Source organism: Cervus canadensis, chromosome 3 (genome assembly GCF_019320065.1).
Source record: "Cervus canadensis isolate Bull #8, Minnesota chromosome 3, ASM1932006v1, whole genome shotgun sequence".
NCBI classification, from domain to species: domain Eukaryota; kingdom Metazoa; phylum Chordata; class Mammalia; order Artiodactyla; family Cervidae; genus Cervus; species Cervus canadensis.
Window position 1 is genome coordinate 22,262,269 of NC_057388.1, and position 144,179 is coordinate 22,406,447.

The 144,179-nt window shown below is 36.7% G+C and overlaps 1 protein-coding gene and 1 non-coding gene across 2 annotated transcripts; one reads left to right on the forward strand and one right to left on the reverse strand.

The window, feature by feature from the left end:
- The first annotated feature begins 11,799 nt into the window (after nt 1-11,799).
- On the forward strand, nt 11,800-11,990 carry LOC122439076. The gene has a single exon (XR_006268811.1). It is a non-coding gene; the product is annotated as a U2 spliceosomal RNA (small nuclear RNA).
- A 14,074-nt stretch (nt 11,991-26,064) lies between these two features.
- Nucleotides 26,065-97,978, reverse strand: MEOX2 (mesenchyme homeobox 2). The gene is made up of 3 exons (XM_043462760.1): nt 96,876-97,978; nt 45,826-45,998; nt 26,065-27,474 (listed from the first exon to the last, which is right to left on the reverse strand). Exons 1-3 carry the CDS (start codon nt 97,387-97,389, stop codon nt 27,250-27,252), a joined length of 912 nt encoding a protein of 303 aa, XP_043318695.1. The 5' UTR covers nt 97,390-97,978; the 3' UTR covers nt 26,065-27,249.
- Nucleotides 97,979-144,179: the final 46,201 nt, after the last annotated feature.

Sequence of the window (144,179 nt, forward strand, 5' to 3'; positions counted from 1 at the left end):
TCTGCAACAAGAGAAGCCACCTCAGTGAGAAGCCCGTGCACCGCAATGCAGAGTAGCCCCCACTCGCTGCGACCAGAGAAAGCCTGTGCAAAGCAATGAAGATCCAGTAAAGCAAAAAATAAATCAATAAATTATAAAAGTAATAATAAATATGTCCTTGCTGATGCCATTATAATTGTTAATTTCATTAAACCTCAACCCTGAGTGCCTATCTTTTTAATATTCTGTGTGACAGGATGGGAGTGCTCTTCAAGCCCCACCCCTGCATTATAAAGAACAATGGAAATCTTAAGAAAAAGCACTTTCATGATTGAGTTGTGAGCTTCACTCTCCACTTTTTTCATGGAAGTCATTTTGACATAAAAGAACAACCAACTATGGTTGTTCTGATTTTAGGACTTAGAGATATTTTCAAGAAACTGAAGTTAAGTCTGCCAGTTCGACAAAACGTCTAGCTTTTGAATGAAAAATATCATCTTGGAAAATTTGTATAGGTCATCATTAGCTTCACAGCATAATTCAGTGACAGTTGTTTTCCAAATTATCACTGCATCTTCTTCCAAAATCATGCAAGGGTAAAAGAGTCATTCCAAGTGCAACCTGGATCAAAGTATTTTCAAACAGCTTTTTCAAGGTATAATTGACATACAACAAACTGTACATAGTTAAAGTCCATTATTCACATATGTATGTATACATCCATGGAATCATCACCATAATCAAGATAATGAACATATTTGTCACAACCGAAATTGCCTCACAGCCTTTGTAATAATGAACACAGATGGTCCCCAACTTAACGAGGATTCAACTCATGATTTTTCAACTTTATAATGATTCATAAAAGATATGCATCAATAGGAATGCTACTTCCAATTTTGCATTTTTGGTCTTTTCCCATCCTTATGATATTGAAACCGCATGCCACTAAAACCCAGTACCTCTTCTGAGTTTATGGTTAACCCTATCCAAAACTTCACCTTCTTTTCTTTCCCTAAACCCAATCCCCTCAAGATTGAGGAATATCAAAGAAAAGGGAGGTATTGAAACCATGTACAAGCCCCTGTGGCCCTGTCCTTGAAGGTAAGAGGCTTTTACTTTAGTCTCTCAGGCCTCTCCTGCAACATTCTGACTGGCTGACTCAAGAGTTAATGAGTTAGTGGCAGAACTCATGAGTTAATGCTTAAGAAATGTGAAGATGTGGAATCAAGAGAATAGCCCTTGGGCTGTGAAACTGGTAACAATTTAGACTATCAATCCATCACACAGTAGAATCATCCAACTACTGGTTTCCCGAAAGATATAGATAAAGACCTGGCAAACATTCCTAAGTAGCTGTTACAGGAGGCAGATCCTCACCAGATGAAAACTACTGACCACAAGATCTCAGAGGGAGAGCAGTGAGCAGGCCTGAAGAGATATCTTAGTTCCCTGCATAGGGATTGAACATGGGTAGCCTGGATGAAAACCCAGGGATCCTAGCTACCAGACCACCAGAGGCTAGAGTCTAGAAGCAAAGTGGCCCTGGTTCTTTCCCTCATTTGAAAGCAAGAATGTTTCAAGGAGGCAAAAACTGTAAAATAGGTGCAAAGCTTGTTATTAGAGATATATGGGAGCGCACACAGAAAAAGAGGTTGTTTATTTACGACAGATGCAAGGCAGATAAACACCTCCAGAGACAGAAAAGGTATGGGCATCCTCTCTAATGAGGAGAAGTGCAGTTAAGTCAGAAGCTAGGCAGAAATACACATCTGGAGAGGAACGCAAGTGTCCTAAGTGAGAAGGAGGGCAGTAAAAAAGTGATATAAATCACTTACATAGGATAGTCCTCTTGGGTCTTTGTTTACCTTTAACCAATTGTTTCTTTCTTCACACCTGACTAGTCCATGGACCCTCTCCAAGATGCATGCACAAATTTTTTCTAAGATGGATCCCACTGCAGAGGCCAATGGGTGCATGTACACATTTTGCTATTCAACCCCCAAGAAGCCTTCCTGCACATGTGTACACAGGGAAGAATTCCTTGACCTCAGGAGTGGGCACCTTATCTCTGCTTTAGGGGAGCCCAGTGTTTGCCACTAGATTTGTCCTTGGAGTCTCTGGGTGGGAACAGAGCTTGAATTTTACTCCCCTTGACAAACAGCAGTGTCTAGCCCAGAGACACACTATATCCTACCCCAGCTGTAACTACAAAGTTGATGATGCTTGAAACGTCACCATAATGCCAATCCAAGAGTTGAGCACAAGCTGATCACATACCCTGCAGCCTTCTCCATCATACTGTCTTTAAAACTACTTTCCTAAAGCCACCAAACAGTCTGGGTCTCCTGAGCATGAGCTGCGCATTTTCCTTGCTTGATACTCTATAATTAATTATGTACTTTCATTCACTATAATCCAGTGTTAATAGATTGGCTTTACTGTACATGGGTGAGTGGATGCGAGTTTGGGTTATTTTTCTTCTTTTTCTCCCTAATTATGTATTGCTGGAGAATGCTTAACATAAATACAGCTTCAAAAGGAAGTAAAACTTTTGATATAATTATGGTTCTAGTAATTATTAGCAGAGGTTGCTATTACCATCTTTGTGAAGACATTTAATCATCCCATATAATTAATAAGGGTGCCAGAGAATTCATTCTAAATTTTTTGTAACCCTTATTAAATTACCAGAGTACAGATACTGATATGAAAAAAATTTCAAGTGAACTCATTTCTAATTTCCACCAAAAATCTGAAGAGCATGCTTTTAATAACTCTTGCTGCAAACAAGTATTACATAACAGGTTTCTTGTTGATATAAAAATATAAATATCCCAAGAAACTTTGGATGAACTGAGATCCAACAGAGTATGACTTTCTGACTTTTACAGAACTTACTAATTTTTAAGAATCACCACAAAAATGCAAACCTATTTCAAAGCAAGTTAGAGGAAGCTGAAAGAAATACTGACATTATGAACTCTGAAAATGGAGATACGTGGATGATTTCTATTTTCAAGGCTTATGAGTTCTTAAAATAGGAAGGCCTGCTCCATAGATTTCACTGAGGCAAATTTGGCATAAACCCTGGCCTGCCTGGAAAAACTCCATTGTGCTAATGTATAAAGCAGAGTTAAAGGCTTGTCTCCTTGGCATAATATGGTCACATAGAAAAGGATGCATATGGCTCTAGTTTAAACAGTTCTTTTCCCTTAAAGAGTTTCCTTGCTGCTTTGAGTACTAGAATTTTTCTCTGTAAGTTTGCAAATACTTATTTAGAATAAGATGGACAATTTTTCTTTAAAAGGAATAGGCTCTAGAAGGTTTAGAAGGCAAATTCAATATGCCTAGAAAAATAATTAATAAAAATGCTGAAGTGTTTTCTTCATTGTTGGTATTCTAGAGCCTAATCCAGGTTCTTACAAAAAATAAGATTTTCAGTAAGTATTCTTGAATAAATAAACATCAAAACATGGCACTGTGCCTTCAGAAGAGAAAGCTCTTCTGTGGTATTTTGTCTCATGGACTTTCTCTGACTGCAGGTTACTATTCAGTGCGGGGCACACCACGCCTCAATGTATAAACTACGGCCGTTATCTGAGCTGGGGACAGTAAGCTCCCTTCATACTGACAAGAACTTGCAACGGTTGTGGAAACTGGATATAAAAAGATGACTTAAAGGAAAGTGCATAGTAAAGTCAATAAGAGCTAAAGAAATTGAAAAGAGTGAGAAGGTGGGAGATGAATCAGTTCAGTTCAGTCACTCAGTTGTGTCCGACTCTTTGCGACCCCATGGACTGCAGCGCTCCAGGCTTCCCTGTCCATCACCAACTCCTCAAGCTTGCTCAAACTCATGTCCATTGAGTTGGTGATGCCATCCAACCATCTCATCCTCTGCCATCCCCTTCTCCTCCTGCCTTCAATCTTTCCCCCATCAGGGTCTTTTCCAGTGAGTCAGTTCTTCGCATTAGGTGGCCAAAGTATTGGAGTTTCAGCTTCAGCATCAGTCCTTCCAATGAATATTCAGGACTGATATCCTTTAGGATGGACTGGTTGGATCTCCTTGCAGTCCAAGAGATTCTCAAGAGTCTTCTCCAACACCACAGTTCAAAAGCATCAATTTTTTTGGTGCTCAGCTTTCTTTATAGTCCAACTCTCACATCCATAAATAACTACTGGAAAAAGCATAGCTTTGACTAGATGGACCTTTGTTGGCAAAGTAATGTCTCTGCTTTTTAATATGCTGTCTAGGTTGGTCATAGCTTTTCTTCCAAGGAGCAAGCGTCTTTTAATTTCATGACTGCAGTCACCAACTGCAGTGATTTTGGAGCCCAAAAAAATAAAGTTTCTCACTGTTCCCCCATCTATTTGCCATGAAGTGATGGGACCGGATACCATGATCTAAGTTTCCTGATGTTGAGCTTTAAGCCAACTTTTTCACTCTCCTCTTTCACTTTCATCAAGAGGCTCTTTAGTTCTTCTTCGCTTTCTGCCATAAGGCTGGTGTCATCTGCATATCTGAGGTTATTGATATTTCTTCCAGCAATCTTGATTCCAGCTTGTGCTTCATCCAGCTCAGCATTTCTCATGATGTACTCTGCATATAAGTTAAATAAGCAGGGTGACAGTATACAGCCTTGACGTACTCCTTTCCTGATTTGGAACCAGTCTGTTTTTCCATGTCCAGTTCTAACTGTTGCTTCTTGACCTGTATACAGATTTCTTAGGAGGCAGGTCAGGTGGTCTGGTATTCCCATCTCTTTAAGAATTTTCCACAGTTTGCTGTGATCCACACAACAAAGTCAAAGGCTTTGGCATAGTCAATAAAGCAGAAGTAGACGTTTTTCTGGTATCCTCTTGGTTTTTCAATGATCAAACGGATATTGACAATAGAAAGTTGATATTTGGGTGAGAATACAAAGGGAATAAAATGTGCTAATTGGGCATATGTGTCTGGAGACACACTCCTTTTGACAACCACTGATCACTTTGCTATTGTTTTGCCTTTTTTAGAATGTCATACGTTTGTAATCATACATTATATAGCCTTTCAGATCAACTCACCAATATGAATTTAAGCTTCCTTTGTATCTTTTTAGGACTTCATAGTTCACTTATTCTTATCATTGAATAATATTTTATTGTATGGATATACAACCCTTGGTTTATCCATTAACCTATCAAAGTAACCTCTTTAACCTCTAACTTTTGGTACCTGTGAATAAAGCTGCCATAAACATTTATGTGTAGGTTTTTATGTAGACTTAAAATTTCATGTCAGTTGGGTACATACTAAGGAGTTTGTATTTGGATCATATGGTAACACTGTCCTCATAAGAAATTACCAAACTCTCTTTCAAAATGGTTATACTTTTGCATTCTCACCAGCAATAAATGACAACTTCTGTCGTTCTGCCCTCTTGCCAAAATTTGGTATTCCCTTTTTAAAAATCTAATATGTATATTCTAAGTCTAATGGTAGAAATATTGATACCATCTCATTATTTTACTTTTAAATTTCCTAATGACTTATGGCACTGGAGAAGACTCTTGAAAGTCCCTTGGACTGCAAGGAGACCAGTCAATCCTAAAGGAAATCAACCCTGAATATTCATTAGAAGGACTGATGTTGAAGCTGAAGCTCCAATACTTTGGCCACCTGATGCAAGAGCTGACTCATTGAAAAAGACCCTGATGCAGGGAAACATTGAGGGCAGGAGGAGAAGGGGCCGGCAGAGGAGGAGATGGTTGAACGGCATCACCGATTCAATGCACATGAATTTGAGGAAACTTCAGGAGACTTGAAGGACAAGGAAGTTGGGTGTGTTACAGTCCATGGGGTTGCAAAGAATCAGACAGGACTTAGCAACTGAACAACAACAACAATGATTTATGATGCTGAACATTTTTTTATATTTTTATTTGTCATCTGTCTATCTTGTCAAGAGTCTTTTAATATATTTTACCCATTTTTTAAAAAATTCAGATGCTTGCTTTCTTGTTGTTAAATTTTATGATTTCTTTGTATGTTTTGGATAACAATCATTAACAGAAAAAAAGTCTTTATCAAGTATGTGTTTTGCAAATATTTTCTCCCAGGCTTTGACTTGTATTTTCTGTTTTAAAAGTGTCTTTCACAGTGCAAAAGTTTATAATTTTAAAAATACCGACATATCACATTTCTCTTTAATGGAGTACATTTTTGGTGTTCCATTTAAAAAGTTATTGCCCAGGATGGGGAATACATGTAAATCCACAGCTGATTCATGTCAATGTATGGCAAAAAACCACTACAATATTGTAAAGTAATTAGCCTCCAACTAATAAAAACAAATGAAAAAAAAAAGTTATTGCCAAACCCAACATCAAACAGATATTCTTTGAGCTTATCTTCTATAAATTTTATAGTTTTGTATTTTATATTTAGGCCTATGACTTATTTTGAGTTAATCTTTATGAACGGTATAGGTCTATGCCTAGATTAATTTTTTAAAATTGTACATGGATATCAAGTTGTTTCAGGTTGAACCTGGGTCTCCTGCATTGCAGGCAGACGCCTCACCTTCTAAGCCACCAGGGAAGGCCACATGAGGGGATTAACAGGAAGCAAGTGCTTAATGGTTATGGGGTTTTCTTTTAGGGTGATAATATATTCTGGAAGTAGACAGAAATAGTAGCTGCACAGCATTGTGAAAGTACTAAATGCCGCTGGATTGATCATCTTTGAAAGGGTTATTTTATGTTATGTGAACCTCACCTCAAGAAAAAAATTTTTTTTTTTGAGCATCACTGTTTAAAGACATTAGGGAATGATCCAAGCAGGATTTGAAAAGGCCTTGTCCTGGGGAGAAAGGAAGTGAACTTTAGTGACTCTGACACTTAGCACTGTTTCTGCATTAAACCATTTTGCTGACTCTAAGCATCAGCCCTGAGGCTAAATAGTTTAAAGAAATAACTGACATAGAATCCCAGCAGAATTTTCAATAATTTGATGGGACTCACAGTGGCTGTAGCATGTGGGACAAAAGTTATGGTTCAGTTTCCAAAAATGAAGAGAGGCTCAAACAACCTAGGATAAGGATGAATTAGAAATAAACCAGCCTCCACTTGCAGAGACCTGGATGGACCTAGAGACTATCAGACAGAGTCAAGTAAGTCAGAAAGAGAAAAACAAGTATTGTATATGAACGCATACATGTGGAATCTAGAAAACTGATATAGATGACCTTATTTACAAAGGAGAAATGGAGAAGACATACAGAATAAAGTATGGATAACAAGAGTGGAAAGGAGAAGATAGGAAGAAGTGGGAGATTGGGATTGACTGATATACACCAGTCATACTATGTATAAAAATATATAACTAATGAGAACCTACTGTATAGCACAGGGAGCTCTACTCAATGTTCTGTGGTGAACTAAATGGAAAGGAAATCCAAAATAGAAAGGATGTATAAATATATATATATATGTATATATACCCATAAACACAGACATCTAACTGATTCCGTTTGCTGTACTGCAGAAGGTAACACAACATTGTAAAGCAGCTATATTCATATAAAAATAATCAATTTTGAAAAGGAGAAACAGACCAGCTCAAACAGAGAAATTCAGCTAAAAAAATACTTCATTCATAATTGAGTAAAGTTACATGCTCCTACCCAAAAGAATGCCAGAAGCAAACCTGAATGAATCCCTTTTGGAGGAAGGTAAAATCATCTGTGTCTCTAATGAATGTCTTGGCCAAGGTGATGAGTGCAAAAATGGAGTGAAAGGGTTGGCTGTAAGGTAAAGTTAACTGAACTATCGACCATCACACTGAGTTTGAGGGCAGGGAAGGAATCAGAAGGAAGAGGCAATTTTGATTCAGAATTACAATTTGACCATCTAGGAGGATGGTAGTGGTATCAATTGAGTATGACATAATACAGAAGTAGGTTTAGGAAATTAAAGAGCTAGTAAGTTTGGATGGCGATTTACTACGCTTTTAAATATCTGTGGATTTATTCCAGGTGGAGATGTGTCCTGTTACAGGAAAAGTATCTAGGAAAACAATATTTTTTATGCGTCTGGACCTAACTCTTTGCATTTCCCGTCACTGGGCAGCCTGAATATACATGATGTGAATGCCACCTGTTAAAAGTTCAACTGAAATAGCATTGTGGTGAAAATCTTCGAAGTACAGATTGTCATGTTGGTAATGAACTGCTAAGAGCACAAAAGAAAAGTCAACTTATGAAAATGAAATGAAAGTATTACTTCACACATTTGAAATAGAATTCATAAACTTAGTCAATTTTTAAAACCTTTTATCTCAGTGTAGTCTTCTTCAATCAGCTGAGAACCTGATGCTACTAAAATATCAGTATATGCTGGAAATATATTCTCTTCAGTCTGCAACTTTACAAAAGACATTCTTGTATCAATTCTGGGTTATACACAAAATTTTAATTATAGTATAAAACTGTGTATAACTAAAAGATGATTCACATTTTCAGTTGTTTGCAAATTTTCATCTAATTTGTATTTATCTGAACACACTAAATTCTGTTAGTTTCTTTCTCTCTTTCTTTCCCTGTCAGCATATTTCACATAAAACTCCCTTTCCAAGGACTTTTACTTCTTTCCATTGAGAAAAGTGGTTTGTAAATCAGTTCTGGGCCTTATAAGGAAACAACCAATGAATCTTGATTAATCCATTTAGAAACATTATTAAAAGTAAAATATGAAATTATTGCATTTAATATAAACATATAAACATTTTATTTCAGTAAAGAAAGAGTAACAGAGATCTAAAAAGAATGTCTATATTGGATACACATGAAGAATGAATAAGAGGGTTACAAAGCATTTCACGAGAGGAAAAGTTTACCCCTTTGTTTTGATAGAAAAAATCAAATAGTTGATTTGGGCAATTTTTAAAATTTGAATTATATCTATTTTCAGAAAAGTGGTGAAAGAGGATAAGAGCCAATAACAACTGATCCAGGATATCAGTTCATCTGCTTAGATTTCAGCTCATACTCATGCCCTCCTCTCAGAGAGTTCCCTATGGCAGAGCTCATATAAAGCTACTCCAAGACATTAAATGTCTATGATTACTCAAAGTATTCCCTGCAACTGCTTGCTGTAATGTCAAAGGCAGGGATGCTCCTGAGTCGTTCACTCAGATGGAAGCCTGGTTTAATCCACTGGCAATGAAAAGGACTGGGGCCAATAAAAAAAGGACCTGGGGTATTCTATCTATCTGATCTAAACCTCTAGAAAAAAAAAATTTTTTTTTTACAAACTTTTATCAATGAGCAAAAATAGATAATATGAATTAATAGCAAAATTCAAATGGGAAAACAGTGGAAACAGTGACAGACTTTATTTTCTAGGGCTCCAAAATCACTGCAGAGGGTGACTGCAGCCATGAAATTGAAAGAGGCTTGCTCCTTGGAAGAAAAGTTATGACCAACCTAGACAGCATATTAAAAAGCAGAGATATTAGGTCCATCTAGTCAAAGCTATGGTTTTTCCAGTAGTCATGTATGGATGTGAGAGTTGGACTATAAAGAAAGCTGAGCACCAAAAAATTGATGCTTTTGAACTGTGGTGTTGGAGAAGACTCTTGAGAGTCCCTTGGACTGCAAGGAGATCCAACCAGTCCATCCTAAAGGAAATCAGTCCTGAATATTCATTGGAAGCACTGATGCTGAAGCTGAAACTCCAATCCTTTGGCCAGTCAGTTTAAGTTCAGTTCAACTCAGTCACTCAGTCGTGTCCAACTCTTTGCGACCCCATGGACTGCAGCGCTCCAGGCTTCCCTGTCCATCACCAACTCCCCAAGCTTGCTCAAACTCATGTCCACTGAGTTAATGATGCCATCCAACCATCTCATCCTCTGTCATCCCCTTCTCCTCCTGCGTTCAATCTTTCCCAGCATCAGGGTCTTTTCAAGTGAGTCAGTTCTTCGCGTCAGGTGGCCAAAGTATTGGAGTTTCAGCTTCAGCTGAAAGTCCAAGGGACTTTCAAGAGTCTTGTCCAACACTGCAGTTCAAAAGCATCAATTCTTCCATGCTCAGCTTTCTTTATAGTTCAACTCTCACATCCATACATGACTACTGGAAAAACCATAGCCTTGACTAGTCGGACCTTTGTTGGCAAAATAATGTCTCTGCTTTTTAATATGCTGTCTAGGTTGGTCATAACTTTCCTTCCAAGGAGTAAGCATCTTTTAATTTCATGGCTGCAATCACCATCTGCAGTGATTTTGGAGCCCAAAAATATAAAGTCAGTCACTGTTTTCACTGTTTCCCCATATATTTGCCATGAAGTGATGAGACCGGATGCCATGATCTTAGTTTTCTGAATGTTGTGCTGTAAGTCAAGTTTTTCACTCTCCTCTTTCACTTTCATCAAGAGGCTCTTTAGTTCCTCTTCACTTTCTGCCATAAGGCTGGTGTCATCTGCATATCTGAGGTTATTGATATTTCTCCCAGCAATCTTGATTCCAGCTTGTGCTTCTTCAAGCCCAGCGTTTCTCATGACGTACTCTGCATATAAGTTAAATAAGCAAGGTGACAATATACTGCCTTGACATACTCCTTTCCCGATTTGGAACCAGTCTGTTGTCCCATGTCCAGCTCTAACTGTTGCTTCCTGACCTGCACACAGATTTTTCAGGAGGCAGGTCAGGTGGTCTGGTATTCCCATCTCTTTCAGAATTTTCCAGTTTGTTGTGATCCACACAGTCAAAAGCTTTGGCGCAGTCAATAAAGCAGAAGTAGATGTTTTTTTGGAACTCTCTTGCTTTTCCGATGATCCAGCGGATGTTGGCTATTTGATTTCTGGTTCCTCTGCTTTTTCTAAATCCAGCTTGACCATGTGGAAGCTCATGGTTTATGTACTGTTGAAGCCTGGCTTGGAGAATTATGAGCATTACTTTACTAGCGTGTGAGATGAGTGCAATTGTGCGGTAGTTTGAGCATTCTTTGGCATTGCCTTTCTTTGGGATTGGAATAAAAACTGACCTTTTCCAGTCCTGTGGCCACTGCTGAGTTTTCCAAATGTGCTGGCATATTGAGTGCAGCACTTTCACAGCATCATCTTTTAGGATTTGAAATAGCTCAACTGGAATTCCATCACCTCCACTAGCTTTGTTCGTAGTGATGTTTTCTAAGACCCACTTGACTTCACGTTCCAGGACATCCGGCTCTAGGTGAGTGATCACACCATCATGATTATCTGGGTTGTGAAGATCTCTTTTGTATAGTTTTTCTGTGTATTCTTGCCACCTCTTCTTAATATCTTCTGCTTCTGTTAGGTCCATACCAGAAGGAGGTTTAGGGCCTGGTCAAAAGGATGGGTGGACTTTGAATTGTTTCTAGAGCTGCATTTCTCCTCTTTTCTCATTTGTTTCTAATCCCTCAAACAATTGGGTTGCAACCTGAATTACATCAAGAGACCGACCCAGCCATCCAACTACATTACCTTCCATTGCTTCTTTATATCAAGGAGAAGACCTTCAACTAAGATATAAATAAAAACTTTCTATGTTCTAGATTTAGAACTATGTATTTTTGGAATGTTTAAGTACATCCTTCCACAAAAGTCTCAGAATCTTAGCTTAGGGAAGAAGACCTAAAAAAACATTCCTATTGGGCTCTGAATATCATCTTTCAATCACACCAACTTCTGACTATAGAGCTACTAAAAAAAAGCATCTTTTAGAAAAACTTATCAAGTTTCAGCTGAGAATGGTAAATATTCCTGGCAGCACTGAACAATCCCATGGATGTAAGAAGCATCTCCAAAGAAAGTGAAGAACATATCGCTTCTCGGCCTTTTGGCTGAGATCAAGTGTAGTATCTGTTCTTATCGGTTTGGTATCTGATACGTCCTCTGTTCGAGGACAATGTATTAAATGGATTTTTGGAGCAGGGAGTTGGAATAGGAGCTTGCTCCGTCCACTCCACGCATCGACCTGGTATTGCAGTACCTCCAGGAACGGTGCACCAAAAAAAAAAAAAAAGAAAGTGAAGAACATACTACTTTCCTATGATCCAGTGAAGTGAAAAGTATTAGTCACTCAGTTGTGTCCAGCACTTTGCAACCCGATGGACTGTAGCACACCAGGCTCCTCTGTCCATGGGATTCTCCAGGCATGAATACTGGAGTGGGTAGCCCTTCACTTTTCCAGGGGATGGTCCCAACCCAGAGATCGATCCCAGGTCTCCTGCACTGTAGGCAGATTCTTTACCATCTGAGCCATGAGGGAGCTCCCTGAGATGCAGAGTCACTCCCCCAAAAAACCAAAGAAAGACTTAGACAATTTCCCTGAAAGTTGCCAACAGTTGGTAGGACCCTAGCCACAAATGGAGTGAAATCCAAATTTCTGTTCAGCCATTTTTGGGGGGCCTTCAACCTGACAGTTAAGGTGCCTGAAGACACAAAAGCCTGCATGCCCCAGTCGGGCAAAAAGTCAAATTCTTAGGACACAGACCAAGAAGCCAAACGGGATGCAACAGCTGTCCCTGGAGAGGAAAGGTCAATAACTGAAGAGTACTTGAAAGCAATTGACAAGTCACAATTCAGAGACCCAATTTTACGAATGTTTTTTCTGGCCAACATGAAATAAAAGGGCAATGTAAAATTCTGCCTTCCTCTCTCAGCCAGGCAACAGGAGTAGAGATCTGGGAGAGCTTTGATAATAATTCTTACCCTCTGCCATCTTCTGTGTTTTCCCATTATCTTGTCTACAGGCTCCGGAACAAGTAGGGTGTCCCAGAAAGCCTCTTCCTGTTCACCAGAAATGGTTGAGGAGGAAAAAAATCATTTCCCTCTATCCTATATGGTGAATTTTTGGCCACAACCCCCTTTTCTCTGGGCTTCCAGGTGGCTTAGCTGTAAAAAATCCACCTGCCAATGCAGGAGATGTGGGTGCCATCCCCGAGCTGGGAAGATTCCCTGAAGTAAGAAATGGTAACCCACTCCAGTATTCTTGCCTGGAAAGTCCCATGGACAGAGGAGCCGGGCGGGCTACAATCCATGGGGCTGCAGAGTCAGGCAGGACTTAGTGACTGAACATGTTCGTGCACACACACGCCTTTTTCTCTGGAGCACCTGGTAAATAGTTTTCTGCTGTGGCTGCTCTAATTCAAGATGCTCTTTGGTAAAGTTAACTTACTTGTTTGGCTTTAAAGCAAAATTTTACCTGAGACCTCACACTGGCTCCATCAGACGCAGTCCTACCCTAGACTCAGAAATGCTCAGATAAAGTCTGAAAGCTCATGATGTAAAAGCTGCAGTGTTACGTTCAGAGAGGGGCTTATCCACCACCGCCAGAGGCAGAGAGAAAACAGCAAACCCAAGGGACTTGACAGGCGCCGTCACCTGCTCCTCTTTGCTCCTGGGGCCACTGGCGGTCTCTTTCAGTTCCCTCTTCTGACACAAGGGCTCTTAAAAGATAAACTGAGGCATATTAAACTTAAGCATTTATTTTAACAAAAAATGAATTCCAATCCAAGTTCTGAAGACTTGTGCCAAATGAAAGACTTTTCTAGGCAGAAAGAAGCAGGAACAAAGGAGTTATATTGACAAAGAAGTGGGTCGATTATCACAAAGTTACTTTCTGTAAGGGGATGGCAAAGACATATGATGAATTAACTGTTTACCTAAGAAGTGCAGATCAGGTGCTTCCTGATTGACTGACAATTCTATTTCTTGGAAAGCAAAAATTATAGTTAAGTCTTGGTTTGAACATGGCAGAACATTCTTTGAAATGAATCACAGCAAGATCCTCTATGACCCACCTCCTAGGGTAACTGAAATAAAAACAAAAATAAACAAATGGGACCTAATTAAACTTAAAAACTTTTGCACAGCAAAGGAAACTATAAACATACTGAAAAGATAACCCTCAGAATGGGAGAAAATAATAGCAAGTGAACCAACTGACAAAAAAGTTAATCTCCAAAATATAAAGCAGTTCATGCAGCTCAATATCAGAAAAACAAACAACCCAATCAAAAAGCGGGCAGAAGACCTAAACAGATATTTCTCCAAAGAAGACAAACAGATGACTAATAAACACATGAAAAGAGGCTCAACATCACTCATCATTAGATAACTTCAAATCAAAACTATAGTTAGGTATCACCCCACACTGATCAGAATGGTCATCGTCAAAAATATACAAACAATAAATGCTGAAGAGGGTGTGGAGAAAAGGGATTCCTTTCGCACTGTTGGTGGGAATACAAGTTGATATAGCCACTATGGAAGACAGTATGGAGATTCCCTAAAAGACTAGGAATAAAACTACCATATGACTCAGCACTCCCGCTACTGAACATATACTCTGGTTGGTTTAGTCACTAAGTCGTGTCCAACTCCTGCAACCCCATGGACTGTAGCCCGCCAGGCTCCTCTGTCCATGGGATTCTCCAGGCAAGAATATTGGAGTGGGTTTCCATTTCCTTTTCCAGGGGTCTTTCCCACCCAGGAATTGAACCTGGGTCTCCTCCATTGCAGGCAGATTCTTTACCCACTGAACTACAAAGGAATCCTAATATACCCTGATGACACCATAACTGAAAAAGACACCTGTGCCCCCGTGTTAATCACAGCACTATTTACAATAGCTAGAACAAGGAAATAACCTAGATGTCCACTGGCAGAATAATGGATAAAGAAGCAAATATATATATATATATAGGTACATATATACAATGGAATATTACTTAGATATTAAAAGGAACACATTTGAGTCATTTCTAATGAGGCAGATCAATCTAGAGCCTATTATATAGAGTGAAGTAAGTCAGAAAGAAAAAACAAGTATCCTATATTAATGCATATATATGGAATCTAGAAGGATGGTATTGATGAACCTATCTACAGGGCAGGAATAGAGATACAGACAAAGAGAACAGACTTGTGGACACATTAGGGGTGGGAGAAGGTGGAATGATTTGAGAGAGTAGCACTGAAACATATACACTACCATATGTAAAACAGATAGCCAGAGGGAATTTGCTATATGACACAGGGAGCTCAAATCCAGTGCTCTTTGACCATCTAGAGGGGTAGGATGGGGTGGGAAGTGGGAGGGAAGTTCAGGAGGGAGGGGACATATGTATACCTATGGCTGATTCATGTTGATGTATGGCAGAAACCCACACAATACTGTAAAGCAATTATCCTCCAATTAAAAATAAATTTTAAAAGTCTTGTGTTGACATGGGATTTAGCATATGCAAAGCTCAATTTGGGGCCTATTGTCCTGTTTTTGACACATATTAATGAACTTAATCCTGCTATAATACAGAGATTTATTATGTAAAGGTAATTAGCATTGAGGTAGCTCTAAAGCAATGGCGAGTGATGTAGGCACACCAAAATCTAAGCCTATAAATGCCTCAAGGGAATGAAATTAAAATGGTAAGGACAACCAATCCCAAACAGCCAATTAGGCTGTAAGCTATAATTTTCAATAATTTTCTTACTTTCCTTCCAAACATTTCCTATGTAAGTCTCTCCCCAAGCTCCTGTCATCAGAGTGTTCCCAATCACTTCTGATTTGACCCTGCCCAACTGAATCACATTTTGCTCCAATAAACTCTTTAAAAGTTTTAATGCACCTTGATTTATCTTTTAGCAGATCCAAATCACTTTTCATTGTTTTTCTGGATTCTCCTGTGGCATGTAAGCCTCTAATTCTATGCACAGCCCAGCATCTGGCAGTAACAACTTTCCAAGTCTTATTTGATAATTATAATCCACTGTAGGATGCTGAGTCGCTTCAGTTATGTCCAACTCTTTGTGACCCTATGGACCATAACCTGCCAGGCTTCTCTGTCTTTTCCAGGCAAGAATACTGAAGTGGGCTGCCATACCCTCCTCCAGGGGATCTTCCCAACCCAGGGTTCAAACTCACATCTCTTAAGTCTCTTGCACTGGCAGGCCTCTTTACCACTAGCCCCACCTGAGAAACTGTAATAGAGAAAAACAAATCCAACTCCATATTGGATCTATTCCTTCAGCTCCAACTCTTGTCTCTGTGGCCTGTACTCATTTATGGTAGTCTGTGCCTCCAGAAGACCGCTGCCTAAGATGTACATGATAGCCTATTCCCAAGGCATTGAGATTTATGAGAATTCCCAGAACAGAAAATAATACTTGTCTCATTTCAGGTTTATAGAAACATTGTTGTTGTAACCAAACCCTCATGGACAGCCACCATAACAAATGATTCCTACACCAGAAAGCCTGCAACGACCAGCCACTCGTCTCTCCATTCAGTATAAAAGAAGCCTGAACTGTTAACTTGGGTAAGATGGTTCTTTGGGACTAATCTACCATCTTGTCTGCTGACTTTCTGAATAAAGCTTTGATCAGTTCAGTTCAGTTCAGTCGCTCAGTCGTGTCCAACACTTTGCAACCCCATGGACTGCAGCACACCAGGCCTCCCTGTGCATCACCAACTCCTGGAGTTTACTCGAACTCATGCCCATTGAGTCAGTAAGGCCATCCAACCATCTCATCCTCTGTCATCCCCTTCTCCTCCTGCCTTCAATCTTTCCCAGCATCAGGGTCTTTTCAAATGAGTCAGTTCTTCACATCAGGTGGCCAAAGTATTGGAGTTTCAGCTTCAGCATCAATCTTTCCAATGAATATTCCGGACTGATTTATTTTAGGATGGACTGGTTGGATCTCCTTGAAGTCCAAGGGACTCTCAAGAGTGTTCGCCAACACCACATGCTAAGTTGCTTCAGTTGTGTCCGACTCTTTGCAGCCTCATGGACTGTAATCCGCCAAGCTCCACTATCCATGAGATTTTCCAGGCAAGAATACTGGAGTGGGTTGCCATTTCCTACTCCAGGGGATCTTCCCAACCCAGGGATGGAACCCACATCTCTTATGTCTCCTGCATTGGCAGGTGGGTTCTTTTACCACTAGCACCACCTGGGAAGTCCTCAAGTTGCTATTCTTCATCCAAACAACTTGTCTCTGTATTTAGCAGCCTGTCCTGTGGTGAGCAATTTGAGCTTGATGCATGCATACTAAGTTGCTTCAGTCCTGTCGGACTCTTTGGGACCCCATGGACTGTAGCCTGCCAGGCTCCTCTGTCCATGGGATATTCCAGGCAAGAATACTGGAGTGATTTGCCATGCCTCCTCCAGGGGATATTCCTGACCAAGGGTCGAATCTGCATCTCCTGCATTACAGGCTGATTCTTTATCTCTGATCCACCGGGGAAGCCCTTGGAGCTTCGACTCAGTAACAAAACAAGATAACTTAGCTAACTGGAATTGCATATATATAGGAAGCTTCCTGCTTTAAGTCTCTAGGCTCTTAAGAGACCCACTAGATTCCTGGTAAAGATTCGTGCCTTTTAAACTTCCTGTTTATATCTCTATTTGATGTGGCTATAATGACTGTGGCTGGAATTTCACCTGAGATCTTTTGGTATGTAAATTTCAATATTTTGCTATACAGGTGACATTTCCTCTGCAATTAGTTGAGCTGATTAGGGAAATCCTTCTACTTAGTATATCTGTTTTGTTGTTGTTGTTTAGTTGCTATGTCCTGTAGGAAGAGGCTATTTTTGGAGTGGTCAAAGCACAAGCTTTGGGGTTCAATAGATTTGACTATAAACCCCACTTAGTGGCATGTGGGTTTAGGCAAGATGCTTTAACTGGCTAAGCTTCAGTGATCTCATCTGTAGCCTAGGACAACACTGGACTCTAATAGGGTTGCTATCAGGATTAAATGATATAATGTACTAACTATATTACAAATGGGAACTAGATCACACATCATAAGCAATGACAAAGTTAGATTCTTATAATGATGATGACATTTTTTTTTGTATTAGATACATTTATACCCAAACTTCAAAATTTAAGATGTTTTTCTATCTTGCTTTATATGAACTAACACAGTATCAAATGAGTATGTCATTGTAAATCTGTAGTCTTAACTGTGAAAGCCTATAATAATTCTATTTAATTAATATATTTAAGAAAAATAAATTGGTTATTTTGCCCTGCAGGGGCCTAAAACATGCCACTGAGTCTAGTCTGATAATATAATGGGTTCCATTTAATTACCATAAAATTTTAATTTCAACTAATTTTCCAAAATGTATTTACTTTGGAATTGGTAGTCATACTCTTCAGCTCACTGTTCCTCCTTCATATACTTTTCATAAAAAAATATAATTGGGAGGTGTTTCAGTGAGGAAATGTATAACTTTGATGTAGTCTATATCATTTATTTAAATTAAAGCTTTATGCCATTGTTGATGGTGGAAGTAATTTGAAAGTTTTACAGCTTTGCTCTGCAATCTGACCTTTGCAACACCCCAAAAATGGAACACTTACATGTTCTGCTTAAATTCCTTTTTACAATATGCTTTGCCATTCTTTTTCAACATAGCATAGTCATTTTAGACAATTGTAAGCTTGACACCTGATTTCACTTTAACAGCACCTGCCTGGAGTATAATTAGCAGCCCATTTTTAAAAAAGGATTTCCATAGAGCACAGATGGCATTCCTCATACCAGACAAGCAATGATGTATGTTTGGAAACCAGCCAAAATGTCTGCAAAAAAATTGTGAGAATTTCAAGACAGGCATCTGAGCAAAAGGAAAATTTTCCCTTTTCTCTCCAAATGAACATCTGTTAAAGCCTATTCTCCTTAACTTTTCTTTCTAGTTTTTTTCTCATCCAACTTCATATATTTTTAGTACAATTTCAAAGACTATAACTAAATTTTTGTTTTGAATTATGACACCCACAGACTGCCCAGTAAGAAAATGTTCCTGAGCAACATTTTAAACAAATTTAGATCTACAGGTATATCTTTGAATAGACGGCATGTCATTTCACTCAAGAATTAATTCAACCAATATTCTTGCTACAACTGAACCCTGCCCCACAGATTTAACAGAAGCTGATGGTTAACAGGAATTCTTGAGCTTGTCCTGCAGAGCAACAGATAGAGTAATAGCCCGTAAAAACCCCTCTGCTTTTAAGGAGCTGGTGTTAGCTATTTTTCCTTTCTCTTTTCCTCTCTTTAATTGCCTACCTGCTCAGCTTCATGTAGCCCAGCTGTTCTGTAGGAACTCGGAGTCTGCTCTTCTCCACTGCGAACTGGCTTAGACCAGTTGGGACCGCTGACCCTAAAAATGGACCTGAGTGGTGTCTCATGAATGGCCTTTAGAAGGCAGAGGACTAGAAAACTCCACCCTCAGATCCTTCTGGGCACCTCCATTTAGAATGTGCAGAGGCAAGTAACCCAATGCGCCTGCGCAGACGACCTCACCTCTTTCTGCACGAATCACCTTTCCCCACATCTAGGACCACCCTGCTCATCCCTGCTCACTCCATAAACATTCCAACCCTCTTGGCTTTGGGGAAGCAGAGCTAACTCTTGTTTTCTGTTTCCTTGTTTGACTGCCTTGTGCATAAACTCTTTCTCGGTTGTAAACCTTGGTTTCTCAGCGTTTGGCTTGTCGCGTGTAGGGCAGAGGAAACTAGTTCAGTAACAACCTTGTCAGCTCAGGGGCGATGTTTATATAACGGAGCAAACCATGCTCCCAGGCTGCCTGCCACCTGAGGATGTCACTGACTTCACAGTTACCAAGCGGTTTCACAATGAACACTGGTCACAGGTGTTGACATTCTAATAATTTGAGGCAGGAGTGCCCTTTCTAATTCACATGGATTCAGGGTATGGGCTGGTGGTGGGGCTTCCAAGGACAGTTCAAGGTGCTGGAGACAGAGTAATGAATCCAAAAAACAGTCCTTGCTCTCAGGAAGCCTGTAATCAATGAGGGTAAAAAGTCAGTAGATATTTACCTAACAGCCGAAAAACAAACAAACCAAACCAAACATGGGGACTTCCCTGGTGGTCCAATGGCTAAAACTGTGCACGCCCAATGCAGAGGGCCCCGGTTTGCTCCCTGGTCAAGGAGCTAGATGCTAGCCACATGCTACAACTAAGAGTTCACATGCCGGAACTAAAGAACTGGCCTGTTGCAAGGAAGAGCCCGTGTGATGCAACTACTATCCATCACAACCAGATAAATAAATACATATTTTTAAAATAAAGAAAAAAATAATACTATTTAAAGGGGTAGAATGTGATGGGTGGTGCCATTTTATTTAAGATCAGGGATTGCCTATATAAGGAAGTGGAGGTCTAAAGGAAGTGAGAGAGTAAGTCCAAGACATATGTGGTCAGAGCATTCCAGGCCGAGGGATTAGGGAATGCAGGCCTGAGTGGGAGAAGCATGAACTCAACGTGGTCAAGGGTAGGCAGGAAGCCAAAAGTGCTTGGAGCTGAGGCCCTGCAGAAAAAGTATTGGCATACAAGTCACCAGTTTGTAGTCAGATTTGACTGTCTGGAGCCCAGGTAGAGGTTTTGGTATTGTATGCAAAAGGGGCACATGATCTGATTTGCCTTTTTAAAACATCTGCAAAGGTTTCATTATGGACTGCAGCTTTCACTTGAAATTTTATATTTGCAAGAGTCACCATGAGCCACTTATTAATCTTATTTGCATTTTAAAGGGATTGCAGTGTGGAGAATTGAATATAGCAAAAGAATACAAATGAGGAGGACAACTATTTTCATGTGTTTAATTTCCCTAAATAGTTTGTAATTGACTTCAGTGTAGGACCACTGCATTATTCTTTCTGCCCAGAGAAACACCTGTAACTTCAAATGCTGTTTGGAAAAGAGGAACTATTCCATAGGAAATTTATTAGTGACATGATTTTTTTTTAATTGCAAGTAAACTTTATTTAACTTTAAATATGTTCACCAAGATTACTTTGAATATCTTTAAAAGTCACTTTTAAATTATTTTTTATAATTTGATTATTCATTGGAAAGAATGACAAAGGAAACTAGCTACCCTCAGAAGTACAAGGGACAAATTTTGTGTGTGCTCTAACAAAGTTCCATGTAATGGTCTAACAAACTTTAAAAAAAATTATATTTTCTAAGAAGCAGAATAAAATAAATGATCAAAGTAAATTTCAATATATGGAGCATTAATGGTCATGTTCATTATTGGTTTTGCTACAGTACTTGAAAAATCTGTTGGCAGAAATATAGTTGTTGTGCATGTGCTTGGTCATGTCCAGCTCTTTCTGATTCCATGGACTGTAGCCCACCAGGCTCCTCTGTCCAGGCGCGAATACTGGAGTGGGTTGCCATTTCCTTCTCCAGGGGATTTTCTTGACCCAGGGATCAAACCAGCATCTCTTGCATTGGTAGGTGGGTTCTTTACCACTGGGGCACCTAGAAAGCCCATAATGATAGTAAAATACATAGAAATGATGAATAATAGATGTCAGCCAGCCCTTGTCAAGTGCTTCCTCTCTTAAAGACACCTTGACTGTCCTTACCCAGCACTCAAGGGATATGAATGGGTTTCTGCATTAATCAACTGAATTTAAGTATATAGAAGTGTGGACTGAGTAAATATATAGAAGTGTTAAATACACAGTCATTTCAAATGTGCTTTAAGATGAAGGAATATATGAACAGAAATCAATAACAATATATAAAATGATGATGAAGCAGAGCACTACATGTAATTAGTATACACATATTTGTTGACTGAGTGAATTGAATATCACTAATATCATAGATATCGACTAAGAAACCTTGGGGAAAAATAAAGAAAATTTAAGGCAAAATAATTTTGAATAAGTTCCTTGGCTTATCAATTATACAGTATCAGATTGGTACATAGGTTGTTCCATAAGGGTATTCTTTAATAATTTAAATTTTGTCATTAGGTTTAATATGCTTTAGAAAAAAAACATAATGAGGAATGAGAAATGATTTCTATTTGGCTCTCATAGCAACTTCTGTAATGCCTTGCAAGCACTAGAAAAATTTTAATAATTTTATTTATTAAAAATAACAATTATCACCAGTAATTTCATAAATAATGTTGGCAATTACACAGGCTCTTTAATGTATCTGGAAGTCAGTTGTGACTGCTTTTCTAAAAAAATAATTAAAGATCAACAAAAAGTTTTTCTTAAAATAACTGTTTCTTCCTCTTAAGGGCTCAATTCACATTCCCCTCTCCTCCCTGTTTTCATTGCAATCAAGGAAACTTTACTGCATTCATACTTTTTAAAGGTATTTCTTTATCTTTGCAATTGTATTATCCAGTGTTTTGTCAGTGGCTATGTGACTTGCTTAGAAGACATGACTGGTAACTTCTAGAAGAACTTTCATTTGTAAAGTATTTCTTATTAGAAAATACATGTCATTATGTAGAGTTAAATTTTCCTATTTTTTTAAGAGAGAAAAACGTGTTTATTGTATATTTTCATGAGCATACTACTGCCAGTAGAGGGAGAAAATTTTTTAATGGAAATGTTGAGATTAGTTTTTGTTACTACTATTTTCCTTAAGCCAGAAGTCTAAAAATTTTTAATAATTATTACATTTGTTAATATCAAGATATCATATGCATGGTCTCTTGTTACATGGAACAGTGAAAATATTTTGTATTTAGAATGATGCTTTAATAAAGGTGAAAACTTGGCTGAATTTTAATTTTTAGTTGAAAATTTTAAATTAAAATTTTTAAATTTAAATTAAAATTTTAATGTTTAGTTTTCAATTAAAATGTTTGTTTAATTTTTAATTTAAAATGTTTAATTTTTAATAAAGGTGAAAATTTTGACTTCCCTGGGGGTTCAGGCAGTAAAGTGTCTGCCTACAGTGTAGGAGACCTGGGTTCAATCCCTGCGTCGGAAAGAACCTCTGCAGAAGAAAATGGCAACCCATTTCAGTACTCTTGCCTGGAAAATCCCATGGACGGAGGAGCCTGGTAGGCTACAGTCCATGGGATTGCAAAGAGTCGGACACCACTGAGTGACTTCACTTTCACTTTCATTGACTGTGAATAAAATAAAATATACATTCATTTGGTCTATTGTTTTTTATAAGAAATGAAGCTTTTTTTCTTATACTAATTACTGTTTTTGCAACTGAAATAGTAAAATTGAGAATTTTTCATTTCATAATTTTATAGGCATGTAAAATATGACAAAATTAATACATTTAATATGTGAAACCTTATCAATTCATCAGAAAAACAAACAGGCCAATTAAAAAGTACTAAGGATCCAAGCAATGATTTTGAAAATATAATTGTCAATAAACACAATAAGATGTTCAACATTATTAGAAATTAAAAGCAAATTAAAACATGCTTTTCCTTCAGCTTAAAAGTAATAAGAACTATGGTGGTTATTATCGCCATAAATACAGTAGAATAAGTTTAGTAGGTATTTAGTAGGTATTTAGTATTTAGTAGGACATTTTTAAGTGGGAAATCAGCAATCTGAACAAAAATTTGTAACAGCGAGCACACTTCCTTGTCCCAAATAACCTACTTCCTATAAAATCACTTAAAGGGAAAAATTAGATTTTGCAAAGAGGAATGTAAAAAGTAGTTCATTTCAATATTATGTAGGGAATACTTGGGGGGAAGGAGTAAATATTCACTATAAGGGATTTATTAAATATTGCATACTGCATCCACTTAAGGGAATACTATTTAGGTATTAAATATGCTTATATTATTAAAACCAAACCAAACAGTTTACAGAGCAGCATGTATGCTATGTTTCAACTATTACTCAAAATATACATTTTTACTGATAAATACTTTTAAAATTTGTGTAATATAAATAAAAAGTTTCTGCTACCTATGTATATTCTGAGAACACATGCACAGCATTTCTCTTCAGGAAACATCTACAGATGATTTAAACATTGCTAAGTAAGCCTAAATCCAGTTAAAGAAGCCTGCACAATTTCATGTCACTAATACATTTTAGTAATCAGGCTAACAAGTAAGGATTCTGCTAGAGTCTTCATGAGGCTACCAGATAAGAGTGTGGTCACAATTAAGCACCATTTCATTTCATCAGTCTGACCTGTGGTGGTCTGTTGTCGAACTGAACATTTCACAAGTCATTTCCACACTTACTTTATGTAATGTCCTTCAGGAGTATATTAAAACTGTGGTTGGGGTTATTTTAAGTGAGTTTAGTTTGTTTAAAAAAAAAGGCAAGCTTGGTTCTCAAGCCTCTGAAGAGGAACATATAGGCTAACAACCATAGGTGAATATGGGAAGTAGGAAGTAATTGGGATCATATTAATAATGAGGTAAAAATGTGTGTATCAGGTTTTGGAAAAGCTTTGTAGTGTTCGTCCCTCTAAATCCTGTGGGAAAAATCACTCTAACCATGACTCCATACTATTTTCAGAGAAAGGTACTTTCATGCTATTATAAATTCCTACGGTGATACAAAGTTTGACACAGAATTATATGGAAAGGGCATTATGTGGAAAGATACCATGGAAAGCCAGGATCCTAGTGGAGAATCAAAACAAGTAAAGTTCTTTTAAATTCTGTCATTTCTGGAATAAATTAAACCTGATACTATGTGAGAATGTCTTAAGTTCCCTTATAGGATTTTAATTCTAGAAGGATGTTGAGTTATTGTCTGGCAAACTGGTGCCTCTTTTAAGATAATACAAAAAATATTCTAAAAAGACTGTGAGTTTTTCTAATTAAAATTAATCTAGCTTGCTTGCTTACCTATCAGTGTGTCGTTATTTTGCTAAAGTGTTCAAGCATCTTATATGGTGGATCATTTTAATACACTGTGAATAAAAATGATGCCCCCTTTTGGTCAGCCAGAGGCCTATCCTGCCTGGTGATTCTTAATGTTCTCTGTAGTCAAATTTCATTACATCATTGTAGAACAGCTCACAACTCTCTAATAAAGGCATGGCCCACAATACAAATGCTTCACATTTCCTAAATGTCATATCAACGCAGAATTACTTTTTCCTACTTCATTTATCATGCTAAATTGTAATTTCTATTTGGCCATAGTCCTTAACTCTCCTTTTAGCTACTCCTAAGCTGTACTTTCCTCTTATTTCTGGAAATTATTTTCCTGCTGAAATGAATTATTCTCCACTTTGTCCCTATAAAACTCAATTTAATTTTTATCTTTCCAGTTCTCCAATTTGTCAAGATGCTTTGAATTTAAATCCTACAAAAAGAAAGTCAGTCCCCCCAAGTAGATGTCATCGGTACAAATGTAATGTGTACTCATTAAGTAATTGATAGAAGAGTGTCTGTTTTCTGCCTGGAAGATATTAATCTGAGCCCTGCCCTCTCCAGTTAATTTAGAAATATTGTTAACTGCTATGATAAAATTTATTATGCAAAGGGAAAAATGTGATATAAACAATCAAGCCATTTTATTTCTTGAATGCTGTGTATATATCATACTAGACTAAGCAAATTAAAATCAACCAAATCTATTTTTTATCAGTCTCACATTTCTAAAGCAAATGAAATCAAATAATAAGGTTTTGGGAAATTTCTACAGATTAGTGTTCTTTATTTTTATTTCTAATTAATCAAGGGGTAGGAGGAACTGCTGGATATTTCCATATATTTGTGGTTAAAATATGGGACACATGAAGAACAGTGCCATAAAGTTATTAAGTAGGATGTATGTATCCAATGTATGCACAATCTGCATGATACCAAGCACATTAACTCATTATAGTCCTGGACTTCTTATATTGGTAATTTCCTCTAGGGCTGAGAATTCGGATTAGCTTATGGAGCTTATTTTCACATGAAAAACTCTGGATATGTTTGTGTAAAAACAATCATTGGATGAAACATGACTATTATACATAAGCTTAGAAATGTATGACTGGTTTCTCTCATTTTGGTGAATAATATTACTTTTCTCCTTTTATTTCATAAAACACAATGAAATCTATTTGGCATATTCTTCAATTCAGGGAAATGGCTTACCATATGCCTATTCTCAGATGCTTTTTTATTACACAATGATTTTTTCATAATAAAAAATTTCAGAAATAAAAATGTAGATGATTCACTAATTATGATCATCTGCTTTTACACAAGTACACACGAATTGGGGAGTTTCTTAAGTATTTACATTAAAGCTTGTAAACATATAGGAAATCACAGTAGGAAGACCAAAATTATTTACAAAGGATCATTTATTTAACATTTTTTTTTACAAAATACAAACTTTTTTGTTCTGCATGAATACATCATATATGAAAAAAATATGTTTTAACTGAACTTAATTTGAAGACATTCAGAATTTTACCTTCTACCAACTTGAGAAATCAATTTTGTTTTGCAAGTTGTCTATTACCATCGCCAATCGGGGGGAAACCCTTTTTCTTGTTAATTAAATCATATTCACAACAGCTAACGTTTTATAGAAATAAAATCAGACAATGTTTGTCATACAAAAGCTCTTTTTGCAAGTAACTGATTTGCCTATGATCCTAAATTGTTTTTTCCAAGCTATAGATAGGAAGAATTGAGGAGCTAGGTAAGTTTTATAATAATGTATTAGCAGCAGTTGATAGAAAATGCAACATAAGATTTGTTTTGTCTGTGGTACAAGAATATTCCCTATCAGACTCTAATGTATTTTTCTCTACTTGAACACAAGTAAGCACGTGCTGATTGTTTCTGGGATGACAAAATATATAAAAATACAAGAAGCTGGTTCTGTTTGTCATCGTGAGTGGCTATTTTCATCAGCTAATATGAATGCATTGCTAAACGTAGTGAAGACAGGAAAATGACTTAAGGGTAATATATACAGAGTTAAAATACATTTTTTTTAACCCACTTAAGAATGATTTCAGGCACTGTGGCTGTTCAGGATAAAAATGTTTCATGGTTTATTCTTGAATAGTAATGTAATTGTCAGTGCAAGCGAGAGCAAATACCTGCCCACTGTCACACACATGACCTCGGACATCTGCAATGTTCAAAGCCAATTCATCTTCTGCATCTTCACTCTGGAGGCACCTTCAATACAAATGCTTCATAGTTTGCTCTTGATAGCAATTTAATTTTCAGTGCAAGCAAAAGCAAACACAAAGGCTGCTCACTGTCATACACACAACCAACACCTCTGGAATATTCAAAGCAAGTTCACCTCCATCTTCTCTGTGGAAGCATCTTTCATAAGCGGCACTTAGTGTAAACCCTCTATAAATCATGAAAAACAGACTCGGGATGCCTGAATTTAATAATATTAAAAATCAAGGTCATAGTCCTCTCTCTGTGTAAACGATGGTTGAGTAAGGCTTGCCATCACAACATCTCTTTCCTGAGAATATAGCTGATCCCCTCTGTCTATATCATAAGTGTGCATGCTCAGAGCTGTGGTCACTGTCGTGGCTGTCTTCGTTTGCTAGCGAGTCCCCTGTTTGCTGGAGGGTGGCGGCACCGATTCCCGAGAGCTCTGAAGGGAGGAGTGTTCCCTTTTTCACATTCACCAGTTCCTTTTCTCGAGCGGCAGCGCCTTGCTGTCCTCCCTTTACTCTCTTCCACTTCATTCGCCTGTTCTGGAACCACACTTTCACCTTTAACAAAGAAAGGGAACAAGTGAAAGAAAGAAAGAAAGTGAAATGGACAAACTTTTTTCTTTCATTCTGGTCATCAATGGAAAAAAAATGGCTTTGCAAAAGCTTTTACAAATACACTGTGAAAGAATGAATATGAAAATAAGTCACCATTGAATTTAATCAGGGCCCATGTTCATAATAATTTTAAAACATTCAGAAGGTACCAAGTCCTGTATTTTGTATTTTATGACATGTGCTAAGTCGCTTCAAAAGACCCTGATGCTGGGAAAGATTGAAGGCAGGAGGAGGAGGGGACAACAGAGGACCAGATGGTTGGATGGCATCACTGATTCAATTGACATGAGTTTGAGCAAGCTCCGGGAGATGGTGAAGGACAGGGAAGCCTGGCGAGCTGCAGTCTATGGGGTCGCAGAGAGTCAGACACGACGGGGCGACTGAACAATAACAAAGTTGCTTCAGTCGTGTCCAACTCTGTGTGACCCAAAGGACCGTAGCCTTGCAAGCTCCTCTGTCCATGGGATCCTCCAGGCAAGAATACTGGAGGGTGTTGCCATTTCCTCCCCCAGGAGATCTTCCCGACTCAGGGATCAAAGCCCCGTTATTGACATCTCCTGCACTGGCAGGCAGGTTCTTTACCACTAGCCCACCTGGGAAGCCCATTTGAGGACACACCATGTAAAAAAATAGGTGGGAAAGTACTGTATCATTTTAGCTTGTTCAAAGGTATTTAGTTTATAAAGAGTTTCTGTGAATTATAACGACCATTCAGTAACTGTCTTGGTCAAACAACACCCACTTTGCCCCCTCCCCCTGCAATCAATTTCTGGACCAACCTAAAATATACTCAGGGAGCTACTGATGAAGCTCCGTCTGGAAGGTCATTCTGTGCCCCCGCAGTCCACTGCTGCACTCATAGAGCTTTATTTGGCCATTTTACCTCAGAGTGAGTTCATCTTCTTTTGAACTATGCTTTTTCTCCGCCCTTAATACTTTGATTTTACATTACAAATGTGTGATTCTGATTTCCTCAAAACAAGATCAAAAATGTTCCCTGGTATTGTTGTTCAGTCGCTCAGTCCTGTTTGACTCTGTGACCCCCATGGACTGCAGCACACCAGGCTTCCTTGTCCTTCAACGTCTCCCAAAGTTTGCTCAAACTCATGTCCATTGAGTCAGTGATGCCACCCAACCATCTCATCCTCTGTTGCCCCCTTCTCCTCCTGCCCTCAATCGTGCCCAGCATCAGGGTCTTTTCCCAATGAGTCAGTTCTTTGCATGAGGTGGCCAAAGTATTAGAGTTTCAGCTTCAGCATCCGTCCTGCCAATGAATATTCAGGGTTGAATTCCTTTAGGATTGACTGGTTTGATCTCCTTGCCATCCAAAATTTTCACTAATACTTGTTAAATGCTAGTACTGAGTTTGTATATTATGTTAATCACATCAGCTTTGTAGAAATATATTTTCCTTCTAAAATCTTAATTGAAGTTACCTATTACATGACAGAAGTGATTTAGCACGCATGCACATAATAAAACAAAAATTGTACGTATGCAGTAAATGACCATCCATGGCCACAACCATAATAATGGCATCATTTCATTTTCTTGTTTAGGAGGAAATTAGTTCCTTTCCTATTGCACTTCTCATCTTTGTATATTCTTATTAAGCTAAGTAAGCTAAGTGTTCCTTTTACATTGCATTTCTCTCCCTACACCACTCAAAGTTACCACAAGCCTGAATTTTGTGTTTATCATCCCTAAGCCTTTATTTGGGCTTCCTTGATGGCTCAGTGGGTATAGAATCTGCCTGCAATGCAGGAGACACAGAAATGCGGGTTTGATCCCTGGGTCAGCAAGATCCCCTGGAGGAGGAAATGGCAACCCACTCCAGTATCCCTGACTGGGAAATCCCAGGAACAGAGGAGCCTGGCGGGCAAAAGTGAAAAGGGCTGTAAACAGTCTGACAGAACTGAGCACGCTGAGCACAAGCCTGTATTTGAAACAAATAATCAGAGACAACAGCTTTTTTCACCACGTGGACCCTAAAAATTACTGTTTAATTCTTCTTGTCTTTTAGGTTTATCAAAATGGAATGCTTTTAACTATAAGCCATGGTTTTTTCTTTTTTTTAATATTGTCCCATTTTATTTGGTTTCTCTTTCTTTATTGAAGTACAGCTGTTTTACAATGTTGTGTTTTTACTGCAATACAGCAAAGTGACTCACTTACACATTCAATATTCTTTTCCATTATAGTTTATCACATGATGTTGAATATAGTTCCCTGTGCTATACAGTAGGACCTCGTGGTTTATCTATTCTATACATACCATTAACTCTAGGTTTCTAATCCATGTTGATTCAAGGCATGGCATTCTCTTTTTATGATTGTGTATGATTCCACTCTGTGAATATATCACTGTGTACCCACCCATTCCCCTGTTCAGACTCTTGAACGATTTTGTTTTTTCTTTTATAATTGATGCTGTTATAAATATTCTTGCAGTTGTGCTGTGATAAACGTATGATAGAACTTCTCTGAGTATACATCCAGGAGTTGCCATCAGTGGGCCACAGGGTGTATGAACGTTGAATTTAACGTGATAATATAGAAAAATTACTTTCTAAAGTTTCATCAATTTTCAGAGTCCAGAGTGTAAGAGTTCTTATTGATCCACATCTTAGTGTCATTATTTGGATTTATAAGTAGTTTTTTTTCAATATAATGACCATAAATGTTATCTCACCATGTTCTAATTTTCCGTTTCCTGATTACTAATAAAGTAAAGCATCTTTAAGTGTTTATGATCCATTTGTATCTCTTCTTTTGTGAAATGCCTCCATATCTTTGGGTTGCAGTGAATGTTTTTTGATTTAATTTCATTGCTTATTTTGTTGTTCAGTTGCATTCCTTATGGACTCATAAAATATGTTCCAGATGCTAATTTAATGCTTTGGGGTTATATGGCTGTTATTACAATCTATCAGTTTATAGTGTGTGCTTTTCCTTTCCTTGGGTATCTTTTGATATCTTTTGGATATCTTTTGATGATCAGAAATTCTAAAATTTATTATATTCAAATTTATCAATTGTTTCTGTTATGACTATCTTTTTCATGTCTTCATTAAAAACTTTTCTTCTGTGACCATTAAGATACTCTTCTATGTCTTCTTTTGAAAAGTTTTAAGGTTTGCATCTCAAATCGAAGTAAGTGCTTAACTCAGACTACTGATTTTAGTATATACTGCAAAGAAAATTTCTAAATTTACTTTATTCCAGTTGTGTAATAAGTTGTTCCAAGACCATTTAACAAATAGTCCACCCTTTTCCCAGAAATTATTGTTTTCAATTCTGTCATATGTCAAGTTTCCATGCATGCATAGCTTTATTGATGCACTCAGTTGTTCTCTCCTTTTGACAAAAACATCATCTTAATTGTTATAATTACATAGGAAGTCTTCATATTTGACACAGATAGTTATGTTTTATTCTACTTCAGGAATATTTTGAATATTTTCCATTTTCATTTTATAAACAATCTCAATTTCTGTAAATTCAAAGTACTAAGAGAAGCTAAAGAGAAGATACTATATTTCTAAAGATGTATTTATTTCAGTGGTCTTCAAATCACAATAAATCACAATACTCCATCAAAATCAGTACAGTTTTCTCAGCTGCTGGCATAAAAAAAAATCTTTAAACTATGTCATTTCTCAACTATGCATTTTCATTGTTCTATCAGACTATAATTGAAATCTTGTATTATACATTCAGTTCAGTTCAGTTCAGTCTCTCAGTCGTGTCCGACTCTTTGAGACCCCATGGACCGCAGCACGCCAGGCCTCCCTGTCCATCACCAACTCCCGGAGTTCACACAAACCCATGTCCATCGAGTCGGTGATGCCATCCAGCCATCTCATCTTCTGTCATCCCCTTCTCCTCCTGCCCTCAATCCCTCCCAGCATCAGGGTCTTTTCCAATGAGTCAACTCTTCTCATGAGGTGGCCAAAGTATTGGAGTTTCAGCTTCAGCATCAGTCCTTCCAATGAACACCCAGGACTGATCTCCTTTAGGATGGACTGGTTGGATCTCCTTGCAGTCCAAGGGACTCTCAAGAGTCTTCTCCAACACCATAGTTCAAAAGCATCAATTCTTCGGCACTCAGCTTTCTTCACAGTCCAACTCTCACCTCCATACATGACCACTGGAAAAACCATAGCCTTGACTAGACAGACCTTTGTTGGCAAAGTAATGTCTCTGCTTTTTAATATGCTATCTATTAATCCACTTAATTATAAAAAAATAAGAAAATGTAGAAAGTCACAATTTGTACTAAAATAGATTGATTAAAAACTAGTGGATTGGTATTCTTGTATTATTGTTACTTAATAACCAAAGGATAAGTTGTGATTTTTAATCACATATTTACTTAGGGCTAAGCAACTATACCGATAGGTGCTACATATGCATTTTCCACACACGAATTTTTATAGATGAGGATGTTGAGACTTAAAGGTTAAACGACTTGCCTAAGAACACAAAGATAGGTAAATGTGGTGCCAGAATTTAAACCTGGGGTTGGTTTGGCTTCAAATTGATTTTATTGTTTTGTTCCTGTTATGTTTCAAACTCATACTTTTTAAGCCTTCAGGTTAGAAAAGTAAAGCATATAAAGTATGTGAATGCCATCCATATGATTAGTATCATTCAGGTAATTCTCCTACTCAATATAATTTGGTTTGTAAATATGACACTATCTTCCTGTACTGTAATTTAGGTAATTATACTACTCAATTTAATTACCACTGTAAGCTTGACATTGCATGTTTCATTAGATCTTTTCCACATGAATTGGGTGCTACTTCTGGCTTCACTTCTGCGTGAATTTGAGAAAATTATACTTCTCTCTGCCTCAATTTTCATATTTGTACTGTTGGAATAATGAGCCTTTCAAGATTCTCCATAGAGACATTTTCTCCATGGACAAATCCAGATGGAAGAAACACATCATCATCATTGTCACTGAAGAGTGAAACATCCAGCCAAAATAATCTTGGCAGAAAATGGGAGGAATAGATTTTGTTAAATCTACACTTATTTCCTTTTTTAGGAGAAGGGATGCAGTAATTCTGTAATACCAGTATAAAGCCTGTTATGTGCAATTCTACATAAGAAAAATGTAAGAAGATGGTATGGATTTTAGAAACAGTATAGGCTATTTTGTGTTGTTTCCTGTCTCTACCATGTGAAATTTTGCCATTTCATTTTCTTAAACAGACTAACAAAAGACTTTATTAGTAGCTTCAATAGTAGTTATGTAACCAATCATAATGGGCTTCCCAAGTGGCTCAGTGGTAAAGAATTCTGCCAGTGTGAGAGATGCAAGAATCATGGGTTCAATCTCTGGATTGGAAGATCCCCTGGAGGAGGAAATGGCTATCCACTCCAGTACTTTTGCCTGGAGAGTCCCATGTATAGAGGAGCCTGGTGGGCTACAATCCATGGGGTCACAAAAGAGTTGAACAAGACTGACTGAGCACACACACACATCCATACATAAATGTGTTTATAGATATATACCTGTAGGTGAAAGCATTTGATGATTATATAATAAATCTAATCATTCTAACACCTTTACGTATTTTCTCAAGGGATCAGGCTACATATTTCATATGGGAACTCCATGAATTTAGTAATGGAACAAAACAGCAATACGTGCAATGATGAGTATACCTTATAAATTGTGAAGAAAAAGTACAGAAATTCAATAGTCAGTGTGTCCAGATGTATTTTCAAGTATACTATGAAATATTGGGACAAACTAAAATAAGGAGAGGAAGATCTGGGGAGAAAGCATACATTTTTCCACAACCATCACAGTACTAAAAACAAATCTATAAAAGTAATTTCAAATTATGTCATTATTGCCATTAGAATAATAACACCATGGTTTTAGAAATAAAGAAGCTTTATAGTTTAATTTGTTATCACGTAATAATCCAGCTTTGTTGGCTGGATTGAAAAAATACTTTTGTAAGACCGCTAAAGAATAATCATTCAAATGCTTTGACAATTTTTAAAATAAGAAAATTATTTTGATTAAAGTTTACAAGTTTGTTTCATACAAAAATCTGTATTTATAAACTAAGTACAGTTAAACTAATCTCATTCTTTCTTTGTGACTTGGAATCTCTATTCACTCATTCATACACTCAGTATTACTGCATGCTTAGTAATAGGTAAGAGGGGTTAGACCAAGGAATGCATACAAATAAATAAGAAATAATGCCAGCCCTCAAGGGCAGTTTACTGACTGTATGTGAGGCCTTTGGCATATACTGAGATGCATAGAGATCAGTTTCATCTTTTACAGAATATCCTTAAATTGCTTGCAGTTGTAGTTAGTGTCATTGCTAACTCCCTAATAAGAGACTCCCCCAGTGGTCCATAAGATGGCATGAACTCTACCCCTACATTCAATGTCACACACTGCTTTGTTGCCACACAATTACAGAAAATGATTTCCTTCCTCTGGGAATCTCATGATGTTATTGCTACTGGCATCCTGTGTGCCTCGGCTTTTTTCATCCTAGTAACCTAGAGTAGTACCTTAGGAGCTGGGACACTGTATCATCAAATATTTTGCATATAAATAAAACAAATCTGCCCATCTTGGAGAATGATATATAAATTTTGCAAACATTTATTGCTTTATTTGGACTTAAAGTCAATTTATCCCTATCTGCAATTTCTCTGGAAATGCTGGTTAATTTTTTATTATTTCCTTTTTTAAAGTTTGGTTCTAAGGCAAGATTCCATATAAAGCATATTTTGTTGCATAATACGTGGACTGATGCTGAAGCTGAAACTCCAGTACTTTGGCCACCTCATGCAAAGAGTTGACTCATTGGAGAAGACCCTGATGCTGGGAGGGATTGAAGGCAGGAGGAAAAGGGGATGATAGAGGATGAAATGGTTGGATGGCATCACCACCTCAATGGACATGGGTTTGAGTAAACTCCAGGAGTTGGTGATGGACAGGGAGGCCTGGTGTGCTGCGATTCATGGGGTCACAAAGAGTTGGACACGTATGAGCAACCAAACTGAACTGAACTGAACTGATGATGAACAACCCAGATAAAAATTTCTCCCACAAGAATCTGAGTAATGAAGAAATACTATTTTTCATGAAATCAAAGCAATATGAACTAGACTTGTAGACTCTTAATGACTGCATGAAGATAATATTTTTTCAACAAAATCTTCATAATAAAAAATAACAAATGAAATAATAGCTTATAATATTAGTTGTAAACATTTAAGGTGCTCAGTTATAAACCTTACTTTTCAGAATATCTGATTATTATGAAATCTCACTTTTTATCCCTTAGTTAACAAAGTATTTTGTATTCACATTGCCTGGATGATCAAACTACTGTATAAATAAATATAAAAACATTTATTCACATATTAGTAAAGCAAGCAGCTCAGAGAATCTTAATTATTGTCACTAATTTGCTTAAATGATGTATTTCAGAATCTAGAAATCTAATTTTTCTCTTTAATAAAAATAATGTAAGTGAGAATCATTCTTGGTTTTGTTAAACATTCATTTTATCTCTTTATTTAGTCATTCACATATGGCCTTCTATGTATAAGTTCATTTGAGGGTTCACAATACATCAGGAGAACACACATGAAATATGTATCTGGACTGTCATACAATTTCCTAAAATGGCCTGAGGCAAAATGTTGATAGAAAGTAGAATCTACGTGATGCTATAACCCATATTTATAGAATACCATAAATGTCTGTCTTTTGAAGAAACAATCATAACACATAACATCTGGATGAAAATAAATATTTCAGTGACATATCTAGATGTCTCTAAACATCTGGAATTTGTAGATTTAATATTCCAACTGTTTCTATTTGTATATGAACACTTGAAATACTGTAGACACTGTCTAACAAATATTTATCCACATCTTTAACATGTGAAAGCATGCAAAGGAGTAATTGTATAAATACAATTTGGAAATTTCATCACACCTGTGTGATTAAATTGCTCATGGCAGCTGATCTAGTAAACCTAATGTAAACAGACTCTAGTAAGATATATCCAAGTAATTCAGTGGCAAAGTCAGGAGATGAACTGAAGAATTAGAGCTCAGATTGCTCTCTAAGGTAGGGATGAAAAATGGGGGAAAAGAAAGCTTCCTTACTCTTCCTGCCTGAATAGATTTATGTCTGATTAAGAGAAGGAATCCCTTGGCTGTTTCCAAAAAGTTCATGGGAGCCACCAGTTTCTACAGCAGTGCAACATGGGGTTGGGAGGTAGTGTGCAAGCGTGTGTGTGTGTGTTTTGGGCGGGGGGTGGGACTGGGGGGTGGAGGGGGTTAGGACATATTCCATGACTTAAGACTGAATTCCTGCATAGAGGACTGCCTCTCACCTTTCTCCTCTATTTTAGAACAATGTTTATGACCAGGAAATCACTTCCTGGCCTCTATAATTTTCAGTTTCATAGCCTCTTTTTTTTTTTTTTTTGTCCTTAGAATGCCTGAGAACCAGGCTCACTAATGTAGTCATAAAACATTTACTATTTCACATGTCTTTGGACAAACTGAATCAATACACATTAGCCATTGGTAGCCATGGGCAAATAACATGTTGAACAAGAAATAAACTCTTTTTTAGGAAACAAATGAAATTTTCCATAATAAACAGTAATGCCATGGGTACTATTACAAGCCAATTGTATGTATTACATTCTCCTTTCCCAAAATGCAGCCAGAGTAATAATTCACACGATGAGCAAAATTCTTAGAGGACTGATTACTTTCATTTTGACCCTTTAGAAATGCCGCAGCAGTACTAAATGCTAACAATTATAACTCTTTCTGTCAAACATGATGGAATTCAACTCAAATGACCTATTTATGAATAATAATTTACAGTGAAATTTCACTACTCCTAATCCTATTTCTACACAAGATTAAAAAAATGGATATATCTTTTAGTTATTTTAAGTGAAATCCTGCCACCTCAGTAGATCATGAACAAAAAAGACTTCAGCAAATCTGAGTGGAAATATCAGAACTAAGTTAGGCACTTTACTCCATTACTGCGTTAAAAATTTCCTAAACAGCAGTTCTTGAATACATGGAATTTGTGTATTCCAAATTCTACTGCTGGTACTTACCTGGTTTAAACTACTAAGATCAACTAGAATGACGGCCTTTGTTCTCAACATCTTGTCTAATCTCCGGCTTAAGGTTTAACAATAGCAACATATCATCACAACCAGTGCATACTATTTTAAGAAATGACCTCTTCCCTAGACACTGTCTAATTTTATGAAATTTATCAAATATAAATATTTGATTGAAACACAGAAACTCATCATTCTTATAAGAACAGTAGAACACTAGCAATTATTAAGATTCAATCTAATTAAATACTCTGATTATTTCTTGACTAGCAAGTTTAATATCAGAATATATGTGAGCCCTCACTGCACTTTTATTAAATTTAGGGGCTGTCTCCAAAATTATTCTAAGAACTTGTAATGGCAATTGCTACTGTCATAAGAATATATACTGACACAAAAGTATTCAGTAATTTCAATAACTGGAAAAATTTTAAAAATTGAAAAAAACTCTCGCATAAAAATTATAAGTGTTACAGAGAAATGAAGTTAAAATCCATCCTAAATTGACTATATTTCTGAGGTTTTCATGAAGAGTCAAAGAAATAGGGAGATTGACTTGTAGAAAGTCTCCTATAGCCAAATTCCCTAGAAATTGTCCTTTATTAGACTTGTGTTTATTCTTTTATAGATGTCATGGAACATATATAATGCTGTATATACATATTGAGATAACAGAACATCTCTTTAAAGTTGAACATACCAACACAAAAGTTGAATCGGCTCCTCAAAATTTTCAGGAACTTCTTAGTAAGACTTTACCATACACTATATGAAAAAAAAATTATATGACTGCAAAGATAATGTGAAAAAGGAGTAATCTTTCACAGCAGAAGATGTTTTTCTTTAACATTACACTTTAAATGATGATCTGTGTTGCAACACATGATATGTTTCAAAATACTGTTGATTTGCTGATTAAATATAAATTAATTATTTCCTTATTGAGGAAAGTCCCAAACTTAAAGCTTATTTTATATTCCACCTATTCTCTCCCCCCGTTTTTCTGGTCAGAGCCCAATCATACTTAATCTCTCAAAATAGCAGTCATACCATGGTGTAAGCAAAAGAAACATCTAACTGTTACTCTAGATGACTGCTAAAAACTGAAGATATGAGAAAATATTTAAAATCACTGACTACACAAGGTTACCTTGAATAGACAATGTGTCTGATCTTGCAGACATAACTTAATTAGCTAAGTAACGAAAAGTACTCATATAAATGTATAGAAATTAACCTACAAAGGAGAAGGGTTGTGTAAAATGCTGAGTAAAAGACAAAACCACTATTTACTTGGCCCAGGAAAAATTCTCCTTCATAGTCATCCAAAAAAATGATGTCTATTTGGAAAACACTTGGCAATGAGCCATTTAATGATTTGTGAGTAACAAACAAAACATAATCCCTCTCATTTCCACTAACGGAATGTGAGCCAGCTAGGTGGGATTTTTCCATTTATCTTGGCAGTGGAATCATGAATTCAGTCTGTTTATTCCGATCAGTTAGCTTACAAATCTGCAACATCGCACCTTTGATTAGCTTTGTAAAATGATTTTGTGACATGGAAGGAGCTCTCATTCTTTCTATATCTGGCGGTCTTGACTCTATAAATATGTCCATTTTTTGACATTCCTATAGTTTTATGCAACAGCCTTCCCTCTTCATCCCACTGTGAGATATTAAAACTTTGGCATGAGTTTTTTCCAAGTGTGTCTGGATGGATGAAAAAGCCAGAATAAGCTTGTCAAACTTAAAAATACCTTGGGACAGGAGGGTCTTTAGACTGACTGACTCTTCAAAGTATTCCAAGTGACCCTGCCAATTAAGGATTATTAGCTGTTGATTGAGAACAGTATGGAACAATATGTTGTACACGTGAAGGTATGAATTAGAAGCTGGATTGTTACTACAGTGGTAACTGTTACACAAAACAGGGTTGGGCTTTCCTGGTGGCTCAGACATTAAAAGAATTCACCTGCAATGCAGGAGACCTGGGTTCAATCCCTGGATTGGGAAGATCCCCTGGAGGAGGGCATGGAAACCCACTCCAGTATTCTTGCCTGGAGAATCCCCATGGACAGTGGAGTCTGACAGGCTACAATCCATAGGGTCGCAAAGAGTCAGATACAACTGAGTGACTAAGTACATAATTAAAATATTTAAAGCTTAACTTTGTCCCAGTGTCTCCACTTTTATTGAACATAAAAAATTTTCTTTAATACCTACGTGCTAATATGGAATTACTTTGCAGGATAGGCCTCTTTTCTCTTTACCCTTCTTCTTCCTCTTTGGCCAGATGGAATCCACAGGAATAACAGCTGTCCCCTACTCTACAGGCATTGTCATGTGGGAGACACAAACATAAAAGTCCAATTTCTTTGGAGATTTCAGAGCTGTTCCTCCAGAATTGAAAATTTGAGTTCTGAGTGATATTTAAGGATTTAGCATATATTATTTTTTTCTAAAAGGAAATCTAATCATTATTTCAAATATTTACAATCACATGGATAGCCCATTGTAGAATATGTGGCAGGTAAATTGATTGGGACATGAGTTTGAGCAAGCTCCGGGAGTTGGTGATGGACAGGGAAGCCTGGCAAGCTGTAGTGCGTGGGGTTGCAAAGAGTCAGACACCACTGAATGACTGAACTGATATTGATTGGGTGATATAAACAAAGGAGCAGTATTTACAAATAACATATCAGTTCAGTTCAGTTCAGTCGCTCAGTCATGTCCAACTCTTTGCGACCCCATGAATTGCAGCACGCCAGGCCTCCCTGTCCATCACCAACTCCCGGAGTTTCCTCAAACTCATGTCCATCGAGTCGGTGATGCCATCCAGCCATCTCATCTTCTGTTGTCCCCTTCTCCTCCTGCCCCCAATCCCTCCCAGCATCAGGGTCTTTTCCAATGAGTCAACTCTTTGCATCAGGTGGCCAAAGTATTGGAGTTTCAGCTTCAGCATCAGTCCTTCCAATGAACACCCAGGACTGATCTCCTTCAGGATGGACTGGTTGGATCTCCTTGCAGTCCAAGGGACTCTCAAGAGTCTTCTCCAACACCACAGTTCAAAAGCATCAATTCTTCGGCGTTCAGCTTTCCTTACAGTCCAACTCTCACATCCATACATGACCACTGGAAAAACCATAGCCTTGACTAGACGGACCGGCAAAGTATACATATACATATTTTATAGGCAACTATGTAAGTTTTCTAAATAAAAGTACATTTAAAACTGCTTCTGTTTATAAATTAAGTTTCATTTAGGAGAAAGTTATTTCTGTGAAATAGTTTTGCTACTAGTGGAAATGATTCAATATTTGTTGCTTTTCCCCTTTACATTATATAGAACATATCTTTCTCTGTATTTGAATCTTGAAAGGCTTTTTAAAAATCGAGAAAAAAATATTTTAGGAGATTTAACATCCTATTAAAGTTTAATAGGGAGTAGAACAATATGGGAGTAGATATAATATTCTTTGGTGTATATATTTAAGTTACTTTAATAAATCCCATGTTATTTTAAAGTATGGAAAAAATAAATCTTTCAGTAAAATTGAATTTAAAAATTGCAAATCTATAATTAGAATATTTTATAGGTAGAAACCCTATAAAAGGGATGCTATTTAATATTTTAAATCAAGACATAGATTACATAGATAAGTATGAATGGCATTAATGCAAAATCAAAGAAATGGAATAACTGTATCTCAATTAAAAGAAGATGAATGAAAAGGCTTTGATTGATTACTCTATGTTTATAATTTTAAAAGCCCCACCATGAGAAAATTAACTGAAAATACCTCTCTGGGATGAGAGGTATTTGTATTACAAAAGAATTAACTCACTATGCCTTTCATAGCAAAGAAGTTTTCCCCCTCTGAGTAATAGATTTGTTTTATAGTTTATGCTAAAAGTTCTTTCACATTCATTATGACATTTACACCTGAGTAAAAGAAAGAGAAGGTAGTTTTAATTTCCATTTTATGCCTTGGGGAGATTGTTACTTGCCTAAGAATACACAATTCCACCTGGCAAATCCAGGGTTTTTCTTCCGAATTTTTCTCATAACAATTCAATTTTTCTTAGTAACAAAAACTAAAGACACAATGTTGATTTGGAATTTAGATTCCACATATATCCATTATATCTTTTATTAACTTGACAAACTATTAATAGAGATTTATAGGATAAAAAACTTCTGAACAATACCAAATTTGCAACAATCTGAAAACCTAATATCTCAGGATTTACTTTTGTTGTTGTTATTTTTCCCTTTATGAGGCTATAGTTGGATTGTTTCCCTAATGACCTCCAAAAATGTTTGCCTTCTTTCCGTGTATCCACTCACGTAGGTGGTGTTCTGGTACGGAGCCTGGTCATATGATTCGCTTTAGACAATGCGACATTAGGAAACATGATGTGAGCAGAGGCTTTGAACACCCACGCACACTGAGGTTTTTTTCTCTAAATACTCCTGGGCATACTTCTACCACTATTTGAAGAATGTCAGGGAGCCTAATAGAAGGTGAAATCACACACGCAACAGAGACAGAGACAAGCTGTCCCAGGTGAGGCTGCCGAGAACAAGTTCTTAGTCACCCACCAGCTGCCTAGAGTTGCAGGGCTCTAGGTAAGGCCAGAAGTAGAACTGTCCAAGTGAGCTCAGATAAAAATTTTTGATCCTCAAAACTTTGAGCAAATTAAGTGCTGGTTATTATTTAAAGCCATTAAGACTTTCAAGAGGTTTGTTACATAGCAAAGCCTAAATGATACAAAATTTTAAAGGGACTCAAAAAATACAAAGATTAAAATTGGGCATGTGTGTGTGTATAGTATGAAAAGTGAAGTGAAGGTTTTAGTCATTCAGTCATGTTCGACTCTCTGAGACTCCCATGAACTGTAGTCCACCAGGCTCCTCTGTTCATGGAATTCTCCAGGCAAGAATGCTGGAATGGGCAGCCATTCCTATATTCAGGGGATATTCCCCACACAGGGATCGAACCTGGGTTTCCTGCATTGCAGGCTGATTCTTTAGCATCTGAGTCACCATGGAAGTCCCGTGTATATAGTGTGTTTGTACATATACATATAATATAATTTTTCATATAATTGCTTATAATTCTTTCCCAAGAATGGCAAGTCAGGAAGAAAGAAGAAATACTCAAAATGCCTTCAAAATTTCCAAACAAAATTAACAGAATTGCTCCTAAAAAGAAATTTTTCTTGGCCAAAAGTGAAACCTCTACTCTATGATCAGATAATGACAGGGAACCATAGGACATCTCCAGCAAAGAAAGCACAGATTTTGACTTTTCTCTTGATTAAGAGCATAGTTATACATCCCACATTTCTGTATACTACAAGCAAACTTTAGTTTCTTATTTCCCTTATGTATCATTTTAAATACAGTTACATTTCCTAGAATTCACATTCTCTTTACAAAAACATTAATGTGTAATTCCATCCCTCCATCATATTTTTTCTGTTCCCAGTTTAAAAAAAAAAAAAAGAGAAAAAAAACAGATGTCTGATGATGTAGATTTTGGATCCTGCTTTCCATCATGCCAAATGTTGTACACTTATGGAGAGAACTTTGTATGTGAAGTTCAAGGGAAGGAAAATGTTGTGCTCCATAACTTAGGTACTAGTCATAATATTTAATAAAATATAAACTGCCAATAAATAGAACCACATAAAAGTGTTCCTCTGTATATTTTCACTACCCAGAATGATCCTACTAAAAGCTGAAATATAGAAATTAACAGAAGGAAAGCAAATGATTTAAGAAGTTGGACAAAATAACTCGCTCGCCTAAGATAGTATTCATTTGTCCACACCCTGTTGATATTTCTTTGGTTCCAATGGGATCCCTGGAGGAGGTGCACACAGGGAAAGAGGAAATGAGACTCTGCTCCTAAGAGTGCCAATCATAACTGCACTGTCCATAAAGATGTTTGCGTTTGCCTTTCAGGAATGTTTTTCTAAAGATTAGCAACTATTAACCATCAGTAGGCTAGATTCTTCTAGGGAAAATCAGAACCTATATATAAAAGAGTGCTCAGGGAACACTATTAGAGCAAATCATTTGCCATTCAAATAACATCCAAGAAAGGATCTAAAATGTAATTAATTAAAATATTATTTATGTCTTATTAACTGGTATTCACAGATTGCTAATCATTTCAAAGTTTCTCTAAATGAGTGGGTACCTGAATTTTTAATTCCTGAGACAAATACAATTTCAAAAACATTCTGAGCTGTTGGGTAGATATTTACCAATGATCTATGTGCCCTTGTGCCTACCATGTCTCAGCTCCCTTAAATTTAAGTAGTACCATTGAATATTTTCAGACATTAGAGTGTAAATGGAAGTGACATGGGTCATTTCCAGGTGAAAACATTTAAAGGTCAATGCATGAACCTTCAGCTTTTTCTTACCTCTTGCCAAGGACACCACATGTCAGGATGCCAGAAGGTCAGACTGGGTCCTGAGTGATTATTTGGAATACTGGACTTGCAAAGTTAGGATGGAGAGTGAACAAACAATGAACTTTATTCTTATGTCATTCAGATATAAGGGTTAATGTATTACTGTGACATAAACCCTATCCTGAGCAACAGAGGAAACTAACATGGGGTTCCCAAATTTCTATTAGGTAAAATAAGGAGATTTTAAAAATAAACAAACAAGATGAATGGAGAGAGTAAAATGGAAGCATATACACTGACATATGTAAATAAATAGCCAATGGGAATTTGCTGTAGGACGCAGGAAACACAAACTGGGGCTCTGTAACAACCGAGAGTGTGGGATGGGGTGGGAGGTGGAAGGGAGGTTAAAAAGGGAGGGGACTTATCTACACCTACAGTTAATTTATGGCGATGTATGACAGAAATCAAATCAATATTGTTCAGCAATTATCAATTAAAAATAAGTGAATATAAAAAACAAACAAAAGTCCTCTCCATATGCCATCATTATATAAAAGAAATAATACTTTAAAAACAAAAAATATAAGAAAGATACAATCACAGAACAAACGATGATTCCATAAACTGAATAAACAGTTTTCTTTAAAATATGACTATTTTTATTCTTCAGGGAGTCCCTGGTGGTGCTGCCTGCAGTGCGGGAGGCCTGGGTACGATCCCTGTGTTGGGAAGATCCTCTGGAGAAGGAAATGGCAACCCACTCAAATATTCTTGCCTGGAGAATCCCATGGACATGGGATCACAAAGAGTCATACACGACTGAGCGACTTCACTTCACTTTATTTTATTCTTCCTTAATTATATCATTATGCTCGGCAAAAACTTCATCATGAAAGAGAAAATTGGTCTTCCCAATGATATTTGAGAATCACAGATCTAGATATCTAGAATTACAGATCATGATAACTACACCATGGTGTGATCACTCACCTAGAGCCAGACATTCTAGAATGGAAGTGAAGTGGGCCTTAGGAAGCATCACTATGAACAAAGCTAGTCGAGGTGATGGAATTTCAGCTGAGCTATTTCAAATCCTAAAAGATGATGCTCTTAAAGTGCTATAATCAATATGCCAGCAAGTTTGGAAAACTCAGCAGTGACCACAGGCCTGGGAAAGGTCAGTTTTCATTTCAATCCCAAAGAAAGGCAATGCCAAAGAATGTTCAAACTACTACACAATTGCATTCATCTCACACGCTAGCAAACTAATGCTCAAAATTCTCCAAGCTAGGCTTCAACAGTACATGAACCAAGAACTTCCAGATGTTCAAAATGGATTTAGAAAAGGCAGAGGAACCAGATCTATCAAATTGCCAGCACCCATTAGATCAAATTCCAGAAAAACATCCACTTCTGCTTTATTGACTAAACCAAAGCCTTTGTCTGTATGGATCACAACAACCTGGAAAATTCTTCAAGAGATGGGACTACCAGACCCTGCCTCCTGAGAAATTTGTATGCAGGTCAAGAAGCAACAGTAAGAACTGGGCATGGAACAACAGACTGGCTCCAAGATGGGAAAGGAGTACATCAAGACTGTATATCATTACCTTGCTTATTTAACTTCTATGCAGGGTACATCATGAGAAATGCTGGGCTGGATGAAGCACAAGCTGGAATCAAGATGGCCAGGAGAAATATCAAAACCTCAGATATGCAGATGACACCACCCTTATGGCAGAAAACGAAAAGGAACTAAAGAACCTCTTGATGAAAGTCAAAGGGGAGAGTGAAAAAGCGGACTTAAAACTCAACATTCAAAAATCAAAGATCATGGTATCCGGTCCCATCGCTTCATGACAAATGGATGGGGAAACAATGGAGACAGTGAGAGACTTTATCTTCTTGGGCTCCAAAATCACTGCAGATGGTGACTGCAGCCATAGAATTAAAAGATGCTTGCTCCTTGGAAGAAAAGCTATGACCAACCTAGAGACATTACTTTGCCAACAAAGGTCTGCATAGTCAAAGGTATGGTTTTTCCAGTACTCATGTACGGATGTTAGAGTTGGACCATAAAGAAAGCTGAGTAAGGAAGAACTGCTGCTTTTGAACTGTGGTATTGGAGAAGATCAGAGAAGGCAATTGCACCCCACTCCAGTACTCTTGCCTGGAAAATCCCATGGATGGAGGAGCCTGGTGGGCTGCAGTCCATGGGGTCGCTAAGAGTCAGACACAACTGAAGCGACTTAGCAGCAGCAGCAGTTGGAGAAGACTCTTGAGAGTCCCTTGGACTGCAAGGAGATCAAACTATTCAATCCTAAAGGAAAACAGTCCTGAATACTCATTGGAAGGACTGAGGCTGAAGCTGACATTCCAATACTTTGGCCACCTGATGCGAAGAACTGACCCATTTGAAAAGACCCTGAAGTTGGGAAAGACTGAAGGCAGGAGGAAAAGGGGGTGACAGAGGACGGGATGGTTGAATGGCATCACTGACTGGATGGACATGAGTTTGAGTAAACTCCAGGAGCTGGTAATGGACAGGGAGGCCTAGCGTGCTGCAGTCCATGGGGTCCAGAAGAGTCTTACACGACTCAGCAACTGAACTGAACTGATCTAGATATTTTTTAAATGGTGAGAGAAGATTGTTGACCCAAAGCAATTAAAAATACATAATAACAATGTCCAACATTACCTGTCTTTCAGTGAGATCCAGATTCACTGCTATCTCATATCGCCTCAGTCTGGTCAGATAATTATGATGGGCAAATTCTGCTTCAAGTTCTCTGATTTGCTCTTTGGTAAAAGCTGTCCTTTCCTTTCTCGGTTTGCTGTTGACTTCTGACTTGTAATTTCCTTCCTGGGAGTCTAGGGGAAAGAAAAGTAAGAGAATTAGATTTAGTTCATTCATTCAAACACATTCAATCATTTCATTTATAACAGAAACATTTACTGAATAACTACTTTTCCAGGTACTCTATTAGACACAGTAAAAACAGAGAGAAACCAAAGACAGTAAGATTTATCTCGACAGGGTGAGATAAATTGCATTTTTTTCCAATGTGCCCTGAGGTGACTCACAGCCTAATTGGGGCTGTGTCTAGTTTTCTTCTCTTGGAATATCAGTATAAACAAAAACACTTAACTGTTCTTAATATGCTTCCCTGGTGGCATAGATGGTAAAGAATCTGCCTTCAATGCAGAAAACACTGGTTCAGTCCCTAGGTTGGGAAGATCCACTGGAGAAGGGAATGACAAACCACTCCAATACTTGCCTAGAGAATTCCAAGGACAGAGGAGCCTGGCAGGCCCCAGTCAATGGAGTCACAAAGAGTCAGACATGACTGAGTGACTAACACTTTCACTTAATATGCTATTATAATATTAATAACAAGAAAAAACAAAGACTTTCTAGTAAACAAGTTTTTATCTAAAACTATTCACATACAAGATTTCTTCTAATAAGTTTTTCAACATAAATTCTTGAGTTCTAAGTTTAATTGAACAGAGGGATCCTAAAAATAGTGGTGACTCAGTATGTGATTATTTGAGAAATTCAAATATTTAGCAACTAGACCACAAAAGTCAGTTCAAGCTTGGACTAAACATACATAAGTGTGTATACTTAAGTGTGTGTGTATGAGTGTGTGTGTGTGTGAATTTATTGCCTTTTTAATTTTTATTTAAGTGCAGTCTCCTTAAAGGCAATAACAATGCTCTGTTTATTCTTGCATAATTCTTAGGGCAGCGTGGAATCTATAAATAAAATTTTGCTCATTTAACTCAAAATATGAACAGAATTTTAAATGACTTTTCACTATGCATGAGATAAACATAGGATGCATAACATCTAACATAGCTAGCCAAACACAACATTTTATAATGTCCTATACAGTATATCATGGCATTTTTTCTTCTAAGAGTTCAAAATATAATTAACATAGACTATTTTTTTAATCAGGCTTCCCCTGTGGCTCAGCAGTAAAGAATCTTCCTGCAATGCAGAAGATGGGGATTCAATCCCTGGGTCAGAAAGATCCCCTGGAGAAGGAGCAACCCATTGCGGTATTCTTGCATGGGAAACCCCATGGTCAGAAAAGCCCGGCAGGCTTCAATTCATGGGGTTATAAAAGAGCTGAACATGACCAAGTGACTAAACAACAAAAGCAAATCTTACTTGTCCATATAATATCCCTGAGATGTAGGTTAGAAGGCATTCTTAATATTCATGCATATCTATAGTGAAAAAAATTCTACATATACCAAGTAATATATAATCATACCAGCTCTAATAATTCACGTCAAATTTATCCTCAGTGAAATATAAACATAATCAAGATAAACTAGCATGTTTGTATACTCTCGAAAATTCAGTTTTCTAGTTATTTTTGAGCATCTACATATAAATAGTAATGCCTTAATCACATAGTGATACAATGAACTCTTCTATGAAGCCAAATGAGATAAATGATATAGAAAAAATAATGGATCAATCAGATTACCATCAGATTACCTAAAGAGGGACATTTATTTTTAAACTGACAAATGTAGTAAGGTACAGCTTTACGATTTCCTAAAGGAAATCAGTCCTGAATATTCATTGGAAGGACTGATGCTGAAGTTGAAACTATAATATTTTGGCCACCTAATGCGAAGAACTGACTCACTGGAAAAAATCCTGATGCCGGGAAAGATTGAAAGCAAGAGAAGGGGATGACAGAGGATGAGATGGTTGGATGGCATCACCGACTCAATGGATATGAGTTTGAAATTCATGTCTCCGAGAGCTGGTGATGGACAGGGAGGCCTCGCATGCTGCAGTCCATGGGGTCGCAAAGAATGGGACAGGACTGAGTGATTGAGATGAACTGAACTGAACAGCTTTATGAAGGGTCTTTTAAAGCAATCTTTGTTTCTTCATCTAATGATATTTAAATATGCTACGTGCAAAGATGTTGGGTTTTTTTAGTGCTCTTTTCCTGTCTGGCTGAGGGAAGTCTAACTGAAGTTAAGAGGGGCCTGCAAAATGGAAATCCACTAGACAAGGTGCCCAAAACTAAACAGTTTCGATTTGATTCTTACCAGAATCAAAGCAGGCCAAATGCAAAGTTTTCTAGGTCTAAGTAGCAGCCCTGGGTCGGAAAGATCCCCTGGAGAAGGAAATGGCAACCTACTCCAGTGTTCTTGCCTGGAAAATTCCATGGACAGAGGAGCCTGGCAGGCTACAGTCCATGGGGTCGCAAAGAGTCTGATATGACTGACCGACTAACACACACACACACACACACACACACACACACACACACAAGTAAGCAGCAGTGGCAATAGGTTCACATCAAAATTTTGGCACGCAGGGCCGTTACTTTTTCTCTGAGGGATCATGGGCGTGTTTCACTGAACGGTACGGTGGCGCTGTCGGAAATTCTTTAGACTCATAGATCGCATTTCCGGGCTTGTCACATAACCCCGTGTTGACTGGCTCCCTACCTTAGCAGGGCAGGCAGGCTTTATCCGGTGTGAAAAGTGGTTTGCGATATGTCAGACACAGTCTGACTGTTTTACTGAAAGCCACTGGGACCGGATGAGTTACTTATTACATGATGTGTGAACTCTCAGTTCGGCTGTGTTTACACAATGCCAATTTACCTGGCTCTAAGTGGAGCCTGCTGTCCATTATCCACTCTTAGCTACAGATTTGCAAACTTCCACATCTTCGGTGCATTTTGCTATTCTGGTAACGTGTGAACAAAACTTTCCGATGATTGCTTTCTTTTTTTTCCCCTTAACTTTTCCAAGGGCTGTTCTGGCAGAGGCAAACTCAATCATAGCCCAGAATATTCAGATAGGTCCCTCTCACAAGGATGCATGTTCTCACGTGAATCAAAAGTATTTTCGCCAATTTGGAGCCACATTCAGTTTGAAATCTGTGGCTAATTATTCTTTATGAGGGGACAATGCTTTACTCCCTTCAGTAATATTAAGTCAAAACTGACAGCAAAGCCAGAGCATTTTTTCTCATGAGCAATTCAATTTGAATGATTCATGGTTAACACATTCCCTTATATAAGCATGAATGAACAAACTCACATTGAGGAAAGCCTATTAAGTGGTGTTTATTTTTGAAACCAATTTCTTTTAACTTCCTCAGTATCCAACAGTACTTCAAAAATACCACAGACACACATAAACATACAAAACTTGGGCCAGTACTTGGAAGAAGGGTTACATGCAGTGTATCTATCTATATGCATGCCCCCTGAAACTAGAAATATACAAGAAGATGGTTTATACATCCAGTGATTGAATTTGAACAAAAGCCTGGCTATAATTCAACATTTATATCCAAAAGCAACTTAACCAACCGCCTGAATTCCAAACCTAAGTAGCTCACAAAGTGAAATCCAATGACTAAAACCATGTGAATTGTGCACAGTTACATTTACAATGATCACCCAGGAATAATTATATTGTGATTAACATGACAAAGAGTGGGTATGTGCATCTTGACTTCATTACCTAAAAGAGACTGTCAGTGCAATTAAAGTAGAATAGCACCAATGTCAATTAATTCTGTGGGCACTTACACCCTTGGATCTATGATTCTGTTGTGGTTTCCACCCATGATGCTCCCACTTTTTCCTTCCTATTAAAAACATGCTCCTTGGGATTGCATTTCTGGACTTCTATAATCTTGGATTTCAAATATGTTTTTGGACTTTTCTTGCCTGCACTTTCCAAAGTCCATCATTTGCTGACCCTTAAGCTCCTTCTACCTTCACCTGACTTAACTCTTCTTTGGTGGAAAATGGGTGGGAGCCTTGGACGAGGCTTTTGGCAAATGGCACATTAGCTTCCATCTGTTTCGCAGCTGTTTCAACCGAGGCAAAACTCCCTCCGTTTTCTTCAGCCTCCCATATCCTATGCCAAATGGTAGGTGTTGAGGGAGGGGAGTCTGGAAACTGCCTTCCTTTCTTCCCTACAGCCACAAACAAAATGTCACCATCTGTACAGTACGTTGCAATGTAAAATATTACAATTGTTATTTCTCGTCTCAGATACTTTAATGCACACGTGGGTGCACTCTCACACTCCCTCGTCGCTTGGAGGAAATGTTGACTTATGTGTTCAGGTAGAGCTGGCAGTCCCAGTTCCCTAACCTTTTGCTCCCTGGGACTATGCTAATGGAAGAAGTCTGCAATACTTCCGTGGAGGATAAAAATTGCCCTCCAAGGATCATTTCTGTCTAGCATTTAGAACTTCTCCACATGTGACTTTTTATTTCCCCTAGTGCAAGAGGATGCCAAAAGATAATAATGTTTTATGGAAGACAAGTAATGTAAGGGCTTGGTCTGTTCACTAGTGGCACAGAATACCTCTTAGCAAAAGAGAAATAATAAAGTCTGATTGAATATATTTTTGGCTACCCTGAATAAACTTATTAACTCGTCTAAATGAAGAACATAATTTACCAATGTCTGTAAAAATATCAAAATGTAAAGGAATGCTCTTATAACTCAGGCTAAAATGAATACTTATTTCATATTCTGAAGAAAGAATGAATGCTAAGCCACAGTCAATTTTAGTTCTTTGCAACTTTTTGTGTTAATGTTTTGTAGGCTATTCAAAATGACAGATGCTCTGCTATTAACAAAGCTCCACAAATAGCAGACATTGGAAGCTAATGATTATATTTACAGAGGTATAGGAATTGTGGATACAGGTAGGAACTTTATAGAATAATCCTATTGATGCTAGTAATTTTCACATTTAAACGGGAAATCGCCTGTCGTATGAGAAACTTATCCAACTTGCTACTCAAGATTTTTAATGAGTGGGCATTTCAAACTTTCCTGGGTTTTTTTTTTTCAGAGTAAACGATCTTCCCCAGGGGTTTTTTAATCCTCTAGCTGATCCACTCTCCAGATCTGAGAACCACAGCCATACTAAGCTTCTATTACTAATGAATGTGTCTCTTATACATTGAGGTGTGTAAGTGAAAAGAAAAGGGGGGGGGGGTTGAAAATTACTGTGCCAAATCTAGAATAGAAATTAGCATTGAAACTATCCACTATTTCTTACAGCATTGATATGAAAAATCTGTAGCCATTATAACAGTTTCTCTTTACTTATAAAGAAGTGAAAGTGAAAGTCACTCAGTCATGTCAGACTCTTTATAACCCCATGAACTGTGTATAGTCCAAGGAATTCTCCTGGCCAGAATATTGGAGTGGGTAGCGTTTCCCTTCTCCAGGGGATCTTCCCAACCCAGGGATCAAACCCAAGTCTCCTACATTGTAGGTGGCTCTTTACCAAGCCTAATTATCAAAGATTAAAAAAAAAAAAGAAGAAATTTATAATTTTAATAAGAGTTTAGTATTGATAATAGTAATAGTTGTATTTAACATGCAAAAGTCATCCTATGGGCTGGGCCAGTGATTATCAACTGGTGGATGTACTCTTTCATCATCCAATCTCCCTGCTCATTGCTTCCTTGATTATTCATGGGATTGTCTAGTTATGTTTTCAGGAATGAAATAAGTCAGATAAATCTCACATTATGAAACAGAAGATATATTTATTTTTATAATATTTGTGTTGCCAATTGTATGTTTTGAACAGATAATTTATAAAGAACATCTTATTTATTTCTCTTAAAGGCATTTAGGCTCTTACTTGCTGGGAGATATTGAAAGATTAACCATGTATAGCTGAAAGTTTTATGAAATAGACTAGTTACTATTATATCAGAGTAAATTTTAGTTTACAGATTTGACTTTTTTCCAATACATTTGGGCATGTTTTTTGCAACTAATTCTGAAAGTGAGAATAATCAAAATTCAGTATATATGACCATGTCAATATTCAGCAGTAGCTACCCACATAAGCAAGTATTACTATTAGTAACATTACACAATCATGCAAAATCACATGACGTAATTACGTAAAGGGAAAGAATATGAAGACCTGAGATACTTTATAAAATCTATACACTTTTTGATTACATTTTAGAATGAGAGAAAAAGAGAGACTGGTAATACCACAGAATAATTCTTAAATTGTTACCTATTTAATAACTTGCTATGAATATGGATATAAATAATATGAAAACAAATATCTCAGAATTTCCTTAAAAATAGGTTATTTGGGTCTCTAAAGTCATCCATACCTTATAGGTAGATGGCTTCTCACAGTAGGTAATAATCTTACCTTGGCATTGCATTGCACTCCTAGGATAAACTGGCAGATCCTACAACTAAGTCCTTCTCTTTGCTTCCTTCTTCCTATAATTTTAAGATGACAGCAGCTAAAGGAATTCTAGCCAATTTAAATTGGATATGGGCATTTGAACAGTCTTACTTCTTCTAATCCATGAACACAGAATGCCTTTTCATTTGTGTTTTCTTCAATTTCCCCCATCAATATCTTAAACATTTTTCAAGTACAGGTCTTTTACCTCTTTGACTAAATTTATTCTTAAATGTTTTGTTCTTCTTGATACGACTGTAAATTAGACTGTCTCCTGGAGTTCTCTTTCTGGTAACTTGTCACTAGTGCATATCACTGCTCTGCGGTAGCCTAAACGAGTGCCACGCTGTGCTAAGTCGCTTGAGTCGAGTCTGACTCTTGGCGACCTCAGGGACCGGAGCCCATCAGGCTCCCCTGTTCATGGGATTCTCCAGGCAAGACTACTGGAGTGGGTTGTTGTGCCCTTCTCCAGGGATCTAACCCATGTCTCCTGCGGCTCCCGCATTGTAGGCGGATTCTTTATTGCTGAGCCACTGGGGAAGCCCAACCTAAATGAGAAGGAAGTCTAAAAAAGAGGCGATATATGTATAGCTGATTCACATTGCCATAGAGCAGGAACTAACACAACATTGTAAAGTAACTATACTCCCACAAAAATTAACTTAGAAATGCAACATATGTTTTGTATATTAATTTTGTGTCCTGCAACTTCACTGAATTTATTTGTTAGTTCCAACAGTACTTTGGTGGAGTCCTTGGGGGTTTTCTATATAAAGTATCAGGTCATCTGAAATAGTGACAGTTTTTACTTCTTTTGGTCCCATGCAATACTTGGGGTATACTTAAACTAAAATGCTATTCATTGTTTATCTGGATTTTAAATTGAACTGGGAGTCCTGTGCAGTATCTGACAACACTAAAGTGGAGCTGGGGCTTGCTATAGCATCTAGTGAGTAGAAGTCAGGGATGCTGCTAAACATCTTACAATGCCCAGGACAGTCATCACCACCCATTTATCTTGAATGGGTTCATATTTCCCTGTATATAAATATAGTAAGAATTATCCAGTCCAAAATGTCAGTGGTGCTGAGGGTGGGAATTATGAACTATATGCAATCTGTTCCTTCACTTGGTATACCATTTAACCTCTTGGGTTTTAAATTTTAAAACCCTAACACTGATTTGGTAATTTTTTATCTGAATGTGTGTAATCATGGCATTATAGAAATAAATTAGACTTAATATTACTTGTCTTCATCTGCCATCAATTACGTGATAGATGTGTGCTTTGAAAAATTAGTTAATATAAAGCAATATTTAGTGGCACTTTCTCTTTTTTTTAAGCTGAAGGTCATTCAAATTTTTATAACAGATGAAGACCCCTTAGGGTTATCATGGAAATCACAATCCATGATTTCAGCATGAAAATCAAAGATCCAGAAGAGACTCAAAATTAGGTACTTAGCATTGGGAATATGAAGATGAGTTAAGGCAAGCATCTTACTGTTAAATTACCTAGAGTCTAGAATCCAGAGGCGCAAAGCAGACATGAAGATAAATAAAAAGCTCAATAATTTATGAGTTACTGCTATAAAAATATATTAAAGTCACTTGCCAAAAAATATACAGTGAATTGCCAAAAAAGGGCTTGGAACAACAGCATAAGTGCAAGCCCTTGCATAAGTGCAAGCCCTTACACTCTTAGAAGTGTATATAGGCTTGTCTCTTGTAATATAAAATAAACTTTATGGAAGTTCTGTTGTTGTATGTCCGAGGGATTTATCAAGCTGCTAGCAGAATTGGTGCTGAATTTTCTAGGCCCTCATTGCAAAAACTGTATGGTGCTGTCTGATATAGAGAGGGATCTCAGGGCTTTTTGCCCCATTGACAGATGTAAATTAAAGACGTCACAGTTCTTCTGGCCACTGTCAAGTTACCTAGATTCCTGATTTCTGAAAAGTGTTTCTTTCCTTTCTCATCCTCTCAGGGGCACAGTAACACCATGTAACTCTAAGTCATTTGTGGACATAAGCGCTGAATAGGAGGTGAATGGGGAGTGGATCTGGAGGTTTGCATCTGCTTCATGCCCTTGACTATTGCTTCCATGTGTATTAAAACGTAAATGTGAATGCCATTTTAATTGCTCACCCCCAATTACTAAATAAATGAGAATAAGAGTTGACATCAAACATTTATATTCTAGCAGGGGAAATAAGGGTTTCTCTATTAACTCAGACAGTAAAGAATCCGCCTGCAGTGTGGCAAACTTGGGTTCCATCCCTGGGTTGGGAAGATCCCCTGGAGAAGGGAACGGCTACCCACTCCAGTATTCTTGCCTGTAGAAGTCCATGGACAGAGGAGTCTGGCAGGCTACAACTGAGCGACTTTCACTTTCCCTTTCAGGGGAAATAAACAGTGGCAGAATGTGGTAAGCGTTGTAAGTAAGAAACAAGACCATTTCATGGGATCCTAGAGGAGCGGTGCACTTTTAAACTAATAAGATGGGGGAAAATATAATGGAAAGCTGATGTCAAAAACTCTTCCCTAAGGCTTCCTACTCCCATTGGAGGTGCAATGTTGATTCTTGTGAAAGCCATTGCTATCAAGTACAACCCAAGGAGGTGCAAGAGCCAGATTCTGTTGCACTCCCTTGTTCTGGGATGTAGCTAGAGGCACAAAATCAATTCTGGGCTTCTGTAATGAGTTCCTAAGCCTAGAAGTGTATAGCAAAATTGGAGATAGTTACATTTACCCTGAAGACATGTGCTGATTCTGTTTTTGTGTTAAATACCTGAATTTGGTACATGCTAAGTCACTTCAGTTGTGTCTGACTCTTTGCGACCTCACGGACTGTAGCCCGCCAGGCTCCTCTATCCCTGGAATTCTCCAGACAAGAATACTGGAGTGGGTTGCCATGCTCTATTCCAGGGGGTATTGAACCGGTGTCTCTTGCGTCTCTTGCATTTGCAAGTGGGTTCTTTACCACTAGCACCACCTGGAAAGCTCTTGAATTTGGTGTGAGAACTAAATTTATGCTAAATTTGACTCAAGATAGGTTGCATTATATTTCCATTTATTGTGTCTGGATTCTTTTTAAATTTTTAGCAAAAATAGTGTCTTTATTAAATATATTTGGAATTATACAATATCAATCATGATATTAATGTCATCAAAATTTATTAGTTCTTCGATATTTCACTCTGTATTTATGTCATGAAGGAAGAACCATTTGATTGGCACCTTACGATCAGAAAGGGCTACACAGTAAATAAATAATTTTAAAAGGCAAGGTAGTGAATTTAAAATAAAATCAACTGTTCACATCTCATTACTTAAAAACAAAGGGACTCCATTTAGAAGAAGCTGTAAGGTAAAACTGGATTCATATATTGACAGGCACAAAAAGTAGGTAATTGAAATGAGTTATTGCTGAGATATCTATTTTACTTTATTTTTATTACATTTATTTTTACTGAGGAAAATACTTATTATAGCAGTTTCAGATATACAACATAGTGATTCAACATTTACATATATATATATATATATATATAGTGGAATGATTCCTACAATAATTCTAGTTATTTTCTGTAACCACACAATTTTAATACAATATTATTTGACTTTATTCCCATGCTATATTTTATATCCCCAGGACTTATTTATTTTATAACCAGAAGTTTGTACTTGTTGATCTCCTTCACCCATTCCATGGCCCCCAGGCCTATAACTTCCCTCTGGCAAACACCAATATGTTCTCTGTATCTGTGAGACAACACATCAATAAATGCAAGTTATGCAACTCTAAGAATGACCAACTTGAATCAGAACGTACTGTCAATGCCTTACGTATAAACAACACCACCTTTATACCACAGCCAAGCCTTATCTCCTCCCAGCCAATGACTAGACTGCTCAGGGAGCGTTTTTCTCAATGCCATGTTTCAATGATACATTAAAGCACATAAGAGCTATGATAAATTCATTATTTTAGTAAATTTATGTCATTAATGAAGTTGGCTTAATTAATAAACTTTGATTTAAAACACATGAATTTTAGAACTTAGATTCCCACAAATCATCTAGTTCCACTTGCTGTAGTTATGGAGGAGAAATAAAGAGACTCAGAATGACTAAACATGCGCATCAGAGTTCACATACTATTAGGTGATGTTTTTAGGGCTCAAGTGTCATTCAGCTATAGAAAGATACATGAAAGCATTCTTCCAGATCCCTAAATATCCTTAGCTATCGCATGGCCTCTTCACAAGAACAAGGATTCAAGAAACATCATTATTTAATTGTGATGTTAAATATAGCTACCCCTTCCCAGGTGGCACTAGTGGTAAAGTCTCTGCCTGCCAGTGCAGGAGATGTAAGAGACACGGGTTCGATCCCAGGGTCAGGAAAATCCCCTGGAGGAGGACAAGGCACTCCAGTATTCTTGCCGGGAGGACCCCATGGACAGAGAAGCCTGGTGGGCTACAGTCTACAGAGTCACAAAGAGTCAGACAAGACTGAGCCACTGAGTCCACTTAGCACAGATATGGGTGTGAAAACGACACAGAATATTTATGACCCAAGATGCCAAATGAGCAGATGTTAAGAGCACAGTTTCTGCCATTTGTCTGCTTATTCAACCATGAACTTGCCTTTTCCTCATATTTAACACAGAATTAAAGTGAACAGGATTAAATTAAGTAAATCATTTAGCACGGTAACTGCATACTCTGGGCACTCAGTAATCAACTGCAAGCTCTAGCGATTATTAGTGGGGACTGGGCTCTAAGGACCTCAGCAACTGAACATGATAGATTCGATAGAATTAGGAGTTAGACATTTTTTTTCAGGCATATGAAAATTTAGTTCTAGAAACGAAAGTCTACCTAAAACCTAGAAGTTTAGATTTTACACAGTAACTAGCAGAGTTTTATTTTACATTGCAAAATGGACAAATCTTTAAAGGGATCTGTGTATTATTTTTGGCTAGTCTACAAATAAAGCTGCAGGTTTAATTGTGATATTTCCAATGAAACTGTTGAGGTGACACTTCACAAGGCCCAGTGGGATCACTATGAATTTTTGTCTCCTCTGAAGGTTAAAAACTGGAGTCAAATTGTGTGTGTGTGTCTGTGTGTGTATAACTGTGTGTGCTTCTTCTCCTGCAAAGAATCCTAGTAGCCAGGTATATAGTTTTAGGTAAAGAAGAGTCATATTCTGCCTTGATATCTGAGTACGTAAAATGTTTAACTAACATTCTTTTTTTTTCCCCAATTATTTTTATTAGTTGGAGGCTAATTACTTTACAGTATTGTAGTGGTTTTTGCCATACATTGACATGAATCAGCCATGGATTTACATATGTCCCCTTCCTGAACCCCCCTACCACCTCCCTCCCCTATCCCATCCCTCTGGGTCATCCCAGTGCACCAGCCCCGAGCACTTGTCTCATGCATCCAACCTGGGCTGGTGATCTGTTTCACACTTGATAATATACATGTTTCAATGCTGTTCTCTCAGATCATCCCACCCTCGCCTTCTCCCATAGAGTCCAAAAGTCTGTTCTGTACATCTGTGTCTCTTTTTCTGTCTTGCATATAGGGTTATCATTACCATCTTTCTAAATTCCATATATATGCATTAGTATACTGTATTGGTGTTTCTCTTTCTGGCTTACTTCACTCTGTATAATGGGCTCCAGTTTCATCCACCTCATTAGAACTGATTCAAATGAATTATTTTTAATGGCTGAGTAATATTCCATGGTGTATATGTACCACAGCTTCCTTATCCATTCATCTGCTGATGGGCATCTAGGTTGCTTCCATGTCCTGGCTATTATAAACAGTGCTGCGATGAACATTGGGGTGCACGTGTCTCTTTCAGATCTGGTTTCCTTGGTGCGTATGCCCAGGAGTGGGATTGCTGGGTCATATGGCAGTTCTATTTCCAGTTTTTTAAGGAAATCTCCACACTGTTCTCCATAGTGGCTGTACTAGTTTGCATTCCCACCAACAGTGTAAGAGGGTTCCCTTAACTAACATTCTTAAATGGGTTAAAAAATAAGATCATAAGTGTTTACTGAACAACATTATGAACCCATTATATTGTCTACTCACAACTTTCTTCATATAGAGAGTTTGAGAAGTAAATCACATAGGTATTTTTTAACCACAATAGTAATTGTAGAAATAATTATATGGGAATATTAATAGCAAATGACTTATAAATTGATTTTGCTTTAATTTCCAAGTATAAAAAATAGATATAAAATATTAAGTAATAGATAACAGTAATCAAATAACAAAGATTGGAAAATCCCAATCAACTCAGGATTCTAGCCCAGGCCCCAGGCAGCAGTTGGTTTCCTTTTGATTGCGGCTGGTAGAGTTCAATGCTTTCTGATCTGTTTCTCTACTGCAGCTGTCTTGGCAAGAAGGAAAACCATCTCAGGGTGACCAATCTGTATTAAGTCAATTTGTGACTGCTTTCATAAAGGAATTTTCACAATTGGGAGAAGGCTATGAATTTAGGGCTTACATTCAAGGAACATTACTTATATATTCTCAACAGGCAGAATTCTGTTTACACTAGAGTAGTACTTGCTTTCTAAAAAAAATAAAATATAAAATAAAATCAGTGCTCTATGATTAAATCAACTTGTGATTTAATAATTTTCCAAAATATGATGAAAAATTCTGATGCAAGTATGTTTGAGCATAATAATATTAAAAAGACAAAGAAGTGCTGCTGATGGTTCCCAATGTATACAAGTCATATATCATCATCTTTCTCCCCATAACTCTTCCTATCATTGTGAAGCAGAATTCACCAAGCGTTAGATTGTTCACCCACTAATAGGGAACGTGAGCTCTAATAGGGAATAGCTAATAGAAATTATTACTAGTATTTACTACCTAATATGTATTTTGAGCTGGGAAAACCTGTGGTGAAATTTACTTTGAAAAAAATCTGAAACATGAGCTCTAACCAAAAAGATGAAATAATTTAAAGAATATCTGATGGTAACATATTAAGAACTACTGGGTTATGCAATAAAGAATATGTACACAAAGCTGGTTGCTGACAGAGACCAGTGAAACCAGAATAGCTGCAATGAGTAAGAAAAAAAGATGAGAGTCCATTTACTATATAAATGTTATTCTGAGAGATGAAGGAAGAGATTGACGTCAGAGACACTGACTATAGAGTTACCCTTTTTGGACAAAAGAAGGTAGGAATGATGGTCAGCTCTGGGATCTGCTGGTTTGTGGAGAAAGGAGTATTAGAAATTAACAATCTAAAAAAGCTTAGAATCAGAAGTCATGACTGCAGTGGCACTTTTTAAAGCATTTTGTTTTATAGTTTATTAATGGTTACTATATTATGCATAGACTGTATGTTATGTGTTTCAAAACGATGCATTCTTTTTCAAAAATATAATTCATATCCTTAAATTAGTAAATGCTAAACTTAAAATCAGGGAAAACATATACTTTTAATTCATATGTTTTAGAACAGTTTCAGGTTTACCCCAAGATGAACAGAAAGTCCAGGAAGTCAAAAAAAAAAAAAAAAAGAAAGACAGAAATTAATAATCTTGTTGAACTCTGAGGCTCAATAATAAAGTGCCATTTGCATACCAATTTATGCTATAATCCATCTCTGAATCAGGCATCCATAGCCAAATACTATATGCTGAGAATGTGGTTTGTTAGACACAAACATGAATAGTTCATTATGTAATGTACTAGGACATAGAACAATATGACGTAGTGCTTATCCTAAGGCAGATTACAATCAAGTTGGGGATGAAAGCTGCTTAAGATAAGCCCACAGGTAATTAAAAGTAATCATTTGGGTATACTATCATGGCAGTTTGATGTTTGCTGTCAAAATTTGATATTTTGGGAGGCATAACCTGTGCTTTTGTTTAGAGCAACTTATGAGAAATAACTGGATAATATTATTATTTGTCCATTTCAAGGGGGGGAGCAATTTTAGAAAGACACATATGTATATTTGTATATTAACTTGTGATAAACATCTACCCATGAAGTCTTCCTTTATTCCCACATGTGGCATAAAACATTTTGTCAAGCCTCAAGAACTGCTAACTATATAAGAAGCTTCTAAAATTTTACTTTGTGTATGTGCATGTGAGCTTAGTCTCACCTGATTCTTTGTGACCCTTTGGACTGTAGCCTGCCAGGATCCTCTGTCCATGGGATTCTTCCAGCAAGAAATACTGGAGTGGGTTGCCATTTCCCCGTTCAGGGGATCTTCCTGACACAGGGATCAAACTTGCGTCTCCTGTGTTTCCTACATTACAGGCAGATTTTTTACCAGTTGAGCCACTGGGGAAGCCCCAAAATACTTTTTAGAAATCTTAAATGAAATTACATTTATATAGAAACTTAAGAACTTAAATGCAATTATTGTTTATGTATTCAGAATATTTTCGAGACTAACTTGAAGGTAACACAGTTATGAATTTCACTAGGAAATTCACTCTTCACTGAAGTCTGAAAAATAAAAATGATCATAATTACTTTTTATATTAGATTTGAAAAATCTTCTACACTTATTTTGAATGTCTACCAAGATAGCATATAAATGATATAAAGTAAAGTCTGTGACAAAATAAAGCTTTCATCTGGGTCCTGCAGACAATTCACGGCTTGTAATTTACATAGAGTTAAGGCATTCTGTCAAAACTCAGAATTTAATAATTTTTTCACATGTCACAGAGCAGAGCTCATAATTTTTTAAATGAAAGTTAGGTATTAAATAGCATTCAGTATTCTCCTACTATGTGGAGGGAAAGGGGCTTGAAGTATAAATATGTTTATTGTACTTAACACTTGTGGGTCAACACCTGTGTTGTACAAGAGGAGTATAAAATTTACTCCTAAAATGTAATTTTCTAACACCCACACACATGTAAAGTGTATCCTTTGCTTTCTTGCAATAATTTTCAATCAGTGGAAAAAAGTCTTAATAGTATACATTAAAAAATTTTTGCATTGATTAAACAGAACTGTGGTTATAATTAAAGCTACATACATTTTACAGCTTTACATATTATTTACAAGTTTTATATATTTAGAAAGGAAGAATGACTGAGAGAAAGTAGCAGGAGCTTTGAAGCCAGCCAATCTGAGTTAGAAATCCACTATAGCTACTTACAACCTGTGTGGTCTTAAGCCTTTTGAAATTCAGAGTCCCCATTTACAGAATTCACATATGATTGCTGTATAGAGGAAAATGAGCAAATTTACAGTGTGTATATCTGAGATGTATTATGAATCCAATAATATACACCTATTATTAATAACATTATTAAACTTAAAATGTATCATGAGTAAGATTTAACTGAAATTTTTACTAAATCACATTTATTAGTCTTTTACTTTTATTTGAATCACTTAGCTGTCACTTCCCACCTAGCTTTTAGTTAAATACATCTTGATTTGTTTTTTAAAAATGATATTGATTTCAAAAGGAGGTAATTATATTTTCTACCTCTTTCAACCAGCACACATTTTAAAAGACCCAGCTGTGCTCATAATTTCTTTGGCCAATCAACAAGGTTTAATTATGTTTCCTTTTTAAAAATAAATGAGTTTTGCAAGTCTGTATGATTTTATTTCTTTCATACTTTTTTTTTACAGTTTTGCTACTAAAAACTGTAGTCAAAATTAAAGCATACATTTTTCCTGAGTGTAATTAAATGCCATTGTCTTTTATTTTCAAAGTAAGCCCCCCAAAAATTGTATATATGTTTGTGTGTGTGTGCACGCATATATATTTATACTCTAGATACTTAAATTATTTTGTTTTATTTAGTCATCATTGGCCACATATGCAAATTTTGGCAGATATATAGTGTCTAGATTTTTAAATTTTCAATTACTTATGCAATATTTGAATCCTCTTTTTGAATGACTGCAAATGAATTTTATCCAATTTGCCACTTTCATGTTGTAAATATTCTCACCATAGGGTGATGTCAACTAGCTCTCAAACTTCCTGAAAACCTAACATTACCTTTCTAGAGCTACCACTAACTGGCTCTCTAGTACACTGTTTTCACACCTTACTATTCCATAAAGCTAGATTCTGGTATTTAGAAACTATCATAAGAGCATGGGTAACTATCTACAGTTAGAACCTTCTAGAAAAGAAAGACTAGGCTAATCTATTTTTAGAATGAGAATAGGCTAAGAATAGATTAGCCTAATCTAACATAATCCTTCTGGCTATGTTGATCTGACATTTCATCAAACCAGATATATCACAAAGGCTATGCTCACGTCACTGTGACAGAGAAAGAGCTAGAAGTTGCTATAAATTTTTCATCCTGTGCAAGACACACTGAGCTGTTGCTAATCATAGATTATTGAGGTATGCAGCAATGACCATCACATCTGGGTGTTTTGTTGTTTAAATGAAATAATAGCTGTGCCAAATCTAAAGCATAGAATGAAAGATGTCAAGAAGAAAAAGACCACCTTCAACATCTGAGTAATGGAAACTAAAAGCACAGACAACTAAAAGTGCTGGAAACTAAAAAACCTCCAAATTTCCCGCCATTGCAATAATAGTTTCATTTTAAGATGGATATTGGTATTTTCTCTTGAAGATATTTCCACATTGAAATTACTTAAGCAACTTGTGACTTAAAGAAAAATATAAACAATTGTATGGAAGGCAACAGAGTACCTAAACTGTCAGGACTGTCAAGAAAGAAAGAAAAAAATTTTTCTTAACTACTTTCTTGGTTATCATGCTATTTTTAAGTAGCAGAAAATGTAAGTAAACCATACAGTGTACTTAGTTTCTAGAAAGAATTGTCTTACAAATAGCAAACAGAAGGAAAATATATAAGCTTTGCAGTATTCTGAGAAATAGGTATGTGTATTTTTGTGTCATGTGCATTTTGTTTCACATATATTAAGTGTGTGCTTATGAGTATGTACTTGCGGCAGTACTAAGGGAAATTTTTCCTTTTTTCAGTTTATATTTAATTACAACATCAAATTACACTCATTCCATCATGACTGCTTTTTAACAAAATACTGGAAATTAAAAAGAATGTGCTTATGATTAAGCTCCATGTAAGTAGCCACACAATAAATGTCAATTAATCTACACTGAAACACCAAGTTTTCTGGCAATAGCTTTGGAAATGGAAATGTGAAAACCTCAGTGGTGTGAAAGAAACCCTGTTCAGTTACTTAATAGTTGTAATCCTTTTATTTTCAATTTACTGCCAGCCTCATAGATTTATTAAATGAACACATGAGATAATATACATGAAAGTACTTTATAAACATCCCCATAAATAAATAGAACGTTCTACCTGGGAGAAAATTTCTATAGCACTTTGAAAATATATTTTTACAATATAATTGTATTTTTTCCTCCCTAGACACTAAAAGTGATAGTAATTTTCTATTATTGTCTCATTCAAATACCTATACATTTCTTTCCATCAACTCTGGAATACACTATTTCTCAACTGAAGAAGAGACTATCTTTGCAACACAGAGAAGTTTTCCACTTGAGTTTGAAGTATGTCAAGTAAAACCCATGATACGAAAGATCTAGGCTGTTAGAAATACTGTACTCAAGTGATTATAATTTAATTGCTCATTATATTACAAACAGAGCTCCTAGTGTGCTTAATTAGCTATAAAGCAATGACTTATTAAAAGAAAATACTCCATGGAACCTAAGTTTTTTCTAATGAAAAGAGAACGCTCCATAATTCATAATTACATTTAAACACCAATTTGAGAAAAGCACTAGCATTTTTCTCTTAAATAAATCACACTGACCTAAAATTAACAACCAGATTGTCTGTCTGTCTGTCTGCTCAGTCATGTTCGACTCTTTGAGACCCCCCCTGGACTGTAGCTGGCCAGGCTCCTCCATCCATGGAATTTTCCAAGCAAGAATACCGAGTTGGTTGCCGTTTCCTCTTCCAGGGGATCTTCCCCACTCAGGGATCCAACCTACATCTCTTCTGTCTCCTGCACTGGCAGATTCTTTACCACTGTGCCACCTGGGAAGCCCTAATATTCATATTAGTGGCTTTTAGTAAAACATCAGTAAATGTTTTATTGACTCTGTATTGGTCTTCCTTTCTAGGATAACAATTGATTTTAATACATGTTTTCTCTTTATTAATAGCTCATTATCTTCAAGGAACTGTACTGAATATGATGTGTATATCTCAAAATGTATTTGCCACACTAAATACAACTTACATGCAGTATTAACTAGACATTCTCTGTATTTATATAGACAGGTATACACAACCAAGAAACAAATGTAACAAATATATTTATTATGTGAAACAAACACTGCTACTGCTACTGCTAAGCGTGTCCGACTCTGCGCGACCCCATCCCTGGGATTCTCCAGGCAAGAACACTGGAGTGGGTTGCCATCTCCTTCTCCAAAGCATACAAGTGAAAAGTGAAAGTGAAGTTGCTCAGTCATGTCTGACTCTTCGCAACCCCATAGGCTGCAGCCTACCAGGCTCCTCTGTCCATGGGGATTTTCCAGGCAAGAGTACTGGAGTGGGGTGCCATTGCCTTCTCTGGAAACAAACACTAGCTAAAGCTAAAACTGTCTAATTTTCATAAATAAGACTAATCGAAAAAGTTCTTATTTTAGGTATTACAATAGTTCAACAAAGAAGAAAGTTTTTATTAGCTTAAGTAAGGTCTTTTCTGATGGTGTTTATGCTCCAAAAATGTGAATTAAGGTTTCTGTTGAGAAAAAATAAATCATCATACAATTTCCTGAAACCTGTGATAACTTGAATATACATGAAATGAGTTTTGGAAGAATAGTTTCATTGCTCATTTTTACCAATAATTCAGATTTGCCTCGTGAACTCATCATAACAGTATCTTGCTGAGGTCTCTGTGCTTTCCACATTAAAGTGGTAAGACATTTCCAGACATATGGCTCAAAGATATGTTTTAGTAAATGCTATCACTAAGTTCAACAAGCACCAAGATTCTGCTTATTATGGAAAAGTCTACTTTGATGGTTCAATTTCTTTGTCTTCTCATGTTACACTATTTCCTTTCCTCAGCAATTGTATGCATTAACATAGCAAAAGCTCAAGGATCATGATCTAGCTTCTAAAATGTAAAGACAGGAAGCTCAATTTTATGGAACATGAAACTAAAGCTGCTGTGAACAGTCATTATATTCTAGTGGCAACTCTACAAGATTTAAACATTATAATTGCTTTTAATAGCTAATAAGAACGACAAACCATGGAAAGTTTATTATTGCTATTTTCCTGAAATGGCTAGAACGTAATTTCTCATTTTAAAAGATGACCATTAACAAAACAAGAAGACTTTTAAATTTTAGTTAACTGAAAAGAACAATCACTTTTTCAAGGATTAGTATGCCTGCATTAGCTCATCTTCTTTCAAAGGCTTGACTTCAGAACTTTCTTTTAGTTTTAAATTCCTCAATTTACAAATCATGTTTTGGAGGGTTCACAAGACAAACTCAAATAATGGAAACATAATAATCTCAGAAGAATTTCCTTTATCCATTCATTGAAGTGGGAAAATATGGCCTTGGAAATGTTGAATGTTAACATGTTGATCCTATCATGCTAGAGATATTCCCAAAGGATTCAAATCCATCCCTATGACATGTGTTTTTTAATTAAGTTAATACATATTTGGAAAAAATATCAAGACTAGGCAAGCTTTGTCTTTCATATCTAAAAAGCCTTCAAGACTTAATGTAATATTTTCTTCTCTGAATTATCATTAGCAGCATGAATAATAAATGTTTACAAAGTACAGCTTCTTTAAAAGTTGACTTAAATAGCATTATTTAATTAAATAACAAGACAATTATGAACCATACAATGTAGTAGGGGATTTCTTTCTTTTCTTTAAAAATGTAACCAACTACACATAAAAAGAAAAAATAATTTGATGCTTCTGTGAGGAAAAAAATAAAACTAAGAAAGTGAAGATCACAGAAAATAAATGACAGATTTCCTTTGGAAGGTTTAAGATGGCCCTCTTTTGGAGGCTGTGTAATCACGGCTGTACTAGAGTGGGAAGGATATCGGGCCAGAGAAGGGGATCTGTGTCCTTTATTGTTACCATTAAAGTCATACATAAAACTGTCTCCACATTCCATAAAAATGCCATGGTGCTTCAGGAAAAATACAGACCTGAGACAATAGTTTATTTTGGCTGTAACTAAAGTTCCAGAACTGAAGAGTTACTGCCAGAAATAGGAACCAGCTTTGAGAAAAATTTAACTGAACTAGGATGCTAAGAAAGTGCTGTAGCCTTAATACCCCAGTGCTTCGGGATCTGAATCAAGGGTCCTTTGTTAAGAAGCTTGCAACGTAATTAATCATCCAAAGGAAGTGAAGAGGTTTTAGACTGCAGTCCAGTTACGCAGGGAATTCCCTTTTCCTCTGGCACCCACTTGCTAGGACAACTATAAAATAGGAGCAGAAATGTCTCACTCTGGGAATGATTAATAAGAGCTGATTTACGTGAAATCGAGTTGTTCTCTAGCTAAGCCTCAGCTGACCTGGGTTCTAGAGAGGCCCTCCGACAACTCCCTCAGTAACCAAAGCAAGTCACCCTGTCTGGGCTTCTTCATCTCTGTTCCCCTTATTGTCTCCTCCCAAAATGAAGAATTCTCCAAAGGGCTATGCTTAATCTGCTATCTTCCATTGTGAATTTTCATATCTTAACAGTTCTCCATCTTCAAGCTGTCAATTACCATATAAATTCCACTCAAACAATATTTATTGAAGATGTACTACCTGGTAAGTAATATGTAACTTCATTAAGTTACTGAGCAGCTAAGCACACACATGCACACATAGAGGAAGTATATGTCATATTTCATTGATAAATACCAAAATCAGACACTCAAAATGAATCAGTCACTTGGGGGTGTGTGTGTGTGTGGGTGTGGGTGTGGGTGTGGTGTGTGTGTGTGTGTTGGGTGAAGATATTAAGAAAAGGGATATTTTTAAAAATTTAAAAACAATTCAAAACATCAAAGAACAGGCTTAGTGCCAGAACAGATATACAAATACCCATGGTCAATCAAAGAAGAAAAAAAAATCACATGAAATTGAAGAATCATGCAAGTTTCATGAACAGATTACATTCATGCTAGTATTTTAAAATACAGCAGGGCTTCTACAGTGGGAGATGGCAGAAGACACCTTTCCGGGTACCAGGAAAATTGAGTCAAAAGTAAGGTTGGAAACTGACTAGTGAGTACAAACTATAGGAAGTACCCAGAGGACACAGTACATGTGGACTAGATGACAAAATCACCCTCAGAAAATAGGTTGAGGACATGGGGTACCTTGAATGACAGGCTGAGTAAGTAATGTGTTTTTGAAAGAAACAACAACAACAAAATTTCTATCACAGTGGGAAAGAAGGGGGGAGACAGCAGAAGCACAGGTGCCGAGCTCATGGGCTCACAGGACAAGGACGGGTAGAGCAGGACACCAATGCAGCTGCCGAACCATCTGGAACCCAGGGCAGGGCTTTAGTTCAGCAGAGAGCCTGCTATGTGGTGGAAAGGTAAAAGAAAAGGCTCTCACATTGAGACAACACCATAGAGATTGTGGGCTTCCCTGGCAGCTAGGACAGTAAAGAATCCACTTGGGTTCGACCCGTGGGTTGGGAAGATCCTCTGGAGGAGGGCATGGCAACCCACTCCAGTGTTCTTGCCTACAGAATCCCATGGACAGAGGAGTCTGGCGGGCTACCGTCCACAGGGTTGCAAAGAGACACAACTGAAGCGACTTAGCAAGCACGCATGAGTCAACAAATTTCCTGTTAAGTTCTTCAAAACTAAACTAGCTATCTTTTCTAACCTGTCAGTGACACACCAGTTTTCTCAATTCCGGGTTCAAAACCCTTAAAGGACTGTGATTCGGTTTTTTCTTCATCCCACACAACCCACTAGTCACATGCTTTGTGTAATTTTCCTCTGAGAAGGCAAATAACACCTGAGTCAGGTTTGGCATTTCACACTGATTACCACAACAATCAATTAGCCTAACACACTGGATAAGTATCTGAATTTGCTTTTACTCTGCCTATAAACTATGTTCCTGTTTTGTCAAGGTAGGGATCATATGTTCAAATTATACATCATATGTTCAAATTATACTGATCTCAGTACTCTATCCCAAGAACATTTTAAACTAGTTCCATCTCTTGTGGATGCAATTATTCATAAGACGTTTGCTGAATGCTTCCTATGTGCCAGTAATTATGCTGGGCACAGTAGAGGACACTAAGATGAGTAAAAATTCTCCCTGCCCCTGAGGAGCTCACAGCATTGGGGAGGGCTGGGTCGCACAGGGTGAAGAGAGAGAGGGAGAGAAAAAAAAAACAAACCAACATGGATGCCAATATACTCTTCTTTGTACTTTCTTGCAGTTATAAACTTTGAAATATAAAATCAATCATTCTGAAAAAAATAAGACAATACAGTGAAGGGGGTAGGGCATAGGTATTTCCACAGTGGTTTGAAAAGAGAAGAGAAGCATTCAGTCTGTTTGATGTTAGTTAAGAGGGAACCCATAGGAGGCAGAGGTGAGCCAAATTTGGAAATGGAGGAGTTTGCCTAAAGAGAAACCGAGCATTTCATTAAGATCAGAGTGGACAAAGGACCTAGAAGGAGGACGTTGAATGTGCCAGGAACACCAACTACCTCGAAGTGCCAGAAATGAGTATGTGAGGAAAGAGGGGATTTGAGGCCAGGGCCTGTGAGAGACTTTAATTTTCATGCTGAGTGTTTTCCCTTAATGAAAGCCATTAACGGTTTTAAAACAATGGGAGTAAAAGATTTGTTTTGAATGCCTAATTTTGGTATTTATGAATGAAATATGACATGCACATCCTCTTTGTGTGTATGCATGTGCGCTCAGTCATGTCTGATGCTTTGCAACCATATGAACTATAGCCCACCAGGTTCCTCTGTCCATAGGATTTTCCAGGCAAGGATACTGGAGTGGATTGCTGTTTCCTCCTCCAGGGGACCTTCCTGACCCAGGGATTGAGCCCACATCTATGAAAATCTTCATGCTCCTGTTCAGAGCAATTAAAACCAGGGATGATTTAATACACCACCATTAATGGTAGTGTGTGGTAGACACTGAACAAAAACCGATCAATTAATTTTAGCATGAATTTGGTGATCAAAGATGGTAAGTTATCGTCTCTGGTAAAATTCCAATACAATACCATTTCTAATCACTAAAAAAGAGAAATTCTTTAAGAATATAATGTAATTTTACACATTCTTGATGTTGATATAACAGTAATGGCTACCCTTAAGTTGTGCTTATTAAGTACCAGGCTATATTCTAAGCACCTACATTTATTGATTTAATTAATCCTTCTTTTCAAGAACAAAGAAACTGAGGCACAGAGAGCTCCAATAACACATGCAAGGTCACATGGCCAACAAGGCCAAAGCTAGGGTTTAATCCTGATGATTCTTCCTCCAGATTCTGTGCATTTAGCCATTGTACGAGACAATCATGTCCAAACACTCCATTTTGAACCCATATCAAAGGAGGTCCTATTGAAAGAAATGCAAAATAAGGAGGAAAAAAAAAAAACAGATGAGCAACATTTAATGACGTAAACCTCCTTTCACATATAAATCTCCAAAGCCAAACAGTTTCAAAATTCTCAAGGTTTTCAATTACAGAGGACCACATTATTAATAAACTGACATGATTACTAGGTAATTTTGCTGCCCCAACATAAGGCCACTAGACATTACCAAGCATATCTTGGGAAGAAGGAATGATCTAGAATCCATCCACTGATAAACTCAGCAGGTTTTCAGTCTTAGATTCTGCCAACAAGGGACCTAAACAGGTTGCAAAATACTATGTTTAATAGTGTGATGTTTCAATCCCTGGATCAGGAAGACAGATCCTCTGGAGGTGGAAATGGCAACCCACTCCAGTATCCTTGCCTGGGAAATCCCATGGACAGAAGCCTGGAGGGCTACAGTGCAAAGGGTTGCAAAGAGTCAGACATGACTGAGTGACTAAGTGTGCATGTATGCATGCATTTACTATGAAGTATGATGATAGGATATTGGGCTTTCACTTTGAATATAGAGGCATCTCAGCAATTGATTCATTTTCTTTTGACTTTTTCTGAAAATTTGTTTTCAAATGCAGTTATGCTTTTTTTTTTTTCTTTATAACTGCTTAAAAGAAACTATGGTAGGTGAAACTAGTTGTAACAGGGTATTCTTAGGATGGCTCTTTAGAACCTTGCCATTCATTGTAAACTCCTATGGAATTACTCATGTTCCCCAAATACTCTCACTAAGTAATTTACAATATTTCCAACAAAATGTATGTGGCATAAAAGCATGGAACTTATGTTGTGACATCTTTTGTAAACACCAGTCATGTAAGCAGAACTATTCTCAGCCAAAAGAAGTAGCTCCTATTTGGAAGGCAGCACTGACAACTCCTCTTTAGAAAAGAAAATATATACTGTGAGTATAAACTGTATCATGGCCTGTATAAAAAGTTAAATAAACATATTGTTTAATATAATAAGATATCCTGAAAAACTCCTAAGCCATTGTAGTGTTTTATTAAATTAACTTAAAAATTTTGAGATTACTGATTCACAGTCAGGCATAAATAACACTAGGAAATTCCACGTACTCTTTACCCAGTTTTACCAAATGGTAATCTTGCAAAAGTAGAGCACAGAATCACAATGAGGATGTTGGCACTGAAACAATCAAGATTCAGAATATTTCTGTCTCGCATATTACTCTTTTGCAGCCACACCCAATGCTCTCTGGCTCCATCCCCTCTTTATTTCTAGCAAACACAAATCTGGCCACCTGCTGCAAAGAGCTGACTTATTGAAAAAGACCCTGATGAGGAGAAAGACTGATGGCAGGAGGAGAAAGGGGAGACAGAGGAGGAGATGGCTAGATGGCATCACTAACTCAATGAATATGGGTTTGAGCAAGCTCCAGGAGATGGTGAAAGGCAGGGAAGCCTTGTGAGCTGTAATCCACGGGATTGCAAAGAGGTGGACATGACTTAGTGACTAAACAACAAATCTGCTCTATTTCTATAAATGTGCCTTTCAAGTATATTATATAAATGAAATAATACAACATATAACCTTTGGGATTGACTGTTTCATTCACCATCATTCTCTGTAGATTTATCCAACTAGGTGAAATTCATCAATACCTCCTCTTTAAGTGCCCACCCTTTTAATAGCGGCTTTCACAGAGCAAAAGTTATTCCGCTTGAGTACAGCAGTTGCTGTACTGAAATATTTTGCTCAGGGAGGTTACCTCTTTTATGGACCTTTGCCCAGAAACAACAGACTTTTGTCAGAGCTTTTTTTTCGTTTGCGTTTGCTGGTGTTTTGAGATTGCTGTCCTCTTCAACTACATACCTGGGACATAGAAGGCAAATGCCAACTCAGGGACCTGACTACCATCTCATTTCTTGGTGTCAAAGTCTCTTGCCATTCTGCCTTCCTTTCTCTACCTTTCAGAATCTTCTTAGGTTTGTTTTTATCTAGAGTCCTGTATTTTCAGCTGTACTTAATGGAATGAATTGACAAAAGTACATCCAGTATATCTTTCTGGAAAGAAGCCCCCAAATTTAATCTATAAACTTAATTAGAAACTATGTATGCAATGTTATTTTAAATTGTGAGTGGTATAGAAACCATAACATTGCGTCTTTTCTGCCAGCAATTTCCATGTGTTTATTTTCAAGTATAGGGATTAGCAGTAGGAGAAAAGGAAAGGAGCTCTTATTCTCCTGCGTGGAATACAGATTTCATACTTACGTCTGTTAGCTGTCAAAGGATGAATAATGTCTAGCTCAGAATTTTTAATTCAGAGTAAAGCGAATCAAGCTTATTTATTTTTAAAAGTTTCGTGCAGTTTAGGTCCTGCATTCTCTTTCTACAGTTGATTCAGGTATTTATTTTATTCTTTTATCAAATACTTAGAAGCTCTGTGTCAGACACTATGCTGTACACTTGGAGCTCATGGCTCCATCTCTGCCATTAAGGTTAGGGATATGGGTTAATACATAATTTTAATGCGAATAATTCATTCAAAAATAAAGGGTGCACAATAAGATACGAGACTATTGAGAGGAAGGGAGTAAATACTGCTTCTAGGCTGAGTTAAGGATGACTTGAAGGAGGAAGTGACTTCTGGGGTGAGTCCTAAAGAATGAGTGGAATTTCTGTAGATGTAGAAATAAGAGTATTTCAGACAAAGAAAACAGCAGGAGCCAAAGGTTACAAACAAAAAGAAGCACAGAATACCCTTCCTTTCGGAAAGCAATGCTCTTCTGGGACTGAAGCCTAGCACATGGAGATTGCTGCAGTGATGATGAAAAAACATTGGCAAGACAGTGTGGGCTGGAAGTGTATTATATTAACTTGAGGGTTGTAATCAGGGCAGGATTAGGTGCCTGTGCCTTGTGAGCAAGAACCTGACCTTATTCTTTAGATTCTCCTCATCCTTCTGGCCCTACCCTTTTGCCCCAAGGATTTCTCAATTTAGGCACTGGTGACCTTTGGACCAGGTAATTCTTTGCTGGGGGCACTGTCCTATGCATTGGGAGATGGTTTAGTAGTATCCTTGGCTGCTAATAGATACCAATAACATTTCACCTTCCTTCAAGTGTGACAACTATATTTCTCTCTGTATTGCCAACTGACTCCTTGAGGACAAAAATGAGCCTGGTTTGAAAACAACTAATCCTATTTTAAAGTTCTAGCACCATGCCTGATACATTGTCAGTGCTCACTGAAGAATATTTAAGTCAATGTTCATATTTGCCTGTAAAAAATGAGTAAGGAAATATTGGGATAAACTGGAAAGGGATTCTTGTTAGATACAGGTGAAAAAAACAGCATTTTTAAACTAAGAAATTAGGTTAAGGAAAATATAAGCAGTTGCTCACAATGGAAAATTGATAGCCTTTGTTAACTAATACAGGAATGATTTTCCTACTAGTAAGTGGTTAATCTTCTTTCCTTATCAGACTTTCATAATCTCTAGCTGAGATCTTGGAGCTAAGCTATTAGCATGAATTGAGAGAGGAATATTCAAATTATTTCACTTTTACTCTTAATTGATGAGTACATTAACACATTCATTAAACTGATTTGGTCAAATAGGCACCTACATAATATATATGGGACCTGGGGCTCTAGACTTTTCCCTTTAAAATCAACCACGTGTTCAACTGCTCAGCTGTATCCAACTCTTTGTGACCCCATGGACTGTAGCCCAACAGGTTCCTCTGTCCATAGGATTTCCCAGGCAAGAATACTGGGTTGGGTTGCCATTTCCTTCTCCAGAGGATCTTCCTGATCCAAGGATCAAACCCCTGTCTCTTGAATCCCCTGCACCGGCAGGCGGATTGTTTACCACTGAGCCACCTTGGAAGCCCCTCCCCCCCTTTTTAAAGAAGTATAGCACTTTGCCAATGGGAGGCACTCAATATGCACATTATAAATGACCAAACGACTAAACAACTCAGGGAGATGAATCAATCATCCTAAAAATATGATCAAACATTTCAAAGTGGCTTCCTTAAAAGGGTTTTCCATTTATGGCTGAGCAAACACACATGGTTCCCTGTGTAACACAGAATGCATTTATTATATGGCTGCCAATGATTAGGGCAGTGCTCTATTGCCACAAAAGTTGTTCTCTAAAAGAAGCTAATGTCACAAAATCTGAGCTTGTGGTTTTGGCATTATTAGCACTCTATCTGCTTGAGCTAATTGACAAATTTTACAGTAACAGATGATGACTGACTGGGGTAGCAGATATAGGTGCTACTACCACCATAATTATATTTAATCATATAATACGAGATAGCATTATGCAATGGAAAGAGTCACATTCAATGAGGCAAAATCAAATAATCTTGTAGTTAGAACTTTGCATAGTTAACCATTCCATATTTATTTTAGGCAAAACAATCCTTACACCCTGGAATCAAAATGGATAGGATGACTGCTCCTCCACACTAAACTTCAGTAGTCTTTTTTTTGGTGTTGACTAAGTAAATCTGGAATGGAAAATCAACACCGCTACTGCTATTTGCCTTTTGGATTATTTTTGAAAAGGAAAAATAAAGTCAACCAAAGACTATTATTTAGAAAATTCTATATTTAGCAACTTTGAGGTTTTCAAGGAAGAGTGCCATATTAATACATAATACTTGTTCCTTAAGGAAAGGCTTGACTTTTAGTGTTCTTCAGTTCTCCAGTTTCTTAAATTAAAAGCAATTAAGCAGATATGGAAAGAAATCTTAAATCAACTCTATAATCAGTAAGGGGATATATTAGATGGTTCCTATAGCATGAGGAGAATATCAGCTGTACAATATTCCAATGAGAGTTTAACTGTCAGCAGAATAGAACTTGAGAATGATACTGGATTCAAAATAAAGGAGTAAAGATAGGATTGGAAATTAAACATATTTTGTAGTTGCCAGGCAATATAATTTTTCAAGGTTGAGTAATGCATTAATTCCCTATAGGAATAAGCAGACTTTTAGTTTCCATAGTCTTATAAGCCAAATTTTGATATTTTTGGCTTAGAACAATTGGAGCAAGCCCCCATTCCTTCAACATTTTTCCACATCCTCTTTATTATCCACACAGTGCAGGGACTGAGTATTTTTGGTAATTTATTTGTATTTCACCCTGAGATTTATAAAGAATGAAATGACTCCAAGAGATTTATGATTTAATGTCCTGCATATGAAAATACACAGTTCCATTAAACTAATCAATGATTCCCATAATTAGAAAGTAATATCCTAACAGACACTGAATTCTTCACCTTCTGGAGGTCAAAGTCTAAGGTATTCTCAATACTGCAGGAGTAGAAGCCCTAGAATTAAAAGGCCTCTATACCTTCTTATCAAATAATTGAGAAATATAAATTACTCACGCCTTGGACATACTCACACAGTGTTCATTTCCACATTTATAAATAACCAAAGCTAAACCTGTGGATAGAAAATCAACTTTCCTATTGCAATTCCCAATGACTGAGGTTGCACAGAGTATAGTGGTATGGCACTTTTTCATAGCTAGAAACTGTATTTTGTTTAAAAGTATCAGGACTCTCTAAAAACCAATGTAACTTTAAATTTATTGATAATAAGGTGATAAGTAGAAAGATTCAATTTTAAAAACAATGAAATGAAAGAAGAACTCTCATCTTGGGGTCAAATCTGTTTGATGTCAATCAAGAGAAATTTCTACAGTAACCTTAAAAGTACCTGATTGGCATAGCACTAAATTTATTTCTAAAAGGTAAAATAAATGTGCAAGTTTTCTGGAGGCAGAGCCATTATAAATAATTACAGAGTGTGGGCATCCTTAAATTAGTCACAGATTAGTGGAAGGCAGGCAGAGAGAAGAGTGAGAAGCCTGAGCAATGGCACAATTTCAGTCACTGGGCTATTGGCACACACAAAACAACTCACTGTCTTGATATGCACAGTTACACTATTGGTCCTTTCAACATCATCTATTTGAAATCTATGTATGTATTTATACATATGTATGCATCTACCTATCTATCACCTCAGTTAAGAGGTTTCTCAACCTTGAGATAAAGTTTTTAGTTCAAACAAAAAAATGTAAACTGGATCAAGTGTGTCTTGCTTCTTCTTTTTTTCTTTTTCAGTATTATAATTGCAAAAACAAATATCATCCACAGCAATTTGTGCTCACAGAGCTACATATACATGACACGTTAAGAGGAATTTGCTGTTACTGGGGTTTCCCTGGTGGTCCAGTGGTTATGAATTCACTTTGCCATGCAGAGGACGAGGGTTTGATCCCCAGTTGGGGATCTAATATCCCACATGCCGCGGGCGACTGAGTCCACGTCCTAAGTACTAAGCCCATGTGCCACAGCTAGAGAGCCCCTGCTGCAGTCAAAGACCTGGCAGCACTCAGTAAACATACACGTGATACAACTAAGACCCCATGCAGCCAAATACACAAATACTGTTTTTTAAAAGAGAGAAATTTGCTGTTCCTGAGACAAACACATTTCTTGATTATAAATAATGAACACAAAATATAAGGAAAATAGCAATGTATAACCATTTCATCCTAAAGGAGATCAGTCCTGGGTGTTCATTGGAAGGACTGATGCTGAAGCTGAAACTCCAATACTTTGGCCACCTCATGCGAAGAGTTGACTCACTGGAAAAGACCCTGATGCTGGGAGGGATTGGGGGCAGGAGGAGAAGGGGACGACAGAGGATGAGATGGCTGGATGGCATCACTGACTCAATGGGCATGAGTAAACTCCGGGAGTTGGTGATGGACAGGGAGGCCTGGCATGCTGCGATTCATGGGGTAGCAAAGAGTCGGACACGACTGAGCGACTGAACTGAACTGAACTGAACCCTTTCAAATTTAATCTGTAAATACACTTGGGTTTTCTTATCTCCTTTGTATTTTATTTACTTTTTGGTCTCTCTACAGAGCTCTAAAATTTTGCTTCTTTTGTTCTGCCTCTCATTTGATTTCATATTTTCCTAGTGACTTCCTTGTTAGACTACATGTGCATTTACTTTAAAGAAACCCATTTATTTTGACTGCGATAAACAAGAATAAAATACAGGTCTGGATTTCTCTGAAATTAAATAAGCAAGCAAGCAAACAGAAAAGCCCTCAGTGATGGATGCTTGATGTTTACTCTTTAACCAAGACCCTTTTTAATATACATTCTTACACAAGGATCAATTGCCATTTGATTTAAAGTAGAAAATGAAATAGTCTAAAGAAAAAATAACAATGGGGCTAATTTAGCTAAGGGTCATGGGCCTCCAGATTCCTCGATTTTCCTCTTCTAATTTCCTAAGTTTCCACAATTCAGGCTTTCAACTTAAGAAGTTTTCAAGGGCCTTACAGAGTTTATTTTTGGCTTCATCTCTGCACTTCTGCTGAACATCAGGTCTGAAGTTTGTTTGAATTCCTGCTCTGTGGAGACCTGCTGGACTTTCTAGCAGGTGTGAAGACCCCATGGCTCCTTCTGTTGCATCTCATTTCCACTTATTAAATACTTTATCTTGGAGGATGAAGCAAAAGTGACTTTCGTGTTTCCTGGCAGTCTTCTGTTTCAAAGAACTTAATAGTGATTTGTTTATTTCAGGGGAAATGGAGACCAGTCAGTGATGACAGATTTATTAGTTAAGTGGACATCACACACAAAAAATCCTTTTCTTACAGTTCAGGCTTTCTTTTAAGTACACTCTGAATATTGAAGACAATGTCATACATTTTGGCAAATCAAACCCATGTGATTCAATAATAGGCAAATTTGTGAACTGATATGACTTCTTCCACATACATTTCCAGAATAACTTAGAGAAAAGAAAATGAGCAAAGAAAGCTAATATTACCCTAAACTAAGAGGAAAAAAAAGCACCCTGATGAATTGGTAACACTGAATATGTTTTGGAAGATAACTAAAGGAATATTAAAGCAAAATGTGATGAAATAGAAGAATTCAAATAAGATGTCTGGAACTGAGAAAGAGTACTTGAAACACTGGGAAACCCTTAAACCCAGATCAGGAAGTCAATTCAAGTATTAATAACACTATAGATTTAATTCTTACATTAACCATTGATAAAATATATATTAATGTTTAAATTTTCAGGGTAAATATGAAGAATAGGCATCAACTTCAGAATGGCCCAAATTGTTCCTCTTCCATGAATGACCAATTTTACCAGGAAATAAATGTCAAGTAAGGCAGATACTGGGATCCCATTGATGGAAATTCTATTCCTTCTAGATTCAAGTAAAAGAAATCAGCTAACTAACACATAGTATTTATTCAAAACAAAAATAGACAGTGGTAATTAAATGATAATATTGCCAGTCTGGGGAAGATTATAGCAATAAGAAAAAGTTACTAAGTTGAAAGTTGTTAGCCCCAGCTCTGCATACATTATTTTAGGGGTGCCACTTTCTGAGCCTCAATTTTCTCATCTTTGCTCACAAAGGTCTGTAGTCAAAACTCTGGCTTTTCCAGTCATCATGTATGGATGTGAGAGTCAGACCATAACAAAGGCTGAAGAATCAATGCTTTCAAACTGTGGTGCTGGAGGAGACCTTGGAGAGTCTCTTGGACAGCAAGGAGATCAAACCAGTCAATCTTAAAGGAAATCAAGCCTAAATATTCATTGAAAGGACTGATGCTGAAACTGCAATAATTTGGCCACCTGATGCAAAGAACTGGCTCTTTGGAAAAGATCCCAATGCTGGGAAAGGTTGAGGGCAGAAGAAGGTGACAACAGAGGATGAGATGGTTGGATGGCATCATTGACTCAATGGACATGAGTTTGAACAAACTCTGAGTGATGGTGAAGGATAAGGAAGCCTGGTGTGCTGCAGTCCATGGGGTCACAAAGAATCAGACACAACTAAGAAACCAAACAACAAGAAGACTGAAAGGATGATTTTGATAAATTCTATAATCCCTTCCAAGTCTAACATTCTGTGAAGTTACTTGAATACGGTCTGCAGGGAAGTCTTATGAGCTTTCAAGATAAAGATGGAGAGAAATGCCAAGAAGGCCAAGGAAGGACTAAAAGGCATTTCACATGTTCACAATATTCTACTAAAATGAGCCTTTGAAATATGGGAGAACTAACAGCATCACAGTCTTACCTAAAAATGTACTCCACAATGTCCTCCCTGGACTTAATCCTTTCTTGCCTTATCAAGGTAACATCAATATCCTGCCAAATATACTCCCAAATATATAGTTAGCCAGCTAGCAAAATCTTTTACCTTTCACTGTGATTTTATCAAACAACGTCCTGGGAATAAAATTTTTGAATTATAAAATTCAGCTATCTATAATAAATTACTACCTCTTGGTGCATAAAACAAAGGAATCCTTGAATCATAAAAATTAAGGATTTGGTTAAGAATGCCCTAGGGGCAGATTTTGTGCATGATCCCAGGGTTCCAAAACCTGCTCTGCATTTCACAACTCATTATTCATATTTTTCTCCCAGGATGATTTGATCCAAGTCATTGTTTAATAGATTTTCTTGTGCTCATAACTTCAGAAGGGAGAAGGAAGAAGGGAGAGGAACAAGGCCGGTTCATACATTTTCTGAAACCTTCCTGGACTTCTCCAAATATTTTCATCATCTTTGCTACACTATTATTTCTTCTATCATATTGTTGCATCTGGTTGTTTCCATCTTTGCCTTCCATGCTATGTTGTGGACCCTTCCAGAAACCTCCAGGTGCTCTTTGCATCCGAGTGTACCCACAGCACAGAACTAAGTTCCTAGCACAGAGTACCCATTTAGCGAATTATGGCTGAGTTTGTGAATTATGAGGCTACTGAAATACCTAAGGCATTGTGTGTGTCCTGTATATTTCTGGGACCAGGGGGAGGATAGGCTATAATTTGATAATAATTACCACTTATTGTGTGTCTCTGTGGTGCACTCGGTTATCATGTTCAGCTGTTAACTGAAAGATTGGTGGTCTGAACCCACCCAGGGATGCATCTCACCTTTTTGGGGTCCCCGGTGGCTCTGCAGTAAAGAATCTGCCTGCTAATGCAGAAGAACCAGGTTCTATCCCTGGGTCGGGAAGATTCCCTGGAAGTGAAAATAGCAACCCACTCTAGTATTCTTGCCTGGAGAATCCCATGGACAGAGGAACCCGGCAGGCTACAGTTCATGGAGTGGCAAAAAAGTAGGACATGACTTAGTGACTAAACAACAACAATACCATTTATTCAGTCATCCTCTGAGTCATTTTTTTTTTAAGTAATTCAGCTTTATCTAAAATACTAATACAGCTTCCTTAACAGGCAGTCGAAAATGAATTGTAATTCTACCAGAAAAGGTAAAATGAGAATTTTTTGCATTTTGTTTTATAAGAAGGGTAGAGAACATATGAAAGTATTTATGTCTGACCTGAGACAGATATGAGACACAGACTGAGGCACAGCCACCCCGTGAAGAAAGTCCCTTTTTCTGCCTGTGACTCTTGTATAAGGCAGTCTCTCTCTCATTCCGCACCTCTTTAGGTCACAGTTAAATTGTGGAACCTCTTTATTCCACCCACTTTGAATAACATATTTAAATTTTCTATTGGTTTAGTTTGACTTTCTCACAACTTGAGTTTTCAAGGTAAAACCATCCAACTTGGAAGTCACCTATTTCTACTGTGTACTAACATCCATTCAACTACCTTATTGCATTTAACTAGCATACTTTAATTAGAGATGTTTTATAAAAAAAAAATAAAGAGATGCTTTGCCTATGCAGACTACTTATTCTAACTGGTTTTTATAAAAAATATAACCCATCATTACTGTGTCCATGGCAAAAGCACACTGTTTTTCAAACTGGGGAAAAAAGTAAAAAAAGAAAAAAAATTACTATTAGTAATAGAGATTACCACATCCACACATTTACACACCAACGACCACCAACATCTTATGAGCAAATTGTCAATATAAAAGCAAACTCATAAATTTCACTCACTGAAAATTACTAAAATGTTTTCCTTACTCGTCTTCTACACTGCCAATAAAACTTTATTACAAAATACATTTGGTCTGGCCTGATTCTGTTCCAAAACCTCTCAAAAAACAATGAGAGCTGCCTGGACACTTACATATGCTTGGCCCGGCACTGTAATGTGTGTGTTTGTTTTTTTTGCGTTCCTAAGATGGTCTGAACACAATTGTTAAATGTTTTTCTATACTTTCCTACATGAGCATACACTCTCAACTCATAAATTCTAATGTGAAAGTACCCCGTGGGTATCTTGGCTTAATATGTAGTGTTAATATTGCCTTTTCTCCCACAGATCACTAGCAGTTCAAGTATCAATTAGTTACCAGTTAATCTCTGTTGAAAATGAATTCACTGATGAACAGTCCTGCTTTCCACATATTCAGAACTCTGCGGTTGGCAGCTTCATTGTGTAATGTATGGCTGCAGCCAAGCAGACCCAGATGGTTCACAGGACATCTGTGAGTCTCCCTATACTTCACTTTTCCTTGCATTTGCTCTTTTCAGACACCAAGTTGAATACTTTATCCTCATTTTCTTCCCCCAAAGTTACAAGTCTTGTTTAATACGCAGTTTGTCAGCTACCTGACTTGAAATTCTGGAATTCATACCAGGGACTGTAAAAGATCAGATCTTGTGAGAGGCTTTGAAAGTCAATAACTCTTTGTCATTAATTGCCACTGTCTGATTCTATTAAGTTTTCATACTTTCCCCCTGGAAAATCTAGCCTAATTCCTGGCATGTTCCCCACCCTTTCCCAGAAAAATGTTCTCCTCCCTATTCCTCAAGAGGCCTTCTGAAGAATCTCCCTAGTTGACCTTACATTTTTGAATATGCTTTCATTGTTTGTCTTCCCACTTCCAAAATTCGATTATTTTTTACATTTACATTCATCATATGTGATAATTTGCTTCTTTAATTCTTCATTTACTTCATTTTAATTTACCACTGAAAAACTGAATTGGTTACTCTTTCAGTAGCTGAACAGAGTAGTAAAGCTGTCTAGGTGCACTGTTCAATTAGACTTTTTAACAGATCAAAATGTTCTATATCTGCACTGTTCAATACATTAGCCAGTGTCCACATATGGCTAGTGAGTATTTGGAATGTGTTTACTGATACAAAGGAACTGGTTTTTAAATTTAATCAATTTTAATTAATCAAAGTTTAAATAGTCTTATATGGCTAGTACTACCATACTACCCAGCACAGGGGAGTAATATGATTATTGGTGATAAACACAGATATACAAATGGGCATTTCTAGTAATTTTGTAATATTTTATTGAGCGACCATGTCTAACAATGCTCTCCATGTGAAGGAAAGGATAAGGTTTAGAATACAGAGTCTCTGCCTCTCATAAAATTTCAACCTAGAAACAAGAATGTTCTATTGGTAGTTCTCAGTCTTGGCTATACCTTAGAATCACTTGAGAGCTTTTTAAAAGTATCAATGTTCAGATGAAATAACAAGCTACCTGTGATTTGTTTCAAAGTAATTGGGACGAGGTAAGGGAGGAGTGGAATGGTATAAATGAATTAAGATGTGCCACGTGTTGACATATATTGAACATGACGGGCACCTGAGTGTTCATTATATTATCATGTCTACTCTTTTATATTATGATTTTCTATTATAAAATTTTTTTAATTCCAGATCTACTCTAGATTAACATAATCATAATCTATGAAGTATTAGAATTTTTTGAGAGTTTCCAGACCACTCCAATGTAACATCAATTCTGAGAGTTACTAGTCTGAATAAATTAACCTTATGCATGCGTGTGTGCTAAGTTGCTTTGGTCATGTCCAACTCTTTGCGACCCCAGGGACTGTAGCCCACCAGGCTTCTCTGTCCACAGGATTCTCCAGGCAAGAATACTGGAGCGGGTTGCCAAGCCCTCCTGCAGGGGGTCTTCCCGAGCCGAGGATTAAACCCGTCTCTTACATCTCCTGCATTGGCAGGTGGATTCTTTACCACTTGTGCCACCTGGGAAGCCCTAAATTAACCTTATGATACCAAGTTATCAAAAAGGTTCAGAAGCATGTAAAATCTGAGAGTTCTTTTTCTTTATGAGTTGAAGGAATTATTAAAATAGAATCAGTGTCAGAGTCATGGATAATAGATTCTTAAAAAAAAATGATCGAAATATTTTGCAATGTGGGTTAATTTTACTTTTTTATAGAAATAAATGCTAATTTACTTGGCCAAGTAGTCTTGTTGCAAACTTTCCCTTCATGAGACAGTTCATGTGATGCATGACTAAACTCAAAACAAGTGAGAGGATTTTTATTTAGCTTGCCCACTCCTCTGTCACCGCTCTTTTCCTTAATAGCCAGGCCACCTCACATGTGGTCACTTGTCAGTGTCTTGGAGCCAAACTCTCTAGTCACATACCATTGTGTGATCTGGTCAACCAGTTTTACTCAAAGCAGAATGACACAGACTGAGGCATCATGGATTGAATCAGCATCACTATATCAGGGTGCTCAGAAAAGGGACCTTACATTTCTTTTTTAAAATTCAGTCTACTTGAAAAATTAGAAAATAATCTATCTTCTTTTTCAAAATCACCAACTATCTGTGCCACTATTCAATACTACAATATGGAATAAAACTCCATATTTTCCCCAGTTGCTTGATAATTTCAATTTAATTTTTTGGCTTTGTTAAACAGATATTTTAAGTACTATGATTACTTGGCTGTATGTAATGTGCAAAAGCTCAACAATTCATAGCATAGCTGCACAGAATATTCAGAGAATCTCACATCTTACCCCCAAATAATGGAATGAAACATTCTTATATATTAGTTAACAGGAAATTGGCTTAATAATCACTGAATTATCAAAAATAAATGCATCTTACCTCTTAAAAGGTGGACGATTTTTGATGATTTATAAAGTTTCTAACAAAAGCATGTTTCTATGCCTGATCAATTCACAAACGGCAAATATATGCCATGTCATCAAAGGTATTTTACTTTAGAAAGCATCCATAAAAATCATTCAGAAACAAATACAGATAATTACTTAAAGTCAATATTCATTCAACTCCCTTATGGATTGGCCAACAATCTTCTGAATTTGCCAACTACTAGAATCCTGGAACTGAGAATTTCAGAAAACCCCTGACACAGACAATTCATTCGATATTAGTGAAGCATTTTCTATGCCACAAATAGGATTTACCAAGCACTTCTGTGCACCTATCCTAATGCAAAATGCCACATTAAAAGAAAAAGAGGGCAGGCTTTTTCTTTGGGAATACATGTACTGCAAATCACAGACTAGAGACATGTGGAATAGCAACAGCAAGGAGAACCATGAGGCAAAATTTAACTGTGTTGTTATGTAGTATACAGACATTAATGTGGTTAGAGAAGTGCAATGGTTCACTTAGAATAGTAGTGACCTGGGAAGGTGTCACAAGCTGTATTTTAATGAAAATAATAAACATATATAGGAAAAAGATGTTATAGGCTACAGGACCAAAATAAAAAATAAATCTGGCAAGCAGTACAGAATTAAATACACACACATGCATATTTATACACAGGAGTACAATAGAACTAGTGAAATCCGAGTAAGATTAGCAAATTTTATCAAGATCAATGTCTGGTTATATTATTGTATTATAATATTAACTTTGGGGAAAACTAAGTAAAGCACACTCAGATCCTTCTTTATTATTTCTTACAACTATATGTGATTATACAATTTTCTCAAAATAATAAACTTTTAAAAAGAGGTAGACATAAACAAGCTTATTGAGGAAATACTGGTTTTAAAAAAACAAAAGTAAAATCAGTATCAGACCAATTGGCCCAGCTGGTCAATAAAGCCTTAAATGACTGGGTTGGGAGACTGTAGATGGAATCCAATTAACATATATCCATAAATCCTAAGCAAACAAAACATACATTGGATGGTAAGTAACATTAGCATGTTTTGACAAATAGAAGGTGCAGAAAATCTTGTGGGAGAGATTCTTGAATGAAACTATGACTATATGTATTTAGGTATTCACATTAGGAATTATCAGAAGATAGTCTTAAACTAACATTTCACACTATATTTCAAAGACTAAAAGAATGATGACTTTGACAGAAGAAAACGGATCTAAGTGTATCTATCCGATTATGTATATATTATGTGTATGAGATTACGTTATACATTTAATTGTATGTAATATATAATACATATTAGATATATATATTAAACAAAATGTAACTGCACACAAGAAGCAGCGTAAGTAAAATCTAATGTTGTATCATTGACGACTATTAGCCACTCCATGCATGCTCATCAAAGCCAATAATTAAACATTCGTACTGTAAGTATAGAATACTTTCAATTTAATGCAGAATTTCAAGAAGCAGAATGACAAAGTCCAAATATTATTATATGTTGAATAAAGGATTTCATTAGGGAAGAATGAACAGAAGTAAAGATATTGAGAAGAGAGAGCTGCATCAGAAATCCTGGGGGGAAAACAAAATTAAGTGCAAGACACATCAAAGTAGGAATAGTAAAAAAAAAAAATAGAAAATATGGGATGGTAAGCAATAGAATGGATTTGGGCTTAGCTGTGTAGGAAAAAGCAGCATGACTGAGTTTTGAATTTAAGTCTGCTGGAAAAGGAGTGGAAAATCATCAAACTAGGTAGAAGAGTAATTATTTTTTTTATTTTGGAAATAGAATTGTGTGTAGACAAAGGAGGGTAAAAAAAATTCTTGGAAGAACCAACTGTGTATTTTATGTTTAATTTTGTTTTTGAGGGTCTAGTAAGAACTAAGGATCTGGAATTACCATGAGAGGTCAGTGTTAGTGTTCCAGAGGTTATGCGGGTCTCTGCACGGGGGAGGAGCAGATGGGTCTGGTGTTTACAGATTGTGGGGAAGACGAGTGTCGGCAGAACCAGAGGAGAAACAGGGAAGGTATGCCTGCTTAGCAAAGACAAAAAATGGCCAGTTATTAACATTTCTTAGCATATTCTGGGCAAAAAGATTGTATTCAATTAAAAAATAAGATCAATACTTATTTTTAAATGGAGCTAGATTTAAGACTTGAGACAAGGGAAAGTTGTGTGGTGTCTACTTGTAGTTATTTATGACTTTCAATACAAAATGCAAATATATTATTGGTAAAGTCCAGCTAAACAGAATCTATTAGTAGCACATTAAACATCTTAAAACCGGAAACAGATTCTTCAGTTCACAAATGGCTACCCAAAATATGACTCCATTTACACAAATACCTATTACTTATAAACATCATATAACAAAGTTCATCGGCACATTACCACGTATTAAACTTTAAAATGCTATGATTCATTGTATGAGGTATCAAAAATATACAGGGATAATGGTAACCCACAGCAAGAACTACACCATCAGAAAACTAAGAAAGAAGCTAAAAAAGTATAACAGTGTTCATGTTCATAAAACAGTGAAAAATGACCAAGATAATCATAAATTCAGATTCAGAGAGAGGTAGCTTACATCCAGGTAAAGCATTTTGTCAAATTCACTTTTATTAACTCAAAAGCAGTAGCCAACATTTTAAATGGTGCTGTAATTTACTTTTATTGGGAAAACTAAAAACTTAAGGTTTCAAAATAGGATAGGAGATTTTCCTTTTAAGGGCACTAGGCTGAAGTCAGGACATGGAAGTTCAGCTGGCACTACCTGGCTGAGCTGACAGACATTACTTCACTTCTCTGGGTGCACTCTCTCATCAAAAAATCCACTCACTGAACTGGGTGGTGGCTCGGGTCGGGGCTCTTCCAGTGTCTTGATAATTCTAATCATCTGTTGAAGCATTATAGATTATAAGTCAGTAAGAAAACTGACAAATCAAGCCTACCCGGAAAGCCAAGAGGAATGAAATAGCTGATGCAACCAGCCCTTTCTTGTCACTTCTGTGTATTACAGAACACTTAATGTTTTGTTCTTCTCCATGTACCTGCTCTCTGCCCTTCCATGATCTAGAAGTAATCACTAGTCGTTTGAAACTCTTATTTTAGGGATTAAACTGCCATCAGTCTAAGAACTTTGAAAGAGTTCGCTCTTGACATTTAGAATTTTAATACAGTATCTGATTCCACTATTTATTCAAAAGCAACTGCCACAAACCATCATATATAATAATATAAAATCTCTCTGAAATATATTTCTGAATCTCCCTACATTAAACTGCAGGCCTAGGAGAGATGAGTAAGCTGCATAGAGTGAAACTAGCTAATCCCCCACAACTTACAACTTGGGTGAGTTTTGCACTCTATTGCCTCAACCTAAGCAATAGTTCTCAACAATATATTAAATATAAGTAAATTCACAAACAAATAAATATTTGCTTTGATAAAAGAACTTACCACCATTATAAAACTGTCCTTATGTATTTAATGTGAGATATAATAGTTTTTTTTTTAAGTATTTGCATATTTGTCATTCATGAGGGTCTCCAAATGGAACCACTCAAAATAACAATGGGCTATAATATGTAAATTCTCTCAGCAGTGAACTTTATAACACAGAAGAAAAATGGTCAGTCCAACTTCCTAGCTAGCAATGGCAACAGACACCTGACATTTCATTATCATATTTAAAAAACCTTTTGGTTTAAGTTCTGTTCCCTCTTAACTAAATATCTCTTTGTACCGTCCTCTTAAAAACAAGTGTTTGATGGAGAAGTGTAGAAGACATTTGAGAAAGGTTAGGAGATACACAAACAAAGAAGGCAACGGAATGGGAATCTTAGGGGTTATTAAGTGAAGGCAACTTGAGTTTCTTATAAAGGTTGGTTTAAAACTCACTCTGCATTTCAGGAAAATGGCATGCGATGGATGTACAATTCTAAGGATAGTTGTGGATTATTTAAAATAATCTTTTAGGCAAGTAACATTTTCTACAGCAATATCACTAGTAAAACACAAATAAACAGGCAACATAAGACAGATTGTTTTTTGATGGTGAATACCCACAACAGAACTGTACCTACATTGACAGAAGACAAAAACAACAATACTTACTGAGCCAGACACTGTTTTAAGTACTTTATGTTTATTGACTCACTTTAATTTTTAGGAAACTACACTACAGAGAAGTTAAATCATAATTAGGAAGAGGCAAAGGCAAAACAACTCTTGATATTTCTCTTCTGCGTTCCTTTAGGTTGACATCTAAGGATTTTATCCACCAAGACCTGAGTGATCTGCTTCTCTATTTTCTGATTGTGGTGGTGGTTTAGTTGCTCAGTTGTGTCCGCCTTTTTGTGACCCCATTGACTGTAGCCTGTCAGGCTCCTCTGTCCAGGCAATCTCCCAGGCAGGAATACTGGAACTGCCTAGAAGAGAATTGCCATTCCCTTCTCCGGGAGGTCTTCCTGACCCAGGGATCAAAGCCATGTCTCCTGCACTGGAGGCAGATTCTTTACTGACTGAGCCAACAGGGAAGCCCCATCTTCTGAATACACCTGGCCAAAGGGATGCAACAAAAGGGGATTGGAAAGCATGAAGAGAGGCTATTGGAAGATAGTTGAGATGGGCTGCAAACTTCCACCTGAGGTCCCAACTTTGCTGGAAGGCTTCTGTTCTGCTGCTCTCACAGGATTCCAGTGTAAAAGCTCTCTCTCTTCACCCTATCATGTCTAGAGGTGCTAATATTTTCCAGTTGTGGGCAGACCCTGGGTATTATCCATCCTGTTGCTTCCCAACACACTGCCCACCATCAGATAGTCAGCATCAAGCTCTCTTCAATCAACCCTATGAGTGTGCCACCAATTTTCCTAAGAGGATGACAAAGAAATTAGATAAATCCTTTGTGATCTATCAACTACTGACTAAAACTGCAACAACAAAAAAGTGCTGCTCCTTCTTCTTATTTTTCCAAACATTTGGGTATCCAAGAAAAAAAAGTGGTGCTCTTCTTCTAGGAACAAAGAATAGTTGGGGAAGAAAAGGCATGCAGGATTCCTTGAGTTTTGAAGGTAGACATTCAAAAGATCATAATCTTGGAAATGCATGTAGCAGCAGCCCCTAAATTTAGGTGTCTAACAGCTGGTTTTCATGCCATTTTGGTCTTTCTTAGCAATTTACATCTAGATGCTCTCTAGTTTAATACATCCACACCCGTTTATACTACAAATAAGGAGAAAAAAAAAGTCCAAAGTAAACATAGCATGTAGTTGGGGAGACTTTCATTGTCAGGCAGAAAAATACCTGAAAATTCATTTTATTTTTGAAAAATATTAAAGAAGATAGATATCTCTTAATGTCAATCTACCCAATTAGGAGTAAATCTCTCTTTGCAGAGTTCTTAAAAGGTGAAAGCCATTCAATAAGTTACTGGCATCCTAAAAAACCAAAGCTACTTTTTATCAATTTAGCTCCCACTAAGTTTTTGATGGCACAATTCTATTTTCCTGAACTGCGTATTCTCACTACCACAATAAAATCAATCATTTGTAAAATTTACTTGGTATTCATTATTTCTTTGATGAGAGTCACTGCCCATTTTACACTTTTTTTTAACTAATAAGAATACACTTCAGTATACTTTGCTACTTTTTCAGGAGGCTAAGAATCCAAAAGTTTTCTATGCAGTCCAGAAAGTTGTAAGAAGCCGCCTCTACAGACACTGAATATATTTCGCCAGTACACTTGCAAATAACTATCATTTGCAAAAATAAGTTTTTATTTGGGTGTCATTTCTGGCAAAGCATTAAAGCTGTATTTTCAAAGAGCAAAATTCTCGGCCTTTAAAATTCTACTGGCATCCACCAACCGAAGCTGGACCCTCCACTAGGTTTCCACACAGTCTGAGAGAGAGATGACTTCATCTCAATCATTTTCTTGCCCACAGTCATGTAAGATAACTGGGATTTTTTTTTTTTTCTTGTAGCATTACAGAAATCTCTTGAAATGTAGGCAGAATAAAGAGCCAGAGGAAGAGAAAGACAAAGGAAAAACTGCGGGGAGTTAGCAGATTTGATTTTATGACTATCATTGATTACCAGCTTCAGTCTTTAGGACTCTCCACATAGCCGTATATGCTTCACGTTTAATATTTTATTTTGTAACTGCAACATTTAACATCATATTATAGTCTTTAATGTGGATACTTTAGTTCAGATGATCTGTTATGAAGAAATTAAATTTGAGATTCTATTAGTGTATATACATACATTTATATAAATAGATTATTTTAAAGTGTGCCTTAAGTGTAGCTGCCATGTCCAAGTTCAGCATCTTCCCTGTCTTTTATACCATTAACCTTTCTACTAAAATATAGTAGGGACTAAAAACTATAAAAAATAAACACCTTACATTTACAATTTCAACCAATATAGTCTATCCAGCTTCAAGAAACATACCTAAAACATCTTAGAAAGAAGACATACAAAAAACAACAACAACAACACTAGGATGTTTAAAACCATTTGAAATATTCTAATTGAACTGATTCTAAGAAGAGCAATGATTTCTGAATTTAAGTCTTTAAACAAAACCCTAATGTTTTTCACTACCACAGGTTATTACCTACTAAACTTATAGTTGCTGTAAAAGTAAAAACTCCAAGGCTGTAAGAACTAAGTCACCAAAAAATACAAATATTTTAGAATTAAAAATGTTTAAGGAAATGCTAACTTTGAAAGTACCATAACTATAGTATTAGATAAGCTGACGTTCCAATTCATTAATTTTAAAATCTATATAGGATAGACAGCAACTTAATTATTTTTGAAAGAGTTTTCTTCATATAAACCCCTTCCAAAAATGTATACACATTAATACATATTTTACCTGATTTTTCTTATTCATAGGTGCATGGAAGAGATCAAAAAACATATCATACAATAATTTCAGAGCCCTACAAAATCAATATTCCAATACACAGTATCAAATTTGCAGACAATAATGTATTACATTCAGAAACATTACATTGCTGTGGAAAATGTGATATTATAAAAAGGTTTTCATGAATAAGCGGATTTTAATTGTATATTTCAAATTCCAAATATACAGGAGTATTAGTAATTGACCCATTTAATCCCAAATGAATGTATATTTTTACCAAGTAATTTTTAGTTAATTTAATAAAAAAATATTTTTAAAGATTTTAAAGAGAAACATTTACCCTAAAGTATGAAAACATCTGAAACATCTGAACAAAAAGTAGCATCTGAATTTTATACAGATCTATTAATAGATATATTATTTATTATTTGTATCCTAAAATACTACCTAACACAATTTCTTAAAGAGAAAACAAATTCCTTACCCTTCTATAATGTAAGTAGAAAATCATCAGAGAAAAGGGGCTCCAATTTAAATTAATTCTACCTCTACATAGGTAATGCAAATTGAAGTCTGAGACCCAAAGTGACCTTTACTATTTTAAGTTTTACTTCATCAGAGCAATAAAATATTCTAAAAGGTTTTTTGCAATTGGATTTTGAACTTCACTGATGACTATGATTTAGAAGTAGTGTGGAGAATAAGGCAGTGTTGCAATTCGTATTTCTTTATTATTGTGTCACTTCATCTCTACAGGAGGGTTTCAGTTTGATACAACTATTCTGAGAAAAAAAATCATAAAAGTATCATAACAAAAATAGAAAGTGTTAGTGTTTGATTTTCTTTACAACCTTTACAAAAAGCTTATTATTGATAAGTAAATCATATTAATGACTAAGACACATAAGAGAAGCCGCAATAATAAAATGTGTTTTGCCGTTTAAATAAAAATAAAAATGTCTAACACAATTTCCACTTTGTGCGCTTTGGTCTCGGTTTATGTTTTATACCACTTTTTCTAATGTAACCATTGGAATCAGTCACCAATGCAATAATCCAGGATATGCAATTCAGCTGGTTACTCAATACTTAATCCTTTTTATTTGATGATTATAATCAAGGGGGAAAAATTCTACTTCTGATAGTCTTACTTCATGTGCTAATATATTTTCCTCACAAAATTTTTACTATAAAAATCAATATGGCAAAATTACAAGAAAATGAGAAATAAATCATCCACCACTATTAACTCAACAAATATTAGTTAAGGAATTCCTGTGTGTATTTTATTTTGTAATATTTTTCACCCTTATCATTTATCACTCATAAATGTTTGTAATAATCATAGCAATTCTTGGAAAAAAATATGGTCTGAAATTTTAAGAATAAATTACTGAAGTGAACATGGTCTAAAACTACAATATATTATTGTATTAGATTTTTTTTTTATTTGAAATGAAAATCTAAAAGGCCATCACATTTTCTGTGCATTTCTGGCTGCCATTTTTAATCCAGTAAATTAATGAAATTGCCCAATATATATATATATTTATATTTAAATGTAGTAAATGAATAAAACTGGCATCATTACCAGGCCAAATACATAAATAGGTTTACATGTGGAGATTTTTTTTCTTAACAGAAGTCAGTTATTAATTCACCCATAGATTATTTACTTTTAAAAAAGTAATTTCTTTTACTAAATATAGTAATATTTTGCCAAATTTTTCTGAATCTGATGTAAGGGCTTGTCCCTTTTGTTATCTTATTTTTGTTTAAAATTAATTAGGTCTTACAATAAATAAATTGTGACAAATTCCAATGCTGTGATGAAGGATCTATGTTGTGAAACACAGACAAACAAGGTAATGCTTAAAATAAATTTTTTGGTTTATTAGTGGCGATCAGCTTACAGTGTACCAACATAATGGTTTCCATTGATGATTACCGTAAACAAAGATTAAAACTTAAAATGTTTGATAGAGGGTTTTTAACTCAAATGAAAGTTTTAGGAGTGCCATGCATTATATTTGATGCTGTTCCTTTTCAAATAACTATAAATAAAGGTATTTACAGAGAAATGGAAACATTTTCAGTATTTATTTGCATTCTTCCTTCCATCATTGCTGACTTTCCACAATAAAGCACCTTAATTCTGAAGGAATTAATGCTCTTGACTTTTGAGTGTAATCATTTCGCAAACACTCATGTAGGTCAATGGTACTCAGAATTGTTTTTATGTCAGGTCATCGTTTTAAATGTTCACATCTAAAATTAATCTACCACTCCAAGAAAAAGAATGAAAATGGTTACTTTTTAAATTTCATAGATTTGAGGCACTTAATTTGTTCAATATAAATACTGGCCTATAACCATCCACATCCAATAGACTGTATTTTAAACTCTAAAGCAAATGCTGAAAAGTCATGATCCAGTCACACAGAAATGAATAATAACGTAACTTCTTTTCTTTCAGAAAACATGATAGAAATATCTAGAAAAAGTACAACATAATACTAGAGGTGGGGCAGGTAAGATATTACTCCGTATTTAATTTCCAGCATATTATCCTAATACTTGCCTATCAATCTGCAGAGCCAGACAGACATAACTTGACAACAGATATTTTATGATCTTGTAGCTATAATAAAATATTTACAGTTTTATGAGAATCTAATATGATTCAAAGTCATAAAATTGACACCCCCCAAATCACTCCTTTTTGATATAATTTTGATTTTTTATAAAATATGCACTTATATTCATTCAATAAATTTGAACAGAAGATACTCATATACTTATACTTTATATTACCTGCATTAAAAACTAAGATTAATTTATTTTGATCTACTAACTGGGAGTAGGCAGTTTATACTTATTACTATGTTGCTTGGTGAACAATCAAAGGTAACTGAAGTGAAGTAATTCACAGACTTTTTTTTCAGAATCACCTGTTTTGTATAGATTGCTTTAAGTACAGTTGTAAAGTTTTGATTTCTAAGAGTTCCTTTGAAGGTGTGGCAGATGTTGGCTTTGATAATAATGCTGGAAAGCATAGCAGGTTCAAAATTGCAAATATGCTTAACATATATAAAAGATAGTGTGATTTTCTATTAAAAGTTGTTGTTTTCAATTGTTGATAAAGTGCAGTGGAAGTCTAAAGTCCATAAATATTTGTTTCTAGACCCTTAAGCTTTTTGAGTTTGTGTATGTGTGTGTTCATGTGTTTTTGAGAGGTGAAACGCATACAAACGCACACTGAAAAATGTTAACTTTATAGTTTCAGCATCATTATCATGCACAAAAATTGGAGTTGTTTTTCAATATTTTCCAGTGCTTAAAATTCCATTAGAATTTCACACAGTCAATACACACATACACATATACATACATACAATCTGTGAGATGCAAGCACACAGAATTTTGGTTCTGATTTTGTCCTGGATTTATGCACTACATTTACTCTCAACTAGAAATATATACTAATTATACATAGTCTGGCAAAATAAAAATGGTCTCTGTAAGGCGTGGTGTGAGTTTTGTCAAATATAATTTTAAAATTTGAAGAGTGTCAACATTATGTTAATTCATTTTTTTTGGAAATATTGAAACATTAAAACTGTGCTGTAAACAATTAGAGATATATGTGTTAATAATATGTCAGAATTACATTGACTTTCTACTTTACTTTAGCTTCTGCTAGATCAAGGTGCCCTTATAATAATATGAAATGAAATAGCTGTGAGCATAAATTATAAAAGACCAAATACAACATCATTCCAATAAAAAATGATACCTTGAATTTAAATTTACTTAAAGAATCTAACAAATGTTATCTAAAATAGTGAATTTGGCTATTTAAACTTTATTTTCAAAGATTGTACATATATTCAACAAGAAATTTAAAATATATTTCCTTTTAGACGGTGAAGAGTTCTTTCAAAATATCCCATCGAAGAAAAAGTTCATTCTAACTCCCCAATGATTCTACCCTTGGTGATGATTAATTGTATTTCCCATTCAAGATGGAATCTATTAATATTTTATGTATCTGATGAAAACTTTTGTTTTTCCAGGACTGTAATTATCAACTTCAACATGAAAAAATAAACTTATTCTGTTATATGGTTATTTTGCACTAGAGGACGGTAGCACTATTAATTAATATAACCAATTTTCTTAAGAAAGTCATTATTAAAATAACTGAAGGGAGTCAGTTCTTAGATCTCACTTTCCAGATTTCTCCTTGATCAAAATAACACAGGCCTATATGAAAATACAGTTTGTCCTAAGAAACTTAGGTGCGTTTGTTCAGTTGAAGAAGCATATGAAACAATCCGTCATATAGGTTTCTCACTGCAGAAAGTAAAAGGAACAGTAAGAGCCTCTGGTAAATTGCAAAAGTGTCCCTGGCTAACCTGCACTCAGATCTTATCCCAGAAAAGTTACATTGATATCAAATGCCGATTCTATAAAAGGATGACTGCATTCTAAAAATGACTTGTTTTCTAATGTAGATGGAAGCCTTCTTGCTATAATTAACTTTTTCACTCTGTCTAAAGAGTGTCTCACTTAGGGTTAGTAAAAACCATTAAAAATGAGTGATACTGCTGGCAACCTTTTTGGATATAAACTATTTTGTGATGGGGCGTTAGAAGTTCACCCTGACCTTGGAATGTAAACGTGAGATTCTAAGTTTGAGATAGAAGAACCCATTCCCCCATTCCGTTCTCACAGTGAAGAATAACTGATACCATTGCTGCAAAAGAACATGAAATATGCGGCTCAATCACTGTCATTCATGTGAAATCTAATCTAAATTATTATAAAGGATAGACATTATCCAGTCTTTCAAATCAGTACCCGGAATCATCCTCCAGGGCTCTTAAAACCAATGCCGCAAAGAAAGAAAATATGTAAATACTATATTAAATAAACGACAGCTTACAAAAAGATGGGACGCAGGTTGCCTCGTAGCTACTGAAGAAAGCTCATACCCTCCTTATAAAGCATCTTTTAACAATTTCATTAGGACAGAGATAAGTAAGGGCTTTGACAGTTGACTGCAAAGCTTTAGTTTCTCTGGATTGCTGAAGTTTAGTTGGCTGCCCGTGCCTTCAAGCATTCGCGTTTGATTAAGATTCCCCTTTTGCTACGAGGTTCAAGATATCCTCGCTTAGATCAGCGCCTCCTACGCACACCCACTTGTAGCAGCGCTACCCCGGTTGCAGTTAAGTTTCCCAGTCCTTGTTTCAGATAGTACTCAACTGGAGGAGGATTTTACTTTCCAATTTTGAAACTCAGATTTTCTTTTTGGTTAGCATTACATGAATACAACTACAATAAAGAATCGTCTTTCGTCAAGGGTCTGAGCGTATATTTAGTTGCCATTCTCTGACACATTCCTTAAAATCCTCTGAATTCCTAGACAATATCTTTTTCCCCAAGAAAGAGAAATTTTACCATTTGGAATAGGGTGCTATTTAAAGAACTCTGAAATCAGAATTAAAAAAAAAAAAAAAAAAAAAAAAACTAAAACTTTTTCTCATGTGCTCTGCCAAGTTCCACTGCAAGTTCCAAATGTTGTGCAATAATTTGGAAATCCAGTTAACGATGGGAAAAATCGAGCCATTCAGAGTCGGGAAAAGTCAAGGAAAGGCACCCGCACGCACGCCCAGCGGACGCTGCATCCCAGGGCGCATTCCTCTCCCCATCGCTCAGATGGAAGGTCACGCTTCGCAATCGATTTCACATACTTGTCACTTGTCCTTTTTTTCTCAACCCTCTGGTAAACTAGTTTGAATCTTGGAGAGCTTAAACGCAGTTGGCTGCTGTGCTGCCCTCGGAGAAACACGTGCCCGCAAATAAAAGGACCAAAGCAGCCTCGCCGAATTTGGCGGCGAGGAGCCCGCGAGGAAAAGACCTGTCCCATACCGCCCGCCGCCTCACTCTAGCGGGAGACTCTGCCCCGTCATCTCTCCGCCCCCTTTCGCCCACGGTGCCCGGCGCGCCCTTACCTGAGCTATCGCTTTTCCTCTTGCTGCCACTTCTCTTCTCCGCCTCCGCGGGTGACAGCGCCTGGCGGCCGTAGTCCCCTGGCGGGCACGCGGCCCCGGTCGGGGTGCTGGAGCCCAAGCTGGAGGAGTTGGCGCACAGGACCGGCGGGCTGCTTCCCAGCTCCGGGGGCCCTCCCGAGTCCGGCTGCAGGCAGAGGCTGTGCCGAGCCGCGCTCGGCGGGGAGGACATCTGCGGGAGGTGCCAGTTGGCCTGCAGAGCCTGGTGCTGCTGCTGCTGGTGGTGGTGGTGATGGTGATGGTGATGGTGGTGGTGCCCCCTGTGATGCTGGCTGGCAAACATGCCCTCCTCGTTGGGGTATCCCGCGATTATGCAAGACGAGGAAGACGTGGAGAGCTCGGGGTAGGACATGTGGTCAGATCTTCCATGGAGGGCGAGAGAGGATTGGGAGAACGGGTGCAAGCCTTGCGCGGTGGCGTGGGGGCTGCGGAGGCAGCCAAAGAGCGGGTGTTCCATAGCATGCAAGTCTCGGGTTCCAGGCAGAAGACTTCACGACGGTTCCAAACGCCACCACCCTCTGTCACTTTTCACTGGAAACCCTGTGACTTGTCCCCCTCCCAAAGCAATAGCCGCCCGCGTTTCTGCAGAGCTCGGATAATCCCGGTCCTGAGCCCTAGCGGCCAGCCTCCTTTACATATAAACACTCGGACCTGGAGAAGCTTCCCTCTGAGCTACTCAGATGTCAAGAGTAGGAGAGGTTGAAGCCAAAAGAAGGTGGTCCCAGAGAACTGCTTTCAGGGGGAAACGGCTCTGAGAGGTTATAAATAGAGTGTAATGTGAGCTGGGGGCTGGCTTAGGAGCCCAGTGCTGACCACATGCAAACTCCCTCCAAAACTGCCGCTCAGTCCGCGCAGTGCGCGCCCAGTTCCACTTCCTATCGCCGGCTGGACGCATGCAGCGCGTCCACGCCCGCCCGCCGCTGCCAACAGCCGGGATTGCAAGCGGCGCGCCGGGCGCCTAAACCCGAGCCCCGGCGGGCAGCGGCTACCCTTCCCGCTCCGCCGGCCCGGGCGTGCCGTGGCGCCCGCCAGCTCCAACCCCGCACCCAGTGTCCCATCTGCTCACTTCTCTCGTGAAGCGTGTCTTGTCAGTGCCACTTGGGCACGGTCACCTGCAGGAAAGCTTAGGGTGTGCCTAACTGTGGAGGAGCACGAAAGCAGTAGAATTAAGGAAAAGAATCAGAGCTAGTTTGGCGCGCAATCAGATTAAGCTTTTCCAACTTCTCATCAACTCGTGTCATGGGTTCAGTGGCGCTTCTCGCTTTTTATACAGCTGGTGTCTGTGGGTGGGTTGTTAGAGCGCTGAGACGCCAGATTCGAGGATACAGGAAAGCTCCCCACGGGCAAGAAAGGGCCGTCCTCTGTGCCGCAAGGAACCAGACTTGGTAGGGTGGAAGAAAGCATGGGGCCGCGACAGTCGCAGATGTTCTGCTTCTGGCATCCTCACCTGCGGTCCCAGGTGGGGTCTCTTCCCCTGCTTTCTTCAAATGTCCTCCCCAACACCGCCCTCGATTTCCGGGTCCCACTCCATTTCCTAGCCACTTGTCCGCCCAGAAAAACTTTTCCTGCATCAGGAGTATTCTAAAGCGATTTCGTCCTAGTCACAAGCGATGTGTATATTGCATGTACATTTCCAGTCCTCTCCCTCAGGAGCCAGCCCCTGTCACCTCGTTTCCCTCCAGAAATCCTTCTCTCTTCCGCTCAAAAAATCAATCAGCCAATTTCACCCCTTTCACTCCCACCCCGCCACGGTTCCATTTACCAAACAAATATTACACTTCGGTATCCCTTAAAGTTCGGATCTCCCTGGTAACAACTTTGCATCCTAGAAAATGACTTAGAAAACTTGCGGCCGGTGAATTAATGCGAGCGACGGCTGGGCTTTGATACTGCCACATGCTTGAAGGGCGACACTGTCTGCTGGGGGCCAAGTCGTTTACACATGGCACGCACGCTGGCCGCGCATAATGAGCTGCGGGAACAGTTGAGCCCTGCCTGGGACTTGTCGCATCAGGAGAATATCGGCGCTCACCTATCCCTCCCGGGACCCCAAATGTGCCACCAGGAGCGTCGCCGTCTTACTTTCATTGTCTCAGGTGTCCAGAGGACGGGGGTCAGGTCTTGGAAGTTGTTAATGGGATTATTGGGGACAGCAAACTGGGCCAGGCATCTGGTTTGAATTAGGAAAATGTATTGATTAATCTTTCAGAAATGTCACCAAGGTAGAACTTTTTCCCTAGCCCTGTCCCTCGGGCTTCAGCCTGACCATCTCCTTTTTCTTTCAAGTATCCTGGAGAATAGTGGCTTTGCAATAAACCTTTACATCCGTGTGAAAGTTCGAATTGTTTTCCAATGCTCAGAGGTGAGATGGGGTGGGAGTGATCAGGAATTCTGAGATTTGTTAGCACTGCTTTCTTTAACGGAAATTGAGCCCTATTTTGAGGGAAATTAGTTTTGCAGACTTCGTTAAAAAAAAAAAAAGAAGGTTAAAACTTTTGTTCACCAGCTGCTCAACTTTTCAGTCTGGGTTTGAGCTGGAACCTGCCGCAAGCGTTTGACGGTAAGGCTTTCTTTGCCGATATGTTTTGGGAATCTAATATTGTTTTAGACTTCGAAAGGGGGTGTTCTTCACGTTGCACGTTTCTAAGGGTTTTAAGCGCTCGCAGGATGGCGTCCAGGGCTTAGATCTTAAGAATGTTTCTTCCTGCCACTCCCCACGCCCGTGGCTCTTTAAGGATAAAAAAGGAGGGGATGTATTCTAATATCGTCGGAATATTTTTTGAATTTTCATTGTGTTTATGGTTTCAATATGTGCTCTGATATTAAAAGTTAAAGTACAAAGAGCAACACTAAACTTCCCAAACTCGGGTAGCTCCTCTATGGATTCTGGGTGAAAGCATTAAAGGCTTTATCCAAGAAAAATTTAGGCAAACACCTCCATAGCCAGTCACTAGAAATATTTATATAATACTGTCTACTAAAGGTATTGTGGAAAATGTCAGACAGGACTAACTAAAGATACACTTGATCTGCACACATCAATAAAAAACATCCATAAAGGTCCTTTTGGTTTGCATTACAGTGGTTTAGAGGGAGAGACACAATTGAGAAATGAATGGATTTGAATTTAACCAGTGTGTCTACAGCAACCAGCAAACACACATAAGTTTGCATCTCCAGGAGCTGCCACTTCTTGAACATGCCCTGTGACGGTGCTGGGTTTTTTTCCTCACTCACTGTGTCAGATGTTAACAACATGTCCAGAAATTTCTCCACAACATGCCTCAGTCAGTCAGCTGAGTGCAGGACTAAAAGTCTGGTAAAGAAAAATTAGAAAAGGTTAGAAATGAGAGGAGTCTCTTTGAAAGGCACCCAATTAAAAGAAACCTTAGCAGAAAAGGTCTTTTTAACTGAAGACTCAAAACATCTATCAGTTAACATGAAGTCCTGATGTCTAATAGAAAGTATAAGGAAAATGTTATTTGGACGAGAAAAAGTGTGGTTCAAAGGGGAAAAAAAGGTGAAAAAGGAGGTCTGGATGCATTCCAGAATCAAATATGACTGGTCTGTTTTATCTGAATTTCTAAATATATGTTAATTATTCCATAAAGCTTTTTTCCCCAAAATTTTCATTCTTAGAACATTTAGAATAACAAAAAATATTAACTTATTTTTTAGGCCATAGAGAATTTTTTTAAATGTAATAATAACACAAAAAATCCCCAGCATTTCCTATAATAGCTGTAGCAGTGTCTACATCTATAAAAACCAACATTGAAAGATGTTTTTTACCTCTAATGGCTACTTATAGGGGAAATGGTAAAAATCACCAAACTGAGTAGAGAATTTCAATAGCTTTAATTTAAAACTATGTACAGTATAGTATTTATCCTATAATTACAATATACTTGAACTTCTCTGAAAAATGTTTAATATTTTATGCAAGATTTTGATACCAAACGTTCAACAAGAGGTTGAATATATGAAAAATGTAAGCTGCTCATCTTTTGCAGGAAACATGATCAAAATTATCTTAAACGTGCTATGCTCTTTACATTTCATAAATGTGTATCTATTATTTCTTCTGCTAAGTGAAATGGTATTCAGTAATAAACGCAGAGATATTTTTAAATTAAGAATAAGGGGAAAGAACTTGAGCAACCTGAAAAATTCATTTTTATATTTTGAGATTCACGATTCTTTTGAGTTGCCATTTTTGTATGTTTGTGACATGAAGTATGGTAGGAATAAAAAAACTTAAATTAAAAATGATCCTTAGCTACAGATATTACAAAACTTTATTTTGGATTTTACCTGCTGGATAAAATTACCTTGGTAACATATAGTCATGATATATGCATTTAAGTACGGAAAATTACATTGAAACCAGAATTTGTCTCCTGAAAGTTTTGTTGAGAATATAAATATTATTTCTGTTATATTTCTCCAAGAAATAAAGGATTGGTTCTTTTGAAATAAAGAATTTTTAAAATATGCTAAGTACCCAATGGTAATTTATGTGATTTATGATGCACTCCATTTTTAAAAAACTTAAGAACTGCCTTTCTCCAGGAATTATGCACTATAAAATTTAAGGAATAGTTTGGCTACTGCATGTTATTTAGTGATTCTATATATTTTACTGATTTTTAAAATAAGTTACTGTTTTTACACAACAGTAATTAGTGACTTCACAATAAAATCTGTTATGTTTCTACATATACTAGGAGATATGAGTACTTGTTCATTACTCTGAGAGTATAACATTCAATATATTTTGTTTTTCTATTTTCTATCTCTTCCTACATTTAGATTTATTATTTCTTTTAGAAATTGGTGGTTTTCTTCAAGTATCACGTAGTAAAAAATGTGCTGAAAAGTAGCATGGACTACAGATTGACTGATAATATTAAATTTATAAGATTTGAGTAAAAATTCAAAATATATGCAATCTTCCCTAATGCCAGTTGCTTTCCATATACACTTCATGACATTCTAATTATCTTATTTGCAGGGGGGACAATGATTGCCTCTCAAGTTTCAAAAACTTCTTTTTGCCCACCTTAAATCAAATATTATTCAACAAAGTTACTTTAAAATGATGCCTATGAGGAATAATTACATTCCATTCCTACATTTTCATTTGCAATCAAGTTGTACGTTATTTTTATTGATAAAGTATGCATCTTAGATTTTTATAGTTGAAAACTGCCTCCTTTACATACCTAACTACATGATGTAGAGGCACAGGAATGCAAGACAGTTCCATAATGAAATGCTATATATTACATTATATATTCTATACCATCAAACTCATAAGCATTAAATCTCTACCCATCCACATTTTAAGGAAAATAAACCATTTATTTCTCCTGTGTCATAAAAAGCAATGCTATAGTTTTAAATGGACTGAATTTAGAACAAGTTCATAAATCTTGGGGAACAAAAATTCAAACGAAACTAAAGAGGCAAGTTTTAGGTAAACCTTTAGTTTTCTGTTTCAGGTTTTCCGACCTGAAGAGTTTAACATGACTAATATAATTTTGGTGCCATGGTAGGTTATTCTTATGTATTTTCATCTTTCATGCATCAATTTGTAGCATGTTTTACTCTTAAAGTATCACTTTCATTGTGAGCCTGGGTTTATGATTTGTATCACTGAAAAACTCTGTGTTTTAGTTGTTTTGGTATAGCTTCCCTAAAATATTTAACTGCACACTCCAATTTTATATAATTCAGACTTGGCAGGGAAAGACTAGCTGCCTTTGATATCAACATTTTTGTTTATATGAATAAAGGGAAAATTCTTTGCTTACCAAACAAAATGGAAAGTGAAGGCCAAATACAAGATGTCTTACAACAAAATATTTTTAAGGGTTTAATATTAGTACTTTGATTCAGTTTAGATTCATAAAAGATTTTGAGAAACAACCTGGAGTATTTTTATACAATGTAGTGAACATATGAAAATGGATCAAGACAAGAATGAAAATGACTAAATGACGACTATCTGCTTATGCCTTAGTTGACCTAAGAAATTAGAAGGATGATTGGAGGACAAAATCAAGGAAAAACCAGAGATAGTATTTAGCAGGGGAAAAGAGGGAGAAATAAGATATGCTTAAATATACAGAAAATAATGCTATGTTTGTAATTCATAAGCCACATACACTTACAATAGTGGTAAAAGGATCCCAGGTGCATGTTTTAATTTAACTGGAATTTTAAAAATGAGTAATCAGAAAGGTTTACATTACGTTTTGACAAAAGTGATAATAACAAAATATCATTTGAGAAAGAGTTTCAAGTAATTGCACAAGCATAATGTGAAATGTTGGTAGCAATGTAGTCAATGCCTAGAAATGTGCAAGCTACTGAATGTCTGAGGTTCTGAATAATTGGTGCCTTCACAGCTTACAAATCTGTAACCCGAAACTCATTGTAGTCCATCGTTTGCTAAATTCTATTTATTTTTAAAATGATATTTTTGCTAAGTTGGGGTAATAGTATATTGGAAGGGCATAAGTTGGCTTTCAACGGCTTTTAGTGACTGAGGGGGGCCAAAAAAAAATATTGGGCTAACTGCATCCTAAAGCACTTCAAAGTACAAGGGAACCCTGTAGAATAAAGCACAAACTACAACTCAGAAGGAATATCATCTCTGAGCCCCAGGGCTCAGGTTAGGAGAATTCCTTCTACCATCAGCTAACGGTTGATTTACCAGCAAGGAGACCAGTGGTCAAAGTAAAGCTTTTTGCATACTGCACGAGTGTGTTAAGTACCAGTTGAAAACTCTTCAACACAGAGCAACTATACAAGATAATACTCCCTGCTTGGAATTCATTTTGCATGAACCTTGGCTTATAACCTCAGAATTGCAGGTATTGCTTTGGTCAAATTTCTAAAGGTTAATTCTTGAAGGCATGAGTAATAATGGACAGGAAAATGGTCATGATTGAAAAAGTCAAAACAATCTTGGAAAACTTTCTGATAAAATACAGTAAATCTTACTAGCGATCTTGAAAGTGGGCTGCGTGAGCAGTGGGAAACTTGAACAGTTCTTGTCTTCAATCTAGAGCACCTGTAGCAATCTGCAGCAGCATTTCTGCAGTAACTTAAGAGGATTCCATGTGCAGGTTAGAGTAAGATAAAGTCAATTTAAATAAATGTGACCCATTATCAAATACAATAACACATCCATTTGCTGCAAACAACTTTATGAAGATTTCCCTGATATAGTAAATATAGAGAAATAAATATAGCTCAACTCTGACTTCCTAGGATAACTGTTGCTTTTTTTTTTCCCAAACAGTTACCATCTGTGGACCAGTAGTCCCTGTCAGTTGCTTATGAGATGCTTGGTTTCCTCCAAGTTTTGTTCTTAGTCACCTCCTGTATCCTGCATTATGCAGTTAATGATGTGATTTGATCAGAGTAAAAAGCTGAGTTGCTTTGGGTTATTAAGATCAGATTTTCTAAAGTACATGGCCTACACATCATCCAACAGACCCTGCCAAGGCAGATGGCTCAGCCCCAAGAGGCATCACTTGGAATTATTCTTCCAGTTTTGAAGATAAGCACATAACTATGAAACTCCACAAAAATCTCCACTGTTGCATGTGTGGTGACAAAGTTGAATGAATATCTTTCAAAATTATATAAAGAAGCACATAGAGACTTGTAAACATTACATGCTATAAATCTGAGGTTGTTGAATTAGCTGTTGGTGTTCCTCTTTGTGTAATAATACTAAAGATTTGTCAATCCATGTAAATAGTTCTATTATGAAGATATTATTTTCCTTATATAGTTAGCTATCACTATCATGGGGCATTTGTGACCAAGTAGAACCAAATCTAACCCTTCGACTGCAAGGAATCAAAGCAGTCAATCCTAAAGGAAATCAACTTGAATATTCATTGGAAGGACTGATGCTGAAGCTGAAGCTCCAATACTTTGACCACCTGATGTGAAGAGCCTACTCATAGGAAAAGACCCTGATGCTGAGAAAGATTGAAGGCAAAAGGAGAAGGGGATGGCAGAGGATGAGATGGTTAAATAACATCACCGACTCAGTGGACATGAATCTGAGCAAACTCTGGGAGACAGTGAAGGACAGGGAAGTCTGGCATACTGCAGTCTATGGGATCACAAAGAGCTAGACATGACTTAGTGACTAAATAACAACAACATAACCTAGTCATGACTAAAACAACAAAAAAAATGGGTTAGGTTCTTTGCATTGTAGTAGCAATTGCAGTGATCATAACTGCTAAATTTCACCTTCAGGTTAACAAGTCCCATATCAGTCTATCTTTGAACAGATCATTGCCAATCCAGTTTCTCAAATCAGAAGCAGGAACCCATGCTTGACAGGCCCCTCCATTTTCACCCGTCTATATGCAATCAGTCATCAGGTAGAGTAGTCTGACTATACTTCTTTAATACTCATTAACTTCACCCTTCTCTCCATCACCAATGCTGTTACCTTATTGGGGGGCTTCACTTTTCTTACTTGGATGACATGGAGCTCTCCATTGCAATATACTTGCCAAGAGCATCGCCATATCTCCAAAAGCTGGAAGCAGAATGGGTTTGAATCTTAACTCTGTCATTTTCTGACTCTGTCAGTGCATTCATTTGTTAACTCGAAAGAATACTACAATGAATGAATTCAACAGTGTTGTGAGTGTGCCTAATACAATGCCTAACATAAGCTTAATACACATGGAATAAATTTAAGCTAAATCTAGAGCTGCAGTGTTAAATATAGCTTCCTGTGGTTATTGAGCATTTGAGATGTGTCTAGTCTAAATAAAGATGTGCTTCAATATTAAAATGCACTGGGAAGACCCAGAGGAATCGGGTGGAGAGGGAAGTGGGAGGGGGGATCGGGATGGGGAATACATGTAACTCCATGGCTGATTCATGTCAATGTATGACAAAACCCACTGCAATGTTGTGAAGTAATTAGCCTCCAACTAATAAAAATAAATGAAAAAAATAAAAATAAAAATAAAACCGAAGTCAAATGGATTCAGGTATTAGTAAAAAAAATAAAATAAAATGCACATCAGATTTCAAAGATTTCACATGAAATGAATAAACTTTCATACTGATTACATGCCAAAATTACATGTTAAAATGTTATTTGCTGGATATACTGATCTAAATAAAGTATATTATTATAATCAATTCTCTTTTTCCTTTTTTAACATAGCTACTAGAATATCTAAAATGACAAATGTGGCTTAAGTAAGATTTCTCTTGGACAGTGCTGATCTAGAGAATGTAATTTAACTTTTTCTTTCTTTTATTCTCTCTCTCACAAATAGGTACCAAATTACATAAATATACATATATCTGTCAAAATGATGTAAGACCTGAAATCTCTCTGTAAGTTGATCCTCTTGACCCCATGATTAGGAGCTTCACAATGTGGTACCACACCTGGAAATCTCCAGAACAAGATCTCAAGGAAACACAGGAAATTCCTGGAGTGGCAAAACATCCTATTTGAAGACATTCAATTATTCCTCTGTGCATCAGGAGCATCGCCATGACTTAACTATTCATATGCTTGAAAGAGTTTGTTTAGAAAGAGCCTTTGCAGGAAAATAAAAAGAGCCAAGTATATTATTGATGATGGGCTAGACAATGCCATCATGGTGAGTTAACCTCTACATCTTATTCCCTGGGCAAAAGTTTAGTTATTCCTGCAAGTTTTGATGCAAGATGGTTGGCTCTCCAGGCAGATACTGACACCATGAATTAGATATCTCAACATGTTCCTCCAAAACAAAACACCACAGCAGGGGAAGATGGAAGTGGAGGGTCACACACCTGGTCTTATATACTTGGATGCAAGGTGATACGTGTCATTTTTACTTACAGCTTGTAGGCCAGAACAAAGCCTAACAGACCTGCAAGGGGCCTGGAAAAAATTCTGGCGCACATGGTGGACTGGTGAACAGTAAATGTTTCTGCCACATAAGGCTTTGGTAGACTTCAAATTTGTTCCTTACAGGCCTAATTCATACCACTAACTGTATATTGCTTGAGACTTTCTGTAATCTTATGGTACTGTTTTTCAAGTACAGTGTCTGACACAAAGTACTCAATAAATATACTCAGCAGAACGCTTAGATCTGTGTTTCACTTTATCTTTGGACTTCCGTACCCCTGTAGTTGCTATCAAATCAGGAAAGTATAACTGTTGCAACTCTAACTGCAAAGAAAATTAACTGATAAAAATGAGCAGCCCAGCTTCAACTGTGTTCTGGTTTTTATAGTTCTTGCTCTGTTTCTTTGTTCCAGAGCAGAAGTGCACCTAACTGTCATGGGAATTAGAACAACAGTTGTGTCCACCACACTCAATGAGAGAGTGGTTCAAATTCTTGGCGGAATTTGTCTTCAAGTGTCTGCACTTGTGCTGGGACCCCAATCTCTACATGTGAATTAGAGTCATTCCCTGTCAGATACTATGTTTTATTTTCAATCAGTTCTGTCCATTCTGTAATGGTTCATTGCATAGACTTGAAGATGACGTTCTGGGCTGTGTCTTATATTTGTCACTTACTGGAACTTTGATTGTGGTCAGGTTAATTAACTTCGTGTGTCTAGGTTTTCTCATTTTTAAAGAAAGATGTTTATTTCTATAGTTTCATGTTGGCAAACTAGCAAGTCCATGTAAGTCTAGACTTAAATAATACTAAGTCTACTATATCAGTGAAAGATACTGTTATCATAGTGATAATTTTTATTATTGTCTATCCTAGAGATCTTATTCTGTCTAAAAAGAAGTCCCTATAAAAATCTTTAAAAGTATTCACACACACACACACACACACACACACACACATATATATACATATATATACATTCATTCATTCCATTTCCCCCTCAATTAACACTCTAATATCTTGAAACATCTTGACTTAGGACAAGATTCCATGCATGTTTGTTGAATGAATAAATGATATACTAACAAAAAATGTAACTTTATTCTCAACATTTTGTACATAAATGATCATACATTTAGTTTGCATGCATTTCACTTGACTTTTCACTTGCTTCAAAATATGATTTTAAAAAACCTCCTGGCATATAAAACCTAGAAATTGGGGTGAGTGACAAAAAACTCATCAGTATGGCCAAAAGAACCATTAAGTTCTAAGGAAGAAGCTATATAACATTGCTTAATTATAGTACTTTGGAATACACTTATAGTAGTATTTGGCACATTTTATTTTAGATTTTACTGCATCTAGACTTTGCTTTAAAGGTAATGAATTTCTCTTTAATAGTACATGTTTAGTGAAATAATAACAATTGGACAAATCCTACCTCCAAATATGTTGAAATATGCAACCCCCTGAACTCCAAATAAAGAGATTTTAACAGTGAAGCAAAATCCTCCCCCAAACAAATAACATTATAGAATTTAAGATTTAACATTTATGTATGACATGCTTCATTTATATATTAAGTGTATATAAAGTATACTAAAAGTAAGCTAATTATTACTTAGATAATGATCAGGACTCTCTATATTATCTATTCCTGAATAATGTCAGATAGCTATATTAGATATTAAACAAACCTAGTTTTATTATACGACTACAATTTCTATTATTTTTGAATTGAATCTCTTTGTAGTTCCAGAAAGGTTTACTGGTGATTTACAATCAAGCTTGATAATAACAAAATAATTTAACACAAAGAAAGGAAAACTTCCTAGAGCAGTTGTTTCAGAATCCTAAATATCTTTTTTTTAACAAAAGAAATTCATTATAGAACCAACTATCTGAAGTGAACAATGAGAAGCAGAGCAGTCATGATGGACTCAGATAAACGGACTCTGGTAGCACATGCCTATGGTTCTGCCTTCTCCTTACCGACCTACCACAGGTTTATGGGTAGCACCTACAAAGAATGAAAGGAGCTAGGTACACAATCTGAAAACCACTAATCTCTCTCATGTATACAATCCACCTGGGAAGATGACCTCTGAAATGCCATACCTGTGTTTTCCCGATCTGCTGATGTATTTGATAGGCATCCTCCTGGAGTAAATATTTGAGTCATATTATTCTCTTCTATTTTTGTCTTCAAGTGTCTAGTAATCAGTCCTTCATATTTTCTATAAAAAAAAATATATAAAGTTAGATTGTCAAACTTTGCAACTGTAGAAGTATTTTAGTGAAGAAGATTTTAAAGTAATAACCCTATATTTATCAAGAGTCAAAATTAGAAGAAAAAAGCTATATGAGGGATACTTCCATAAGATCTGAACAGCACAATGTTATTTAGGAGAATCCAAAAAGGATCTAATCCGTACAGAATTCAGTGCCAGAAAAACAGATTTCCAGACTGAAAAGGGGGCAAATAACACAAAATTTTAAATTATCAAAAAAAAAAAAATACATGTGATCAAGAAATAGAAAATATTGCAAGCTACTTGTAACCAAAATACAGGTTAAAGGACATGTTATTTTCCTCCTACCAAATTGACAAAGTTTAAAAAACAAGTTACTGTGACAAAGGATTTAGTAAAATAATGACTCCTACACTACGGGTAAGAGTATAATTAAAACAGATTACCGAGACAAAATCGGCATCAAATGTTAACTTTTGATTCAAAAATTTCAGACAAATTTATCTGAAAATTTCAGATAAAATTTCAAAGGAAATAATCAAATATATCAAAAAGTTTGTGTGAAATTATCTGAAGTGATAGTCATTATATCAAAAATGTATATCTAATAATAAAATTGATCAAATGCTTTATATTAAATCATTATGAAAACTATAGCTCAATGATTAAAAATCATGTTCTAAAATAACAAGAAAGAATACAGGAAATCAGTTATAATTCTAAGAAAAAGAGCAGGCTACAAACATATGACAAAGATGATCCAAAAACAATCACAACAATTTTTGTATATTATATATATTTGTTATGTATATTATTTTCTTTCACTCACTATGTATAAATTCACATATACATGATATCATTTAGTCAGCCATCAGTTCAGTCGCTCAGTCATGTCCGACTCTTTGTGACTCCATGGACTGCAGCACGCAAGGCTTCCCTGTCCAACATCAACTCCTGGAGCTTGCTCAAACTCATGTCCATCGAGTCTTGTGATGCTATCCAACCATCTCATCCTCCATCGTCCCATTCTCCTGCCTTCAATCTTTCCCAGCATCAGGGATTTTTCCAAGGAGTCAGTTCTTCGCATCAGGTGGCCAAAGTATTGGAGTTTCAGCTTCAGCATCAGTCCTTCCAATGAATATTCAGGACTGATTTCCTTCAGGATGGGCGGGTTGGATCTCCTTGCAGTCAGTCCAAGGAACTCTCAAGAGTCTTCTCCAACACCACAGTTCAAAAGCTTCAATTCTTCAGTGCTCAGCTTTCTTTATAGCCCAACTCTCATTTCCATACATGACCACTGGAAAAACCATAGCCTTGACTAGACGGACCTTTATTGGCACAGTAATGTCTCTGCTTTTTAATATGCTGTCTAGGTTGGTCATAACTTTCCTTCCAAGGAGTAAGTGTTTTTTAATTTCATGGCGGCAGTCACCATCTGCAGTGATTTTTGGAGCCCCAAAAAATAGTCTGTCACTATTTCCATTGTTTTCCCATCTATTTGCCATGAAGTGATGGGAACGGATGCCATGATCTTCGTTTTTTTAATGTTGAGTTTTAAGCCAACTTTTTCACTCTCTTCTTTCACTTTCATTAAGAGGCTCTTTTGTTCTTCTTCGCTTTCTGCCATAAGGGTGGTGTCATCTGCGTATCTGAGGTTATTGATATTTCTCCTGGCAATCTTAATTCCAGCTGTGCTTCATCCAGCACGGCATTTCGCATGTTGTACTCTGCATATAGGTTAAATAAGCAGGGTGACAATATACAGCCTTGACATACTCCGTTCCCAATTTGGAACCAGTCTGTTGTTCCATGTCCAGTTCTAACTGTTGCTTCTTGATCTGCATACAGATTTCTCAGGAGGCAGGTAAGGTGGTCTGGTATTCCTATCTCTTAAAGAATTTTCCATAGCTTGTGCTCTACACAGTCAAAAGCTTTGGTGTAATCAACAAAGCAGAAGTAGAAATTTTTCTGGAATTCTCTTGCTTTTTCAATGATCCAATGGAGGTTGGCAATTTGATCTCTGGTTCCTCTGCCTTTTCTAAATCTAGCTTTAACATCTGGAAGTTCATGGTTCAAGTCTGTTGAAGCCTGGCTTGGAGAATTTTGAGCATTACATTGCTAGTGTGTGAGATGAGTGCAACTGTGCAGCAGTTTTAACATTCTTTGGCATTGCCTTTCTTTGGGATTGGAATGAAAACTGACCTTTTCCAGTCCTGTGGCCACTGCTGAGTTTTCCACATTTGCTGGCATATTGAGTGCAGCACTTTCACAGCATTATCTTTTAGGATCTTCAATAGCTCAACTGTAATTCCATCACCTCCACTAGCTTTGTTCTTAAGTGATGCTTCCTAAGGGCCACTTGACTTCACATTCCAGGATGTCTGGCTCTAGATGAGTGAGCACACTATCATGGTTATCTGGGTCATGAAGATAATTTTGTATAGTTCTTATGTGTATTCTTGCCACCTCTTCTTAATATCTTCTGCTTCTGTTAGGTCCATACCATTTCTGTCCTTTATTGTGCACCTCTTTGCATGAAATGTTCCCTTGGTATCTCTAATTTTCTTGGAAATCTATAGTCTTTCCCATTCTGTTGTTTTCCTCTATTTCTTTGCATTCATCACTTAGGAAGTCTTTCCTATCTCTCCTTGTTATTCTTTGAAACTCTGCATTAAAATGGGTATATCTTTCCTTTTCTCCTTTGCCTTTCATTTCGTTTCTCAGCTATTTGTAAGGCCTCCTCAGACAACCATTTTGCCTTTTGGCATTTCTTTTTCTTGGAGATTGTCTTCATCACTGTTTCCTGTACAATGTCAAGAACCTCTGTCCATAGTTTTTCAGACACTCTATCAGATCTAATTCCTTGAATCTGTTTGTCACTTCCACTGTTTAATTGTAAGGGGTTTGATTTAGGTCACACCTGAATGGTCTAGATGTTTTCCCTACTTTCTTCAATTTAAGTCTAAATTTGGCAATAAGGAGTTCATGATCTGAACCACAGTCAGCTCCCGGTCTTGTTTTTGCTGACTGTATAGAGTTTCTCCATCTTTGGTTGCAAAGAATATAATCAATCTGATTTTGGTATTGACCATCTGGTAATGTCCATGTGTAGTTTCTTCTCTTGTGTTGTTGTAAGAGGGTGTTTGCTATGAACCAGTGCATTTTTCTTGGCAAAACTCTGTTAGCCTTTGCCCTGATTCATTTTGTACTCCATGGCCAAATCTTTCTGTTACTCCAGGTATCTGACTTCCTACTTTGGTATCAATAGGTATACTCAAAAAACAACAGCAGTTTAATGAATGTTATCTTTGGTTGGTGAGATTGGTAGGTATTTGTATTATTTCTTCAGATGTTTCTCAGTTGTTTAGTAATTTTGTGTAATGAAGGTATGTCACTTTTATAATCAAGAAAACATTATTATTTCTGTACAATTAAAAGATGTCTGATGAAGTAGAAAAAGTCTCTGTGGTTTGCGAGTGCTGAATCCTAACCACTAGACTACCAGGGATGATGAAAAAGTCTCTGTGGTTTGAATAAACTTTTTTATTCAAGAAATGCATAGAAATAATTATATAATTACTGACTGGCTAGAAGCTTGTGTCAAATACAATGATTATCTTTGCTATATCATTCCTTAGAAACTACTGTTCCTCTTTCAAAATAGCATCCATCACTCTAAAACTGTTTTACCTCCAATTTAGAGCTAGTAATCTGAATCAACTCAACTGTGAAAAGATTCAGTTGTCTTCCTCTACAGCACAGTGAAGCGTATGGAATGCATTACACCAAAGACAGAGAGTTCACACTGGCTGCATGGCCTTGTCTGGAGTATAAGCCAAGGTGTTGTCTTGAACAAATATAGTCCTTAATGGTTTAAGTTATAGTGAATTTGAAACCGATTCTTCTCCAATGTGTGAAAACAGAGATTGAGTTAGGGAATTTTTTTTTCTTTTTTTGGCAATGGCAATGTTTAATCTTTAGTGGGGGTCAGAACAGTAGAAGGTGTTCTCATGTTAAGGTATGACGAGGAAAAGTTCAGAATATCACATGACGCCTCCCATTGTCTAAGATGCATGAACTGCCACAGTGCTAAGGCAGAAGTTCACAGAGCTCCAGTGTCTTGAGATTTTCAAACACACTGTAGAGCTCAAACTGCTGCCTGTTCTCCAGCTGATATCATTTCGGGAAATATGTTATTTAACTAACTGTGAAAACAGCACATTCAAATTTCTAACATGTAACCAAAGGCGTTTTCGCTCATCACTTGATAGTGAATGTATGGCACAGGAAAACACAGCTTAATATCCATGTACAGTGAAGAAACATTCCCTCTCTCCCTTTTCCTCTCCTTCTTCCTCTCCCTACCTGCTCCATCTCTAGCATATGACTTAGATACTGTTACTGGTACCTTTATTATTAAAATAACCTTGGCATCATCAGTGTTTAAGCCAGGCCGGAAATTTAATGCCGGTTTAAACTCTGACGGTTTACATTTCTTTGAAATGTAAAATGAACAACAAAAATTAGGGCTGGAAGAGAATTTAGAACTCATCTAGTTTAATCCTCTTTGTTTAAAGAAGAATACAAAAGGTATTGATGACTTGTGAATGACCCATAAGGTCTTAAGTTAAATTAGTTGTAATTTGCTAATGGACCGTGACAAAATTTAAATCCCAGATAGTTAACAAATCTAACACAACATTTTAAAACAGCACTGATGTTTGCTATTATTGGATTATTATCAACTTTCAGTTCTCATTATAGGGGTTTACTAGGTGGCTCTGTGATAAAAATTCACCCACCAATGCAAGAGACATGGGTTTCATCCCTGGGTCCAGAAGATCCCCTGGAGAAGAGAATGGCAATTTGTTCCAGTATTCTTATCTGGAAAATCCCATGGACAGGGTTGCCTGGCAGGATATGGTCTGTGGGGTCTCAAAGAGTTGGACATGACTAAGCACTCATACATGCAAAGATCTGAAGAGGTCTATCTCATTTTTAGTTATAGTTTGTTTAACTGAGGAGGAATAAATATGAATATACATGATATTAACAAATATATGAATCCTCAAATGCTAGATTAAGGTTAAATTCCTTTACAAATGATAGCACGCTTTTATATTTTGCAAAAATTTTTATTGACGTATAACATACATAAAGAAAATAACATATTTTGGTGAGAAAATTGTTTCAATATCATTCTTTAGCCCTAAATGTACTGATGGAAAAATGAGAAACATCAATTGAAATGTTCATTACTCATCATGACATTCTCTCCAGAGCCCATGGGAGCTTCATCCAGTCAGGCCACAAAGGGTAGTCAAAGCAACATGATTCCTCTGCTGGCACTTGATTTGCTGAGGACTTAAATGTGACCATGGTCCCTGAAGAACTGTGATATCATGTGCCATTGCCATGGAAGCCAAATTCATTTACAAGGGCATATATACAACAACATGAGCTATATGATGTGTGTATAAAGGAATTTTATCTGGAATAATGAAAGTATATTACTGAAGCAAATGCAACGTATTGCTTAATTACCATTGGTATCAGTTCAGTTCAGTCGTGTCTGATTCTTTGCCAGCCCATGGACTGCAGCACACCAGGCTTCCCTGTCCATCACCAACTCCCGGAGCTTACAAGTCAGCAATGCCATCCAACCATCCATCCTCTGTCGTCCCCTTCTCCTCCAGCCCTCAATCTTTCCCAATATCAGGGGCCTTTCCAATGAGTCAGTTCTTCGCATCAGGTAGCCAAAGTATTGGAGTTTCAGCTTTAGCATCAGTCCTTCCAATGAATATTCAGGATTGATTTCCTTTAGGATGGACTGGTTGGATCTCCTTGCAGTCCAAGGGACTCTCAAGAGTCTTCTCCAACACCACAGTTCAAAAGCATCAATTCTTTGGCGCTCAGTTTTCTTTATAGCCAAACTCTCACATCCATACATGACTACTGGGAAAACCATAGCCTTGACTAGATGGACCTTTGTTGGCAAAGCAATGTCTCTGCTTTTTAATATGTTGTCACAGGGAGGCCTGGCGTGCTGCAGTCCATGGGGTCGCAAAGAGTCAGACACGACTGAGCGACTGAATTGAACTGAACTAGGTTGGTCATAGCTTTTCTTCCAAGGAGCAAGTGTCTTTTAATTTCATGGCTGCAGTCACCATCTGCAGTGATTCTGGAGCCCAAAAAAATAAAGTCTCTCACTGTTTCCATTGTTTCCCCTATTTGCCATGAAGTGATGGGACCAAATGCCATGATCTTTGATTTTTTAATGTTGAGTTTTAAGCCAATGTTTTCACTCTCCTCTTTTACTTTCATCAAGAGGCTCTTTAGTTCTTCACTTTCTGCCATAAGGGTGGTGTCATCTGCGTATCTGAGGTTATTGAGATTTCTCATGGCAATCTCGATTCCAGTTTGTGCTTCATCCAACCCGGCATTTCGCATTTAAGCATGCCTAACTGTCTTCTTCCCTAATGCTATTACTGCATATTTTACCTCTAAAATGCTAATTTTTAACGAGTATGCTTTTCAGTTGGAGAAAAATTCAAAGCAAAATGTGCTTATTTTGTTTGATTAAATTACAGAGTTAATTTGGCTATTTGTAATGTGACTCATAATTTCTAAGTGGTTTCAGTTAACACATACTTACAATCTTGAAAGCACTAATCTGATGATTGAGAAAAATGGACTGCCCTAATTCATATAAAAATATATGTGAGAAATCCTATTATTTTATTTTCCTCTTAAATTTTTACAGATTTTTTTGTCTAACAAATGCTAACTAAAAGCAATTGTTCATAAAATTCTTCTTGCAAAATACATACTACCGAGATACTATTATGATTTACCTTTAGGGAAAATGAATAGCAGATAATTTCTATTGGTGATAAATACATTTTGAAGTCATATCATCTACTATAGCATCAACATTATCATACTTTAAAAGAATATCTTCATACTAAAATAAACCATATGTAAGCAACCATTTTCTCATAAAATAATTTTGCTATGTAAAAGGGAGAGCTTGACCCACGATTTCTATGTGTATTTTGCTGTAAAATAATGAAAAATCCAAGAAATTTATGGCAAAAATTGTAGTTTTAAGGAAGAAAAGAAGTTCAAGATTCCATTGGTTTAAAAGTGTGTTAGAGAAAAACATCATTTTATATTTTTTATCTGATAAATCTCATAGTATATTTCTCTTTTTTATTTTTTTTGTTCTAATAAAAAATTTTATTATATTTTATACAATTGCAGCTGTAGGTAATAGGCATATTTTTAAAAATACACCTGACACAAGGATGGGAATATTTGCCTCTAAAATAGTCTATATATTTCACTTTTAATAGGTCAGATATGGCTTGGATCCAAAGGTGAGTGCAATAAATTTACACTATAAAATTTGCCAGCAACTCAGCATTTCCAAATGAGGTGTCAAGAATATGAATATACACCATTTGTTTATTTTTCAAAACTTAAGATTATGTTGCTATCAGATAATAAGTCTTTACTGAAAACCTAAACAAGTGTGACATTTAAGTGCGTGTTCTACATGGGCTGCAGAATCAGACAAAGCAAGAATTCAATGTCTGCTCCACTGTTTACTATCAAATGACTTTGAAAGTTAACCTCTGAACTTCAGTGTCCTTCCTAAAGAGATCACTTGTATTAGGATTAAAAAAGATTGAGCATAGGAAAGATTTGTATAATATTTGGACTTTATTAGTCAGTCATGAAATTTTAGTTCTCTTCCTTTATTTTTATATTATCATTATAAGTTACATTTAGTCATCAAAATAACGACAGTGAAAAGAGTGATTTTTACTGATGTGTTACATATATAGTCATGTAGTCACTCAGTATTTTCACAGGTGTATCTAATTTAATTACCTAATTTAAAATCTCATTTTTCAAGACTTCTACTCTTAAAAGTACGTGTGTATACATGCTTATGTGAATGTACCCAAGATTTTCAAAGTGTTTCTTAATAAAAACATTTTCCCCTCTATTTTATGCATGTTAATATGAACATTCATAGAATGAGCTACAAAATTCAGATTAGATGGAAAAGACGCTAGCATTTTTAGAAGTTTATGTTTTTTATGAACACATGCTAAGCTGCGTCAGTTCTGTCCGACCCTTTGCGACCCTAGGGACTGCAGTCCACCAAGCTCCTATGTCCTTGGGATTCTTCACGCAAGAATACTGGAGTGGATTGCCATGCCCTCCTCCAGGGAATCTTCTCAACCCAGGGATCAAACCTGTATCTCTTATGTCTCCTGCATTGGCAGGCATTTTCTTTACCACTAGTGCCACCTGGGAAGCCCATTTTTTTTTTTTTTTTATAGATGGCTACAAATGTTTTCTTAGCATCATAGACTTTGGCAATGATATAACCAGTAAATAACATTAACCATGTGCTATAAAAGGAAACTACACCTTTAATCAAAACATGTAAATATTAAGCAAGAATAATCAAAATAAAGAGAAAATCATTTCTATGTTACGAAGACAAGTATTACTAATTTAACTGAGACAGGATGTACTTATAAAGCATGCGGATTCTATCACTGTGCTATGCTCAATCGTTCAGTCATGTCTGACTCTTTGGGAGTCCATGGACTGTAGCCTGCCAAGCTTCTCTCTTCACGAGATTTTCCTGTAAGAATACTGCCATATTTTCCTCCAGGGGATTGTCCTGACCCAGGGATTGAACTGATGTCTCCAGTGTCTCCTGCATTGGAGGCAGATTCTTTACCACTGATTCACCTGGGAAGCCCATACAGTCTACCCTTATGTTTAGTGAAAATGAAAACCATCCACTTAATTTTAATAGTTTAATTCTATAGTGGAAAAATACAGATTAAAAAATATACAAATACATAAAAGCTCAACAAATGTTGTTGTTGTTCAGTCGCCCAGCTGTGTCTGATTCTTTGCAACCTGGTGGACTGCAGCACGCCAGGCCTCCCTGTCTCTCACCATATCCCAGAGTTTGCCCAAGTTCATGTCTATTGCATTGGTGATGCCATCCAGCCATCTCATGCTCTGACTTGAAATAAAAATAAATTTCTATCATTTAAAAACAGGAATTAGTGCTTACTTCAGTAGGCACTAAAGGATGCAAAGATCCTTACATTTGCCACATTTGGTTGCTTTGATTCTGGACTGAAATAAGTGACCACCAGTTAGGGTTAAATAAAACGTTAGAGATGTTTTTCTTCTGCTTCACCTTTTCCCATTTGATCTCCTTTTCATTTTAAATATGTTATATGCAAATAACTGCTCATTCTGAACTAAAACACTTCCGTTTTAAACACTTCTCTAGCTTTACTAGAAAATTGTTAGCAATTCAATAATTCAGTTAAGCCAGACATGAAAAAAGCCCAAACAGCTCCAAAGAAGTGCTCATCAGAAAGGTAATATTTAACAAGTATAATCAGATTCCTGTCCTAAGAAATTTGTTGTATTTTTAGTAAGACAAGATTCATACACGGGAGCAAGCTAAATAATAACACAAGAATACATAAAAAACAGATATTCTTCTATAGTTTATGAATGTAAAAAAAAAAAAAAAAAGGCTTTATGTATTAGAACTGCAAAGGTTCTATGGATTTCCCTAGTGGTTCAGTGGTAAAGAAATCGCCTGTCAATGCAGGAGTCACAGGAGATGCAAGTTTGATCCCTGGATTGGCAAGATTCCCTGGAAGAGGAAATGGCAACCCATCCCAGTATTCTTGCCAAGATAATCCCATGGACAGAGGAGCCTGGCGGACTACAGTTCATGGGGTTGCAAAGAGATGGACACTGCTGAACAGACGCCTATGCAAAGGTTCTATAGGAAGATAAAACAGCATAAATTTTAGAGAGGTTTGAAATTCCATTTAAGGGAATGCTTGCCCTATGTGTTGTTTGGACAGCAAGTTAGATCAGTAAGAATAGTCAACTGATTACTTTTTAGGGTCAAGAAAGTAGTTATTAATAGTCATGGTGTCCATCCTTTTGGGACTAGGAGAATGTTGTTGTAGTTGACAGAATCAGAAACATCAAAAAAGAATTCCATTTAGAGAGGAAGGTGGTGAGGTTTATATTAAATACAAGGTATTTGAGCTGATTATTGCTTTCTGAATAGATCCCTTTATTAGATGAACTGGAGTATGCATTAAAGATAAGTATAAAAGTGAAGCTTAGTTGCCAAGTGATCACTGATACTCTGATGATGAATGAGTTTTTGACAGTATAGGAGGTTACAATACAAAAATACCCATTCAGCCTTAATAGTCTCACAGAGAGAAAGAAAAGAACTCAAAACCACATGGAAGGCTTACCAGATGAAATATTACAGAGGTTTGTAGCAAACACAGCAGATATTCGGAAAGCCAAGAGAAAAGAAGAATTTTATGAATGGGTGATGTCTAGTTTCAAATAGAGTAGAGTTGCTGTGGGAGATAATATTTGAGAAAAAACTCAGAGAAGAATACAGTTAATAGCACAGTGAATGTTTCTGCAGAATATCCCTGGATCTGGAATGCAAAGGAAAGAAGGGAATGCAGCATTTTTCAAAAATTTGTAAATCACTCAGAAAAAAGAAAAGAGTGCAGTTATCTATAAGACAGGCAAAGGCAGTGGCAGTGCCTTTTTTTTTCCCCTCACAAAGAAGCAATTTTTGAGATGTTAAAGTAGGAGGAAAGAAGCTGATTATGTCGTCATTACTCACTACATGTCAATATTGATTGAGTGGGTAATTGAGCATTAGTTGGAAATGGCAAAATTAAGCAAAAAATAATGCTTCTTGGAAGTCAGAGAGGGTGACTACAAGTAAGGAGTTTATTTAAATGAAGAGAGAGATAGAAGTATGCTACTTGTAAAATATATTTTAAAAGTCGTATCTTTTCTAAATTTGGGATGGGATTGTGGAGTTTTAATTAATTAACACTTTGATATTAAAGAATATTTATTAAAGAATAATACAACTTTATAAATATTAAGAAATATTGCTTGGAGGCCTTAGTTTACCTTTTCCATGTAAATTTTTCTTTCAACCTTACTGCTTAAGGATGCTAAAATTTGATATACAGTATTCTGCTTATGGGGCTTCCCATGTTGCCCTAGTGATAAAGAACCTGCCTGCCAATGCAGGAGGCCCAATAGATGTGGATTCAGTCCCTAGGTGGGGAAGATGTCCTGGAGGAGGAAATGGCAACCCACTCCAGTATTCTTGCCTGAAGAATTCCACGGACAGAGGAGCCTGGTAGAGGCTACAGTCCATGGGCTTGCAAAGAGCTGGACACGATTCAGCAACTAAACCACCATGAAAATATGTAATAATGTAGTCAAAATATGAGTATCAACATTCTGACCAATAAGAACTTTGTAAGGAAAGACAACTAAATAACTCTCATTAGGACCTCAGAAAGCGTTAAACATGCAATTTTTAGACAGTATCAGAAGAAAGTACTTTGGACTTCAGGTCAGAATTCTGAAGATTCATTCTTTTACACAAATTTATAACTTGCTTTGTCAACCTTAACTTACACTTCATCACTGTATGAAATGATCAAGAATTGACCATTAAGTTCAATAAACTTAAGTTCAACTCTCCTGTTTGCTTAAACTTAAACTAGCATATTTTCTCAATATTATCTTAGAGGAAACAGGAAGACACATTTTGGATCTTTGAATTCTTGCATAGCACATATAGGTCACTTTCTCTCTTACTTTATTTTGAACTACAAACCACTTTCTTGAAAGACATATTAATCTACAACTTCAATCAACAATAAAGTAAATGATAATAATTTAAATGCTTACAGAAATTACCCCAAAAGTAGGAAAAGATATTTAACACAGATTTAATTTTCTTCTGGGAAATTATCTCAGAATTACAAGTATTAGGTATCTAATTAGGTTGCAGTAAAGAAGTCTTTTAAAAATTACTTAAAAGTAGGGAATGATTAAGTTGTGAGATCAAGTATATACATTTTTAGGAAAAGTAAAATAATGTCTTAATATTTTGCAAATATTTTGCAGTACATAGAAAGTGAGACAAAATTTCATGAAAAACAATTTTGCAGTTTTTAACAGTCCTATGTCTCAAAAGCATAGAAAGTGAGGATCATGTACTTTTCAAAACTATCTTGAAAGATTTGAAAAGTGATCCCTGTATGTATAAATGTACTGGTGTCAAAATGTATATTAAAAGTGCAAAAATATTAGTGTAAATGCATTCCTAGGGCTGTTATAACAAACTACAACAAATTAAATGACATAAAACAGCAGAAATTTATCCTCCCAGAGTTCTGAAGACTAGTAGTCTGAAATCTACTACTGAAATCAGAGGTCACGGGCCCTCTGAAAGCACTAGGGAAGGATCCTTTGTTGCTCCTTCGTACCTTCTGGCAGGAGCCAGCAACCGTTGATGGTCTTTGGTTGCAGATACATCACTCAAGCCTCCATAATTACGTGGCTTTGTTCACTGTGTCTCTTTTTTTCTTATAAGGAGACCAGTCATATTGGATTCAGAGCTCACTCTAATCTAGTATGACATCTTTTAACTAATAATATCTGTAAATAACCTATTTTCAAATAAGATCATATTCTGAGGTACCAGGTATGACATGAATTTTGGAAGGATACCAATCAATCTAATATAGCAAATGAAAGCATTCCATAAAAGTGGAGAGTGGAAAATAGCAATATTTCTAAATTATATTTTATATATGGTTTAAGTTAAGCACATTTTTGAAAGCAGATAGATTGAATAATATAGACAGAAATTCAGTTACATCTTTAGGTTCCACTTCTAATTCAAGTTCTGCAGTTACTTCCTCCACTGAAGTCTTAAACTCAAAGTCATCCATGATGGTTGGAATCAGCTTCTTTTAAACTCCTGTTAATGTTGACATTTTGACCTATTCACATGAACCATGAATGGCCTTAATGACATCTAGAATGGTGAATGCTTTCTGGAAGGTTTTCAATTTACTCTGCCAGAATCCATCAGAGGAAAGGAATTATGTATGAAATTCCTTAAAAAAAATGCATTACTTAAATAATAAGACATGAAAGTCAAAATTACTTATTGATCCATGGGCTGCAGAATGGATGTTGTTAGCAGGCATAAAAACATTAATCTCATCACATATCTCCATTAGAGCTCTTGGGTGACCAGGCACACTGACAATACTGACTATATTTTGAAAGAATTTTTTTTTTTCCCCTGAGCAGTAGGTCTCAACTGCGGGCTTATAAATATTTAGTAAACCAAGTTGTAAATACATATCCTGTCGTCCAGGTTTTGTTGTTCCATTTATAGAGCACAGGCAGAGAGAGTAGATTTAGCATAATCCTTAAGAGTCCTAGGACTTTCAGAATGGTAAATGTGTACTGGCTTCTACTTAAAAGTTACCCACTGCATTAGGCCCTAATAAGAAAGTCAGTTTATTGTTTGACACTTTGGAGTCAGGTGTTGACTTCTCTCTAGCTATGGAAGTCCCAGAGGGCATCGTGTTCTAATAAACGACTGTTTGTTTAGTCTACATTGAAAAATCTGTTGTTTAGTGTAGCTACCTTCATTAGTTATCTTAGTTAGATCTTCTGGTTAATTTGCTGCAGCGTCAAATCAGCACGTGTTGTTTCACCTTGCACTTTGGGATTATGGAGATGGCTTCTTTCCTTAAACCTCATGAACCTCTGCTAGCTTCACACTTTTCTTCTGAAGCTTACTCTCTGCCCTCATAGAACTGAAGAGAGTCCTTCTCTGAATCAGGCTTTGCCTAAAGGGAATGTTTTAGCTGGTTTTATTTTCTATCCAGACCACTAAAACTTTCTCTTGTTGTTTAGTTGCTAAGTCGTATCCGACTCTTTGTGACCCCATGGATTGTAGACCACCAGGCTTCTCTGTCCATAGGATTTCCCAAGAAAGAATACTGGAGTGGGTAGCCATCCAACTCCAGGGGAGCTTCCTAACCTAGGGATTGAACTCGCTTCTAATGCATTGGCAGGCAGATTCTCTACCACTGAACCACCAGAGAAGCCTAAACCTTTCTCTAAACAGGCAATAAGGCTGTTTCACTCTCTTCATCATTCACGTGTTCATTGGAGTAGCACTCTTCATTTCTTTCAATGACTTTCCCTTTGCATTTGCAACCTGGCTAATTGTTTGGTGCAAGAGGTCTAGCTGTCAGTCTATAATGACTTTTGACATATCTTCCTCACTAAGCTTCATCATTTCTGGCTTTTGACTTAATGCGAGAGACATGACTCTTCCTTTCACTTGAACACTTAGAGGCCATTTTCGGGTTACTAGTTGGCCTAATTTCAATACTGTTGTGTCTCAGGGAATATGTAGGCCCAAGGGGGAAGGAGAAAGACTGGGAACAGCCAGTTGGTGAAGCAGTCAGGCACATATACTTATTAAGTTTGTAGTCATTTGGTCATAGTTCATGGCACTCCCAATTACAATAGCAACATTAAAGATCATTGGTGACAGATCACCATAAGCAATATAATAATGATGAAAAAGCTTGAAATATTATGAGAATTACCAAAATGTGACACAATGACACAAAGTGAGAAAATGCTGTTGAAAGAATGGCACCAACAGACTTGCTTGATGCAGGGTTGCCACAAGTCTTCAATTTGTAGAAAACAACAGTATCAGCAAAGTACAATGAAGTAAGGCATAATAAAACAAAATATGCCATACTTATTCTCAAGCAGCTTACCAGAAATGTTAATACTTTGCCCAAGTTTGCAGTTTTTGGAGACAAGGACTATGCTAATGTCCAATACTTTCAAACTGCAATCTGTGTATTTATGATGAAGTCTTTGTTGATTTTCTACTTTCTCTAAGTACTTCCAGCTTTTGTAGATATTATGGGACTGAAAGTATTTCACAATAGTTGTTTCAGTTAACCTTATCTCCATAAATTCCTATGGGAAGCAGCAGATTAATACATTTGGGAGCCCAGGGTTTAAGACCCTAGAATTGTAGCCTGGCTTTACTAAATTCTGTTCTATGACCTTGGGCATGGTATTTTATCGCTTTGCATCTCAGAGTCTTCATCTGGAAAATGAAAAAGTATCAGAAGTATTATGGGAGTGAGAATTTAATGAGGTATTCTTCGTCAGGTAAACAAAGTACCAGGCAGGCAGAGAGTAAGTGCTCAATAATTGTCAGCCATTGTTCTGTACCTCCTATTGCCCCTTAAGCGTTAAGCATGCAATAAGCATCATTTGCATACTTTCTCCTTTTTAACAGTTCTTTGAAATATCTGATTTGATTTATAAGCTGCCTTAGTGTTGAGTGTATAATTTAACTTGAAAATTAATTGAAATATTATATTCCAAGTGTTATTTTAGTAAATTTGAAGTCCCTGATTAACAGCTCTTGAAGAGATGGAAATACACAGAATTTGCAATATTTTTTTAAAAAACTTGGCTTTTAGGCACATTCTTCCAGATGTACCAATTTTAGCTCTACTACTCAAACTGTATTAAATTCAAAAGTGTAGTAACATGATAGATACAAGGTCTTGGGCTGGGTTTCAAAAATACCATCTAGTTCCACTGTGTTGGTAATGCTAAATAAAAGTAAATATTTAATTGTGTGATATATGTGCAATATAAAGATATAGAATATAAAACTATGAAAACTTATATGAGAAGAAATATACCAATGAAGTAATGCTATCTGTATTTCATTAACTAAAGGTAATGAAAGTTCCTATGAGGGAGAATTCCTATTTAAATGAAAATTGCATGAGAAATAAAAGTTGGAGACTGAGGTTATTGAAAAATATACACAATATTTTTACACCCTTTGAAATAAAAATTTATCTAAGATGAACTATATAATTGGATTCTCTATCAGAGTTCACATACTTATAACAAGTAAAAATAGGTAAAAGGCATTCCACTTCTATTTACCAAACACACTCAACAGAAAAATTTCAGGGTCTACTCTCCTTGAAATTCCAACGAGATTTATACAATGCATTTTATTGGCTGCATGAAATCTTCTGATTTACAATTTAGAATTGTTGATCCTTATTTTATACACAGAGTAACTAGAAAACTTGAATAACTTTATTCCTATAGTATTTGCTCTGTCAAAGTTAAGTTCATGATGAAAACCAGGACCAACCAGGCAGTGTTTCATACTCATCTCAAGCCTTTCTCATTTAGACAGTCAAATATTTCTAAGAAATAGTTTATTCTAGAATCTTCCATTTCTCTTAGCCATAAAACTCTACCAGTTGTCAAGTCTTATCAGTCTTAAATCCTGTCTTCTAAATAGTCCTTTCCTTCCATAATCATCTCTATTGCACAGTTTTGTAAAATAACTTCCATGTTCTTTTGACTCTAGTATAGGCATCATCAAACCAACCTACATACTTATAGCCTGAAGAATAAAACCCAGATTTGTTTATAAGATTTTTTTATACATACATAAAGCACACACAGAATGCCTGACATATAGAAAGATCCCATTTTAAGGTAGAACAGTGTTATTTTCTTCTTTAAAATCCCCTTCCTAAATTGCCACAATACCTCTCGTCTTCAAAATAAAAAATCTTTTGCTCTGATTGACTGATACAATGAGTTTGCTGCTGGAAAGCTAGACTCCAAGTGGCTTAACAAGAAGGCTATTTTGAATTTCAAATCACGTGGAGTTTAGAGAAAGAGTGGGCTCTGGGCTAGCAGTACCTCAGAAGTCAAGCCCTGCTTCTCAGGTTTTTTGGCTCTACCTGTGTGAGTTAATTATTCTCAATCTGACTCTTTTCATGTTTGCAAGAGAGATTCCAGTGGTACCTATAGGACAGAAGTCTCACCCTGCTTGGAGAAAAAATGTTTCTCTTTTCCATGAAGCAAGGAAGTTTTTCTTTGATTTCCTGTTTAGACCCATTACTCCTAGGCCAATTATTAGAGAAAGACTGAAATTACTGATAGGTGTATCACTATCTGGGCTTCCCAGGTGGCACTAGTGGTAAAGAACCTGCCTGCCAACGCTGTTGACTTAAGAGAAGAGAGTTTGATCCCTGGGTTGGGAAGATTCCCTGGAGGAGGGTATGGCAACCCACTCCAGTATTCTTGCCTGGAGAATCCCATTGACAGAGGAGCCTGGCAGGCTACAGTCCATGGGGTCACAAAGAGCTGGACATGACTGAAGCAACTTAGCCTTCACATATCACGATCTGGAGAATAATGAATATTAAAGAGTCAATCATGTATTCTCTTCATATAACATATCTAACTTTTAGATGCTATAGTCCCAGTTTGCCTATACATAGTCTAAATGCTCATCACAACAAACTACCTCAGGTTTCCTAAATGTTATGCTCTTCCTTCCCATTAGGCATTTTCCCACTTTTGCATTCTTTAAAGGTTAGCTCAAGTCCCAACTTTTCTGTATACATTTCCTAATTCTACCAGGCTGACTTAAGAACACCTTTCTTATGATCTTGATTACCTCAGCACAGTATTTCACAATCTCCTGCACATTGAGATTATCTGGAGGATAATTTCAAAATAGTGATGGCTGGAGACCATGCTCAAATACTCAAATATCCTGATTCAGTTGGTTTGGGAGGGAGCCTGGACATGGGGAATATTTTAAAACTTCTCAGTGATTCTAATATGAAGTTATGGTTGAGAATCCTGCTCTAACATATTACTTGCCCTCTGTGATTATTATTACAAATTTGTTTTTCTCTTCTTGGCTGTGAGCTTTTGCAGATAGGACTAGTTTTTCACCTTTGCAACTCAAGCACCTGAGAAGTGTCTGATACAAAGTCAGTACTCAGTTGATGAAAAAAAGGCTGAGTTTTTAAAGATAGTCATTTCAATTCAACTTAGCAGGGATTAGCTGAACCTTCCACTGTGTGCTGGACTCTATTGGAGATGTGGGTGTACACAAGTAAGCACTACAGTGTCAGCCTGCAGGGAAACAGAATGCAAAGGGGTCCTCAGAAATGAGTACACTGATAGTTGCCTTTTAAATTACTCCACAAGAATAACCAATAATCTCAAATGACATCAACACATCATTCTTTCCTTCAATCATACTCATTACTAAAAGTAACTGAATAAATAATATAATAGCCAGGACATGGAAGCAACCTAGATGCCCATCAGCAGACGAATGGATAAGGAAGCTGTGGTACATATACACAATGGAATATTACTCAGCCATTAAAAAGAATTCATTTGAATCAGTCCTAATGAGATGGATGAAACTGGAGGCCCATTTACAGAGTGAAGTAAGCCAGAAAGATAAAGACCAATACAGTATACTAACGCATATATATGGAATTTAAAAAAGTGGTAAGTACCTATATGCCACAGAAAAATAGAACACGACTACAGAATAGACTTTTTAGCTCTGTGGGAGAAGGCAAGGGTGAGGATGTTCTGTAGAGAATAGCATTGAACAAGTTATGGCTATCAAGGGTGGAAACAGATCACTCCCACCCAGGTTGGATGCATGAGACAAGGCTCAGCGGCTGGTGCACTGGGAAGACCCAGAGGGATGGGATGGAGAGGGAGGCGGGAGAGGGGATCGGGATGGGGAACACATGTAAATCCATGGCTGATTCATGTCAATGTATGACAAAACCCACTACAATACTGTAAAGTAATTAGCCTCCAACTAATAAAAATAAATGGAAAATAAATAAATAAAAGTAACTGAATGCAAAATTTTAAGAAATAAGGTCTTACAAGTATATATGACTATGTAAAGACTAACTATAAATAGTTCCCTTTCACTTTTCTTTATTTAAATACTTAATATATATGTTTCTATTTTTATCTTAGCTCCAAAATAAATATACCAAAAAAAAAAAAAACCTCTAATAAGTCTTACTTTGGTTCAATATCCAAGCAAAAGCAGGTGTTCACTAAATAGAATGTGAAAATTAAAAGCAGTCTAACTGCAGAAAACCCTTTGAGCCACAAGTTTAAAATTTTTAATGGTTTCACAATCTTCTCAAGCTGTCAATGGAAAAAAGTGACTTGACATTGAACACATACCAAGTCAGTAGCAGAACTATTTTACAATGTCTGATTGGCCATTGAAAAAATAGTTTAAAATTCAATCCATGTGATGGAAATGCCACTTAGAAAAAGACCATTCATATTGCAGAGCTGCAGGAAAATTGTGGTTGTAACAGTTCCCTTCTCATTCAGCAACAGGATTCTTAAAGAATTACAAATGGAATGGTTCCTAAAATATTACATATTGGGTATTAGTAATATAAATTTTACAATCATAAACTTCATCATTAGTAAGAAGGAAAAAATTATTATTTTTCCATCCTATGGGTTAAAATGATTCCTCACATTAAATGAAGATTCTCAGGTTAATTTATGGGTTACCTTTTGGCAATGTCCATTCATAAATCCACTAGGATATTTGCACAGTAATTTAACTGAAATATACTGAACACAAGTTGTTCCTGTTTCTCATAGTAGATGTGGTTTTCCTAGTCATCCGTCCAACTTCCATGAGTATTAGTCGTAGATTCTGAATTCTATTTGGAAGTCTATGAGTAGATACAGATGCATTAGTGATTATAGGTTGCCGAAACAGAATTGGTTGCTTCATAGGGTTTATATGCTGAATAACCCTCTATGCCCCTTCTGTAAAAACAAACGAATATAATAAGGAACTAAATCAAATGGTGAATTTTAAAATTCAATATCTGCAAGGAAAATTGTTATGAAAAGCTAAGTAGACTTAACCACGTTTAGATCAGATCCATCTCATATATCTCAGTACTAGACAGTTCCGAGGCCTAAACTTTCAACTTTTAAATTTGTGTAAATTTCAGCTACATGTAAATTGCCTAGTTTTGAGAAATCCAAACTAACTGATTTTCTTTTATGCCAATTTTCTTATCTACTTTTGGGCTTTTTTGTTCTTAATTATTAATAGCAGTTTCCAAAATGAAAAGGGACAAAGAAAGAAAGCATTACGAGTCAAATAGGATTGGCCATATCTTGGTTATTAGCTCTGAAAATAATTTTAGTAGAAGGTTAAAATTAGTGGATAAAATTAAAAATTCAGATACTTTGTGAATTTCTAAGATTTCTTTTATCCATTTCCTGACCATTGCTCATACCAGCAATTAGTCCTACCAGGTAATTGTTTGTTTATATAAAATGAATTTTTATAAAATTCTATAAAATGAAAAATCTATAAAATGAAATTAAACATTAAAATCTACTTTAATAATTGTATGTTGATAACTAATAAAAATTCCTGTGAAGTACTGAGAGGCTTTCAAAGACAAAAGAGTTATGAGGTGATGTCCTTAAAGTACTTTGAGACCTGGAAAGGAAGCTAATTTATAGTTACATTCATTTTCTGATATAATTTCAATTTACTTAGTTCCTTAAAGAAAACATACCACTAAGGTTTCATTTTGCTTTTTAAATGGACTTTTTTAGGTTCACAGAAAAATTAAGCAGAAAATTACAGAACTCCCATTTAACCCTTGCTTTCACACACCTGGAGCTTCCCCCACTATCTACATGCCCCACTAGAGTGGTACATTTATCATAACTGGTGAACCTACATTGACACATCATTATCACCCAAAGTCCATAATTTACCTTAGGACTCATTCTTGGTGTTGTACATGGTATGGGCTTTTACAAATGTGTAACGACATCTGTACACCATTACAGTATCACTAGAATAGTTTCACTCTCCTAATTATCCTCTGTGCTATGCCTGCCCATCCCTCCCTTCACATAACTCTGGCAATTAACCACTGATCTTTCTTCTGTCTTCATAGTCTGTCCTTTCTAGAATGTCATATAGTTGAAGTTATAGAGCACATAATCTTTTCAGATTGGCTTCTTCCACCTAATATGCATTTAAATTTCCTCCATGTCTTTTCATGTTTTGGTAGCTCATTTCTTCTGGGCACTGAAAAATATTCCAATGTCTGGACATAGCACAGTTTATGTATCCACTCATCAATGAAGGACATGTTGGTTACTTCTGAGTTTTGGCAATTATAAATTAAACTGCTATAAACATTTGTGTGCAGGTTTTTGTGTAGACATAATTTTCCAACCCATTTCAGTAAATACCAACTAGTGTGATTGTTGGATCATATGGTACTATGTTTAGTCTTCCAAAATGGCTATACCAGTTTGCAATGGTTGCTTCACATTCTTGTCAGTATTTGGTGTTGGCAGCATTTGGATTTTGCCATTTTGTTATATAGTTGTAACTCGTTGTTCTAACTTTCAGTTTCAAATGATATAATGTGGAGGGTCTTTTCACATGCTTATTTGCCATCTTCTTTATATAGAAAATGTTAGGGCCTGCTATGCATGCATGCTTAGTTGCTCAGTCGTGTCTGACTCTTAGCAATCCTTTGGGCTACAGCCTGCCAGGCTCCTCTGACCATGGGATTTTCCAGGCAAGAACAGTGGAGTGGGTTGCCATTTCCTTCTCCAGGGCATCTTCTTGACCTAGGGACTGAACCTGGATCTTCTGTGTCTCCTGCGTTGTAGGTGGGTTCCTTTACCTGATGAGCCATTGGGAAAACTGCAGGCTTCTTTGGATTTCCCAGGTGGCACTAGTGGTATCTTCTTTGGGGAGATGTTGGCTCAGGTTTCTGACCTATTTTTTTAGTTGGCTTGTTTACTTTCTGAGAGTTTTAAGGGTTCTTTGCATATTTCAGATCACACTATTTTATCAGATATGTCTTTGGCAAATATTTTTTTAGTTTGTCTTATCATATTCTTTTGACATTTTCATTCACAGAGCAGAAGATTTTTTTTTCTTTAAATTATAATGAAGTCCAACTTCTGAAGTCTTTGTTTCCAGAATCATGCATTTGGTACTGAAACTAAAAAGTCATCAACATATTCAAGGCCATCGAGATATTCTCCTGTTATCTTCCAGGAATTTTATAAATTTACATGTTATACATTTAGTTCTCTAATCACTTTTGAGCTATTTTTTGCAAAACAGGTAAGGTCTATGTCTAGATTCATTTTTCTGCATGTGGATGTTCAGCTGTACTAAGGTTTTAATGTTTTTATTGTGATCTGTGTATTTGTGATAACATCATTTAATATTTAATTATATTTATTTACAAATATATTGTAAAGTTAACTTTTAGGAGTAGCTATTAAGGCAAAATAATAAATAATTATAAGCACAGCATTTATGAAATGAAAATCCCTTATAAAGGCATGAGACAAATATGTAATACTTCTACAGAAATCAGCAGGAACATTGAAAACATTTCCCTATTATATTTTAAATTAAATCTTACAGAATTATATTTTCCTGAAGAAACAGTTAACAGTGACTTCACTATCCACTTGGGTAGTAATAGAAATCATTTATTAGATTAATTCATAAGCCAAACCTAATTCATAATGTTAAACCTAAGCCGAAAGAAATGCCGTCTGTAAACAGGATTGGTATAGTTCCTATTTTAAAAACCTACATCATTGTTTTATATAAATAATGGGAGAAAGGAAAAGCAAGGATGATAAACATCTAACATGTTCATTCAACCTCTAATTTCAACAGTTTATATGGCAACCACTGTATACCTACCTCAAGCATTACTGCTAAAAAATATTCTAAGTGTAGAAGCTTGCTTTAGAAGTTAATTATTCATCCTTTAACAAATAGTGAAAATGAATGCACAGTTACCACAAAAAGAAGTGTGGCTTAAAGGGATTTTAAAAGTCATTGTCTGTTATTGTGAAATATCAAATGTCTTTTCCTCAACAGACAAATAATATCCTTTTTATTGTGCAGTTAAAATCAATTGTTGAAAAGTCAAAAGCAGTGGTGTGTGGGTGTATGTATGTATGTGCATATGCATGCTATTTTTTCACGTATATGATAAAGTAAATAGAAAAATTTTTTTTCAAGACTTTGAGAATTACATATTTACACCTCTTCCTAAATCATGTATAGCAAGATGGTGTTAAAAGTGATGAAAAATGCCCAGAAATGAGGGGAACAGAAATCACTGACAACTTATGTGATATAGAGAAAAGAGTTAAATATGTGTGTAAAGAAGTTAAATCGATCAAGTTTTTCTTGGATATAGCTCCATGCACACACTATTTCAATAACTTGTTCTTTTGGGGGGTATAAAAACATATTTTGTTTTCTCTCTTAGGTACGTTATTAAAATAAGCAGATTTCCCCTTTCTCTTTCCTCTCAATTTCTGATCCATTTTGCAATCCCCCACTGATTCCATGTCAGCATGGTCTGTTTTTGACTAGACAAATAGTACACAGATTTATTCCTACAGAAACAATCTCTGGTAAAATCATAGAGTGTCTGCTTAAAAAATACCCAAAAGTTAACTGCGTGCTTTCCACTGGCCAGAAATAACTCACAGCAAATGAATCCACAAACCGGTCAATGGAATATTATAACCCTCTTAGGGGAGCCATTGTACTATGAGAGAAATTTGAAGCAGTGAATCAGCCTTTACTACACACACACACACACACACACACACACACACATACAGAGTGTATGGTATTAACTATGGTAACAAAAAGACTGTAGATCTGCAAAAAATTTCCACTTGAAGCCACATAATGCTATCTTAATATTCCTTTCATTTACACTGTAACATGGTGATAACTTTTAAAATAATTTTCATTTACTACTGTTGCAACACTGACAAAGATCTGGGTTGCAATGATTTCAAAATAAGAATGGGCTGGTGTTACTTCTTAGATATAAATCGGCATGGATTGAAGAGTTGGTAATATGGGATATGTGTTCCTTAAATTCCAGGGGAATTTCAGGGGGAAAAAATCTCACACTTTCAGTGCATATAGGGATTCTATATTTCTGAGATTAACTGTAAGAATTAATTTGACAAATTTTTCACTAAAATCACTTTGGAATTTGGTGGCAAAGCTAGGGTTGCAAGTGTGGAAAAGTAAATATGGAAATAGAAACTTTTAGAAGTAAAACTAAAATGTGCCACATGGGGAAAATCATTGATTTTTCAAGTCATGATGTTTGACCACTGTTATATCATGGATCTGCCAATGCGTAGATTCATCGTGTTATGATGACATGTTGTGTTATAATTTTTGTGTTATTTTTGGAAGCTTATTTTGAAACTGTGATCATACTGGGAAAAGACCTAATGTGCCTGAAAACAAAGGAATGCAATTTTTAAGGAAATAAATGTACAATTAAAAGTAGAGACACACTCTCAATTTGCATCAATCCAATTTAAATATGTCCCTTAAATCTAAATGTCATAAAGAATTAAGAGTATTCCTTCCAGCCTTGGGAGTTGGAAAATCTTTTCCCCTTCCGAAATGATATTCCAGGGGATTTCCAGATCTTTCTACCCCATTATACTTGATTGCTTTCTATTTCATCACCTCAAAATCTGATGTTGCCTAGAACATCTATACACTTACACAAACATACACACACTAACTACAATAACTGTATCGTTTTCTCTTTAGCCCTTGACATGTTTCTTACTTCATATAAATTCTGGGCTAGGCACATTTCTCACTTCATCTGATTTCTGGGCTGGTTACATTTCTTCACCTCAATTCTGAGTAAGGGCAGGATTTAACATGTCAGGATTGATAGTGAAAAGAGCATGATGGCGAGGAAAGCATACCCTTGCTTTCCACCCCTCCTGAGAATACAGATGTCATTCTACTTCAGAGGTGATGCTTACTGTGAGGTTCTTCCTTCAGAGGTGATGCTACAAGCTCTGTAAGGAAGTGATCAGATTCACTCCCATTTGAGTGGCTCTGAGTACACAAGATCCTCCACAGGAATCTCATCTTAAGTTTTCTGCACATTTTACAACTATTATTCCTCTGTGTTTGTATATCTCTACATTGTTAATGGGGAAGACAAACAGTAAAAAAGGGAAAAGAATCACAAGGAGACATAAATGGAGAGCCTTTTATATAGTCCCCTAAGACAGCTTTCCTTCCAAGCCAGATTTCCACTTCCTTGGTCTTTCTAGACCCCCTGTCCCAGACAAATGGTTCATGAAACACAAAATATTGCAACTATGGCAACCCACTCCAGAATTCTTGCCTGGAGAATTCCATGGACAGAGGAGCCTGGTGGGCTACAGTCCATGGGGTCACAAAGAGTTGGACATGACTAACACACACACACATTTCAGTTGCATGGCTGGGGTATGACCGTGGCATCTCAGGACAGGATTATGACTGAATTCGCCTTATGTTTAATATTTTGTGTGATTTGGTACAAAGTTATTCTTTATGTACAATATATAGACTAAACAAATACTGTGGGTCAGGTTAGAAATGCAACCAGTATTGACAGCATTGGTTTTTATTCATTTGCTCAACAAATATCCATTAAGCACTATAAGGATGTATTCAAATTTGCAAGCTAATTAGAATATAAGGATCATAAATTTCTTAAATCGGCAATTATGTGGGATTAAACTGTGAATGCTGAAGTTATTCCTTTTGTCCTCTTCTTGAAGATGTTAAAGAATAAGTTTTATTACTTAATCACCACTAGAGATTTAATATGATTTCTCCAGTTAGATGTCTTAGGGTAAGGTAGGGGAAGGTTTTTTACTTTCAAAACATGGGCAACTTATACCCTAATTTTTAAAAGAAATGAAAGATTGTCTTCTTCTCTCTGTCTTTCTACCTATCTATATAGACAAATAGATATGTATATCAGTTGAGTTCAGTCGCTCAGTTGTGTCCGACTCTGCGACCCCATGGAGAGCAGCACGCCAGGCCTCCCTGTCCATCACCAACTCCCGGAGTTTACTCAAACTCATGTCCATTGAGTCGGTGATGCCATCCAGCCATCTCATCCTCTGTCAACCCCTTATTCTCCCACCTTCAGTCTTTCCCAGCATCAGGGTCTTTTCCAATGAGTCAGTTCTTCACATCAGGTGGCCAAAGGATTGGAGTTTCAGCTTCAGCATCAGTCCTTCCAATGAATATTCAGGACTGATCTCCTTTAGGATGAACTGGTTGGATCTCCTTGCAGTCCAAGGGACGCTGAAGAGTCTTCTCCAGTGCCATAGTTCAAAAGCATCAATTCTTCAATGCTCAGCTTTATTTATAGTCCAACTCTCAAATCCATACATGACTACTGGAAAAACAATAGCTTTGACTAAACGAACCTTTGTTGGCAAAGTAATGTCTCTGCTTTTTAATATGCTGTCTAGGTTGGTCATAACTTTTCTCCCAAGGATAAAGCATCTTTTAATTTCATGTATATGTATATACAGAGATCTTTATATATGAGTATATGTATAAACACACTTAGATATGCATTTTCTCTATATACAGACAAATGTATATAGTTATAGATATCTATACTATATCTAGTATTTATCTAATACCTAATATATGTCATAACTTCCATGTAAAAGTATCTAGAGAACCTTTCATTTATTAATAATTAGGATATTTTTAAGTCCAGTTTCAGGTACAGAGAAATAAGAGGCATTTTATTGCTAATCATACAAAGTCAATTTCATACCTATAATAACTACTACGTGATATTTAAAAATCTCTATATCATCACAGATAATATCACCTGGGGCTTCCCAGGTGGTGCTAGTGGTAAAGAACTGGTTTGCCAATGCAGGAGACATAAGAGATGAAGTTTGATCCCTGGGTTGGGAACATCCCCTGGAGAAGGGCATGGCAACCCACTCCAGTATTCTTGCCTGGGAATCCTGTGGACAGAGGAGCCTAGTGGGCTACAGTCCATGGTGCTGCAAAGAGTTGGACAAGACTGGAGACTTAGCATGCATGCATGGATAGTATCAATGAATTTACTATCACCTTATTTAATATTTTTTATCAGTATGTATTTTAAGTTAGTTCAGTTCAGTTCAGTCACTCAGTCGTGTCCAACTCTTTGCGACCCCATGAATCGCAGTATGCCAGGCCTCCCTGTCCATCACCAACTCCCGGAATTTACTCAAACTCATGTCCATCCAGTCAGTGATGCCATCCAGCCATCTCATCCTCTGGCGTCCCCTTCTCCTCCTGCCCCCAATCCCTCCCAGCATCAGGGTCTTTTCCAGTGAGTCAACTCTTCGTATGAGGTGGCCAAAGTATTGGAGTTTCAGCTTCAGCATCAGTCCTTCCAATGAACACCCAGGACTGATCTCCTTTAGGATGGACTGGTTGGATCTCCTTGCAGTCCAAGGGACTCTCAAGAGTCTTCTCCAACACCACAGTTCAAAAGCATCAATTCTTTGGCACTCAGCCTTCTTTAGAGCCCAACTCTCACATCCATACATGACCACTGGAAAAACCATAGCCTTGACTAGATGGACCTTTGTTGGCAAAGTAATGTCTCTGCTTTTTAATATGCTATCTAGGTTGGCCATAAGTTTCCTTCCAAGGAGTAAGCATCTTTTAATTTCATGGCTGCAGTCACCATCTGCAGTGATTTTAGAGCCCCCAAAGATAAAGTCTGACACTGTTTCCACTGTTTTCCCATCTATTTCCCATGAAGTGATGAGACCAGATGCCATGATGTTAGTTTTCTGAATGTTGAGCTTTAAGCTAACTTTTTCACTCTCCTCTTTCACTTTCATCAAGAGGCTCTTTAGTTCTTCTTCACTTTCTGCCATAAGGGTGGTGTCATCTGCATATCTGAGGTTATTGATATATCTCCCAGCAATCTTGATTCCAGCTTGTGCTTCCTCCAGCCCAGCGTTTCTCATGATGTACTCTGCATATAAGTTAAAAAAGCAGGGTGACAATATACAGCCTTGATGTACTCCTTTTCCTATTTGGAACCAGTCTGTTGTTCCATGTCCAGTTCTAACTGTTGCTTCCTGACCTGCATATAGGTTTCTCAAGAGGCAGGTCAGGTGGTCTGGTATTCCCATCTCTTTCAGAATCTTCCACAAGTTTACTGTGATCCACACAGTCGAAGGCTTTGGCGTAGTCAATAAAGCAGAAATAGATGTTTTTCTGGAACTCTCTTGCTTTTTTGATGATCCAGCGGATGTTGGCAATTTTATCTCCCCAGGTCCGTAGGTGCCCAATATGCTACTGGAGATCAGTGGAGAAATAACTCCAGAAAAAATGAAGGGATGGATCCAAAGCAAAAAAAATACCCAGTTGTGGATGTGACTGGTGATAGAAGCAAGGTCCGATGCTGTAAAGAGCAATATTGCCTAGGAACCTGGAATGTTAGGTCCATGAATCAAGGCAAATTGGAAGTGGTCAAACAGGAGATGGCAAGAGTGAATGTCGACATTCTAGGAATCAGCAAACTAAAATGGACTGGAATGGGTGAATTTAACTCAGATAACCATTATGTCTACTACTGTGGGCAGGAATCCCTTAGAACAAATGGAGTAGCTATCGTGGTCAACAAAAGAGTCCCAAATGCAGTACTTGGATGCAATCTCAAAAATGACAAGAATGATCTCTGTTCGTTTCCAAGGCAAACCATTCAATATCACAGTAATCCAAGCCTATGCCTCAACCAGTAACGCTGAAGAAGCTGAAGTTGAATGGTTCTATGAAGACCTACAAGACCTTTTAGAACTAACATCCAAAAAATATGTCCTTTTCATTATAGGGGACTGGAACGCAAAAGTAGGAAGTCAAGAAACTCCTGGAGTAACAGGCAAATTTGGCCTTGGAGTACAGAATGAAGCAGGGCAAAGGCTAATAGAGTTTTGCCAAGAGAACGCACTGGTCATAGCAAACAACCTCTTCCAACAACACAAGCGAAGACTCTACACATGGACATCACCAGATGGTCAACACCAAAATCAGACTGATTATATTCTTTGCAGCCAAAGATGGAGAAGCTCTATACAGTCAGCAAAAACAAGACTGGGAGCTGACTGTGGCTCATATCATGAACTCCTTATTGCCAAATTCAGAGTTAAATTGAAGAAAGTAAGGAAAACCACTAGACCATTCAGGTATGACCTAAATCAAATCCCTTATGACTATACAATGGAAGTGAGAAATAGATTTAAGGGACTAGATCTGATAGACAGAGTGCCTGATGAACTATGGATGGAGGTTCGTGACATTGTACAGGAGACAGGAATCAAGACCAACCCCACGGAAAAGAAATGCAAAAAGGCAAAATGGTTGTCTGAGGAGGTCTTACAAATAGCTGTGAAAAGAAGAGAAGCAAAAAGCAAAAGAGAAAAGCAAAGATTCCCATTTGAATGCAGAGTTCCAAAGAACAGCAAGGAGAGATAAGAAAGCCTTCCTCAGCGATCAATGCAAAGCAATAGAGGAAAACAACAGAATGGGAAAGACTAGAGATCTCTTCAAGAAAATTAGAGATACCAAGGGAACATTTCATGCAAAGATGGGCTCGATAAAGGACAGAAATGGTATGGACCTAACAGAAGCAGAAGATATTGAGAAGAGGTGGCAAGAATAAACAGAAGAACTGTACAAAAAAGATCTTCACGACCCAGATAATCACGATGGTGTGATCACACACCTAGAGTCAGACATCCTGGAATGTGAAGTCTAGTGGGCCTTAAAAAGCATCACTATGAACTAAGCTAGTGGAGGTGATGGAATCCCAGTTAAGCTATTTCAAATCTTGAAAGATAATGCTATGAAAGTGCTGCACTCAATATGCCAGCAAATGTGGAAAACTCAGCAGTGGCCACAGGCCTGGAAAAGGTCAGTTTTCATTCCAATCCCAAAGAAAGGCAATGCCAAAGAATGCTCAAACTACTGCACAATTGCACTCATATCACACACTAGTAAAGTAATGCTCAAAATTTTAAGTTAAGACACTCATAAAGACTGAGTTGATTTTAAGAAGGAATGAATGGATGAGGAAAAACAGGCTTCCCTAGTGGCTCAGTGGTAAAGAATCCATTTGCGATACAGGAGACGTGGGTTTGACCCCTGGGTTGGGAAGATCCACTAGAGAAGGAAAGGACATTCTACTCCAGTAATCTTGCCTGGGAAATCCCATGGACAGAGGAGCTTGGCAGACTATAGTCACGGGGTCACAAGAGTCAGACACGACTTAGCAACTAAACCACCAGTACTACCAATATTGATATAGTTGAAGGTATAGAGTCAGGCAGTTAGAAATACTAAGGAGAATTTCTACTTCTTGTTCAATTCTAACCAACAGTATGGATTTTCAATTTTGAATATCTGAACATATAATATCTTAGTATGTAAGTTTGTTTCAAAGACATTTTGGCATTTCTCATAAAATTTTAAAATTTTTATATTTTAATATTGTGTTTCATACACTGAATCACAAAAAAGATTTTCTTGAATCAATTAGGTGAAAATAAAAGCCTTTTATTTTAATAAACCATATGTACAAAACTATCTTCTAAATTGGAGGTATTTAACATATACCAGCCTATGATTTTCAAAGTAACAATCTAGCTATAACCTAACTGTAACTACATGCATATAGTAATAACAAGCTCTTTTCTTGACAATGATAGTTACTTGCAGTTTCTAAATGACTGCATTTTTCCCTTTTAATTTTATTTATTCAGTGACATATTTCCATTTATCTTTTCCATAAGTATTTTCCATAATTTTAACTTTCATATGATTCTTAGGAGTGAATATGAAGCACTTCACACTGCAAAACATTTCTTTCAATGTAGCAGATGTTAAGGATGACATATTTAACTAAGTTGCACCTATACATGGAATAATACATTTTGAGCATTTGGGTTAAAGTTGGAAATAAAGGTAATCTATAAAAGAATGAAAATATTTTAATAACATTATTTAGTTTAGATGATAAAAATACTTTTGCATTGTCCCTTTTTGTATTTTCATATTTCTGGCACAAAATAAATACTTAGAGATCTCTTGGAATTGAATTTTTAACATTAAAAAATTAAAAGATGTTAAACCCTACTTTTAAAATAAAAAATGTTAAAATGTTATATTAAAATTATATATTTTAATGTCCCAAATTTAGAAGGATTCTTGAGTGCCCCATTTATACATGGCCTATATTAAATACTATGTGATCCTCACAGAGAAAAGAGAAGTTGTCATCTTGAAGAATAGTCCTTATCTATATAAAATAGGTAACCAGCAAGGACCTACTGCATAGCACAGGGATCTGTACTCAATATTTTATAATAACCTACAAGGGAAAAGCATCTGAAAAAGGATATATATACCATATATATATATACACATACACATATATACACCATATATATAACTAAATCACTGTGCTATATACCTGAAACAAACAACATTGTAAATCAACTATACTTCAATTTTATTAAAATTCAACCCCCCCCCAAAAAAACAAAATCTTTGAAGCCAAAACTTAAAAGAGAAAAAAATTCCTTATCTGCTTTTAATATGGAATGCCAAAAACTATATATTTAAGATGGTCTTTATGGGATTTTTTTTAGTGTAACTATTAGGAAATGGACATCCTTACGTGACAGGCGAGTCCTGTTAACTTTGCAATCCTTTGAACAAGGACATTTTGCCAATTATTATATATGTACATTACTTTAAAATATGTATTTTAAATATAGAATATAAAACAACAGTGAATAACTCCTTCAGATAACTACATTTTAATTTCTAGTAACAGTAAATCTAGGAAATAAACTTGTAAGAATGTTTTGTTATTGTTGTTGTTATGAAATAACCCATAATATGTAGATGTGGAAAATCCCTATTTTTCCAGCGGTCAGATGTTTTGAACTTGTGTTGACTGAACCATGAAAATGGCTGATTCTAAAACTCTACTGCTAAGGAAATTGGACCTGAAAGGTGTATTTCCTTGTTTTGTTCTTCTTCCCCCCACCCCAAATTACTTGCTTTTCCTACAAACTTCATAATCCCTTCTCTTATATTTTAAAATTCTTCATTGAACTGTCAAACAAATGAACAAGACCAGTTATGTGGCTGAAAGGTGATAAAAATGAATATTGTACAACATAATTTATAATTATTTGGCCCTACATGATTTTAAAGGTTTAGATGTTATGGAATAAAAAAGTTGAATTGGAACAGGATACAGCTATAGCTACAGACAAGAAATAAAGACCTTATTTCCTAAAAACCCTCTATGGCCTATATGATCCACTACTGGGATGCAGATGTTGGGGGGGAATACAAAAAGAAAAAGAAAAAAACCGTAAAAAAAGAAAAATTGGAAAATATGCCTAAGTGTTGGAGAAGTGGAAGTCTATCAGAAACATCAGATTTAGACATCCTAATTATCTTCAACAACAGTCAACCAAAAGCACTGCACAAAATACAATAATGACATTTCTGAGAATTACTTGGAAAACTGATTCTTGATACGTGTAACACAGAAGAACCATCCCTTAACAGATATTGCAAATATGGAACATGCTTTTGAAATTCTGAGGAAAGACAAGAACTTTTTCACCCCAGGCAACGAATCACACCCTGTTAGCGCCATCTACCAGTTGCAGTTCAAACTGCAATGGAAGAAAAGATTGTAAAACAAGGCCTCTGTCTACAAATAACTCACTTTCTTAAACTATGTAATATACAGCTATGTCTAATATGAAACACTTTATTTTGAACTCATCATTTTATACTTTTTATATGGCCTCATAATAAATGATGTAGGTGGTTTCTAGTTACCCAAAAGTATGTAGTCATACGGTCTATGGATCACTACACACCAGACTTATGGGTCACACAAAAACACAGCTTCCTAAGCTAATTACTATGGGAAAGTTTAATTAATTTTAATCAGGGCCAGTGTTTTCTCTAGGACAATATAGTGTTCACACTTTGTCAATGTCTTTCTAACTGTGATGGTATGTCATGGCAGAGAAACCTTTTATATCTTTCTGTATTGCTGGCCTTCTCATGGGGCCTTCTCATGGGATTCCAGGGTACAGAAAAATTCTAATTTTTTTATTCCAGTACAGACTTGAGCTTTACATGTAAAGACCTAAAGGTTAGCCTTTATTTTCCTCTTGTGGTACTTGAAAATAATTGAAATGAAACTTATTACTAAATCATTAAAGTATTATCACAAGATATTTTTATATAGCCATTTGGTTTAGAGCCTGCAGAATGGGAGGCACACTATTCTAAATTTTGCCTTGGAACACTGCTTTAGTTAAAAGACATTAAAGTCTCTCATGGGCATGTGGTATAGGCTTTTCTTTCCAAAACTAACATTCAATTGGCTTCATTCTCATTTCCTACCCTCCCTTTCTTCCTCTTCCTTTTCTCCTCCTCCTTTTCTGACAGAAGCAGGGAAATTATTTGAACATTTTGAAATAAATGTCCTTTTGGGGCCCAACAAGTCTCTCTTTTCACTACACAATTAGAAAAGCAGAAGAGGCTACGTAAACCCTGAGAACCAGTCCAAACTGTGAGGCTAAAGGGTAAGCAAGTTTCCAAGATGAAACACAAATGCTTCCATGGGTAATTGAATTGGCTTTGGCAATTAAATCTATACTAAAGATTCAAAAAGACAGTTTGCTTATAAGCATAAATGTACAAAGTTGTACACATTATTGCCTCAAAGTATTTCTTCTTTCATACATAATCTCCATTATGTATTATAAATGAAATGAATGAAAAGAACATTTGCTGGATCATAAAGTTCTATCTGGTTGACTTTGTTAAAAACTTTATGAAGAATTTTAAAGGACTACAAATAATGTTCTGATTGTTTTCTTTTGGGAAGAAAGAATATTCACTTAGCACTTGTCCAGACCTCAGCAATATAAAGGCGTTTTCCTTTTTGGAAAGGAAGCTTTTTTATACACTTGGTTGACTTCACAAAAAACAATCTGGGACGCAAATGTAGGCAATTTAAACTACTCGTTTGGGTGAAAATCTTTCTGTCTTCATCTCATTCAAAATATTACCTAAATGTAATCTGAACCATTTAAAGTAGCTCTACTTAAATCGTGTTATGTTTTCAGTAGTAAAGACTGATAACTTGATAGTTCCCAAGGGTTTGATTCTTACAGTTTAAGTACAGAGTTGACGTTACATGCTTATTTTCTGATAATCCCCAGGGCTACAATAGAGATGAGATAAGTAAAGATGTACGGAGCTGTTTAGAAATCTGGTGCTATCTTCAAGCCCAGTACTATTGGCCAACATCTCTATAGATTTATTCATTCTCACATTAATATAATCTTATTAACAGGTAATTAGAAGTAGATAATGAAACCTTGGCCTCATAGTTCTAAATATATACGTATACATTATTTGTACTGTGAAAATGCCATTAAATATACTTTGTAGGTGTTACTTTGGAGGTTAGGAGTTCATTTTTTTTTATTCTAATACAAAATTAAAATTTTATTATCAGAAAAGCTCTTAGTTCAGGGCATTATTACTTCTCCTCTGAACAACTGCTTCACTCCTTGTGTCCCTAACTTTAACCACACATTCTTCAGTTTTCCTGAAGATAACCTTCCACAGTTATCACACTGATCTTCTTAATGTGATTATCCCACATGTTCAGTTCAGTTGCTCAGTTGTTTCTGACTCTTTGAGACCCCATGGACTGTAGCATGCTAGGCTTCCCTGTCCATCACCAACTCCTGGAGCTTGCTCAAACTCATGTCTATCAAGTCGGTGATGCCATCCAACCATCTCATCCTCTGTCGTCCCCTTCTCCTCCCACCTTCAGTCTTTCCCAGCATCAGGGTCTTTTCCAATGAGTCAGCCCTTCGCATCAGGTTGCCAAGGTATTGGAGTTTCAGCTTCAGCATCAGTTCTTCCAATGAACATTCAGGACTGATTTCATTTAGGATGGACTGGTTGGATCTCCTTGCAGTCCATGGGACTCTCAAGAGTCTTCCCCAACACCACAGTTCAAAAGCATTAATTCTTCAGTGCTCAGCTTTCTTTATAGTCCAACTCTCACATCCATGCCCGGCTACTAGAAAAACCATAACTTTAACTAGACAGACCTTTGACAGCAAAGTAAAGTCTCTGCTTTTTAACATGCAGTCTAGGTTGGTCATAGCTTTTCTTCAAAAGAGCAAGTGTCTTTTAATTTCATGACTGCAGTCACCATCTGCAGTGATTTCGGAACTCCAAAAAATAAAGTCTC

Coding starts and splice junctions, on each gene's coding strand:
- MEOX2 (XM_043462760.1), bottom strand. CDS start 97,389: ATGGAACACCCGCTCTTTGGCTGCCTCCGCAGCCCCCACGCCACCGCG. Junction 45,999..96,875: donor GAGGAAAAGCGATAGCTCAG/GTAAGGGCGCGC, acceptor TCTTTCCCCTAG/ACTCCCAGGAAGGAAATTAC. Junction 27,475..45,825: donor TGGATCTCACTGAAAGACAG/GTAATGTTGGAC, acceptor TCTTTGTTAAAG/GTGAAAGTGTGGTTCCAGAA.